Source organism: Heloderma suspectum, chromosome 17 (assembly GCF_057233095.1).
Source record: "Heloderma suspectum isolate Gila_16-S chromosome 17, 16-S_ref, whole genome shotgun sequence".
Lineage (NCBI taxonomy): Eukaryota > Metazoa > Chordata > Lepidosauria > Squamata > Helodermatidae > Heloderma > Heloderma suspectum.
In genome coordinates this window covers 12,604,533-12,726,664 of record NC_139474.1, presented here as the reverse complement: position 1 = coordinate 12,726,664, position 122,132 = coordinate 12,604,533, and the positions used below count along the sequence as shown (strand labels likewise).

At 50.0% G+C, this 122,132-nt stretch overlaps 1 protein-coding gene across 1 annotated transcript; it reads right to left on the bottom strand.

The window, feature by feature from the left end:
* Positions 1-29,046: 29,046 nt before the first annotated feature.
* Positions 29,047-117,321, bottom strand: KCNN3 (potassium calcium-activated channel subfamily N member 3). The gene is made up of 8 exons (XM_084824286.1): positions 116,560-117,321; positions 100,739-100,834; positions 74,570-74,988; positions 60,086-60,227; positions 39,896-40,006; positions 34,822-34,949; positions 33,851-33,920; positions 29,047-29,343 (listed from the first exon to the last, which is right to left on the bottom strand). The coding sequence occupies exons 1-8, from the start codon at positions 117,319-117,321 to the stop codon at positions 29,047-29,049; spliced, it is 2,025 nt and encodes a 674-aa protein (XP_084680412.1).
* Positions 117,322-122,132: the final 4,811 nt, after the last annotated feature.

The following is a 122,132-nucleotide window of genomic DNA, read 5'->3' as shown; positions in this document are numbered from 1 at the left end:
GACTGTGGAGTTTGGACTCAAGAAGACTCAAGAGTTAAGAAGCTAATATCTAGGATTGTCCTATTACAATTTATTAGCCCCAGATGGAGGAAATGTCTTTCCAAAACAAGGGGAAAGTAAGTAAGAGAGAGAGGGACTAGAAAACAAAAAAACATACAATTAAGAGTCTGGATATTTTATTTAAATTTGGTTTATTTTATTTCATAATACTTTTATAATACCTAGAGATATATTAGGCTTCAAAATCATTTTCAAAAATATGGGTGCTTTAAGGTGTGAAATGCCTCTGAGCATATGCAGAGTGCCTTACACTGAGTCAGCTCATTGATCCATGAAGCCTAGTACTATCTATTCAAAAGCACCAGTGCTCCAGAGTCCCACGCAGAGTTATGTGACCCCACCCATTTTTTCTTCTTTTACTGGAGATGGTAGGATTTGAACCTGGGACCTTCTCCATCATACAAGAACTTTGTACTCAACATGAGCTGCTCTCATAAACCAGAGGCTCCCATTCTTCATGCTAGGACTAGGGGGAAAAGTTGCATTTTCCTTCTAGGAGTCAAAATAGATCTCCCTCGGCTAGCTGTAGTCATCTCTGAACCAAACCTTCAGTTTCTCTTCTCCCTGTTCACAGGTGCACAGCAGCTGCTGCCCTTGTCACTTCTTTGTTCCAAGCGGCTATTTCTTCTCTGACCAGAGAAAAAGACTTCACCCTAGACAAAGAAGAGTAGAATCAAGCAAAATAAAACCAGAGTTGCCCATTTGCTGGCTCAGGCCTGAGCACTCATCACCTTCATTTCTTAATGTATTTACCATTTTGCAACGAGCCGGTGTTTTTATTCCAACCCTTGCTTCGTTGAAATTCTTCTCATGTCGCTTTCCAGGAATGTGGAGGCGGATCCATCTATTCCAATTTAAAAATGGGAGTTGCGGCAGGGAGGAGAGAGAAAATGGAAAGCGTTCATCCCCAATTAATTTGGATTCACCGTTCTGTCCCTCCCTCTCTGCCCCTAAAGTAAATCCCTCTTAATTTGATTAGTACGAAAACTGCTGGCATCAAACAGATTGCACTTGTCAGCTGATTTGCCTCTTTTCCTGTAAATAATTGTGTGTAATTGACCATCTGGCAAGGGGACCAGAATATCTCTGGGTAGCCCTACTGCCTGCGATAAGCCCAGGATGCTTTCGGGAAGTGTTCGTTTCGACACATGAGGGGTAATTTAAGGGTCGGGACTTGCTTTAACAGAGCCTGCAGATCATAATTCCACTGCAGATCATAATTCCACACACGCACATACCCTGTGCTAACCCTCCTACCCACAAAAGGAAAGTTAATCTGGGAAAGCTGTCCGCAGCCTTCTTCGACCTTCTAGGCGAAGATGGAAAAAAAATCAAACAAAACAGGAAATGTATCCCAGCCTTGAACAGTATGTCTATACAACAAGTGGGATGGCCTAACTGGTGATAAAGAATGTCTGATAATATAATTTTATCTGTGCAAGCTAAAAACATATATTAAAACAAGAGAGGAAAGTACAATATACTACTGGTTACTTCTGGTATTGTAGGACATTACAGCACAATCATACTGTACCTTCCTCTGTTGTTTTAATATATGTTTTTAGCTTGCACAGATACAATTATATTATCAGATATTCTTTATTATCACCACTTAGCCTATCTCAGTTGTTGTATTGTTAAGATTAAAAAAAAAAGCCTATAGCAACTCACCAGCACAGGGGTGTTGAACCTCTTTCAGCCTGAGGGCCAAATTCCATCTTGGAGAAGCTCTTGAGGGCTGCATTCCAGTGGTGGGTGGGGCAGAATGCTAAAGGGGCAGGGGCAAAACACCAGCATATTTCAGCTTTTTCCTGCCAGGAACTAAGTCTTAGGAGAGGCATTTCAAGCTTTTAGAATGGGGGAAACTGCACTGATGGTCCAGAGAAAGGGGGTGGGGTGTGGTGTGGGGAGGGGACGTGGCCATGTGGGGAAACCCAGAGGGCCAGATTGGCATTCCTGAGGTTCTGCAGCCCTGTTCTAGCAAAATTCTGCCCACCTTATACTGCTGGGTTTGGAGGAGCTCATTCACGTCATTCATTCTTGACCCTTTGCATCCAGGCCTGTTGCATCTATAGTGGTGATCACCCACTTCCTCCAGCTGAGTTGTGTTGGATGGTGGACATGCAAATGGCTCTGAGGAGACAATGGAGGTTGATGTAATAGCTGCCAGTGTCATAAAAATGCTAACGGCACCATAAACTGATAATTCTCCAAGGCAGTTCCTAGAGAGAAGGGACACTGAGTTAGCAATCTCATCATGGTAAGGTTTCAGAGTGCAGTTACATTATACAAAAAGCAAAGGTTGCTGTGTGGGCCATTGGAGAAAAAAGAATCTAAGATGTCTTGTAGAATAATACCTTCCTTAGGCCAAGCAAAATGTCACCAGATAGGATGTAAGCTTTCATGTTCTCCCGAAGTCTTCACTGGGGTGTAATACCAACCTTTTTTTTTTTTAGCTTAGAGTGCTTACTATCAGTAACTATGCCTTAGGAGAATCATTTCCACCTTTTAGAGTGGGGCGGGCGGAACTATGCAAAAGCTAGGAAACCACCAAGTGATTGGAGGTTGGGGAAAATGAATGGGGCCAGGGAAAAAGGTGTAGCTAGTCCTGGAAAGAGCTGTTGTCTCAGTAATGTGCAGAGGCCTTTTGAAGATTGGTAGGTCTGGACCTGCTGTAACTTTGCCCCCCCCCCCCCAGATTTCTATTTCTTAAAGGACTATTGTCCAATTCTGCAGCTGCTGGCTCCTTCAACACTGAGGTGCTGAGGACTGAACTGGGGGGTACATGATCCTCCTCCTCTTCATTCTATCCTCAAAACATTCCTGTGAGGTAGGTTAGGCTGAGAGTCAGTGACTGGCCCAAAGTCACCCAGTGAGCTCCATGGCCAACTGGGGATTAGAACCCGCCTCTCCCAAGTCCCAGTCCAGCACTCTAACCACTATACCACATTGTCTCCATAGTAGTATAATACGGAGGGCCACCACCCCAGCACATATGCATGTACTACCTATCACAAATTGCTTTTCTCCTGTTGGTCTCTGATCAGCACTGTCGTCTGAGTGGCTAAGAAACTATGTTCGCATTTTTAAAGCAAATTCTATTATTGATTGAACTGGATTGATTAACATGGATAGCCATTATCACTCATCCTGATATTTAATTATGGTATTTTAATCTTGATTTTACTCATGACCGATTTAATGAATATTGTTAATGTGTATTTTAATGCTTGATAGTATGTTTATGTCATGTATGGATTGAAAGGCTGCAGTGCCCTTTGGCTATACCCAATAATGCCACGTTCCACTCCGGTCATCACTGGGCAAACTTTGAATCCAGCCTCAAGTCAGTTATTAATTTCCTTGCTGTTCCAAGAGGCTGCATATCTCTCCACAGCTGTATATCTCTTTGGAATTATCTGTAAGAGGCTTTATACGCCTGTATATCATGGCAGGGCGTAAAAATGTACTCATGCACGGAACCAAGTAATCAAGGCCGGCTTACAAGTCTCCGGATTTATGGAGAACCCGGGCCGTCCCCAGGTACCCATCAATAATGCCACCCTCTTTGCTATCTGTTTCATTAAGCAAAAAAATCTTTAATATCCTGTCTGAGCCACAAAACATTAACAGCGTCGGGGTGCTCGCTCTCTGGGTCTGAAATGGGTCCACGGAGTGGGAAGTCTATCAGGAAACAAAGAGACCGCCAGCCCGGCAAGACGCATGTTAATATCTGATCTGTGAGTCCAAAGGAGATATATCAAACCATCCTCTTTCCCACTCATCATCTTGATTTTAACTCAAAATTTTGTCCTCGCCTGCAATCTATAGCAGCTGAGACCATAATTAAAGGTGGTGGTGGTAGGGAGAACCAATCATGAAAATACGAAAGGATCAGGGTAATTTTTGGAAAAAGTCACCAACTGTCTGGTGTCTCAACTTTTCCTCATTTGCAAATGAGGTAAAGACCAGGGGGTGGTCCTTTGCATATCTGTGAGTTGCTCCCCCTGTTTCTCAAGAATTTATGTATTAGGGGACCCAGGTTGCTTCTCCCTGGAGGTCAGACTCTTTGTCCAGCCAAGAGGTAGGCCATCTGATGCCCTCTAGACATTTTGGACTACAACTCCCATCAGCCCCAGTCAGCATGACCCATAGTCAAGAGTTACAGGGATTGTAATCCAAAACACTGGTAGGGCAACAGGTTTCCTACCCCCGATTCTAGCCCAGGTACTGGTTATGATCTAATAAAAGCCCTACACTAGGAGGTGGGGGACTTTTCAGCCCGAGGGCCAAATTGCACACTGGAAAAGGTCTCCGGGGACTGCATTCCATCTGTAGATGGGGCCAAATGCACAGTGGGCAGGGCCATATGTTGTTATTACCATTTTATGCCTACTCAGAAGTAAGGAGGGTACAGGTTCGACATGTCTACTCAGAAGTAAGTGGGACCGAATCCCTCAGCACTACTTTCGAACAGCACCCCTAATACCAAGTGGCTCGATTCTTTGCAGAGTATTTAATGTTTAGCTACCTTTAAATACCCTCTTATCTCTGACAAAAGATGCTTGCAGACCACATGGGGGAACCCCCAGGGGCTGCATTTGGCACCTGGGCTGCAGGTTCCCCATCCCTGCCCTATACAACTTGGACCAGGTTTTCTGAAAGAAAGACTTTATTCTCCCCTGTGAGCCTACCTGGGTTTGAAGATCTTTAGGAGAAGCCTTTCTTTTGGACCTGCCAACCTGTTTGCCAGGGATGCAAGAGAGGGCCTTCGGATGCCTGCTCCCAAGCTCTGGACCTCCTTGCCAAGTGGGAAGTTAATCAGGAGACAAAGAGGCAGCCAGCCTGGCTGGACACTTGATGACATCTGATCTGTGGAGCTAGCTGTGTTGTTTTCGCAGGGGTATTTATTGGTTGATTGACTGCATTGTTTCAGAGTCACCCTTCATTCCAGAAAGGCCCTCAAGGTGATTTGCCATTTAAAACTCTTAACACTGCAATCCTATGCCCATTTACCTGGGAGTAAGCCCTGTTGAACTCAGTGGAACTTACCTCTGAATAGGCATGCATAAGGATTGGGTGCAAAACAATTTGAGCTTGGAAACCTCACACAGAGCAAAATTAAAAACAGGGGTGGGTGGGTAGGTAGTAATCCTAAAAACAGGGAACAGAGCGCAAATTGCTCAAAAGCCAAGCAGAAACAAAATGTTTTTAACAGCCTGCCTAAAACTAGGAAGGAAGGAAGGAAGGAAGGAAGGAAGGAAGGGAGCCAGTCTAGCCTCCTTAGGGAGGGTGTTCCACAATCAGGGTGCCATCACAGAGAAGGCTCTGTGTGTTGCGTTCCTGCCAACTTCGCCTCTATTGGTGCTGGGACAGGCAAAAGGGCCCCCAAAGCAGTTCTTAAAACAGGGGGCAGGTTAATTTGGGCCCGTATAAGTCTGCCTGTAGCTCCCCAGCCCTGGTTGTGAAAAACAAAACAAAATTAGGTCCCTCAGGACTGACAAGCAATGCTATGGAATGAGACCAACAGCCTGCTGGGTGGAGGTGTCTGGGCGTGGACGATTTGGCGGCTCTGGCGCAGGGCAAACACAACTGGAACCTGGCCCCTTCTTGGCAACCTTCCAGGCGCTTTAACAAGACTCGGCTCACATACTTTGGGAGAGCCATCTCAGAAGGGGAGGAAGGGTCGCTCAGTGCCTTTTTTCCAAGACCAGGCTGGACATTCCTCTTGTGGCCAGAAGATGGCAGCGTTTGCCAAGACCTGGGATGGACCCCCCTCCCTTATTACTCTCATGCTGCATGGTACTCCTTGCTTGAAGTGATGCTTGCTGGCCTTTAAAGCTCTCAGTCCAGGGGTGAGCGCCAGGATCAGTGCAGGCTCCGAGTTTTGGAGGGCCTCTTGGGCAAAGCCCCTTCAGTGGGCCCCCTCCTCCTTCCCCTGACCATTGTCGCCAGCTGCTCGCGCTCCTCCTTCTTTTTCCCATCATGGCCCCCGCTTGCTTGCTTGCTTGCTTGGCCAGGGAGCCAGGGAGAGAGGAGGCCATGGAATCTGCTCCTCCTCCTTCTCACCAGTGTTTGGGCTGTTGCAGTGGTGAAGAGGAGGAGCAACTCCAGGGGGCTCTTGGCAGCGGGCCCCTGCTGGGGTGTGGGCCCTTGGCAGGTGCTTGACCGTGCCGACCCTTGTCTCTAGTCCTGAACATGGTGCCTTCCGGATGTCTTGGACAACAACTCCTATAGTCTGCGACCATCAGCCACGCTGGTGGGGGCTGGTGGGTTTGCAGTCCAAAATATCCACCAGGGCCAGGTTTCCTCAAAGCATGTCTGTCCCTGTATGCCCCTCCCACTTTACAATCTGCCTCAGATGCCCTGCCTTCTGAGCCATCGACACCCATGGCTAAGCCAGTAAGCAGGAAAGGCAGGGCCTTCTCGGTGGTGGCAACAAGCTTGGGAATGCCCAGCCTGCAGAGGGTCACCTGGATTTGTTTCTGTTATGTCATAGACAGAAAAGGTGGTGGTGGGAATTATTGACACCGGCTTTTCAGACAGTCCCAGCTCCAGGTTTCGGAGGGCCCTTGGGCAAGACACCCTCAGTGGGCCCCCTCCCTCAGCGAGTCTGCCTTCTGAGAGCCATTGTCAGTAGCTGCTGTTGCTCTTCCTCCTCCTCCTCCTCATTGCCAGTGAAAGACAGTGAGCAAGTCAGCCGTGGCATCTCTGCTCCTCCTTCTCACCACCACGTTGCCTGGGATGGAGCGAGAGGCAAGGGAACAAGCAGGTTGCAATGGGAAGAGGAGGCGCAACTCCGGGGGGCTCTTGTCAGTGGGCCCCTGCTACGGTGTGGGCCCTCGGCAAGTGCCCAACCATGCCTACTCCTGACGCCGGCCCTGTCTGTAGGGCCGCAGGTTCCCCAGCCCTGCATTAGCATAACGGGGCTTCCAAATCATCCAGGCAGCTGTGTGCCCCTGCACCTCTCTGAGAAATGAAGTACTGTTTTCTGTTGAACCTTCCTCCTACCTTTCCCCTCCTTTCTTTCTCGCTGAGTCACAAGCCCGTAAAATGTTTCATTTCATTTGCACAACAGATTTAAGGTGCAATAAATGCAGGCTTATAAGGTTTGTCAGTTACATAGTTAAGGGGGAACTTGTTGAAAATGCTAGTTTTTGTATGAGTTAAATGTGGGCAGGGGGGAGGCAGCAGCGGAGAGAGAAGATGCTGAGATGCAGCTCCAGACACAGACACACACACACACACACACACACACACAGAGGCTTCCTTTTATAAAATGAACTACAATTACAGCTGAAAAACCATAATGAAAGAAATTTTACAGGACACAAATGAAAGGATCCTATGATGAGATTTTAAATTAATCTGAAAGGTACTTAAATTGTAGCACCTGCTTGGCATGCAGAAAAGGAGGAGATGCATGATTAGCCGGTGACCACAGCCATGAGAAGGCAGGCTTGTTACGGGAGGGGGCCCGTTGAGGGTGCCTTGCCCTCAATGGGCCCCCTTCAAAACCTACAGCCAGCACCACCTCCATATGTCATTGGACTACAAGTCCCATCATCCCTGACCAATGGCAATGCAGACTGATGGGAGTTGGAATCCAACAGATGTACACCAGCAGGTTGCATTTGCTCTGTGGTGTCAAAATGCTGTTTGCACATGCCCAGAGGCAACATCTTCTTCATAATTCCTTAATTGTGAATTCCAGTATGTGTCTGTTCAGTGGCGGCTGGTGGCTTTGCTGTCAGTGGGGCTGTGCATTCACTTGGCGTTTCAGGCAGAGCCCTACAAGAGCTATCCATGGTGCTGAACGCAACCCCAAAATAGGCCAAGCACCTTGGATAGCTCCTTTAGAGTTCTGAGTGGTTCGGATTGAAACCCAGAGCAGATACACAGCCCCGCTGACATCGGAGCCACCAGCCTTCACTGTGTCTACTCAAACGTAAGCTCCATGGAGCTCAACGGGAGCTGACTCCCAGGTATAGGACTGCAGCCTAAGAGACTCGATGTTTGATCCTGGCAGGACACAAAAACCTTTACCAGCAGTGGTGTAGTGCCAGACTGGGCAGAAAGTAATCTCCAAGCATTTGGGACTTCAACTCCCAGCATTCCTGAACACTGGCCATGCTGGCAGAGGCTTATGGGAGTTGAAGTCACAAACATCTGGCGATCTACTTTCTGCCCTCCCCTGCTACCACAGGACAGTGATGGCAACCAATTTGGATGGCTTCAACAGGGGTTAGAGAAATTTCAGGAGGAGAAGGCTATCAATGGCTACTAGTCCTGATGGCTATGTGCTACTCCAGCATCAGAGGCAATCTGCCTATGGACACCAGTTGCTGGGGAACAGGGGCGGGAGGATGCTGTTGCACTCGTGTCCTGCTTGTGGGTTCCTGGTCAACAGCCAGTTGGCCCCTGTGTGAACAAAATGCTGGATGAGATGGACCCTTGGTCTGATCCAGCATGGTCTTCTTATGTTCTTCTCTATCTTCCGGCAACCCCTGGTGTAGGGCAGCCAGGGCTCACAAGGACCCCACGCCAGGCCTTTTTGATTAGCGGGGACACTGATGTCATCTGCCACCCCCACCCCCCTCAGACTTCCCTGTTCCCTCTGAGCTTAGCTGCAATCCTCACAGTAGCTGGGGAGGAAATGGATTTCCCAGCCACAATATATAGGTGTGAGCAAATTTGCAATGCAAAGTATGTTGGGGTGGCTTGCTCTTGAATGGGCAGTTAAGACCCAGTAGCTGTAGAAAAGACCTGCTCTTGGTAGAGACAAATCCTTAGAACTGGTTTGTTGGTATGGGCCAGCACAGCTGGCTGTGTTTTAGCCCCTCCTTGGGGCTGTGGCTATAGTGTCACGGTCACGGTGAGCACCTGCATTTCAACACTTACCGCCACATCCGTTTATCCGATGCAGGGCAGACAGAAATTCAGCAGCGCAGCCTGGGAATGCGTCCACAGGTAAAGCTGCAGTCGTTGACTTTTGACTTCTCAGGCAACTCATAACAGCACCGGTGCCCTGCCACTGAACACAGAAATAAAAACAGTAGGAAACCTCCCCTTGCACCACGACTTTCAGCCTGGGGGCAGGGTTCCTTTCAGAAGCTCTCAGGGCCATCATTGTAGTGGTGGGTGGGGCTGAAAGCAAAAGGAGGCTGGTCTAAATACACAAGGGGCAAGGCCAACACTATGGGCATCTTTCAGCTTAAAGCTCTTCCCGCCAGCAGCTATCCCCTAGGCCTGCTGTTGCCACCTTCCAGCACCTGCCGCCTGAGGCACTTGCCTCACTCTGCCCCATGGTAGGGCCGGCGGCATCCTCCCCCACGTTCCCATTCTAAAAGGTTGAAATGCCTCTCCCGAGGGAACCGGGAACTCCAAGACTTGTGGCTCAAGTCACAGAGAGTTGCGAGGCACTTACATGGCACACCCTCTGAAGAATTACGACTCCCAGAGTTCCTCAGTTCCTGCTGGCATTTCCTATGCACCGGTGGGAGGAGCCAATGAGGTGTGGCAGCAGCAAGGCGGGGTGAGCAGCGGCATCGTAACTAGGGATTGCTGATTGACAGGCCACACAACCTACAAGACCAAAGGAACATGGCTTTTTGTCTCCAATGCGCATTGAAGAACCGTCACTGACAGCGAGGGGCAGAGATTCACCATGTGTATATAATTCATATGTGTGCATGCCATACTGCAAGGGCGGTGAATCTGTGTCCCTCCCGATATAGTTAGACCCCAACTCCACCAACCCCAGGCAGCACGGCCAGGGATGATGTGCTACCTCCAGAAGCCGAGCTAGCGAGCCTATGCACACCAGCTGCTGGGGAACATGGGTGGGAGGGTGCTGTTGCACTCCTGTTCTGCTTGTGGGTTTCCGTGGGCCGCTGGGTGGCCACTGTGTGAACAGAATGCTGGACTAGATGACCTTGGTCTGATCCAGCAGGGCTCTTCTGATGTTCTTATGATGGGGGATGTAGTCCAACAACCTATGGAGGGGCCCCTGCCCACCTATGAATATGAACCAGGATCTCAGAAATATAAGAACTTCCCCTTTTCTAAACGTGACAAGGGATATTGGTGTCTCCGAAGGGGGTGGCAGGTATTTCAGGGTTGTATCATGTCCAAAAGCATGATGCTTGGGTGCTGGATTGGAATGCTTCTTCATTCCCAGGCTTCCAATACCTGGCAAAGCAACACGTAAGATCTGTGTCCCTTTTTAGCCTCCATGAGGGCTAGAATGTTTGCCTTCTGGAAATGAAAGCAGAGACTGTCAGCAAACTCTGCCGTGAGCCAAACCCTGGAAACAGGATGAACTGTCTCCAAGTGTGCGTTGCGAACAGCTGGCTCTCGCAGGTTTGGATCTGTGAGCTGTGCCTCTTATAAGAGCAACAGCTTTAGCGAGAGGTTTTGAAGCGAGCCGAGTGCTCCAGACCACTCAGCTGGCCCTTCTGCCGCAGACCAGGCCGAGGCGTTCTTACCCACAATCCCTTGCCAAGGGACAAAAGAAGCAGAGCCCTTTGCTGTTTTCTGGAACCATCAACTGACTTCAGTCAGCCCCAAAGGAGCAGATGGCGTCTTCTTTTGATCATGTTTCGCCCGAGGCAGTATCCAGGCAGCAGCTTTTGAAATACCAAATGCCTGCATTTGGCACACTGTTCGCGTCTCTTCCTAGACTTGCTTTCTCCAGCGTTTTGGCTTATTGTGTGCCTCTGCTTTGGTACAGAGCAGGGGTGTAGAACCTCACACCCAGGGGCCAAAACGGGCCTGCCTAGAGTCTTAGTCCAGCCTTCCTGGGTTCCCCAGATGGCCATGCCCCCTTTACCCAGCCCCCTCCCGCCCAACTCCCATCATTTGGTGGTTTCCCAGCTTTTGTGACGTCCCCCCACACACACTCTAAAAGGTTGAAATGCTTCTCCTGAGGCTCAGCTACTGGCACGAAGAGCTTTAAGCAACAAAATGCTGGTATTTTTTGTGTTTTGCCTTCAGTCCCACCCACCACTGGAATGCAGCCCCCAAGAGCTTCTCTGCAATGGAAATTGGCCCTTGGGCTGAAAGCAACCATGACATACGAACATCAGAAAAGCCTGCTGGGTCAAACCCAGGGTCCATCTCATCCAGCATCCTGTTCACACAGTGGCCAACCAGATCCCCATGGGAGGCCCACAAGCAGGACACAAGTGCGACAGCACCCTCCCGCCCATGTTCCCCGGCAACTGCTGTACGTTGAGGACACCCACCCCTGGTATAGAACAGGGGTGGGCAACTTGTGGCCCTCCTGATGTTTTGTCCCAACACCCCCATGATCACTCATGCTAGCTAGGGCTGATGGGAGTTGTAGTCCAACCACAACTGGAGGGCCATAAGCTGCCCACCCATGGATGGCGGGCCAGTATTGCGATGAATCTTGGGTTGGGCAATAGAGCACCCTGGCAGATGCGACACAACAGCACTCGTGTTCACGGGTTTCCTCGAAAGCAGGGTGTGTGCATGCGTGTGTGCGCGCATACTTTAAGTCACACAACAATTTAAAACGTACAATGATTACTTTGGGGGAAATTGAGCTGGCAAAATGTTTATTACAGAATTCTAAAACATCAGTGAGTAATTAATTGATTAACGAGTAACTTGCCAACAGCGTTGTTGCCGTTATGATTTGTATTTAGTTCTGCGCTCTCTCCAGGTAGGCAACCTTTTCAGGCCCATGGGCACATCTGTTGTTTTGAAATGCTGTCCCAGGAACCACCACAAATTGCCACGGGGGAGAGGGTAAACTCCACCTTCTCTAGATTTTCACTTTTCTTGCCACCCGCCCTATTGCTGTTTTTTTTGCAGGGGACTTTTGTCCCCACCTCGATCAAAGTCAATGGAGCGATATCACCCCATCGGCTTTAACAGAGGTGGAGAAAAAGGCCCCCTCTCAAAGTATGGCTGGAGGGAGGAGGAAGACCCTGTTGCCCCAAGAGTCCTGGTGGGGGGTGGGGTTGGCCGCTCAAGCCGTTTTTCAGCAGGTGACCCTTCCCCCCCCCCACAGTGAACCCCTGCACCCTTACTGAGGCCTGAATTTGGGTCAGGAAAACATTGGCTGGCTGGGATCTTTGACCTGGGATCTTTTGGTGTTCTTGGGTTACGGCATCTGGGCTAGTCAATGTGTCTGTGTGACTGAGAAAGGGGGGAAGACATGTGAAGAACTGTAGCTGACCCACATCAGTGGTGCTGCTTGTCAGCCAAATAACACCATCCATCCATATTTCTGTTTCAGATATATAAAATAATAATAATGTACTTTCCAGCCTGGCAAAGGTCATTGGGGCGGGGGGGGGGGGATAAAAAAAAGAGATGGATGCATTTTTGCTGCCTTCTCTCTGCTCACCTCGAGAGACCAGTAATTGTTGCTGACATTTCAACCAAGAATAGATCTAACACCTGCCTGTGGTTTCTTTCCCCCCCCCCCGTCTTTTTTTCTTTTTCCAAAGCAGATCATTCATCACACATTCCTTTCAACAGCAACGAAGGAGCCTGGGAGGAATTGTCTGGTCCTAGCTTCCAACGACGCTTAAATGTATAAAATGGGAGACATAGTTGCTTGGTTCTCCTGGTTCACCCATCGCTCCCAAGTGTTATAGGGCCAGCTCTGTGGGTTGTGTCATTCCTATTACTGAGCAAAAGGTGTCCCAGTCAGGGTCTGGGAAGGGCATGGGAAAACAGGCTTCGAACAGAGGACAACCAGCGGAAGCAGCAGATGGACGGATGAGGCAGCAAGCAGGAGAGCTGGTTAGAGATTTCAGCGCCTGGGACAGCTCCTGGGGAAAGTAGACATTGCTCCAACCAAGGCAAAACTCCAACGGAGTCCTTGTATCACCAATCAGTGCCCAAGGATTGCCTGAGTTCTGCCCCTCAAATAAAGTCACAGAGAAATTAAAGGGGTGTGGCTCCCGCTGAGAGCTGCACACTTGGTTGGTGGGCCTCGACTTCCACCTTTTGAGCCTTCCCCACTAGGGGCCTCGAGGAGAGTGAGAAGTTGTGTGTGATTGGGGGACCGACTAAAGATTCTTCTCCTAAAATGCCTTAAGCTGCTACTTCCCAATTGTGGAGCCTAGCAACTCACTACACTCTTTTTCAAATGTCTATGGGGAACTCTCTCTCATGTCTGGTAGATCTAGTCCAGGAGTGGTCAACTTGTGGCCCTCCATCTGCTTTGGCCTACAACTCCCATCAGCCCTACCCAGGATAGCCAACAGTGAAGCATGTCAGAAGTTGTAGGCCAAAACTGCTGGTGGGCCACAAGTTGCCCACCTCTGATCTAGTCAGCAAAAGAGATGGGCCTGCCTTGAGGATGTAAGAAGGGCCTGGGGTCACACGGATTCCACGGTTGAAGGAAAGGCACTCTGCACATGGCCACAGGCATGCTCTTTTTAAATCATTCGCATAATCAGGAATCATCTCCTCCCATGCAAACTTGACCAAGCCTTGAGGATGAGTTTTGAGGCCCGGCTTGTCTTTCTCCTTGGTGGATGAGCTCAAGACAGAACCCTTTCCTGTCATGGCACCAATAAAATCCTAAGGAAGGGGGCAGGGGGTTGCAGGTTCTGGCAGGGTCTATCATTGCTGGCAATTAACAGTGAGCAAACCCTATACATGTCTACTCAAAGGTAAGCCATTAGAATGGCAGCGTAAGACACATCTCCTCCAGCTGGATTATCTGGACACTGTTTTGTCATAAATTGTTACCTTGCTATCATTTTAATATCAGATTACCATGCTGCTTTAAAATAATTTACATATATTTTCAAAAAATTCTGCTGGTTGTAATTTTTTTCTCGATGGTGGGTTATGACTGGCTTGATGATCTAATTGGTCACCTTGATCATCTTAATAGAACGGCGGGACATACCTGCTTGGAAAACAAAACCAGCATTTCATCTTCTGTCCCAGGTTGGGAAGATGCCTTAGAACAGTTGGGCTGGAGCGATGCGGACGAATGGTCTGACTCAGAACAAGTCAGCTTCCCGTTTACTCTTTTGGCTCCCAGAATGCCAAGCTTCACACTGGAACATGCCAAGGGCACGCAACAGAAGACGAGAGTCCCTTTCAACGTGTAGTGGAGGCTGGTGGCACGGATGACACTGCGGTGGTACATCCCTGCTCCATTTGTCAGAACTGTAAAGGAGCTATCCTTTAGAGTTCTGTCTGAAACTCGAACTGGATTCACTGCCCCACTGACATCAGAGCTACCAGCCTCTGCTGTCAACATGTGAATACATTTCCATCTGCACTAAGCCTCCCAAATCTGGGATTAGCGTGCAGGCCTTCCTGGACTGAGAGGGGTGCGGTTTCCAGGCAGGTTAGCCTCAGTCCCTCTTATTTCACCAGTGAAATCCTGCTGTGCACGTTCCTCTGAAGAGTCCAATGCATCTCTCGGGCAATTCACCCTTTCCGATTCTGCAACAGCACGCAGACTTGGCTCTCCAAATGTGTGTGTATGTGTGATCAATGCTGCAGAAAGCGGATTAGCATCTCCTTTGGCTTTTCCGCAAGGGCGGATGAGCAGTATGAAGGAGTCCTTCATAACCCCAGTTTTCATTCAGCTTTCAGAGGCATGCCAGCTCAGCGGTTAATAATCCCGTTTCTGAACGTATTACAGCCTCTTAACCATCTTTTGTCTCCGTGGCTTTACCTCCCTGCCTACTCCCTGTTTTAATATGAAATCCAATTCTCCCCAGTGGAGAGATTTCCCTGAATTTGGAGAGAGGGCCTAAAAAACAAGCTGGGGCATGCCACTCATGCTCCCTCCCCAGGCTGGCTTTATTTGGCTCTGGCTGTGCCTAGTCTATCTGCTTGCTAATTATTTCCCCTTTTAACTTGGAGGGGGGAGGCTTCCTTTGGGTCCACAAGACAATGCTAAGCAATGCTGGGGAAAATCTTATGCGGTGTGGGAGCAGGAACATAGGCTACCCTTCACCCCCCACACACACACACCTCAACAGCTATTTGTTGGGGATACTTCAGCAGGGTTGAACTCGAGAGCTCCAAGGACCCCTCTGACATGACTCTATAAAGCCTCAGCTTGTGAAAGTTTAACTTGAGAACAAAGAGAATAGAAAATGGTTTATTCTGCAACGGCAGTGTGGTTCTGGGCTCGAGGAGGCATAGGCAGCAGTTATTTCTGTGTCTCACGGGAGACCATTAGTTCTTCCTTTCCATCCCATACATGCCAACCATGATTTGTGGTCTACGAAATCTCTTTTTCTCCTGCAGAATCAGGATTTGAGGCTAGCTAGTGAGCGCGGGGGGGGGGGGTGTCATTTTTCTTTCTTTTATTTATTTATTTGAGGGGAAGCAGAAGATCTGCACAGAGGTTTTCTTCAAGGCCCACCCTTCAAAATATTCAGGTTTAAATTGCAAAAAGGAAGAGAGAGTATGTGAAGGACATCACTTGGGCTCCATTTCAAACACTTCTTGAAAACTAAAACAATGTTATTAACCCAGGACAAACAATGACTGCTTTAAGGTGGTGCTGGTAAGGGGGGGTGTATCAGAGAGAAATGTGTACCCAATATCTAGACCCACTCAATAATTTCTTCAAACTTATTCAGCAGTTGGAATGTTCAACAACTCATAACTCTTCAGCACCTGAGCCAATGGCTGGGTGGTGGGGGGAGCATATATCAATCAGCTGAAGGTAGGGCTTTTTATATTCAACAGCTATGGAGATGTCAAATACTGCAGCCTTCCTTGACTTCTCATTTGTCAAGCTCATTTTTTTTTTAAGGTGAATTGGCAAAACCACTACTTTGTTGCCACCACCGCCAATTTGCACGCTCTGTGATTGGGGAGAGCTATCAAATTCAATGAGCGTAGTCAGAGCCCTAGAAGAAACACGGTGATCTAAAGCCAGGGTGCAAATTGCAAAAAGAGACAGATTTAGGAAAGCCTGAATAAAAATGAAAAGATGAGGCGAATGTACTCTTCTTTTCTGGAGGGCCCTATGAAAGAACAGAACGGCAGAGAAGAAAGAGAGAAAACACAAGTGTTTCAAAGCCTTTATATCAGGACCGTCTACCATGTATATTTTGTGTGCGCGTCTTTCTATGTAGATATCTACATAACTTAGACACCCACATAGGTAAAGATGTATAGACTGACCTCTTGAGATTAAAATTCCAAGGCACTTTTTTTTCATTTTACTTTTTCGTTTCTTTACAGTGAACAGGTTAAAGCCATTAGTTTAGAGTTAGACATGATTGTTTCTGGGTACAGGCTGGACTTTCGGGCAATGCTTGCTGGGGATGCCTTCTCCTCTCCCAACATCCTAGCCCTATTTCTCTGGTCATATTTTATACACAAAACACCCACTCTCCCAACTCAGACTGAAGGATAAACTGGCACACAAGTAACGTGAGAATATGAGAATAATCGGCCACCGATGGCTTGCCAACTCCTTTGTCAGCCCCTGCTCCTCTGCCTTGAAGCAGCAGCTTGGCCTGCAAAAATTAACCAGTGACTGTGCTTTTAGCTCTATGCCAGGAAAAGCATCACCCTGGTTTCTGAAGATCGTGTTGGTCTTAAAGGCACAGGAGCAGGCTGGGCAGGGTTTCGTCTGGTCAGCTGGCAACCTAATAAAGTAGGCCAGAGTGTGGGGAAAAGACCAGTGGAAAAGACAATTGCTGAGAGTCTCGCTCTTCCTCAAATTAGCTCCAAGGTCTGCCACCGACAGCCCATGAGGCCGCAGCTGGCCACCAGCAATCACTGCTTGGCCAGCCATCAAAGCTCTACAGCTACAATAGGCAAAAGCAGCCAGAAGGTTGCAAAGTTGAATGAAGCATACTGTGTACTTTAGGGATCAAACTCTCTCTTTGTGTGTCCACCCTCAGTGGGCCCCCTCCTTCCGTGAGTCTACCATCTGACAACCATTGCCACCAGCTGCACCTTCTCCTCCTCCTCCTCTTTCTCAATGTTGCTCCCACTTGCCTGCTTCACAGGCGGACAGCCAGGGAGCAAGCAGGCTGTGACATTTCCTGTTCCTCCTTCTCCCCACTGTCGTTGTCTGGGCCAGAGCAAGAGGCAGGGGAACAGGCAGGTTGCAATGGGGAAGATGAGGAGAAACTCCAGGGGGCTCTTGTCAGTGGGCCCTGCTGGGATCTGGGCCCTCAGCAGGTGCCCGATCATGTCGACCCTTGACGCGGGCCCTGGCTGAGGTTGCTGGGACAAAGAGTCACTGTTTTCCACCAACGCCTGGGGAAAAATGAGAGTTTGGGGAAAGCCCTTAACCATCATGGCTTACAAAGGGGGGATTAGATAAACTCATGGGGGGGGGAGGCCTGTTAGCCACAATAGAAGAACGAAACCCCGACATTCAGAGTTGTCTACCAGGTACTAGGGACAAACGACAGTGGGCAAGGACTTTAGCTCTCACATCCTGCTTGAAGCCACCCTTAGTCAGAATCATGAGGACTGGAACCCTACTATATTTTGGGAGGAAGCCTGCTTATAGGCTTCCCAGAGGCATCTAAGCTGACCACTCTTGGAAACAGGACACTGGGCCAGATGAGAATTACTGAGAGTTAGGTCTGATTCTGTTTTAAGTGAAGATGTCAATGAAGGAGGCCTTGCTAAGAGATGGACCAATGGAAAGCATGTCTTGACGTGATGCTTTGTTGACCTGTGGAACTCACGGCCACAAGATGCAGCGAAGGGTAGCAGCTTAGACGGCTTTCAAAGGCGGTGAGACCAATTCATGGAGGAGGAGGAGAGGTCTATTGATGGTTATTGGCCCTGAAACCTCCAGGTTGAGGCAGTCTATCTCTGAACAGATCATTGCTTCAGGTCAACAGTGGGGGGAGGGCTACTTGCAGGCTTCCTGGAGGCATTTGGCTGGGGCCACTGTAGGAAACAGGATGCTGAGCCTCCTTTAGATCTGAGCAGCAAGCCAGCTTAAGTTCATAGGCATGATAACTAGGAACAGAACCTCCATATTCAACAGCAGTCCACCTCTGAATGTCAGATGTTGGACCCAAACACCAGGAGGTGGCCAATGGTTCCATGCCTAGATGCCCTGGAGGCATCTGGCAGACCACCATAGGAAAATGGAATACTGGACTACAGCCTGATTCAGCAAGGCTCTTCTTATGTTACTATCCCACATGAGTTAGGAACAGAACCTGCACGGTCAGAGGCAATCAACCTTGGTGCACCAGCCGCTGGACAACCCATCTCTTGTTTTCTCACCACACTCCTTGCCTCTCCTCTGAACTGGAGGAAAACCCATACGTATAGGTCACACAGTCTCTCCTCTGATACAGCGGAACAGGGCAGCGCACGCGTGTGTGTATGTGTTTTAAAGCTTCCCACAGTAACAAAATTTGGGTCAAGTCAGGGTTTGGAGCCCAGAGTCCATTTGGTACTCCTCGGTCTGAGTCAAGGCCAGCTCTGTGGTGGGTACAAACGCTTGAGCTGGCAATTAGCTGGAGGTGGGAGTGGGGTTTTTTAAAGCAACCCTACAACAAAGCAGGTATCCAGCTGTGTGCTGCCTTTCCCCACCAGCCATGCCCTGTTAAAAAAAACCCCAAAGAGCTGGAGAGATGAAGGTGGTGTGGAGTGAGGGGAAGGACATGATCTTTTTAAAAGGCAGAGCTGGGAGAAAAATACCACCAGCTTTTAATGAGGTCTATTCAGCCTGGGAAGTCGAAGGGTATATTACTGGTTCTCTGCCTCCCCGCAGCTTCTTAAAGACCTTCAGGTGAGTGGGTGTGGGGTTTTGTTTTGCAAACCGCAGGAGGGGGAAAGCCTTCCCCCTTTCTTTATTCTTCTCTTTCAACTGGTGGGTGACGGGAACCCTCTCCTGCTAAAGAAATATAGGAAATGGGAAAACTGCAGCCCTCTTGATAGTGTTGGACCACAAGTCCCATCAGCCCCAGCCAACATGGCCAGGGATGGTGGGAGTTGTAGTCCAGCACCATTTGTAGGGCCCCTGCCCTAGAGAAATTCAGAGCATGTGTGCTTGGGAGGCATTGAGAAAGGCACATGAAGAGAGGGAGTAGCTTTCCAGGGCACAGAAGGGAATAGTATTCTCCTCAGTGTTTGTCCTCAAGCAACTGACAGTTCAGAGGAAGACTACCTTTGAGTGTGGAAGTTCCATTTCCTGACCACCGCTGATGGACGCAGCGCCGGCTGCAGGTTTTGGAGGGCCCTTAGGCGACACCCTGAATAGGACCCCTCCCTCATTGGGTCGACCTTCTCAATGCCACTGTCACCAGCTGCTACGTAGGCAGACTGCCTTTGATACTGGACACAGCATACAGCCATCAGGACTAGTAGCCATTGATAGCCTTCTCCTCCAGGAATTTTCTGATTCCCTTTAAAAGCCATCCAAACTGGCAGCCATCACGTCTTGTGGTAGTGAATTCCATAGTTAACTCTGCCCTGTGAAGATTCCTCTGATCTGTCCTGAATCTCCCACCAATCAACTTCATGGGATGACCCCACTGGATTCTACTATTATGGGAGAGGGAGAAAAATGTCTCCCTCTCCACCTTCTCCCTGCGATTGGTCATGCTGCCTGGAAGTTGTAGTCCAAAACATCTGGAGGGCAAGGGGTTGCCTACCCTTCCCCTAAAGAAATGCTAGGAACTCTAGCCTCTCTACCTAGACAATCCTAGATTTCTACCAACAGAGACCTCTTCAACCCAGTTTCACCCAATCTTCCTTTCCTTAGGAGAACTGCGCGTTGTCAAATATTCAGAAGGCTGTCACACAGAAGATGGAGATGTGTTCTCACTTGTTCCAGATCTACAGGAACTGGGTTTCCCCCCTCATGGCTGTGTAAACAATGTGTCGCCTCATCTGCCAAGATCTGGTACCCCAGAAACAATCATGCGGACAAGCAAAGGCAGCCCCGTGGCCCGCCTAAACCAGCTCGTTGGTTACAAAAAAAGTACTTGAAAGTTACATGATCATCCTTTATAATATAGCAATATATTTCATAGGTAAAATAAACTATGGTTATGCTTTCCCCTAGTAATCTTATTTAAAAAAAAAGAAAAGAAAAAAAACTGAGAAAGCAAGCATTACAGAGCTTTTTCTCTTTTTTAAGTGCAGCTTCCGCATCGAAGCTCAATTGTCTGAGAACACACAAGCGCCAGGCATGGGTGGTGCCGCCCTTTGAAAGGTGCGCGATTGCTCCAGCTGCCGTGTTGGCCCCTCTCAGATGGCAGGGGACAGGAATTTGGGGGTCAGAGTGTGGAGATCTACTGAAATGCATTTCAACAAAAGGAGCCATGGTAGCTGGAACCGTCTCGCAATGGTAGATTGTGGTGACCGACTTCTACCCCCCCCCTTTTTCCAGGTGTGGGCCATGCTCAGTCAAGGAGTCCCCATGTGACTGCTAGCAGAGATGTTGCAGGAAGGCCACTGGGATCTGAGCTGAGGCGGGCCAAGGATCCAGTGCTAAGAACAGCAGGAAAACGGGAGGGAGCAAGGTGCGGGCAGGTACCAGGGCGGAAAACAAGACTTGCATTGTAATCCTGCTGGCCCATTTTGGAATTGAGTATCTTGTGCTTTTCCTTGGTTCACCCAGCATCATGGTCTGCTTAAAAGGGGCATCTTCACTGGGCCTGTTTATTTTCCTCAAGGCTGTAGAACCGGCTTGCTCATGTCCCATGCTGGGGTCAGGCGATGGCTTGCTTAAGAATCGTTCAAGGGCTTCTGCAAGGCAAACACCGCTTGGCACAAGGCTTCCCCTTCGGTGCCGATGTACATATTCGGGGGGGGGGGAGCATCTGGTATGGATCTGCCAGGACCGTACCACTCCAAAACATCAGATGGGCAGGTGGCACATAGACAACTGGTGGAATGCAAGAATGCGATGCTCAGGTCTCTCCCCTGAAGATGCCAGCTTTCCTGCAAGGCAGGGAGCTTCTGAAACAAGGGAGCATTCCATCCCGCAATCTCCCCTGTGCCTGGAGTGGTACAGTCCCAGAAAAGCTATATCACAGGAGGGTGTGTGCGTGTTTGAATCTCCTTCAGCCGAATGCCATTTTGGAGAAGCCCTCAGGGGCCACTTTCCAGTGGTCGGTGAGGCCAAAGGCAAAAAAGGGCAGGACCAAAACACCCCCATTCTTTCAGCTTAAGCCTCTTGCTGCCAGGGGAGAGGCATTTTAACATGTTAGAATGGGGAAAAACCATACGAAAGCTGGGAAGCCACAAAACAGTGACTGAGGAAAGGAGGTGGGACCATTTGGGGAACCCTGGAGTGCCAGATCAGAACCTCAAGTAGGCCAGGTTTGGGCTACAAGCTTGATGGTTAGATGCCCCTGCTTGATCACCTGATCTTTTTTAATGCCCACATCGCCTCTCCCCAAACTGTAAAGGGATCACAGATTTGCGCATGTGGTTACAAGGAGAGCTCCTTATAACAGTTTCGATTTAGCACAAACATCTGGTGAATGCTGTCCGATGATCAAAGGCGTTCCTAGAACACTGCTCAACGTGGCATTGCAGCCTGTACATATGGCCCCTTCAAATACTTTGATTTGCCATTAATTGCCTAACAGCTGCTTTGGAGTAGTTGCTGTGCACAATTCAACAGGACATCCCCTGTAGCCTGTTTTCTTGGGGGGGGGGGGAGAGCCTTTTTTCTTCCCAAGCCCATGCAGCTTGATTGGTGTTCTGCTTCCCAGCTGAACACTCCATTTGCGTGGCAACCCATGCCAGAAAAATAATGGCCTCCCATTTAGATGCGAGGATGGAGTGCCTTCCCCCAAACTGAACCATAGTCTCACCAGCCCAGCAACTGCTTTCAGATGGTTAAGAGGAAGCGAGGTCTCTGTGTTGCCGCCATCTCTGGTTCCCCAATAAAGACCAGTGGGCAAGAAGGATGAGGCAGATTTGGAAACAGATCTTTGCCCAGTCGGGGCGAGTTAAGGCTTCCTCCAGCTGAGCAGCTAGTAAACTTTACAAAACTGGGCAAAAACTCGGCTCTTTGTCTTTTTTAAAGCCATTGATAAGCCACAAATTACAAACATGGGAGGGTGAGGGGAGCACGGTAGGCTAGTAACCTTTCTGGGCTAAGAGACGAACTAGATACAAAGCAGGATCTACATATCGATTTCACACCTTTAAAGGTGGCTGTGAATGAGTGGGGCTCTGGATTGGGAGGAGGGAGTGGGAATGGGGGGTTTCGGCCCTTTCCATGACCTGCTTTCCCCCCTGGCTGAAAACTGCCTGTCCCCCCAAAATTGCCATGAGCCCTTCTTGGGGTGAGGGAGAAGAGACAGTGGGATTCTGATCAGGAAAACGGCACGCTTCCCCTGTCAAATTAGCGGGGGGCGGGCATGCCACATCTGCTTTGAAAGTAAAGAAAAAGACAACAGGAGATTCCCTCTGAGGTTACCCACATCAAATCTTTGTGGCCTTTTATTTGTAAGGCCCGAGGACAGAAGTCGCCTTCTTGGCAGATGAGGTACAGGCAGACTTTGCACAAGACCTGTGGTGGACCAGAAAGGGTCTGGTCACTGTCCAGAGTGCTGAAATGCAACAAACTGGAGGTTTTTACAGATTTGGGGAGGGGCTAGCAAAGGGGCCAAGTCTGGCCCATGAATCAGGGGGGGGCTGGTGTGAATCTCTCCTCTGCCTTGATGCAGCCTCAGGTAAGCCTTTCTTTCTCTGCCTCGCCCTTCACATCCGCAACAGGGGGTTAATAACACTCTCGCTTACCCTACAGGGCAGTTGTGTTACAAAAACGGGGCATGCACGCAAACCACTTTGGATGGCCAGAAGTGCTGAACAAGCATGGGGGGCCAGCGGGATCTCTCTAGAAGTGCATTCTGGCAGATAAGGAAAGCAGACCCCCCGCCCATTTAATTATTTTTTTTAAAAAAAATTGGCACTGCTGTACAAAGGCTGGGTGGCTAGATTTCTTGGGATTTGTACAGTGGGATGGCACAGAGACTCTCTGTTTTGTTTTTTTACATTAACCCCACCACCACCACAAAAACAGGGCTCAAAATTAACGATTCTGTTCTTCACTAAGGAAAATTGCAGCCAAAATACCCAGCGGTGACTGCTTTAATGGCCTCTGGCTAGGCCAATGGAGGCATTTAGAAAAGGGAACACCCTTGGATGGTCAGCAGGCCAAATTCTGACTTTTCACCTGAAAGATCCAGAGGGCCAGCTTCAGGTGCAGCAGCCTCCCCCCAGCTGGAGTCCTCCAGATGTGTTGGGACTACAACTCCCAACATGCCCCAGCTAGCCACTTCAAGCAGGGCACAGGCCACTTGCAGCCTGCCAGTCATTTTGGCCTACAAATCCCATCATCCCTTGCCACTGGCTATGCTGGCTGAGGCTCAAGGGAGTTGTAGTCCAAATTCATCTGAAGGGCCAACGCCATTCTCAGAGAGGCACTGAAGATGGGTTGTGCCCTGTGCGGCCTCCCCAAAATTTTGCACTGAAGCAGGCCGCTCGGGGGGGTAAGAAAATGGTGCCGTGTCACCGGCGTTGCCAAAAAGAAAAAACGGTGGGCGTCAAAGGCTCTCTTCCCTGTAGTTCTGCTCGTTTCCTAAGCAACATCAATTGCGGGGAACATGCCACCTACCCATTGTGGGAAAGGAGCACGTTCCTTCCCTCCCCGCCCCCCAGGCCTCCTGTTTAATCTGCCGCTGTAACGTTCAGAAAGCTGCATGCAGCTGCTGAAGGGAAGTGAGACAAAAAGCAAAGGGGAAGAAAAACACGCACATTGCAGGGCTCTTGGATGTATCTGGGGTGACATGACAGCTTTCTGCTCACAATTAACCGGCACCGCGGGCAGCGCGTAATTAATATTGCCGGGCAATTACATGCTTGCTTTGCCTGCTCAAAAAGACATAAAATGTCACCTGTTCAGCTTTCAGCCAGTGCCACCCTCATGGGGCTCAGAAGCAGAGCCCTGAGGCCACCCTAGCTGAGCCTGGAGCCCTGGATGGAAGCCGGAGTGTTTGGCTGACAAAAGCGGAGGGGGGATGGAGCCAAGCATGGGGTTTACAAATGGGAAGCTGCCCCCCCCCAAAAGGTACTGCTTTTTTGCTCCCATAGGCTGAGAGGAGATGCACCAAATGGGCCAGCTGGAGGGAGATTTGGCCTCTTGCCTTTTGGCAAACGCTAACCCCCTTTTGCCTAGGAGAACAGGCAACATTCCAACAGGAGAGAGCAACCAAACATTAACAAAGGCCGGATCAAGCATTATGGCTATGGACACCACAGAGCAGGGTCCCAGCCCAATGGGAGGGCTCCATGTTGCAGGCGAAGTACTTTGGATTTCCCCCAAATGTCACAAGGCAAGACGTTTTACATGTATGGAAGGGAAAATGGAAAAGAAAACACCCTTGGCTCATCCAGATCCTTCCAAAGAACTTGGGTGGACTTGCAGTGTTAAGTTTCTAGTCCTCACCTTCAGCAAGCTTCAGAATTTGGTCCCCCACGGCGGAGAATTTGACATCTGGAAATGAATTCTTTGGTGCGCCGTGCTTTCTGTGAGACTTAACAATCACATCAAAAGTAGTGCTTTAACATGTGGGTAGGATATACTCCACAGCAGCCTTCTACAACCCAGCGCCCTCCAGATGTGCTGGACTACAATTCCTATCATCTCAACTTTGCTGGCTGGGGATGATGGGGACTGAAGTCCAACATCTGGAAGGAGAAGCCCATTCTATAGTAGTGATTTGATGGGCTATCTTAGGGATGTTGAGAGAAAGCCGCCATGGATTCAAATGAGTTTGGACTTCTATGAATCTGGCCTGCAGATTACGAAGCAGACCAGCTTTTCTCTTTGGGGGGGTGGCTGTGTTAATGCACACTTTTGCTAATATGCACATGTGCTACTGCATTAGCACAACTGCACATTAGCGCTAATGCAAATTACCACAAGTACAACAAAATTCTCTCCCCAGCCCCAATTCCACCAATGAACAGAAGACGGAACAAAAGATGCCTGGCAATCCGCAAAACACAGACGGAACAGATTTAACAAAACTGATCTAGGTCAGCTCCACCTACTCATACTGGCCATGGTGCTCCAAAGCCCGACGCTGAAAGGACGTCTTTTCTATCACCTGTCCCTCAATCTCTTAAGTAGATGATGGGGGCTTCTGCAGCCACAGCGATGGCACCGCAAGTGAGCCGCGGTCCCTCCCCAGGAAGTGACTCCTGAGATAAGGCGCCGTCCACAACGTTCTGAGCTGTAGGGAATTCTACAGGGAGCTCATTACAGAGAGTCCGATAGGGGTACTGAAAATGGTAAGCCATAAATGGACCCCCCCCAAAAAAAAACGAGGAAAGGGAAGGGGTCATAGCTCAGTAATAGAGCACCTGCTTGGTGTTCAGAAGGAACCTTATTTAGAGCCATGAGGACTGGAATCTTGCTCTACTCTTAGGGGAAGGCTTGTAGCTCAGTGGCAGAGCCCCTGCTTTGCATGGAGAAAGTCCCAGGCTCGGTCCCAGGCATTTCCAGGGAGGACTGGGAAAGATCCCCTGTCTGAAATCCTGAAGAGCTGGTGTTGGTCAGTGTAGGCAAGACAGAGTTAGAGGGGCCAAGGGTGTGAGCTGGTAGAAGGCAGATTTCAATGTTTTTCAGTAGGTTATTGGGGAGAAGGCAGGTTTATACACCTTCACCCTGAAACATCAGCTCCATATGATGCTACCTGAGAGCCAGTGTGATGTAGTGGTTAAAGTGTTGGACAGGACTGGGGGGACCGGGGTTCTAGTCCCCACTCGGCCATGAAGCTCACTGGGTGGCTTTGGGCCAGTCACTGGCTCTCAGTTTAACCCACCTCACAGGGTTGTTGTGAGGATAAAATGGAGAGAAGGAGGATTATATGTCTGCCGCCTTGGGCTCGGAGAGGAGGAGGATTATATGTCTGCCGCCTTGGGCTCGGAGAGGAGGAGGATTATATGTCTGCCGCCTTGGGCTCGGAGAGGAGGAGGATTATAAGTCTGCCGCCTTGGGCTCCTTGGATGGATATAAAGGTAACAAACGTTATATGGAGTCAGGCTGGTGCCCTATCTATCTCAGCATTGTCTACACCGTGGGTGCAGAACCTCTTTCAGCCTGAGGGCTGAATTCCATTGCGGAGAAGCTCTCAGGGGCCGCATTCCAGTGGTGGGCGGAGCTGACAGCAGCAGGGGCAGGGCTAACAATCTGAAAACACCAGCCTGTTTTAAGCCTTCAGAGAGGCATTTCAGCCTTTGGGAATGGGGGAAAAACCTGCACGAAAGCCAGGGGAAAAAGGGGGTGAGGCCAGGGGAAGTGTGTGGCCGTCTGGAGGACCTGGGAGGGCCGGGCCGGGACTAGCGGCAACTAGCGAACAAGTAAAATCTGGTCACTTTGTGCCCTGCTCCCTTGTAACAGGAACCCCAACCTCTACACCGCACCACAAATTCAGCTGCTGAATTTGCTGCTGCAGATGGGATTCTTTCCCAACCTGGGACTTTCTGCCTGCAAAACAGGGGCTCTGCCCCCAAACCACAGGCTCTGCTCTATCCCTAGGGGGCCCTTGGTTTGTTGTTGTTGTTGTCTCTGTGTGGTTTACCGTAGGGAGGAGCAGAAGGGAGACCTGGAGCAACTGCAAGACCTCTGGGCGATCTGCAGCCCGATTGCCAACCGTCTAACACTGCCAGCAAGAAAACAATTCTTCCCTTTGCTCTCTGCATTATACTGTTGAAAGGAAGGAAGCTTGGGGCAACCAGGACTGAATGTTGGAGGGGAAAGACTGAGCGAGCTCCATTCAGGTCTTGTCCTCCAAACACATTCCTGCGCCCCAAATTCTTCCATGCTATGTGTCTTCTGTACCAGTTGGTGGATTTCAGGGATCAAGTGAAAACAAAAACAATCAAGTTCATCCTGCAAACCAGAAGTTTGCCTGGCCCTGGTTTACTATTTTTCAGCGTCCCCATCATGCTCTCTGCAATGGAGTGCGCGCTTCAGCCCTGTGCGACAGGTAGCATTATGGAGTGCCGAAAGTGTGTGTGTGTGTGGGGGGGGGGAGTTGCTTTTGTTTGTGCCCCTGGGCTGTGCCTGTTCTGTGCCAGGACCACGCCAAGTGGAGAAATGGTAATGGGTCACACACTGAGCTTCCAGAGCATCTCAGCTTTCTTTGAAAAAACAAAACAACAACCCACAAGCATGATTCTAGTCCAGAAGGCTGGAAGGGTATGCTGGAAAGAGCAGGAGGCAGCAGCTGGTGAAAAAAAAGCCAGGCTATTCCCTCGCCCCAAGGAACAGGCAATTCTTTGAGGGGAGCGGGTAGGCTAGGGGTTCTTTGAGGGAAGCCACGACAGCTAAAATGGTCTAAAAACTGATACAGGATCAGGACAGCGATTTGCCCCAAGAAGGTGACAACACTCCCTTCTTTGCTAACTGCACAATTATTTAAAACCTAGTCACTTTGTATCCTGCTCCCTTGTAACGGGAACCCCAATCTCTATGCCACACCCAAACGCTGCTGCTGAATTTGCTGCTGCAGCGGTGACAAAAAAAGCAGCAATTTTGCTTCAAAACAGGGCATACGGAGGGAGAGGGAGAGAGAAAGAAACTCCCCTGGAAGCAAATTCGCACTCCAGAGTCTACACCGAGAAAACCTGGGGGCATGTCTATACTGCAAATTTAAACTCGTGTTATAGCCAAAGCTCTCAAGCCTGAGGAACTGTTAGCCCACAGTGGCCTACGTTCTCCAGCCTACAACCTGTAGGGAACCTACAATTCCCAGGATGCTTTGGGGAGAGGAAAAGTCCTAGTATTTTTTTTTTAAGGATAAACATGGTGAAAGCCAGATGTAAGGTTGGACTGTGGATTGGCCCTGCAGAACCCAGCAGCGATGCAATCCAAAGTTTCCTGGAAGGCATCGAGAAACGGCCCCGTTTGGAACAGAGAGCTGGACGAGACAAGGAACGGATGTCGGGTCAGGTGGCCGCTGTGGCTTGTGGGGAATATGACTTCAAAGCACCGCGGGCGAGCATAAAAGAACCCAGGATGACTCCCTTGTGAAGCCAACTGAGATCCATCTCTTGGGACACTGGCAGTCCAAAAGGAACTCCGCTTCTTTGGCTTCTCTGCTTCTTGGGGGGGGGGGCACTCGAACTGACACCTTCCAATTCATTTTGGGCAGTGAGCGTCGCCTGGACAGGCTGTCAAACCCCCATCTCCTCGCTGCCCCACTTCAGCAAACACTTCTGACACCAAACGCCTTCAGTGGCAGAGGATGCAGTTCCTTCGCTCTCTGAGCCAACGTTAAATTTGTCCTGAGGCCTTAGCAAAGGTGACACCCACCTGCTGCTATTTTTACCCCCCCACCACCCCCACAAACAACCCAGGACAGGCACACCCCCTTCCCCAAGGGAGACCTTTGCACCCGGCTCATGCGCAAAACAATTTGGGTGCAACCGCAAAGGCAGAGCTGGAATGGCAGGGCTTAATTCCCTTGCTGAGATCCGATGGGGGATGTGGAGGAAGAAAAAGGGGGGCAGCTGCATCTCAGCCCAATCATCCCCCCACCCTGCCTGCATTTCTTCTTTGACACTGCATGAACAGGGGGGAAAGGAGGAATAAAATCGGGGAGCAGGACAGAGAGAAGGAGCGAAGGAAATGAACAACCCCATTACCTGTGGCTTGGGGTCCAACACAGTGGAATGGTCCCTCCCCCGCCCGCCCCACCCCAGCTCCATCTCATCCGCGCCCTTGGGTTGGCTTGTTTTCGATTTGAAGACCTGAGATTGAACGTGGATTCCAGAAGTCCACCAAACCCCGCCGCCAAGGGGCTCTGCCCAAAATGCCTGTTCCACCCCCCGCCCCACAGGACTGCCCCGAGGCCCCAAAGCCGAGACTGTACTGTTCCAGGTCCCGGGTGAGCCCGAGTGGCTTGGGCTCCTCCGCTCCCCTCCGGGGCCGGGGTGGAGCTGCCCCCGGACGGATATAAAAAGACCCCCGGGGGGGCGGTTGTCCACTCGTGCGGTTCAGCAACTGCTGGAGCTGGTGTACGGGGTGGGGAAGGAGGTGGAGCTGACCCCCAGGGGGCTGTCCGAGAGCGGCGTCTGGGGGGCGCCCACGCCCATGCTCACCCCCCGGGCCTCCAGGACGGCGGCGAGGAGCTGCTGCTGCTGCTGGCGCAAAGCGTCCGTGATCAGCACCGGCAGAGAGTTGAAGTTGGCCGCCAGTTGCTCCAGTTTGGACTCCAGGCCCCCGATCTGCTTCTCTAGGTCCTCGCTCCGGTCGTTCAGCTCCGTGATGAGGTCATACATGACGTTCTGCATCTGCAAAGAGAAACGGGCCTGTTTGCTCAGGTGGCGCTTGGCCCCGCCGCAGCCGCCTCGGGCTGTGCTGAAGTTTTGTCTGGGGAACCGTTCGGGGAGGCCCTCAGTGGCTAGAGGAACATGGGGGCACAGCTGGGAAGGGCAGCACTGTGTTGGCTTCCCCTTCCCTCTCCAGCAGTAAGGCTGCCTGCATGGGTTGCCCTGAAGCATTCAGGCTGTCCAAGCCATGCATCTCCAGGGGAGCTACGAGGCTACATCAGGGTGGGGAACGTGTGGCCCTCCAGGTCTTGTCAGGCCGATGTTCGGGGACAATGGGAAATGTTACCCCACCTGATGGAGCGCCTCTCCTGGCATGACCCGCACACTACATTCAGCATCTAGGTCTTGGGGAGTGGCAACAAGGGAGAGGGCCTTCTCAGTGGCGGCCCCCCAATTATGGAATAATCTCCCTGACAAGGCCCTCCTGGTGGCAACACTGTTATCTTTTCAGTGCCAGGTTAAAACTGTCTTCTTCTCACAGGCATTTGGCAGCATATAATAAGTTTAATCAGTTCCTGGACTGGCTTTTGGCCAATTGTTTTTAGATTGATATTGTTTTTAGATCGATATTGTTGCTGTGTATGCTGTCTGTTTATATGTTTTTATGTAAATGGTTTTACACTGTGTATACTGTATTTTTAAATGGTTTTTGATCTTCGTGAACCAGCCAGAGAGCTTTTGCTATGGGGCAGCATAGAAATTTAATAAATCATTATCACCACCACCACCACCTGAGCGTCACCTGTAACCCATCATCACCAGTTCTCCACCCCTAGGCTAGGCGCATTCCATATCAAGCAAAAGTTTTAAACCAGGGTTGGGAACAGTGCCCCCCAATAAACAAAAATTAACGAAACAATTGTGTCCGTGGTGGATACAGAGTGCCAAACAGCCAAATGTAACTTTGTAGCACCACGAAGCGGTTTGCCGCCAAATTCTGCCATCACAACAGCGATTTCACTTTTTTTTCCAGGGGGCACAATGTGGACTGCCCAGCACTCACCCAGGGGGTGTCCGATGGCAAAACTGGCTCCCAGACTTCCTGAAGTTGCCCACCCCCCTGCTTTGAGCAATCAGGAGGAAAGAACCTTCCTGAGAATCTCAGCTTGCTTTAAAAAGCAAGCAAGATTCTAGCCCCCATGGGTACAAAGAGGTGCTTGGAAGGGGAATAGCAACATCTGGTGAAATCTTTCCAGGCGGTGGGAGCATGGATGCCCTGCTTAAGTCCTGGCCCTTTCCCATGGCTAGCTAACACAGATAAATTGCACCAGATATGTATGGTTTTTAAATAATTTGGATAATTTTATATACAGATCACAGCAGTCAGCTTCCTTGGCACAGAATGCGCGTTTCCCTGGAGCAGCTTTGTAATTTTGGGAGGGTTGCAGCGTTGCACATTAACACATTTTCTTCCTTATCTTTGCAATCATGAGGGCTAGGAACGTGATTTTTATAAAATCTAGAGTTCTCTCAATCCAAAATTTCTCACTTGATTACCCCAATTGTACAATATTTGTGTAGACTTATGGTACTCACCCTGAAGTACAGGAAAAAAGCAAACAGGTGAGACTGAGGCGGACAGGAACTGGTCAGTTGGCCTGGTTGCTTTTGAGCAGGGCTTAATTTATGTCCTATAATTGGGGTTCCCTGTCAGGGCTCAGCCCACAGAATGTGTTATGAGTTGCTTCTGAGCCTGCACAGAGTGCCTTTCACACATAGAATAGAGAAGCCTCAATGTTCCACAAACATGCAGAACTAGGAACAGCTCCCAGATCAGATGCAGAAACTTACAATCTGGCTTGTACTTCCCATTCTGGAAATTGTTGCTCCCAAAACATGAGGAGCTTTGCTGGGGATTTGCTGTCTTTTAACCTGAAGGAAAGTCTGATTTTCAAGAACATCCAGCCAGGAGGGGAAGGGCGTTCAGTAATTTTATGAGATGGAGCAGACATCCTTTTCGTTTTGTTCCTGGAATGATTTCCCAGGACGCGGGCACCAATCGACCGTGTCACTGCACAAACTCTCCCATGCTGCCTGATCTCTGCAAAACGCCAAACTGAGACCAGCAACGGGAGGAGGAATGGATGGGGATTTTAATTAAAATAAAAAACGAGCAGGTGGAAAAAGAAAGAGCGAAGAACAAAACACACATACAAACAGGGGAAAACAGGCAGGGCGGAGAGGAATCAGCATGAGGCTGAATAGAAGCAGCTTGCTTAATAAGCACAGCGCATATGACAACATTTGCCAAGGGAAGTCAGCTCTGTACAAAAGGTAAAAAAAAATGAAGCCTCCCAGAGAACAGGGCAGCACCAGAGGCTATGAATGCTGGGGAGAAAGGCACAGTGGGAGGGAGAAGGGTTAAAGGCAGCATCCCAGTGGGCAAAGCCACCAAGGAGCACAAGATATTGAATCTTCCAACACTTCTGATCCCATTAAATCCATTGTCAATTGGGGGTGGCGGGGGAAGAGAAGGAACAACAGTGATTTTGATCAGCATTGAAGAAGTGCGTAACACCCTCCCCCCCCCCGACACTCCGTTTCCAAGATCAAAGTCACCCACTTCCATGTAAACACTGCTCCATTTCATTTCTACATTTCCATACCGCCCACCAGCCAATGCTCTCTGGGCGGTTTACAAAGATTAAAATGCCCAAACACAATCTAATATTATTATATTACTATAGATGTCAGATGTCATTTATTTGCAAGCCAAAGGCCGTTAATCAAGCCTATACAAAATTACAAAATGTGTAACAGGAATAAAACACTGGAGTAATTAAATAGATAAAAAGGGGCGTAATGAATTATATTATTACTATAATTCTTAGTCCTAGTGAACGATGCAGGGGGAGGAAACAGACAGGCGCAGCACCAGTATTTCCCCCTCCACTGCAGGGCAGAAAATCCAGAAAATGGTGTATCTGTTGTGGCTGGAAAGTTCAGCGTTAAGCAACCCCACCTCTGATCCGGTCACAGATCTCTCTTGCCACTCCAGCGGTCTGGGCCCTTAGTCTTGGGGTGGAGCGGCAGACGGGACCCCAAAGGGGGTTAAGGATGCCAATGTTTTAAAACACACACACTCATGACCCAAGCGACGGCAAAGCGAGGAGCACAGTTAGGTAAATGCATCCCCTGCCCTCCGATACACACACCATCACACAGAGCAGGTTTGGGGGGGGGGGGAGTTCGATTGCTTCTTTCCACAGGGTTGCCTGGCAACCAAATGCTCGGGGAAGCCCGCACAGAATGGAAGATCTCCGAACGCTCCCAACGTCCCTCCCCCCGTCCCTGGCACCACTCCCCACCTCAGCATCTCCACAGAAGGCGAAGCAGAAAGGGGCTGGAGGAAGCATAGGAACACCAGAAGCTGCCTTCTACTGAGTCAGACACCCGGTTCCTCTAGCCCAGTATTATCGACACCAACTGGTAGCCATGGCTCTCCAGGGTTTCAGGCAGGAGTTTTTCCAGCCCTACCTGGAGAAGCCGGGGATCGAACCTGCAATCTCCTGCATGCAAACTTGGGCTCTCACACTGAGCTACAGCCCTTCCTCCACATATTAATCTGCCCTTTTCTGAGTCAGACCACTCTCCAACTAACCCAGTATTGCCTACTTTGAGTGGGAGAGGCTTTCCGGGGTCTCAGGAAGAGATGGGTCTTTTCCCCATAACCTCCTACCTCACCCTTTTAGCCTGAGACTGAACATAGGACTGCCTGCATGCAAAGCACGGGCTCTGCCACTGAGTCACAGCCCTTCCCCTAAAATAAAGCAAGATTCTAGTCCTCATGGTTCTGAATAAAGGCTGACTTAAACAGGAACATAGAAACCAGTCTCACAGTGAGTCAGGCCCTTGGTCAATCTAGCCCAGTATGTTTGACACTGATGGGTAGCAGCTCTTCAGAATTTCAAGCCAGAGTTTTTCCAGCCCTACCTGGAGATGCTGAGGATCGAGCCAGGGACCTTCATAGAATCACAGGATAGTAGGGTTGGAAGGGACCTACAAGACCATCGGGTCCAACCCCCTGCTCGGTGCAGGAATCTGAGTCAAACCATCCCTGGCAGGTGGCTGTCCAGCCTTGCCTTGAATGCTCCCAGGGTGGGAGAGCCCCCCGCCTCCCTAGGGAGCCTCCTGCATGCAAAGCAGGGGCTCTGCCACAGAGCTACAGCGGGAGTGCTGTTCGTGTTGCCAGCTTGAAAGAACGACTGCCCCGGGACAGGGGTCCTGCCTTACCTTTGAACCCCCGCAAATGGGGTCCACAAAGGAAATTTTGTCCTTTCGACCAACGCGGGACAAAAAGATGTATGAGACCTGGCCTCCTCCTGAATTGCAGCAAGCAGCTAGAAATGTGATCACACCCACACACACCTCCATACCGTCCAAAGTGCTCCAATCCAGCCCAGTCCACCACCTCGTTCCTGTTCAAGACCACGGAGGGAGAGGGGGCTGGGGGGAGGACAACCATTACCTTGGAGAGGTCGACCAGGGTGTTGGCTTGGTCGCTCAGTTTTCGCTGCTCCATCTTCACGCCCCTTAACCTGGAAAAGGGGGGAGAGCGACTAATGGAGGCCTTTGGCATGCTGGCATCAAAAGAAGTGCCCCGCCCCTCCCTCCCTCCCTCCCCACGCCAATCCTAGGTCAGGCAACTCCTCTTCCCACCCTGCGTCTAGAGCCCCGCTGCTCCTTGCCGGGCTCCCAATGAGGACTAGAAACTCGGCAAGTTGAGCAAAGGCTCGGAGATCCAATGCTACCGATGGGACCCAGAGGAAAACTCTTGGAGTAGCCCCACCTGCTCGTGCTTGCACTGGCCCCCCTCGCATTGCAAGCGACACCCATCAGCAGAAGGGGCATCGGCCAGAGCTGAAGCCAACTGTTCCTAAGCTGAGGGCCTGAGCTGCTGGCAGGATCCGAGAAACAGAATCATAGAATTGTGGGGCTGGAAGGGGCCTACAAGACCATTGAGCCCAACCCCCTGCTCAGTGCAGGAAGCCTGGTTCCCAGGCGGCCTCCCATCCAAGTACTGACCAGGGCTGACCCTGCTTAGCTTCCAAGATCAGGCGAGATCAGGCACATCCAGCCCTTCACTCACAGATGAGCTAAATGGTTAAGAGCAGGAGTGCAGAACCCCGTGATCCCAGAAACACCCATCTTCAGAGGAGGTTGCCTGGTGCAGCTCTGTACGACTCGCTGTTCTGACCAAGCTACCCTTCCAACCAGCTTCTGCGTGGGATGGGCAACTCTGCCACCTCTCTTCCTCAGATGTACCTGGATTGCTCTCTTACTCCCAAGACAGAGACCGACCCTCGAGAGCAGCAGCTCCTGCTCTGACAGGCAGCGGCACTCCCCCCGTCCCAGCCGCAAACCTTTCCCGGCTCTGCCAGCCGCGGTCCTTCAAGCGGAGATAGAAAAAGGAGGAAGAGGAAGAAGAACGCCACTTACTGGTGAATGGCTTGAAGGAACTTCCTCTGGTGTTTCCGGACTTTGGCGTGGTCAATCTTCTTTAGCAACTTGGTGTGTTTGTAGATGAGCCAGGTCTCCCGCAAGACATTGGCGGCGGCGTTCTTGATCTGTGAGAGGGAAACGGAGAGCCCCGCCCTGGGGTTCAGCTCCCATCCACCTGCCCACGCCAAGGGAGAGGCTTCCCTCCCGCCACCCTTCCTACTCCCACCCGCGGAAGACACGCCGCAGACTTTCAGCAGCGAATGCCAGTGGAGGCTGGTGGCACCGATGTCCGTGGGGCGGCAAATCTGCTCGGGGTTTCAGCCAGAACTCTAAAGCAACTCTCCAAGGTGCTCCTCTGTGTACGTGTGTGTAAGTGTCTGCGGCGTGCAAGTATGGTGTGCGCGCGTGTGTAAAAGGAATGAATGGAGCATGTGTGTGTGTTTAAGTGTACGTGGTGTGCGTCCATTTGGGATGTGTGGGGCTGTGTGGTCTGTGTGTGAATGGGATGAATGCGATGGGTGCGCACACACTTTGACCCCACCCAGCACCAGTCTGCGCCCCCAACTCCCCTTCCCCAAGGCAACGCGGTCCTGACAGCAGCCTTGGCTTTAAGCAAGAATTAATCTGGGGCTAGCATCCGGTGTCCCCCCCCAACCCCGCAATCTCTCCCTCCCTCCCACCACTCGACCCAAAATTCTTCCATACTTATTCCCTCTCCCTTGTCTCAGCCAGAGAGGGACTTGCTTGCCAAAATGTATGGCAGGCACTCTTCTCTCCCTGATCTCTCCGCATTCCATGAAGATGAGAAAATCAAGTGTCTATGATACCAGAGCTCCCCTTCACACGTGCGTGCATGTTTTCCCCTTTTCGAGGAGCTCAAGGCCATCTCCATCTGTGAATCATTCGTGCTACACGCAAGGCCAACTTTGGGGAACTTCTTGAAGAAAATGGGACATAGATTTTTATTTTTATTTATTTGGAGAGATAATCTACCCAGAAGGGCAGGTGGTGTGTGTGTGTGTGCGCGCGCGCACATTCAAGGCAGAAGAGCCAGGGTGGATCTCTTAGCTTCGATGATCACTTATTGACTTTACTGGAGCCTGGAGCAGAAACTAAAGCGGACACAGTCACCTGCTTTCTGTTTCTTCCCCTGGATATGCCCCGCTTATGACTCACCCAAATTACAGTAAAATGCATGGGTCCAAATCCCAGGCACATTTACAAGGAAGTACATCTCAGTATGCTTCACAGAGTTTCCTTGCAAGCAAGCATGCCCAGGACTGCAGCACCAGAATTAAAGATTTGTAATTTATTTTTTCAAGTCAGAAGGTATATTTTGAGGTCATCTAGTCCACCCCCTTGTTCAATGCAGGATCTACAAAGTAGGATTCAACAACAACAGCAGCATTCCCAGCAGATAGCCTTTGTTTAAACCTCTCCACCGAAGGAAAGCCTGTCACCTCCCAAGGCAGCCTGTACCGTCACTGACCAGCTCTTGCCATTAGGATGTTAATGTTTAGCCCAAATCTTTAAACAAATCTGCCATTTCCACCCCTTGGTTTTAGTCCTGCCCCCTGGAGTGGCAGAGAACAAGTCTGCTCCATCTTCTGCATGACAGCCCTTCAGATATTTGATGGCCACTATCATCTCCGTCTTCTCCATGCTAAAACATACCCAGCTCTCTCCACCATTCCTCTTTGGACTTGGTATCTACTCCCTCACCACCTACACAGAGCATTTCTAGCAGCTTACCTCAAGCTGGCACCTTCCAGATGCTTTGGACTACAACTCCCAGTATTCCTAACCATTAGTCATGCTAGCTGGGGCTGATGTGAGTTGTAGTCCCACACATCTGGAGGGCACCAGGTTGGAAGACATCTGTCCTAACCACCATACCACACAGCCTCTCCATTGGCAGAACCAAAATAAAAGGAACTGCAGAAAGTTTACAGTTCTGCTCGTTCCACCCATTTTAAAGCACTTGCAAAAAGGCCTTAGTTCATTTTTGTTTCCCCTCCCCCTTTTTTAGAGTCGAGCTTCCTACCATCAGCATCAAATCATTCTTTTATGCCAGCTCCTGACACTGTCCTGTGGTTTTCTTGCAAGATTTTCCTACTGCTGTTAAATTATTAAAAAAAACAAGAAGGGTGCCCCGCTTCAGGGACTGACATGATCGCGAAGCAGGCTAAAAACAAAACAAAACACCAGCCTGAAGAAACAAATGCATTAATAAAAAGCACTGGCCAGGAAAGGGGACATAAGTGTCAGGTGCCTGGAACAATTTATTAATACATTGATGCTACTCAGTCAGATAAATCGTCTCTCCCCAACCACCACCCAGGTCCATCATGCATGAGAAAGATTTTCCCAACCTTCACACGGAGAGCAAGTGTTGGGAAACTTGTCATAAACAGAGCCTTGGAATAAACAGCTCCCGACGAGTTAATTTGCTCCAGTGCTCCCGACGGACACATCCCACGCCTGTTCAAAAGAGGCATTTCTGCCTTGGACGAGGCTTTATTAACAATTCAGGGTTTTCCTCTGCTCGGAGACAGCCTACAAGTCTTTCCCCACGGTTCTGTCCAACCGCCACCCCCCCTCGCGGCCTCAGGGAAGGGATCATGCGGATCTACCCTAGAGATGAACACTTCCATTCTTTGTCTCATCTTTTAAAAAAAAGGGGGGGGGGAAGGCTGCCATAATAAGCAAGTGAGGAAAATTACCGGGAGAGGCCTAGGAGAAAGCAATTCAGATAACGAACCTGGCTGGGCATTGAGAGGCGGGGGAAGGCCACGGGGGACAAGGAAGCTGCTAGGCAGAAACCAAAAAAGAAAAAAAATGACGATGGTGGTGGGGAGTATATCACTCTGATAGTGCTTCCCACTCAAGAGCCGCCAAATTCATCTTAATTTGGAAGCGTGAGGAATGAAGTCAAGTTGGAATCTTTGGCTGTCTGTAATGGACCTGTCTGGTTGTCAAGAAATATTGGTCTAGGACAGTGGTGGGCAACTTGTGGTTCTCCAGATGTTTTGGCCTACAACTCCCATCAGCCCTAGCTGGCATAGCCAATGGGGAGGAAAGATGGGCACTGTAGGCCAAAATATCTGGTAAAAAGGTAAAGGTGTCCCCAACCAGTCGTGTCCGACTCTAGGGTGTGGTGCTCATCTCCATTTCTAAGCCGAAGAGCCAGCGCTGTCCGAAGACGCTTCCATGGTTATGTGGCCGGCATGACTGAACACCGAGGCACACGGAACGCTGTTACCTTTCCCGCCGAGGCGGTACCTATTTATCTACTTGCAATTTCTTGCTTTCGAACTGCTAGGCTGGCAGGAGCTGGGACTGAAGACGGGAGCTCACTCCGTCACGCGGCCCTCGGGTCTCGAACTGCTGTCCTGCCGACCTTCCGGTCTGCAGTTCAGCGTCTTAATTTTATTATTACATTTGTATTGGGCTTTTGTTTTCCTCCAAGGAACCCAAGGTGGCTTACATGGCCCTCCTCCTCCTCCTCTCCGTTTTATCCTCACAGCAACCCTGTGAGGTAGGTTGGGCTGAGAGTCAGTGACTGGCCCGAAGTCACCCAGTGAGCTTCATGGCCGAGTGGGGACTGGAACCTGGGTTTCCTCAGTCCCAGTCCAACACTCTAACCACTACGCCACACACCACCCATATCTGGTCTAAAATCAGGAATGTAATTAGTAGATTGGACACATTTGTGGAGAACAAGTCTGTCGACAGGTATTAGCCATGGAGCCTTCAGATTCAGGGTCAGTCTACCTCGGGGAGCAGACTGCTGGGAGTACAGGAATGGGCTGCAGTGTTCTGTGTTCTGCTTGGGGGCTTCCCTAGAGGTATCTGGCAGGACCCTGCAGAAAAGAGTAAATACCCCTTTAGCCTGATCCAGCTTTGATGCTCTTTTCTTCTTACAGGAGTCTTCCTCAACCTGGGGTCCTCTGGGTGTGTTGGACTACAAATCCCATAATTCCCAGCCAGCACAGCTTGCTGGGGAATTATGGGAGTTGTAGTTCAACTAGAGATGCATGACAATTTCATTTCTCTTCCCAAATCACACGAGCACGCCCTGTTCTTAACCCTGATTGCAAACAGGAACACAATTCTCAAGAAATGTTTGCAATTTCCCAACCTTGTGTTCATATTTGAAAGAGCACACCTGCGCAAATGCGTACTTCCAAAAATTCACCCCAAATTTGCAATATCGTGCTTTTGCCTTTTGGAGGAAAATGCGCATTTTGAAAAAGGCATCTTCTTTTCAATTGGGAAAAAGGCAGATTTTTCCCTGATCGGAAAAAATAAAGGCACTCGCGTTTGGGAACGCAAATGAGGCGGAACGGGCTTTGTGTTGTGGAGAACCACAGCAAGTTCAAACACTGCACGTTTGCCCATCCAAAAGGCAACACATCCACAGGGCACCAGGTTGGGGAAGGACGACTTATAGAATCGCAAATTTAGATCCCAGAAGTGGGCCCTACAACAAAATGGGGCAGCGCAGCATGGATTCAGTTTGTAAACTTTAGTGGGACGCCTAGCCATTTCAGGCCTTCCTAACAAATACATATCTGTGGCATTAGGGAAGATTCTCCCCAGCCCCTAACACAACACACCCTTCCTCCCCCGGGTCCCCGTTTGGCGCATTTCCATCTTGGGCCGTATGTTCTTTGTTTCGCAAGCCACCTCGCAGTTAATTAGTACTGATTGCTTTTAGCGCCTTCAGTCGGTAAGATGGTTGATCGGTTGCTCTTTCCCGATGACAGTTTTGTGGGTTTTACGGATTGTGAAAGCTGCCCTGAAGACAGTGTTTGGTGTAGGAGGGGATCACAGAATTAAAAAAAAAGAGAGAGGAACATACGGAACTGCCTTATCCTGAGTCAGACCCTGGGTCCATCTAGCCCAGTCCTGCCAACGCTGACTGGCAGCGTCTCCCCAGAGTTCCGGGCAGAGAACTTCCCCATCAGCTGCGACTTGGCCCTTTTAACCGGAGAGCGAACCGGAGCCTCCGCCCACGCAACGGCTGCTCTGCCCCTGGGCTATGGGCCGCAGCGGCGAGGCTGCTTACCCTCTTGGTGAGCTGTGTGTCCATCATGAAGTTGTGCACGTGCTTTTCGGCTTTGGTGAGCTCCAGCTTGCGTGCCACTACGGCCACCACCAGGGCGGTGCAGCCAGCCCCCTGGGGGAGAAAAAGCCAGAGTTATCCGCGGAACAGGACCCGTCGCCACATCCAACCCGAGCATAAGCTGCCGTGTCCGTTGGAGGGTCTTTGGCCTGGCATGGGGGCTGCCGTGGGTGGAGGAGGAGGGGGAAAGGTCTCCCCAGACGCCCCCCCCCTTACTGCTTTTGCCAGCAGCACCATGGGGGGCTGCCATTTTCCTCTCAGAGTTTGCCCTAAAGCAGGGCCTGCCCAAGACATTTTACTGCCTGAGGCACAGAACAAGATGGCGCCCTCCCTCTCCATGTACAAACGCCACGGGCCAGCTGATGAATCTGTCTTCAGCACTGATGTTGGGGCAGCATCCTCCATTGCGCCTGGAGACATGAAGCTAACTAGCTTAGGGGACGCAGACCAGGCCTCACAGCACACAGGTCTCTCCTCCAACACACGTTGCTGCCCCCTCCCAGCACCTACTGCCTGAAGTGACTGCTTCACTCTGCCTAATGGCAGGGCAGGCACTGCCCTAGAGTTCTCCAGGAAGGCTCTTCCGTCCACCACCCTTCCAAAGCCAATCAAGAGGCAGCGCTTCTGCTGCCACTCACAGAATAGTAGGCTTGGAAGGGGCCTATAAGACCACTGAGTCCAACCCCCTGCTCAATGCAGGAATCCAAGTCAGAGCATCCCTGACAAGTGGCTGTCCAGCCTCGTCTTGAACGCCTCCAGTGTGGGAAAGCCCCCCACCTCCCTAAGGAATTGGTTCCATTGTCGTCTTGCTCTAACAGTCAGGAAGTGTTTCCTGATGTTCAGCCGGAATCTGGCTTCCTGTAACTTGAGCCCATTATTCCGTGCCCTGCACTCTGGGATGATCGAGAAGAGATCCTGGCCTTCCTCTCTGTGACAACCTTTCAAGTACTTGAACAACGCTATCATATCTCCTCCTCTCAGGACTAAACATGCCCAGTTCTTTCAGTCTCTCCTCATAGGGCTTTGTTTCCAGTCCCCTGATCATCTTCCTTGCCCTCCTCTGAACCCTCTCCAGCTTGTCTGCATCCTTCTTAAAGTGTGGTGCGCAGAACTGGACACAGTACTCAAGATGAGGCCTAACCAGTGCTGAGTAGAGGGGAACTAGTACTTCCCGGGATTTGGAAGCTATGCTTCTATTAATGCAGCCCAAAAGAGCATTTGCCTTTTTTGCGGCCACATCACATTGTTGGCTGATATTCAGTTGTGATCGACAACAATTCCAAGATCCTTCTCACTTGTAGTATTTTTGAGCCACGTATTCCCCATGTTGGGAACATGTGGCCCTGCAGGTGTGGTTCATGTCAGGAGCGCCCTAGGTGCCTCTTGCAGTCCCCTCCAATAGCCAACTCAGGACACAGACGATGAGGATTCTTTCCAAGGCTTTACTCCTTTATTACTTTATGACTCTTTCAGATACTTATCACTAGCGACTAAGCAAGGAACAGCACTGGGGAAAGATAGCAGAGTAGCCTAAGCTCCAGGTAAGGCAGTTGGTCCCCGTTTGAAGGGGAACCACAGGAAGACTCTGAACTTATGGGCTATGGAGAGATCCTCCCTCTTTCCCTTGGGTCCTTGGGACGCGACCCTTGTTTGCACGCCAAACGAGCGAAGCGCCTCCTTTCGGTGCCCTCCATCTGTCGTCGCTCCCTGCGTCTGCGCCAAGCGTCCAGCAAGCCCCCCTCCAGTGCTCTCTCACTGCCAGGGTCACTATCTCTCCCAGGAATGCTGGCAGAAGGAATCCCTGCCAGCTGCTGTGCTTGTGAGAGATGAGCGAGCTCCTCTCCCATGGATTGCTGTTCCTCCTCAGAATCAGAACTGCTCTGGGGCTCTATGGGCTCAGTTTCCACCCCGACAATTCGACTCCAACTCCCACCAGCCCCAGACTGCATGACCAATGGCTAGGGACAGTGGAAGTTGTTGTTCAGCAACATCTGGAGGGCTGAAGCTTCTCCTGGGATAGGGGGAATCCTGGTACACGGAAAACGGCTGCCACCCACCACCAGGTGCCCAGCACCGCAGCTGTGCCACTGCACTGACAGCCACAACCACCGACGGCTCTCTCCTCGCCTTTCACACCTCCCCCAAAATGGTCCGTTCCCACACAACGCTGGGGAGGGACACTCGACCTAGCCAATGCTGGCGCCGAGAGGCAGCCAGGCACCACGATAACAGCAGGGATGTAGAACTTCCTGTAGTTGCCCAGAGACCCGGCCCCCTTCCACCATTTGGTGGATCATTGGGTGGCTTCCCGGCTTTTGTGCAGACCCCTCATTGCCCCTCCCCTGCACTCTGAAAGGCTGAATGCCTCTCCTCAGGCTTCGTTACTGACAGCAAGAGCTTTAAGCGGAAACATGCTGGTAGTTTGGCCACGCCCCGGGTGCCTTCAGCTCTGCCCATCACTGGAATGAGACTGCTGGATGTCCCTAACAAGGCAGGTCTCCAGTATGGAAGGGGTGGCAGTCCCTGTGGGGGTGGATGCTCCAGAATTCCTGCCCTGAGGGTCCCTGGATCGAGCCCCCCCCAATCTGAGCCTGCCTCAGGCCTGGTCAGGATGCCGAGGTCTGGGTTGGTCCCTAGCACCTCCATGTGCTGCTGGTTTGATGGGGTTGGCCGGCCGCTCCTCCTCCTCCGCACTGGAGCTGGTGCCCAGGTCTGGGCGGGAGAGCAGACACAGCCCTCTTGACGAAAGCGTGGATGGGCAAAAACTCCAGGCTTGTGGGATCTACTTGGTTTTGGTCTTTTACTCCAACCCTGACATCCAGCAATTCATAGAATCCTAGAATAGTAGGCTTGGAAGGGGCCTATAAGACCATCAAGTCCAACCCCCTGCTCAATGCAGGAATCCAGGTCAGAGCATCCCTGACAGATGGCTGTCCAGCCTCGTCTTGAATGCCGCCAGTGTGGGAGAGCCCACCACCTCCCTAGGGAATGGGTTCCACTGTTGTATTGCTCTAAGAGTCAGGACGTTTTTCCTGATGTTCAGCCAGAATCTGGCTTCCTGTCACTTGAGCCCATGATTCCGTGTCCTGCACTCTGGGATGATCGAGAAGAGCCTGATGCAAAAAAGCCCAGGACTCCTGAAGCCATACAAACCAACACGAAGGTTAACATGAGGCTTTAAGGAGCCATCTGTCAAAAGAACACAACGCATCCCAACCACTGTCCACGGTGCTGAAATGGCACCCCGGGGTAGCTTCCTCTGCACGCACTGAGAAAATAATATTTTCATTGTTTGGCATTGTTCACTCAAAGTGAAGAAATCGACTAGGAGTTGAAAAAGCAGGAAAACTCATATTTCTGTTCCAGTCTATGAATAAAGATGACAGTGCGAGTGGGGATGATATCTAATTATAAACGTCTAAAGGACAGAGCTGCACACTTCGTGTGATGACTTGACTGTTAGAGTTAATAAAATTTGAAAATTAAAAAATAGTTTAAAGCGGTCGTCGGCTGGCAACTCGGGAACCACTGCAATTACAATGTGAAACCTTTATGTAATATTTAAGGTTGTTTAATAAAGTGCTATTATAATTGTGCATGTGATTTAGTTCTTACCATTCCTAATGTACAATTGCTGCATCTGCAGCTTGACACGATAGTATGTACTTATCCCTAAATTATTAAAAATCAAGTTATCTAAAAGCTTACACAAAGAACACCCCCCTCCCTTGTAAAATTCTGTATGGAGGTGTAAAATTAACATGCTTTAGTAATCAGATTTGCACCATCGTTTAAGAAATAGTTGAAGCACTATAAGTGACAGACTTGACTTAAGTCAGGGTCAATTTAAATCCTGATTTAAATCAATTCAAGGCACAATCCTATGCATGCTTAGACAGAGCATGGTTGGCTGGGGCATGCTGGGAGGTGTAGGCCTTTTTTCTGTCTAAACATGCATAGGATTGCAGCCTTAAATGATCTGACTCAATAACCCTCCCTGGTTCTCCCCCCACCCAACTGAGATAGACTGCATCTGCACGAGGAAGTCAGGTCAAAATAAACCATAGTGAGATGTTCAATCGGGGAAATGCAAGGGTGAGCAAAAGAATTTTGAGAGACTTACAAAAACAAACAAATAATTAACATAGGTTTCCCCATGGCAAACACATTCTGTGTGAAAGACAGGCCTATGGCCCCCGCCACAGACTCGACCTGATACCACAGAGCCACAGCCCGATCAGAGTGCCAAAACAGACATGACTTGGAATCCCTGCCTAAGCAGCTACGTCTCACCAACACAACCACCACCACTTTTAATCTAGAGTTGGTGCAGGGGGCCTGATCTGAATTGGTCCCATAGCAAGGGGGAAGGGTTAAAGCCCCCCTACCCCTCACACTAGGGTCCTAATCCATCTTAGGCTCCCTGCGCCTACTCTAGAGTAAAAATGAAGGGGAAGATGCGCAGCTGCGAGATACAGGGTTAAAGCGATGTCCTTACTGATCCACCATTACAGATGTCTTTCGGCTATTTGGAGGGAGGGGGTCCCAACTAAGGAGAGAAGGATTAACTGAACATATTTAAGCCGGACGTATCTTTTGCTGCAACTCACACAAGTTAGATTGATTATCGATTGTCACGTCCCACCTGATCTGATATATATCGCAGCAACAGATTTTCCAGGTGCGTCTGGGAAAGAATGCCTCATTATTCAATGTATTCTACCACAGTTTTCCTGTATGGAGAGCAGGTAGGGATGGGAAACCGTGTAATAAAATATGCAATGTACTCCGCTGGGAAAGCAAGGATTCCCTGGCTCCCAGAACTGTACAGCCCCAAATCCTAGCCAAACAAGCAAACGGGTCCTGCACACAAGCCTTCGCCAATACCAATCTCTTTCTCCCTCCACCCCCAAGACCCCCAGCTCTGGTCAAGTCCCTGGTGTTCAGCCCCCACGCAGGAAATACTGGCAAAGCCACAGCAAACACAATTGCCACGGAAGAGGTGAAACTGTTCTTGGAGGTGGGGTGGGGTGGAGGTAGTATGTCTGTGCCTTCCACTTCCCCTGTCCTCTCACCCAGAACAGTGACAGCTGGCTGTGCCAATTCATCCAAGCAATGACATCCCAATCAGGATAGACTGGGGGCACAGCCCATCTGGGAGAGGGTGCAAAGGAATCTTCCTCTCTGCTAAACAGAGGCAGATGCCGGCCCCCAAAGAATTTGCATGGAAGCGCTTCCTAGGTTCTTAGTGGGGGTGCGAGCATAAACGTGCCCCTCCACAGCAAGCATTTGGAGTGTGCATGCATGTGTGCATACAGGTAAAAAAATGGAAAGCCCGTTCCGCCCCCCCACTCCCCTCTCCATCCACCACATGGGAGATTAGCGGCATCGGTAAGTCCATCTCAGCACAACAGAGTCTAATTAACAGCCCGGCCCGATCTGAATTCTCCGGTGCTCCCCAAGCCCAAACCCACTGGGGTTTGAAAACATTGTATCTGAGTGCATGTACCCACAGAGCAAAATCCCTCATTCTCAATACGCAAAAGGGCTTTAAAACTGCCATTCTTAAAAAAGGAAAAGAAATACCCTTTGCTGCAAGAGAGAGAGAACACATATGGCGGGGGTGGAAAAACACGAACCCGCAGTTTCCTATGCTTCAAAAAGGACCGCAACTCTTCAGCTTAGCTCAGTGGGAAATAACCCTCATAGAGAGGGGGCATAAGCCAGGGAGTTGGACCTCAGGCCCACGGGCCAAATCTAGCCCTGAGGTTCCAGAAATGGCCCCGCCCCCTCTGCCTAGCCACCAGTCATTTGGCTGTTTCTTGGCTTTTGCGCCAGTCCGCCGCCCCCCTTCTAAAGGTTAGAATGCCGCTCTACATTCTTAGGAGCAGGAAGAGCTTAAAGCAAAAGTCCCCTGGTACTTTTTTGTGTTTCAGCCCCGCCCCCTTTGCCTTTGGCCCTGCCCACCCATGGAATGCCGCCCCCGCCCCCCGCAGGAGTTTCCCTGAAATGGACTTTGGCTGTTGGGTTGAAAGGGGTTCAGCGCCCCAGCCACAGGCAGGACACACAGCCGCCTGCGGATGCTGAATGCAAAAGAAGCCGGGCTGATGAAACTCTGGAGCGCGAGTGGAGAGCCCCCAGTCCGTGGGCCAAATATGGACACTCCAGGCTGCTCAGTTTGGACCTCCGCGTTTCCCCAAGACACACCCTCTCTCTCTGGTCTCGCTCCAGGTATCCGATGTTATTTACTCTGTCCTGCTCACCTGCCTCCCTCAAAGTGGATAGCCAATATGGGGTGGGAGGGATCTCACACCAGTCGGGGAAGGAGAAGGCCCAGATCCAAAGGTCCTTTTTGTGCAGTATCTGTAACCCCACCCACTTTTGGCTCTGGCCACACCCACTACTGGAATGTGGAACAACACCCCCCACCCCCTGGGGACAGGGAAAAGTTCTGCTTGTACCAGGTTAAACTATTGGCCTATCACACCCAGTATAATCAACTCTGATTGGTAGTTGCATTCATGAGAATATAAGAAGAGCCCTGCTGGATCAGGCCAAGGGTCCATCTAGTCCAGCATTCTGTTCACACAGTGGCCAACCAGCTGCCCATGGGAAACCCACAAGCAGGTCATGAGTGCAACCGCACCCTCCCGCCCATGTTCCCCAGCAACTGGCGTACACTGGCATACTACCTCTGATACTAGGGGTAGCACATAGCCATTAGGACTAGTAGCCATTGATAGTCTTATTCTCCATTAATCTGTCCAACCCCCTTTTAAAACACGACAAGTTGGCGGCCATCACTACATCTTTTGGTAGCGTGAAGAAGCCCTTCCTTTTATCTCTCCTGAATTTCCCCACAATCAGCTTCATGGGATGATCCCTTTGGTTTCGAGGATGACGAGAGAGGGAGAAAAATGTCTCCCTCTCCACTTTCTCCCTATCATGCATCATTTCGTACACCTCTATCATGTCTCCACTTACTCGTCTTTTCTCTAACCTAAATGGTCCCAGATGTCGTAGCCTTTCCTCATAGGGGCCTTGCTCCAGCCCCGTGTTCATTTGGGTTTTCTGCACCGTTTCCAACTCAGCAATACCTTTTTTGAGGTGCGCTGACCAGAACAGTACACGGTATTTCACCTAGACATGTAACGTGTGTGAAGCAGCCCGTGGTCTTAAGTACTAAGCAAGAACCCTGGAGTGCTGGCGGAACTGTTCAGTTACCCGCTTGCTCCCTCCCTCCCGCTCGGCCCTGAAGTGGCAGGGTCCCCCGCAGCTGGAGCCATGGCTCTGTGCCTCTGTAGCTCACAGATCCGTCAGCCGTGGCGGAGAGGAAGCCTTGGAGGCTGAAAGACTCATTTTCTGGATGAATGGCCAAGAAAGGTCACCGATAACTTAGGTCTAAAGTTGATTTCTCCCTTATCACATCACCTTACTCTGAACTAGTCCTGTGTGTATTCTGCAGTCGTACCGTGACAGTCCAGGATTTTGCACTGAGAACAGAATTTGGCATTCCAAAAGCTTTCATTTAAAAAAGACAAGGTTTCTATGCCTTAAGCCAGAGGTGTTGAATCTCTTCCATCCTAAAGGGCAATTCCATATTGGAGAAGCTCCCTGGGGTGGAGGGTGGAGCCAAAGGCAAAAGGGGGCAGGACCAAAAATAACAGCAAGCTTTAGCTTAAAGCTCTTATGCCAGTAACTAAGCCATAGAAGAGGTAATTTCAACTCTGTGCAGATGCACCATTGTGCCCCCCTGCATGGGTGCAGAATATATTATGCAAACCATGCAAATGGCCTTGATTTCCATAATATAGTCAGGCCACAGAGGGTGGAAGAATTATTTCTAAAGCCCAGACTGCAGACACCGTGACAGCCAGATCCTAAGTGTGTTTGTACGTAACCGCTGGTCCTGTTCGTTTTATCCGCTGCAGGTCTCAGCTTCTATCGCTGTCATATTGCTCACTGAATATTATTTTCTGCTTTTTATAATGATGTAAGCTGCCCTGATCTCTGTCTTGACAGTGGAGAACAGGGTATAAAGTCTCCTAAATAATAAACTGGTCTCACTGATTTGAAGGAGGCCTTGGGCACATTTGGACAGCACGCTACACCAGTTTAGCACAATCTGAACAAGCAGGGATGAGTCGCAGGATGGGGTGTTTCCGCTCTCCTCCGACGGTTCATCAAGAGGTGCACAGCTGTGGGTTCCAAGGAGACTCCACAGGCATAGTGGGGGACTCTGCAGGCCAGAACTCCCCCCTCCCTGGATTTAAGACAATGTGAGTGAGCAGGAATGAGTTGCACAATTGTGCACTCGCCTAGAACGCCTCCTACACTGATCAGGAGGAGCTCGAAAGCATCCGCTTCCACTTAACCATGGTTTGTTGTGTCGTCCAGACAGGCAAACTGTGGTTGGCATTAAATACGGGTAGCTTCCAACAAGCCAACTTCAAACCACAGCTTCCAAAGCTGGGTTATAGAATCATAGATTCATAGGGCTGGAAGGGGCCTACAAGACCATCGAGTCCAACCCCCTGCTCAGTGCAGGAAGCCTGATTCCCAGGTGGGCTCCCATCCAAGTACTAACCAGGCCTGGCCCTGCTTAGCTTCCGAGATCAGTTCCAGGTCTGGCCAACAAGGCAAGCTTTGTTGAACCAAAAGCAGAAGCTACCATGCAGGAGGAAGAAATGGGGGAGCCCAGAAGTCCAAGGTTTGCTGCAACTCTTTCCTGCTCGTTTGTGTCACGCTAAACTATGGTGTGGCACAGGCTTCCCCAACCTGGTGGCCTCAAATGTTTTGGACTAAAACTCCCATCATCCCTGTCCATGGGATCCAATTGATACAAGCACGTCATATTAATTCTCACATAGGAATGATGTGCATCTCGATACCAAAAAGAAATATTTTATTGGCCCCAACACAATCATCAAGGCAAACTACTAGCGTTCCCACCTCACTTAACCATGTGTGAGTGTCACAGCTGGAGAAAACCATCACTTAAACCTGAAGTTCTAATATGATTTGACCTAAAACGTTTTTACCCCACCTTCTAAAAAAATTACTTTCAAGGCAGTTCACCAAAATATGCTTTTAACAGTGCTAAGCTGCCATCAAAGCAATTAAATAGAACAGCAATGCTTTTCCCTGCAGGGGAAGCAGATCTAATCGCTGAGAACCACTAAAAGCCAATTCTGAAAACCATTAAAAACCCAGAAAAACCAAGATGAATGTTTAACCTCGTGCCTAAACGACACTGAATCACTGGTGGCTGGCTAGCAGGCAGGTGGGGTGCGGTGGTAGTGGGGACACACACACTAGATAGACCCTCAGCCTGATCAGGCGGTCTGCTTCTAATGTTACTGTCTACTGTAGATAGGAATGGAACCTCCATAGACAGAGCCAGTGTACCTCAGGGCATCAGGCTCTATGAACAAATGACAAGGCAGGTCTATTGCCTTTGCGCCCCACTGATGGGCTTCACCTGCCTCGTTACTGTGAGAAACAGTGTACTGGACTGGATGGGCCACCAGCATAACTGAGGGTCACCCACCAGGAAGGCCCCAAGCACAGCAGATGCCACAGCTCGTCTCCAGAAGGTGGGCGGTCCCCAGATTGAGGTCTATGAGAGGAATGTCTGTCGCCGGGAAATCCATTCTGTTTAAGCCTGACCGATTTCCACAGCATTTCCAATCCTGCAAGCGGGGGCAGACTGTGCCAGATTTTTTTTCCAGACTCCGGGAAAGTTTTACGCAAAAGGCGGCGCCATTTTCCCTATGCTGGGAAAGTGAAACTGACAAGGATATTTACAAGAGGGGACTATGCTTCTGTGGGGCTGCGATTGTGTGCTGCTTGGCAAGATCAGCAAGATTTCTTTTTTAAATTACGACAACATTTGCCCACATTTCTAGACCCCGCCCCAAATTTGCACAAATAACAATTTGCTCGAAGCCACCTTTTGTGCAAATTAACACCATTTTAAAAAATTCACAAACTGGCTCGATTCACTACAGAATGAGCTGGCCCTGGGAGAAACAGAATGAAATCCAGAGGGCCCAAGCCAGGGGAAATAAGTTGAGCTGCATCCCCCGAACGGAATCCTCGAACATCCCTAATCGATGCTGAAGATCTTAAGTACTGGGCAGGTCTCTACTGGAGTAGGCAGCTCTTCAAATTAGTTCTTTATTTATCTTAATTCTCCCTGCAGCCAAGTTCAGATTTTCCCAGTCCCCAGACGTTATTGGAAGTACAAGCCCCACCATTTCTGGACAGCATAGCCAATGGTAGCTATTTCTATTCAAAATAATGCAGTTTTAGTGATCAGATGCCTGATTAATCGAAAGCACATAAAAACATCATCTAACAAAGGATTTAAAATCAATGGACAAATAGGAGCTGCAACAAAATATTGCAGCACAAGAGTGCTACTGTTGAGGATTGCAACCACTGCATTGTTCTCCCCCACATCCATTTTCCAGTTCTCTCTTGCAGTCCAAATGGAGCTGAGCCACGAGAGCTGCCATGCCAAAGCGCTTGCAAATAGAACAGAAACCCCTGAGTCTTGGATTGATGGGTCTGTAAGAGCTCCCAAGAAAGAAACTCAGAACAGAAGGGAAGTTTCTAGGCGGCCCTCAGAAGACGCTTCCTCAGAATGTACATGGTGTGCTTGTTTATGTATGTGTGTGTGTGTGCACGCATGTGTGGGGGGTGTCTGACAGTGAGGAACGACAAAGAAAACTGTAAACCCATCACTACACATTCCAGAGAGAACGAATCTCCATGGGGAAGCTTGGTAAATGGTGTTTTTAACACTGTGCTGGCAGCCTTCTGGGAGAAAGACGCTTTCTTGAGAAAGAACGAAGGAACAAAATGAAGGCTGAGATTCGGCTTCAGAACAGGCAATACAGGGCAAACGGGAGCCACGGTTTGGCTGGTGTCAGGGTGGAAACTGAGCCAATAAAACCCCAGAGCAGTTCTGATTCTGAGGAGGATCGGCAATCCGTGGGAGAGGAGCCAGCTCATCCCTCACAGGCACAGCAGCTAGCAGAGATTCCTCCTGCCAGCATTCCTGAGATAGATAGTGACCCTGGCAGTGAGACAGTGCGGGAGGGGGGCTTGCTAGACGCTCGACGCAGACACAGGGAGCGACGAGAGATGGAGGGCGCGGAAAGGAGGCGTAGCGCCCGTTTGGCGCTCAAGCAACGGCCGCCTCCCATGGACCCAAGGGAAAGAGGGAGGATCTCTCCCTAGCCCATACGTTCAGGGTCTTCAAGTGATTCTCCTTCAAACGGGGATCAACTGCCTACCCGGAGCATAGGCTACTCTGCGGTTCATTGCTTAGTCGCTGGTGATTAGCATCTGAAAGAGTCATTAAGTTGTAAAAGGATTAAAGCCTTGAAAAGAATCCTTTCATCTGTGTCTTGAGTTGGCTATTGGAGTGTACTGAAAGAGGCCGCCAGGGTGCTCCTGACAGCTGAGGACAAGAGGCAGCTCCTCAGAGAGGGGCCCGTAACAGCTCAGTGGCAGAGCCCCTGCTTTGCATGCAGAAGGTCCCCAAATCGATCCCTGGCAGCATATCCAGGCAAGGCTGGAAAAGACCCCCGTCTGAAATCCTGGAAAGCTGCTGCCAATCCAAACACACAATGCTGGCCTCGATGAGGGTGCTGAAGTGGGCCTCCCTGGCTCACGATCTGGTCCTCCGGGATTTCCTGAGGGCCCCTCCCCCTGCTCCCCTTTCCACAACTGCGGACTGTTTGGTGTTTTCCCGGCATTGGGGCAGCTTCCCTGCTCCCCATTCCAAAAGGTTGAAATGCCTCTCCTAAGGCTGAGTGGCTGGCAGCAAGAGCTTCAAGCCAAAATATGCTGGTACCAGAGGTATTTTGGATATGTCGGCCCCACCCACCCTTCCCTTTGGCTCTGGAATACATCCCCCAATCTTGAATCAAGGGGCTGGAGCAACTCCCCTAGGAGGGATGGTTAGAACTGCTGGGATTGCTTAGCTTGGAGAAAAGGACAGTAAGGGGAGACACGACAGAGGAGTACAAAATGACGCCTGGTGTGGAGGAAGTGGAGAGGGAGACGTTTTTCTCCCTCCCTCATAACTCTAGAACCCAGTGGGGTCATCCCAAGCAGCTGACTGTTGTGAGGTTCAGGACAGATCAAAAGAAGTCCTACTTCATGCAGTGCAGAGTTAAACTATGGAACTCCCTTCCACAAGATGTAGTGATGGCCACCACTCTGGATGGCTTTAAAAAGGGATTAGAGAGATACCTGGAGGAGAAGGCTATCAGTGGCTACTAGTCCTGATGGCTCTATGCTACTTCCAGTATCAGAGGCAGTCTGCCTATGTACACCAGTTGCTGGGGAACATGGGCGGAAGGGTGCTACTGCACTCATGTCCTGCTTGTGGGTTTCCCGTGGGCAGCTGTGTGAACAGAATCCTGGGCCAGATGGACCCTTGGTCTGATCCAGCAGGGCTCTTATGTTCTTACCGTCTTATAAATATACCTCATTCAAATTCAAGAAGCTTAAAGTTATTATTATTTATTTTATTACATTTATATACCGCCCTTTTTCCTCTTGCAAGGATCCCAAGGCGGCTTACATTATCCTCCTCCTCTCCATTTTATCCTCACAACAACCTGTGAGGTAGGTTGGGCTGAGAGTCTGTGACTGACCCAAAGTCACCCAGTGAACTTCCATGGCTGAGTGGGGACTAGAACCCGGATCTCCCAGCTCCCAGTCCAACACTCTTGCCATTACACCACACTGGCTCTCTTTCTGTAATGTACATAAGTTATGTAATGTACATAATTATTTGGAAATGTTTACTATTTCGGGACCCCCACCATATTTTATCCTGGGTTTCCTCATTAAGGGCAGGGGGCAACATGCCTTGCAGTGACCTTACCCCCCTCCCCCAACCCCTGGAAATCTTATTCAGCTGTGTTTCTGGCTTCTAAGATTAAAAGCAGGCACTGGAGCATATCTTCTCAACCATGAGGCCTAGAAACTTGATTTTGTTTTAAAGATAAAGTTTCTCCAGAAGCAGGACCCTGCACACCATGCCACATTCTGTGCTTTCCTCCTGCAACACACACAGATACTTAGCTCTGGCTCCAGACTGTCCCTCCTAGTGTGCAAAGCTTCAGGATTCTCAGCAGGCTGCAGATCTGGCTTCCAAGAAATAAAATCTGGCAAGGAAAATGTCTTCCCAGTTGCAAAGCTTCAGCAACATTTGGAAAGAGGCCTTGTTGCTACCACTGCATATTTCCCCCTGGGGGCAGCCCAATCAAGCTCATTAATTAAGCGAAAGATAAACAAACCAAAGGTGGAGAGTGGCGGCGGGGGTGGGGGGAAGAGAGATATTACTAGGGAAGCAGCCTGGATTAATGGGATGGGGTGGGGGAGGATGTTCCGCAGCTGGCTCCTGGACACCAGAGGACATCTGGAACAGCTCTGGAGAGACTGGAACTGGAGCCGGCAGGAGCGTACAAAGAGCACAGATGATCCGAAAAAGAGCCATCTAGTTGTCCAGCATCCTGTTTCCCACAAGGGTCTGCCAGATGAGGCTTCTGCAAAGGGCATGACAGCAACAGCCCCTTCCCCCACTATGCTTTTTCCTCTGCAGCTGGTATTCTAAGGTAGATGGTCTCTGATCGTGGTGGTTCCACTTAGCCATCAGGGCTAACAGCTACTGCTGGGTCCAGGTCTCGGAGGGCCCTTGGGCAAGAAACCCTCAATGGACCCCCTCGCTCAGTGAGCCTACCGTCTCACCGGTGGGGTGTGGCCCCTCAGCATGCGCCCAACCATGCCTACCCTTGACACCAGCCCTGCCAATAGCCACTGAAAGATCTGTCCTCCTCCTCCATGGATTTGCCCCATTTAAAGCCATCTAAGCCAAGGGCCATCGTTGTATGTTGTGGCAATGAGTTCCATCCGCTACACAGCCTTCCCCCACCCCATCCCCCCAACCTGGTGCCTTCTGGATGCTTTGGACTACAGCTCCCATAATCCCTGACCTTTGGCTGTGCTGGCTAGGAATAATGGGAGCTGAAATCCAACACATCTAGAAGACATCAAGTTGGGGGGGGGGCAATTGCGCACTCTTTTTTTGTCTGTCCAGAATTCTGCTGCTGATGAATTCCAGGAAATGACATGCTAGCTGGGGATAATGGGAATAGCAATCCAACACACTGAGAGGGCACTGGGTTGGGGGAAGCTGTGTGAGAAAGAAAAGCCCTGTCTCTATCATGTGCCCCCACCCAGCTAAAAAGCCCCCAACGTTTTAAGTTTTGCAGGGAGGGAACGTGCTCAAAAACCTTCACCACTTTCAGATGCCCTTTTTCTGCAGCTTTTCCAGCTCTACCATCTCCTTTTTTAGATGGAGTGAGAAAAACTGCATGTAGTAAACCAAATGCACTTGCATCATGAATTTACTCTTAAAAAAAAAAAAAAAAACAGTGAAAAGGATTCGTCTCACCCTGGAGCAGACAGTGAACTGCCTGACTTCTGCACATGAGTAACTGGCATAGGTGGAGGAGGCAGGGAAAGAAACCTGACAAGCAGGGAATGTGGGTTCAGCCCCAGTCGCTAAAGGGCTCGTTCCAGGAATATCCATATGCAACAGGGAGTTGAGCCACTAGGTTAGATGGCTTTAAAGAAAAAAGAATTAGGCATGTTTATAGAGCAGGAAAGGCCTGTTGATGGCTGTGAAGAAGTAAGTGCTAAATGGGGCCGCTGTGTAAATGCAGCCTCTTCCCCCCTGACTGATAGTTGGGTGGTTTCCCGGCTTTCATGCAGCTTTCCCCCCCCCCTTCTTAAAGACTGAAATGCCTCTCCTAAGGCTTCGTTACTGGCAGGAAGCGCTTCAAGCTAACATAGGCCAGAATTTTTCTTGCTCTGCCCCATTTTGGCTTCAGCCCTGCCCACCACTGGGATGCAGCCCCGGAGAGTTTCTCCAGGGCCGAATTTGGCCCTTGGGTTGAAAGAGGTTCAGCACCCCTGGCATGGGCTGTTTGTCTTTGAATATTAGAACCCAGTGAGGTCACCCCATGAAGCTGAACAGCGGGAGATTCAGGACAGATCAAAGGAAGGGCTTCTTCACACAGCGCCGCAGAGTTAAACTATGGAATTGGCTACCACGAGACGTAGTGACGGCCACCAATTTGGAGGGCTTTAAAGGGGGGTTAGGTAACTGGGTATAGGATTGTAGCCTAAGAGACTCAACATGTGATCCTGACAGGACACAGAAACCTTTACCAGCAGGGGTTTAGTACCAGGGTGGGCGGAAAGTAGATCTCCAGGTGTTTGGGACTTCAACGCCCAGCACTCCTCACTACTGGCCATGCTGGCAGGAGCTTCTGGGAGATGAAGTCACTAACATCTGGAGATCTACTTTCCGCCCACCCCTGCTACCATAAGATGTGGTAATGGCCGCCAACGTGGATGGCTTTAAAAGGGGGCTAGACAAATTCCAGGAGGAGAAGGCTATCAATGGCTACTAGTCCTGATGGCTCTGTGCTACCTCCAGTATCAGAGGCAGTGTGCCTATGTACACCAGTCACTGGGGATCATGGGCAGGAGGGTGCTGTTGCATTCCTGTCCTGCTTGTGGGTTTCCTGTGGGCAGCTGGTTGGCTACTGTGTGAACAGAATGCTGGACTAGATGGACCCTTGGTCTGATCCAGCAGGGCTCTTCTTCTATTCTTAAGTTCCAGTTGCTGGGGGAAAACAAGAAAGTGCTATTTTATTATTTATTTTAAATATTTTTAGTCCACCTTTCTGGGCAAAACCTGCCTTCCAAAGGCAGCTTACATTAAAAACAAACAAACACCAAAATAAAGCATTAAAAAACTAAAATATCCGGCTCCAGTTTAATCACCTATTAAAACAGCAGTTTAAAAATATCTCACAATCCGCCCCATCGCTTACATGAAACTAATTAGACCACTGGAGAAAACCATTTTAAAGCTTGTAGTAGCAATGGGATTGTTAAGAAATCAGAAATTCAGCCAAGCGTCTTGGCTAAAAGCAACAAATGAGTTTCCAAAGCCTGTTTCAAGGCCAGAACGGATGGAGCCAGCTGCGTATCCCTTGAGACAGTTCCAGAAACATGGGGCCACCACTGAGAACACCCTGTCTCTATTCCCATCATGCCTTGTTCGTGGGGGCTTCCCAGAGGTGTCTGGTTGGCAACTGTAGGAAGCAAGATGTTAGATTAGATGGATCTTTAGTCTGATCTAGCAAGGATGGTCTCACATTAGTGCAGTGGCATAGCTGAGCAACTGTGCACTTTTTCAGAAATGCACCAGATATGAGGACAAGTGATATTGCATTTGTATGTGCATGCGCCGCTGACTGCGCATATTATAAAACGCAGATGACTCATACAAATTTCATACATGCAGATGTATGCACAGCTGATTGAAATGTTTCTATCTGAGCACAACCCACGGCGATGCACGCAACAATCATGTACTGTTCATAAAAGCACCAATTTACACCATTCGTGGACTAATACATAGCAGTCATTTTCAGATATGAAGACATGTGGTATTGCACATGCATGCACACGTGCAACCAACTGAGCATGGCATAACACGAAGTAATTCATATAACAATTTAATGCTTTTTCATAGAAACATCACATTTATGCCATTTGTGGACAAATTCACGGTGATCATCTTCAGATATGGAGGCATGTGCCATTGCTGTGTTTGTATGTGCAAGCTCACTGTGCTGCGCATGGCCACACAAGTGCTATACCACATGCCTGCATATCTGAAAGTGATCACTATATCCAGGTCTATAAGTTTGGTGCCTTTAGAAAAAAAATGCATGATTTGTATGAGTCACTGAGCTTTATACCATGCACAATAAGCTGCACATATGCATACATGTGCAATATCACATACCTCCTTATCTGAAAATTATCACATCTTAACTCACAATTGGTGTAAATGTGGTGCTTTTCTGAAAAAGTGCGCGTGACAGGTATACTCTTTGCGTGTTGTACCATGCTCAAACAGAAACACCATTTGAATTGGCTGCACATGCACACGCATGTGCTATTCCATAGGCCTACAGATATGTGAAAATGACTGCAATGGATTAATTTATAAATGGGGTCAATTTGGGGCTGGACATGGTGTAAAACCTGATGCTTCCTCTACACATCTGCTCAGAAATAAGTCCCATTGAACTCAGTAGGACTTACTCCCAGGTACATGTGTATAGGACTGCAGCCTTAACTTCTTGTTTGCTCTACACCTTAGCATCGTGGTAAGCTAAGGGATGTGGTGGTGTGGCAACCTGCGGGAGACGAGGGGGTGTGAGGAGCAGTGACTCGGGGTATTGAGGGGCAGACTGGACGGCTCCCAATTCTGTATTTATTTTCAAAAATGCCAGCAGGTTCACCTTTCTCTAGCTTTCATGCTCACCTCCCGCCACACCTCCATCCTCAACCATTTCATTCCAAGCACAGGCCTGTGACCTTCATGGTCACCACAGCAACCAAACGGGTGAGGCCTGCCGTTCTCACAAGTAATTACTGCCCTTGCAATAATTACTACAGAAACGAGGAAGGGCACAGGTGTGGGGTGACCTGGAGAGAAACATGGAAACCATTTTGGGAGGGCGGGGGGAGAAGTAGAATATCATAAAACAGGTCTGGCCTGAAAGACACGGGGCCAAACTACTTCTAAGAAATGCTTAGAGGGTTAGGCCTACTGACACCTGTGAGCTACAATAGCTAAACAGAGGCTCTGTGTAGGCTGGGGGGATGACAGGTAGGGGGTCATTTCCTCCGTGTCCTGCTTGTGGACTTCCTGGAGGTGTCTGGCTAGCCACAGCTGGAAACTGGGTGCTGAGCAAGAGGGACTTGCAGACGTATCCAGCAGACCACTTCCATTGTGACTAGCAATAGTTGTGAGGAACGAATGGAGTTCCACGCGCGGAAGGAGTCTCCTTCTGAACACCAGATGCTGCGGGCAATGTCACAGGAGGGCTTGCCGGAGGCATCTGGGGCCACTGTGGGAAACAGGATGATGGACTAGGCCTTTGCTCAGGTCCTGCAGGGCTCTCCTGAGGTTCTTATTAAGGGTGCCCGTTCAAGGTGGCTTATAAGTCAGAGCAAGCCAGATCTCCAAATGCAACACTGGAAAGTGGCAGAGACCCCTCTTGGAAGGTCCCCAACTATTACTAAAACACACACACCAAACCCTGCATATGGAAATCTAACACAGCAGGATGCAAGACTCATAAGAACGTAAGAAGAGCCACACTGGATCAGACCAAGGGTCCATCTCATCCAGTGTTCTGTTCACACAGTGGCCAGCCAGCTGTCCCAATGGGAAACCCACAAGCAGGACATGAGTGCAAGAGCACCTTCCTGCCCATGTTCCCCAGCAACTGGTGTACATAGGCATGCTGTCTCCAATACTGACGGCAGCATGTAGCTGTCAGGACTAGTCGCAATTGACAGCCTTGTCCTCCATGAAAGCCCTGTGTTTTGCACGCTGTGCTATTTTTCTACTTACAGGGATTTTATCCCGCCTTTAAGAAAAATGCAATCTCTGACTTGCAGTCTACATTACCACCACAAAACTCCACCATCCCAGCCTACTGTATGTGAAGCTCTTTGGGTAGGACTCATTAACGGCCTCAGAGGCCACAGGGGCCAAAGTTTGATCTGACAGTGGGGCAAAACAACATTGCTCCCTAGCAGGGTGTTCTGTGTCGCCAACAGCTGCACCAGATGCAGAAATTCAACCAGTGTAGCTTTCGCCAGCTCTGGGGAAGAAAGCATCGCCGTTTGAAACTCGGCCTGCCACACTTTGGCTGAAGGCACAATAATGTTGCATTATTGGAGGAGGTGGAGGAAAAAAGGAGCACAGGAAGTTAAAGAAGGCAGACACAAGGCAGCGCATATGGAAACAACTCTCTCCAAACCTAGCTATGGCAATGATAACAGCCAGTGGGACAGCCATACGGATCTGGGAAAGAGCATGAGAACAAACCGGATAAGACCCTTGGTCCCTCTAGCCCAGTATTGTCAACACTGACACTGGGACCTTTTGCATGCAAAGCATCTCTGAGCTATTGTCCTTCAGTGAAAAATAAAGCAAGTTTCCAGTCCTCATGGTTCTGCAGAAAGACCTGAATTAAATAGAAACATAGGATGCTGCTTTACAGCAAGTTGGTCCATCTAGTTCAACACTGTTGACACCGACTGGCAACGGCTCTCCTGGATTTCAGAAAGGACTCTTTCCCACCCCTACCGGCAGATGCTTGGGACTGTTTGCATGGAATGCACGTGGTCTACCGTCAAGGTACAGCACCAATCACCAGCCCAACTGCTGCCTGGTAGTCCTTGAGCTGAAGAGCAAAGAGACCTAGGACCTTCTTGTGCCGAAAGGTGGTTCAAGCATGGCAGATGCAGGTTCACGAGCAGAAGACATTTTCACATTTGCAGGATTTAATTCCTTCTAGATAAATGCATTTTTCGGAAACAGCAGGCAGGGGAACTGCACAAAGGCCGGGAAACCACCATATGATTGGTGGTTGTGGAAAAGGAGTGGGGGCCAAGGAGGGAACAAGGCCATCTGGGGAATGTCAGGAGGGCCGGATTGGGACCTCTGGTTCTGCACCCCGATAATATGGATGCCACGATCCTGCAGCAGTGCAGAAAACCATAAGACAGGGGCCCAGAATTAAAATCTCAAGGTTTCATTCCACAAAGAGAGAAAGTAGAGAGAGGCAGAAATACCCCAAATAAGGGGAAAGGTGCCAACTGCACAATCTAGATCAGCCATCCCCAACCTGGTGCCCTCCAGATGTGTTGGACTACAACTCCCAGCATGCCCCAGCAGTCCAACACAGCCAGAGGGCACCAGGTTGGGGATGGCTGATCTAGATTGCCTTGGCATAAAAGAGCCTTCCCTAACCCGGTGCTCTCCAGATGTGATGGGCTACAAATCCCATCATCCCCAGCCACCAGGGTAGAATGACCATTTCTCCACAGCCCTAATCAGTATCCATCCCAAACCTTCAGTGTGTGGGGGGAACCCAATAAACAGGAACTTCTGAGAGCTGCCCATTTTAAACCTTGCTGTTGTGCTGCGAGGTGCCCTCTTACCATGATGCCCGTGAGCAGACAGACGCCTTTGCCACAGTACGTGTGTGGGACCATGTCGCCGTAGCCAATGGAGAGGAAGGTGATGGAGATGAGCCACATGGCGCCCAGGAAGTTGCTGGTAACATCTTGCTGGTCGTGGTACCTATCAAGGAAGGACAGGCACCAGTCAGGTACTACCCCAGTGATGTAGAAGGACCCCCCCAGAGGTCCCCAACTTTTCTGGGTTTGGGGAGTGCATTTGGACTTTTGGGAGGGTTGTGGGTGCTCTCACAAAATGGCTGCCATGGTGGGTGTGGCCAGCCACAAAATACCCTGGCTAATTTACTAGGCTGGCCTCTTCCTCTGAAATGAGGAAAGGGACGAAGGTGTATGCCTTCTACAGCCCTGGGCAAGCCACAGAAGAAAATGCCCTGTGCCTAATACATGCCCCTAAGCATGCACAGAGTTACTTTTATTACCACACTCATCGTCCTCGTCTCAAGCGTCTTTCTCTTCACCTGCTCCCTGAGATCCTTTCGACTAGAAATGTCACAGATTGAACCTGGAGCCTCCTGCACTCAAAACCTCTGTTCTAAGTTTGAAGTCTGTGTGCTTTCTAAATCGTTACACTCTTGGTCTTCGAAAGCAGGGCTGGGTGACCTGTGAGCCTCACCCTAATTTTAAAAGCCCTCTGTAAGCAATCAGCTCAGACCCCTGGCAAGAGCAACATGTCCTCCTCCTGGCCTCCCACTGGACCTGGGAGGGGTGGGGAGAAAGAAATGGGACATCCCTGCTCACTTTTGGTTCTGGCCTTGCAGCATACGGCCCCAGCACCTTCTCCCCCTGCAAGGGAATGCACCCCCTGAGAAAAGAAAGGCAGCTCCCATCTCTGGTCTAGCATAATACACTTGCTCTGGGCCTCTTTCCCTTCTAATGGGAGATGCAAGGAGTTGAACCCAAGACTCTGCATGCAAAGCAGACTCTCTGCCCCAGAGCAATGGGCCCTGCCAAAATATTGCCCTCATCTCTTCCTTTCAATCAGTGGTGCAGACCCTCTCTCAGCCTGGGGGTGGACCTCCAATTCAAAGAAGCTGGAGGGGGGGGGGGACACATTCCAGTGTTAGGCAGGACTGAAGGTAAAAGGGGGAGGTACCAAAGGCAAACAGGGCGGGGCCAAAACATACCCATATATTCTACTTTAAAGCTCTTACTGTGCCAGTTACACAGCCTTCAGAGCGGTATTTCTGCCTTTCAGAGTGGGGGAAAAAACTGCACGAAAGCAGGGAAACCACCGAACAATCAGTGGCCAAGGGAGAGGGGCAGAGCCATCTGGTGATCCCCAGAGAGTTGGATTGGGACCCCAAGAAGGCCGGATTGGGACCCCGGCCTTACATTCTGCATCCCTGCTGTAAACAAAGGGGGGGATTAAAAAAAATCAGTTTGAATGGAGCAGAACATCTTTCCCCACCTTGGTGCCCTCTAGATGGTTTTAGACTACAGCTCCCATCATCCCCAGCCAGCATGATTGTGGATGATGGGTTACATCGGTCAAAACACCTGGAGGGTGTGATGTTGAGGAAGGCTGCATCTAACATCTAGAGGTCTCCCTTTTCCTTCAGCTGCCACCAGCCATAGTAGGAGAAGCGTAGGAAAGCAAAGAGGAAGAACCACTTGCAGGTTCGAGCCAGGAACTGAGCCTTCCCCCTTCTGTTTCTGCCAGTGCTGGGAGCGAACCTCTGCCGCCTCCATTTGTCCTGGTTGGCCGCTCCCATCCAGCAACAGGGATCGGCAACGGGTAGCCCCAAGACCCAACTCCACCCCCCACACACAGTTGGCCCTTCAGTGTGTCGGGGCAGAGGCCAGAGCGGCCAGAGCGTAAAAGGGCCGACCCCTGCGATGTTCTCGGCTTATTTGCCACTGCAGTGCAGAGCTGGGAGGAGCAGAGTAGGAAAAAGGCACTGGGGGGAGAGGGAGAGCCGTGGTGGCTGACAGGTGTTAAAGAGCTGTAAGGAATGCAGGATTGCTGCCTCGACATGCTGTCAATGCTTCAGACATGCACACGTATCACGCAGCCAGCTGAGCGGATGGCTTTTTCGTGGCATGGCCAGAAATGACACAGCACAGACCCCTTCTCTGTTTGGCGGAAGAATGGCTTTCTCCACCTTTAACAAACAGAGCTCTCTCTCTCTCTCTCTCTCTCTCTCTCTCTCTCTCTCTCTCACACACACACACACACACACACACACACGGGCACCCAACGTAAAAGCGGGGGGGGGGAGTCTGGCAGAAGAAGAAAATGCTCCAGCCTTCCCCAACCTGGAGAAGCTCCCATCATCCACAGCCCGATGATGGGAGCTATACTCCAACACATCCATAGGGCACCAGGTTGGGGACAGGTGGTTTAAACTCTGCTGGGAAACGCAAAGTGCAGTACTGGTCCCCCCAAATAGTCCTGCAGTGCCACAGAAAGACTATGGAATCCTTGTTTTCATTATACACACACCATGAAAGTTTTCTAGTCCCTATGACTACAGAGAAGTTTTTTGAAGTAGCCTTAAGTGACCTGTATAGCTCCTTGCCTCGCCCAATGACATGCAAAACCAGAATTATGAAAAGGGGGGAAAAAACAGTGAACATTTTAGAATAGACTATGCAAAAAAAAAAAAAAGAAAGATGCAAATAGGCGTCATTTACATAATATCCATGTAGGTTACAAAATAAAGTCTTTTTGGTGCAGAATTTGGATGGCCTGGGTACAGTGTTTTTAAATGTGTTTTTAGGAGGGAGCCCACACAGTCCAGGGGATAACTGACCACAGCAGACTTTAAAAAAGAAAAACCACTTGTAATTTTACTTGCTGCTTCCCCAACCTGGTGTCCTCCCGATGTTTTCTACCACAACTCCCAAGATTCCTGATCACGTGGTTCAGTTGGTTGGGGCTGATGGGAGTTGAAACGCAGAACATCTGGAGGGCACTGGGTTAGGCTGCATTAAAACGAACAGGAGGCAGAAACCCACGCCGATGTATTGCATATCGCCAGATCACCCAGAGATCTCCCAGTGGACCCTGCTTGACCTTTTGCCCACTTGTGGGGCTAGATGGATCAGCAATCCAACTCCGCATACGGCAGTTTCCTGTAAAATAAGGCCCACCCAGCATCAGCAGTACTTCCTAGGGCAGGGTACAGAAACTAAGGCCAGGGGCCAAATCCAGCCCTCTGGGAGTCCACAGAAGACCACACTCCCTTCCCCTGGCCCCACCCCCTATCCTAACTGCCAATCATTTGGTGGCTTCCTGACTCTTGCACATTTTTGCCTCCATTCTAAAAGACTGAAATGCCTCTCCTAAGGCTTAGTTACTGCCAGGAAGAGCTTGAAGCTGAAATATGATATTTGGGGGGAAATTGCTCCCACCCCTTTTGCCTTTGGCCCTGCCCCTTTTCCTTTCACCCTGCCTCTTCTGCTTTCAGCCCGGCCCACCACTGGAACACAGCCCCTGAGATCTTCTCTGGAATGCAATGCGGCCCTCAGACTGAAAGAGGTTCCACACCCCTGTTCTAGGGCAACTCGGTCATGGGTGTGCATGCACAAAATGACTTATTTGGCTCTTGCCAACCTCTGGATGCTGACTACCTCTTTCCTCTCCCCATTAAACCATGGGCAGAAATTTACTGGCACACCTTACCCAGATAGGCCAGGGCTACCAAGAGCCACTCAAAAATGGGTCATGCGCCTGCAGTTTGCCCCACCAAGCTGGCCGCCCCCGTCTTATTAAGACGGGACCCATTTGCTCTGGAGGGAAGAAAAGCACAGCTGTCAGTTGTTGGCTCCTGCTGAGCTTCCCAAGCTACGTCTCCCTCTTTCCCTCCCTCTCTTCCAGCTTCACTGGATCAGTTAAAAAGGCAAAAGGCAGATGGTTTCTTTTGGCTGTTTCCTCCTGATCAATTGGTCCAACTTTCTGAACTCATAATTCTCTGAGTTGCGGGAGGGGGGGAGCGGTGCTGCTGGCATGTAAATTTTTTTTCAAAAGGGGGGGCACCCACAATCTAATTCCCCACATCTCCTGGATGTGGAGAAGTTAATGAAATACTGGAGCATAAAAGTGAAATATGACAAGGGTATGTACACAGTCACAAACAAACCCATAGAAGGCTCGACTTGAAACATGGCCTTCCCAGAATTCTAGCTTCCAGAATGCATGGGTAGCAGGGGTAAGAGCAATCTTGCAAGAGCAATCTATCCAACACTCAGCCCCTGCACGCTCAGCCCTGGAATATGACAAATTCAGAACAAAGATGAGAGCCTTTGAGCAATGAAAGCAAATTAAGCCCTGGGCTTGGTCCTTTTGGTGGTGTTTTTTTAAATGTTTTGAATGACACAGAGCTCTTCTTAAAATAAGCGAGGTTTAGGGTGACACAAAACTCCACATCAGGGAAAGTAGCTTTCAGCAGGTCCTTTGAAGCACTGGTCTTCAACTGGTGGGTTGGGATCCCATGACTGAGTTGTGGCCCAGCCTAAGGTGGGCCCCTCACTTTCGTGTGTGTGTGTGTGTGTGTGTGTGTGTGCACGCGCGTGTGTTTAGAAGAAGAAGAAAATATGAAAGAAAACGCAAGGAAGAGAGATTAGGATAGACAGATAAAGGGAGAAAGACACAGATGGAAATGGAGAAAAAGAGAGAGAGGAGAAAAATGAACACTATGTCACAAGGGGTCAGCAACAAGAAGCCAGAGGGCTAAATCCAGGCCTTCTGAGGAACAACTAGTTTAGTTCTCCATCTGCCAAACCAGAAGCAAGAGAATTAGCAGTTACAATGTTGGACTAGGACTGGCGAGATCTGGGTTCAAATCCCCTACTCAGCCATAAAGCTCACTGGGTTACCTTGGGACAGTCACTACCTATCAGCCTAACCTATCTCGCAGGGTTGTTGTGAGAGTAAAATAGGGGAAGGGGAGAAACATGGATGCCCCCTTGAGCTCCTTGGAGGGATATAACCCTAGCAACTAACCAGGAACGGACTGTCAACAAGACTGGGTCCAGTGTCACAGACTGGGGCTAAATGAGGAGGGGGGATTCAAAGGTCAAAGATGGTTGCTTTCAGGATACAAGAGAAGAGGAACTATAAACGGATCCCTAGCACCATAGAGACCCCCCCCCCGCACTCAGCCAGGCTGTTGCACCTGGTGCCCCTCCCTTCTTGCTTGCAGGGGGCAGTCACACACCTGCTCGGATTACACCAGCTGTCCCCAGTGTGGTGGGCTCCAGATGGTTTGGACTACAGGTCCCATCATCTCAGACTGTCGGGCACACAGGCTGGAGCCGGTAGGAGTTGTGGTCCAAAGCATCAGGAGGGCACCAGGTTGGGGAAGGTTGTGAATTCCCCAGAAGATCGCATCCCCTTTCCTGATGACCGCTCATCTTTTGGTGATTTCCTGGCTTGTGTGCGATTTCTCTCCCCGCACCTTCTCAAACGTTGAAATGCCTCCCCTAAGGCTTAGTTACATGCAGTAAGAGCTTTGAACTACAATGCACTGGTATTTTTGGCCCCACCCCTTTTGCCTTCGGCTCTGCCCTCCTCTGGAATGCGGCCCCCGAGTGCTTCTCTGAAATGCCATTTGGCCCTCGGGGTGAAAGATGTTGGACACCCCTGCTGTCAGTGCACCAGCGAGAGAGTCTCCACTTGACAGCTTACGTTGCCTTAGAAAAACAGGAGGGGGGGGGGAACCCAAACAAGCTTTGTGATAATTCCCTGTGCTGGGAGAGTAGGACAGGCAGCAAAATTGGAGTCAGAACCCCACCAGGGACAGAGCAGCTATGAATGGTGGGCAGCTGAATACCTCTTCATCTGGGCAGCTTCCCTCCTCTCGAGAGGGCAGAGAGAGGATTGCAGAGTTTTGGTTGTCATTCTCCAGGCCGAGGTGTGAGCGCGAGAACTGGGGTTTCAACCGAGGAAGAGGAGGAGAGGAGATGCTCCCAATGAGTGAAAAAACATTTCCTTCGCTGAGCAGACAAAGAAACCACAGCAACGTTTGTTACCAGAGAAGGGCTCCTTAACGCTTCTAGAGCGGGAGGCATGGGGATGCCTTGCTCCTTCTCCCGACTCCACAGCGACGGGGTCCATTTGTACTCTGCACAGGCTCAGAGGTGCCTGATCTGATTGCTGAGCCGTTCATCCCAGAGCTGAGGCTGCCTGGTGACAAAAGCGGTCTCCCCTGCCTGCGCCCAGAAAGACTTCATCTTTGCTCAACACCCCCTCCTGCAGGATCTCCCCCCATCCCCCAGCAGTGAGCGACGCTCCGCGGCCAACAAGCTCTGGGAAGCTCTGGATGTGCAGAATGGAGAACTGAAGTATCAGCAGGTGGCGCCCTCGAGCTGAGTCCCAAACAAAGCTCCTTTTATTAATTAAAACACACTCCCCGCCAAGAGAATCTGAAAAAGAGAATAGCTGCTTCCTTGCACCCCACATGAAAGACACCCTCATGTTCTGTGTCCCACAACTGGATCCCATGGGGGTTTTCTCTGAAAGGAGAGGCACTGGGTTCAAGTCTGTCAGGAGGGCAATTCCAGAGACAAGAACCTCTTTCAGCTGGAGCGCCAAACTGCATTTCAGAGAATCTTTCGGGGGCCACACACCAGTTTGGGGTGGGGATGCAGACAAAAGGGGTGGAGCCAAAGGCAAAATGGGGTGGAGCCAAGAATACCAGCATGTTTTAGTTGAAGCTCTCAGAGACAGCAAGGAAGTTGCAGGAGATGGATTTCAACCTTCTAGAATGTGGGGTGGGGAACTGCACAGAAGCCGGGAAGCCACCAAAGGACCAGTGGTTGGGGGAAAGGGGGGGACCGGGGGAAAGGGGCGTGGTCACCAGGAGATTCCCAGAGGCCACTTTTGGCCCGCAGCCCTAAGGTTCTGCACCCTCATCTTAGCGCACCTCTTTCACACCCATGAGAAGAATGCAACCAGGGGTGGGCTGAATTTTATTGATTCACCTCCCCCTCCTCCCCCCACCCAACACTTCTCTTCCCCGCCCCCCAAATTCTCACTCCCTGGCTCCATTCCCATTTTGCAGCTAAAGCCATTCCGCCAAGCAGGTGGTAGCTCCCGTCTCCGTTCCATGGTTGCCAGGGAGTCCCGCCTACACCCCACGTGTATGCCACCTCCCCCCCCCCCCCCAGTCTCCTTAGTGCAGCTCCAGTAAAAGGCTGTTTCATGAACTCCGTGGCTTGGAGTCTAGAACAATGCATCGACTTCAGCAAATGCTGCTTCCCAACCCGCTGTTTGCTGAAGAACATGAATGCCCTGGGGAGGGGTATTTACAGAGGAGGAGCAGGAGGGGGAGGGGGGCTTAAACCTCCCCCCCCAGCCTGTTTTCCTCCCAGCTGGGTTGCAAGGTTGGAAATTACACCGTCTGTGGGGGAAACAGCGTGGGAGGACAACGTTCAAGAGCTGGCTGATTCTCCCTTGAAAACGATTACTCTCCCCCCAAGACACACACTGTATCAGGAAGCAAGATGGACAGAAACTATTTGTCAGGAGCCGGCAGAGAGCCAGGCCAGCAGTGAGAGGGCGCATGCCAAGGGTCCAAATGGTTTCGCAGAAAGCAGGCGGGCTTTGTTAAAGCAAGTGGCTGCTGGCCACCACCCAGACTGCCCCCGAAGCCAAGGGGACGGGATGGAGACGAGGCCACCCATGCCAGACACAGATGGAATCCTGCTCTCTGCGGACAATCACCCTGTTTGTCTCCTTGTCCATCCATCCGTCCCGCTCCTTCCACAAAGACACACAGAACAGCAAGACGTTCCCCTTGCGCCGCAACCAGTCCGGATTCACAGCATCCCTAAGCACTCGGCAGGCTGAGGCCCCAGCTCAATGGAGGCCCCTGCTGCGGTTTTATCTATCCGAGACTCCCTTCCATGAGAAAAGAAAAGTGGGAGGAAGGTCGTCCGTCTTTCTTCTCGCTCTCAGTTTCATTAAGAACTCCCTATAGCTGCAGGCTGTTGCTCAGTAGCAGAGCACCGGCTTTGCACACAAAATGTCCCGGGGTCAGCCTCCAGCGTCTCCACCTAAAATGATCAGGAGCAGGTGACAGGGGAGACCTCTGCTGGACTTTCTGGAAAGGCGGTGCTTTTAGAGTAGGCCAGGGGTGCAGAACCTCTTTCAGCCTCAGGGCTGAACTCCACTCCAGAGAAGCTCTCGGGGGCTGCCTTGCAGAGGTGGGCGGGGCCAAAGGCAAAAGAGGCGGGGCCAAAAACACCAGTATATTTTAGTTTAAAACTCTCGACAGCAGCTAAGCCTTAGGGGAGGCATTTCAAACTTTTAGAATGGGTGGGGGGACAACTGTACAATAGCTAGGAAACCACTAAATGATGAGGGCCAGAGAAAGGGGGTGGGGCCAGGGGAAGGGGGCGTGGCCTTCATGGGGAACCCCAGATTGCCCTCCAAGGAACAGATTTGGCCCCCAGGCATAAATTTCTGCACCGCAGGAGTAGACAATAATGGGCTAAATGGGCTGGATTTCATATCTTCATTTAGATATACTACACTGGAGAGAGGCCTGTAGCTCAGTGGCAGAGCAAAAAGATCTGGGAGGAGCAAATCACAGGAAAGGCACTGAGCAGCAAGATGAGGTCAGTATATATGCTCATATGTTCAATTCTGCATAATAAAGAGTAACTCTGAGCATGTACAGAGTGTCCTCACCTCACCCACAAGCAACTGCAGCCTGATCTTTTCCCTCACTCCACCCACACACACACTTAAACCCATCCCTTCCATGGCACTTGGCAGATTCCCACATGGCCCTGAACCCCAGCTCCTCTCTATGTAAAACATGAAGAAGCCTCTCCATTTCAGTTTCAATTTGAACGTTTTTTTAAAGCTAGATATAACTTATTTATTATTACATTTACATCCCGTTTTTCCTCTTGCAAGAAGCCCAAGACGGCGTATGGCAATAACTACTACCACTACTACATTTACACCCCACCCTTTTTCCTCTTGCAAGGAACCCAAGGTGACTTATGTGGTCCTTTTCCTCTCCACTTTATCATCACAACAACCCTGTGAGGTAGGTTAGGCTGAGAGTCAGTGACTAGCCCAGAGTCACCCGGTGAGCTTCATGGATGGCTGTGGACTTGAACCCAGACCTCCTGAGTCCCAGTCCAGCATTCAAACCACTACACCACACTATGGCGGTAATTTTGCACCCGTGGTAATGCTTGATATAGCTTATGGGAAGTACTGTGGCTACAGGGAGAGGGCCTTCCCAGTGGTAGCACCCCAGGGCGGGTCATGTGGTGCCTTCTTTATAGTTATTTCAATGCCTGGCGAAGACTTTAAAAAATTCTCCCCGTCCTTATAAAAATCTCTAGGTATTTAATTTATATCCTGCCTTTTTTCCTCCTTGAGGAACGCAAGGCGGCGTACATAATCCTCCTCCTCCAGTTTATCCTCACAACAACAACCCTGTGAGGTAGGTTGGGCTGAGAGTCTGTGACTGGCCCAAAGTCACTCAGTGAACTTCCATGGCCGAGTGGGGACTAGAACCCAGATCTCCCGACATCGAGGCCAACGCTCTTGCTGCTACACCACACTGGCTCTTCTAAAGTGTTCTGAACCACTACCTGCTTTCTATTCTCGCCAGAAATTTTGTACTCTGGAAATTTTGGGGGGCCCCAAATGATATTGCGCTTTTACATTACATTTTATCGTCTTATGTGGTAAGCTGCCCAGAGAACATTATTAGTGGGCAGCTGAACAGAAACATAGTCAAATAAGTAAGTGTGTGTGTGTGTGTGTGTGTTTGTGGGCAGCGCTGGGGGCCAATTCCTCTCCCCAGTAACCCACCACGGTCTGTACCCCTCCCTGCCACCACCAAAATTGCTGCCACCGTGTTCTTGATTTTGGCAGTGGCAGCAGGAAAACAAAAGGGACGATTTCCTTTAAAATAGGGCGGGGCATTGGTGGTCCCCCAGCTGTTTGTTTATTGGGGGGTACCTACCACTCCCATCAGCCACAGCCAGCATATCCAATGCTGAGGAGTCGTAGGCTAAACCATCTGGAGGGTCACAAAATTTGCACAGATTCCATGGACTTGTGGAGCATTTTTTTTTTTTTTAACTTTCCAGAATTTTACACAAATTTAGTCGTAGATAAATACATGAACTAAAAATACACCAGCCAAAAATGCTCTCGCCTATGGGAGAAATGTGCATGAAAATGTGCACTTTGGGGAGGGGGGGGATTTGTGCATTGGGGAGGATTTGTGCCTCTGTGCAAGTGCGAATTTGTGCAAGTGCGAATTTGTGCAAATTCAGGACATTGGGAAAAAACAGATTCCATCAATGATGAAGCAAAAGGCACCTGACAATTCACGATATGCAGATGAAACAAATTTTACAAAATCCCTACATCCCTACCAGCAGCCGTGCTGCCAAGACCTCCATCTCGAAACCTTGGAGAGACGCTGCAAGCCAGAGCTGACGTTACTGGGCGACAGATGACTCAGTAAAACGCAGTTCCGCAAGTGAGGTGTTCAGCAAGCAGTGCAAAGGGGCCAGCAGGAACTTTTATTAGCTTCCCCTGTGGGCAGAAATTCACCACTACCACCCAGTTGAGGGAGAGAAAAGGAAAGATCGTGTGCTGGTCTGAACCGTTGTTTGCAAGCCTGGGTGCCAAGGAAGAATCACCGCAAACAGGCATCCCTGTAGGGAAAAAAAGGGCTGACTCAGCCATGCCCACCCAAATGCCCACTGCCTAATTACTGCTTGGCAAGCACTGGGCAGGAGGATGGCACCCCCCCCCCATACCAGGCTGGGAGGTGGATGGGAAGCGAAGAATTAAGACTCAGCCAGCCACAGATCCTTGCTGAGGGAAGCAGAGATGGAAAGCTGCCAGGGGGGTGCCCTGCGGAACGTCAGATGGTCGAGACAACCCCCTGGCTGCACGCTGCTTCCCTCGCCTCCTTCCATCCTGAGTAATCTACACAAGTTCAAGCGCCGATGTGGTTTTCACGTTCGACTGCTACAGAGCCCACTTCCCGTACCGACTCGTGAGGAGCGCGCGGGATCAGCACGGGGGGGGGGGGGAACAAAGCGAAAGTGGCATCAGCTGCGCGAATGTGGTGAAAGCGAGCGGTTCTTGTTGCAGCACCAATAGCCGCTTCAGAGGAGGAGGAAAGATTTTCATCAGGGCCACCTTGGGGGGAGTTACACCAGAGGTAAAGACCCTGAGGCCCAGGGGCCAAATCCAGCCCTTCGTGGTTCCACTTTGGCCCCCTGGGGTTCCCCAGAAGCACGTCCCCTTTCCTCCAATCGTTTCCTGGCTTTTGTGCCGTTTTTTCCCCATTCTAAAAGGTTGAAATGCCTCTCCTATGGCTCAGTTACTGGCAGGAAGAGATTTAAGCCAAAATATGCTGATATTTTAGGTTTGGGGTCCTACCGCTTTTGCCTTCGGCCCTGCCCACCACTGGAATACGACCCCCAAGTGCTTCTCAAAGATGGAATTTGGCCCTCAGGCTGAAAGAAGTTCTGCACGTCTGGATTAAACCCTCCCTACGCCCTGCAGTCCCAACACTGCTTGCCCTCCCTGCCCCACAATTGCTAGTTACACTTAAAAAAAAGAAAAAGAACAAAAACGTGCACATTAATTGCATTCGCTCAACTGAAACCGCGTTTACGTTTGGCCCTTAGAGAGAATTCTCAGCAGCCGCACCAAACTAAAATTCCCAGAATGCTTTGAGGGGCACCATGATGGTTAGAGCGATAGAAAACCGACTAGCATTTGCAGCGGAGAAAGGAAAAGTGAACTGAGTCATAAGTAGCCCATTATGTTTCGACTCTGTACCATATATATCTCCAAAAATAAATCCTGAGACTGGTGACATGATTAGTAAATAGCAGTTTGTATACATTCTCTGTAACTGCTAAGGAAGGAATTGGAGTGGATTTTAAGGCTGAAAACCTGGACTCCTGGGGGCCATAACGAAGACCTGGATTTTCTTCCCTTCTTCTAAAGTACAGAGTTTTCTAGACACTCCCTAGAAGTGCAGCGCACGTCCAGGAATGAAAGACCTTGAGCTTAATCAGTGCACTTACAGGTATATCTGAGATGAGTTAAAGAGAATGTATATAAATTGGTATTTACTAATCATGTCACCCATCACAGGATTTATTCTTGGAAACATATTCTTGTTTGCAGAGATGTCTGCAGGCTACATTTAAAACTTTTAGGTAAGCATACACAGGCACAGCTGCAGTATGTATACGAAGTTTAATAAGATATTTAAAACTGTTTCGTTTATGAATGTAAACTAATGTGCTGCATGGAGCCCCATGGAGAAGAAGCCTAGAAATACTTGGTACAGGGCTGAAACACACTGGGCTCCTCTGAGGATCAAAACTTTGTTACATCCTGGGACTTCGTCTCTCCTTTTCACCACCGTCAAACAGCCTTTATTGTTAGGAAGCCTCTTCTCATGTTTAGCTGAAATCTGCTTCCCTGCCGTTTCCACCTCTTGGCGTTGCCTCTGCTCCATCAGGCCATGAAGGCCACTCTCATTTTCCCCCTGCTCCTCAACAGGACCCTCCCTCTGCTTGAAAAGGGCAGACGGGGGTCTTTCCCAGTGTTGCTACTTTGAATTGGAGATACTGGGAATCGAACCTGGGACCTTCTGAATGCCAAGCAGAGGCCTTGCCACTGAGTCACACACTGGAATGAACATAAGAAACTATACCAAAGTCAAACCATGGTTCATCCAGCAGCCATTCCATCAGGCTGCAAAGAGCGAACAAGAGGGGAAGCAGGTAGGGTTAACTAACTAAGCAGTTCAATGATTCTGGTCCCAGGCCCATAGGAGAAAAATCTGCATTTATGTATATCTGTATTTGCAAATTTAGGAATAATTACTTATTTTTATTTAAATTTCACAGGAGGCAATGCCAGCCAATTAATTTATCATGCACATCATCTCAAATAAAAAGAATTCTTCAGTTAATTTGCATCCTGACCCAAATCATCCGAAACCCATGGAAAACATTTTTTCTAAGCTTAATTGCCATGCAGGGGAAGATTTAAGGGGTGGGGGGTTGAAGCATGTGGGAAGGGAAGAGTTAACCCTCCCTCCCCAGCTGCAATCCCTCTTAAAAATTGCTTCCTTGCATGGTGATTAAACTGAGAAAAAACGCTTACATTGGCACCAATGGACACTCAGGGCTCTGTGGAATCCATCCGGGGCCCTGGGAAATCCATCCGGGGCCCTGGGAAATCCATCCGGGGCCCTGGGAAATCCATCCGGGGCCCTGGGAAATCCATCCGGGGCTGGGGCACCATAGGCTCTTAGCAACACCCCTGGAAGAAGGGCCTTGCTGAAAGATTGCTTAATTTTTCCCCTCTTCCCTCACCATCCCTTTTTCCTTGTGTTTCAGGTCTTTTTAGATTGCAAGCCTGATTTACTGATTGCATGTAATCTGCTCTGAGAGCCTTTTTGGCTGAGAAGCAGGAACAAAATACTTCACATAAATAAAAGTAAATAAAAATCTACCACAGTATTGTCTAAGCAGCCTTGGTTTCCCAAGATCTCAGTCAGAGAGGTCTCTCTGTGTCCTCCCAAGAGAGAAGCCGGTCTTTTAATTGGGAGATGCATTTCCATACAAGCACTGCTCACGGCCAGGGTCCTCCGTGTGGAGCAATTCTCCAGGAGTACAGAAGAAAAGAAGCACACAGAACGTGGAAATTTGGGTGTTGAATTTACCTTTCAGAGAACCTCAGCTGTCCTTTGCTTTAAAGCAGCAAGCACATGCCAACGGCAGCACAGGTCACGTTGGCAAAAACCCAGCGACCAGCTCGCATGGAAAAAGAAGATATGGACTATTGCACTTATAAACAAAATGAGTGACTTGATAACTTTGAATGTACTAAATATGATACAAAAGTTTATGTCCTGAAATGTTAGTAAGGATGATTGTATACAGATTAGAATCTACTTATTAGACTATCTAGAAATGTATTTAAAAAAAAATTTTTAACGACGCAAGTCTCTAGCACTTATGAAGGCTGTGAAAATCCACTTGAGAGAATGTGTGGGCAATGGCTGCTGAAATCTCAGAAGCAAGAGAAGTGGAGGCAGAGATTCAGGGTCCTGGTCCCCACTTCCTACCATCCTTATAACTGGCAAAACCAGAATTGAAAATCCGCTTGAGAGAATGTGTGGGCAATGGCTGCTGAAATCTCAGAAGCAAGAGAAGTGGAGGCAGAGATTCAGGGTCCTGGTCCCCCCTTCCTACTCCCCCTATAACTGGCAAAACCAGAATCAATTCTGCAAATAAGAAAAATTGCAGAATAAGTTCTACAAAATAAAAGCAAGGGCCATTTTTATTTGCATAATTCATAAAGGGTGGGAGAAGCAAGCTATATATTTCTGCAGAATTCAATGTTTCCTTAGCATGGAGTACAGCAAAATAATAATAACAACACCCACATCCTTCCTACGGCGCATCCATGCGCAAGCTCACCTCTCACACACACGCACCGTCCAGGCGGCAATGATCCACAGGGAGATGCTAAACACCAGCAGCACGGTCCCAGGACAGATCGTCATGAGCGTCTTCATGACGAAACGGGTGTTGAAGTTGATCTTGTTCAGTGCGCCGATGCTGCGGGATGAGGCGTCTGTGAAGAGCTTGCTGTGCAGGAGCATGACCCGGGCAATCAGATAGAGGCGCAAGAACATGGGGATGGAAAGGATAATGTCCACGTCCGCCTCCGCCCGCGAAGGCGCGTATGAGAAGGCCAGCCGGGCCGTCCAAAAAAACTTGTACTCCCCAGGGATGGGGTGGATGGCGCACACCAGCATCTCCAAGCTGATGTAGAGGATGCGCTCGTAGGTCATGGCGATCCTCCAGTCGTCGGCACCGTTGTCGATCACAAAAAGCTGACGGGATGGAGAAGGGGGGGGAGGAAAAAAACATCCAACAGAGTTAGAAAGGCAGACTATCCTTTCTAAACCTACCTTTATTATTTTGTTAGGGTCATGAAGAGTCGGGCACGACTGAACGACTGAACAACAACAACAACAACCAGGGGAACCTGCAGGCAAAGTGCAGCATCCCACTGCATCATTCCGCTAGCACAAATGATACTGCGCTGGAGGAAACTAGGTTCCAAACTATGCACAAGAGGAGGCTCCACCCAAAGCTACCTTTGTGCAAGCACTGTTGCAAAACTGGTTGTGCAAGCTGTTGCACAAGCATCATTTGCAAGTGTAACGTGCAACCGCTTGTGCGATAGGAAGATTTGGCGGAGCTCCGCTAGTGCTGTTTGAGTTTGCAGAATGATGCCATCGGATACAGCCGAAATGCTGCAGCGTAGTTGTTCAGGGTGCTGGCCAGCCAGCCAAAGCCTCCTGAATGATACTCCATTCCATTCTTCACCACACCCCGGCTTTCCATTTCTTCTTGCCCCCTAACACATAGGTGCAGAACTTCAGGCCCAGGGGCCAAATCCAGGCCCCTTGGGGTACCCATTCAGGATTTCACATATGGCCATGCCCTAGGTTCCCCAGCTTTTGTGTAGTTTTTGCCCCATGCTGTGGGATTGAAATGCCTCTCCTAAGGCAGTAAGAGCTTCAAGCGAAAATAGGCTGATATGTCCGGTGTTTCTGGCATTTCAGCCCTTCCCCGTGTGCCTTCAGCCCTGCCCACCGCTGGAATGTGGCCCCCAAAAGCTTCGCCAAATGGAATTTGGCCCCTGGGATGACAGGGATTCCCCATGCCTAGGCTACAGCCACTAAAGAGCACTCCAAGAATACACGCCCGGGGCAAAAAACAACAGCGCTCCACCTGCAAAGGGATGGAGGCAGCAGTATTCTGGCTCCATCGGTGAGAATGGCACTATTCAAGAGGACAGGTCCCTGCCCCCCAGGTGCTTACAATCTACGAGTTCGACACAGGAGAAAACAGAGGAAGGAGATGGAAGGAGAGGTTAACGCTTTTATTTCAGTTGCACGTCCCTAGGCTTACACAAAGCAAAAGGCAGCCATGTTGGTAGCTGGGAGAAAAATGCCAAAATCTATATTAGCGTAATACGTTTATTAGGCTAACTCACAGGTCAGAAAAACCATGCGCAAGCTTTCGAGACCTCCAGATCTCTTCATCAAGCTTGTTTGTGACATCTTACCTGACAAAGAGATCTGTAGAACTCAAACATTTGCACACTGCAACTCCAGAGGACTCTGGTCAGCGGACTTCTGCTGGGGTGTGAGCCCTCAGCAGGTGCCTGACCCTTGACGCCAGCTCTGCATCTGGAGGGCATCAGGCTGGGGAAGACTGGGCCAGAGATATTTTAATATTTCTATGTAAACACCTTTATGAGGTCGACCCCAAAAGCTGCGTATCAATACTCCAAGCAAACCAGCATCCAAAGGCAACAGGCTCAGCCCTGGATCGAGCCGAACCAAGGCAGATGACACAGCAGACGAGCATGTGCGGAGAGCCTTTTTCCTTCCAGCCGGTGACAACAACAGACCCATTGGCAAGCCAAGGCAGATGATATGGCATCCGAGCATGCACAGAGAGCCTTTTTCCTTCCAACTGGCAATGACAGACCCATCCGGAATCAGGATTGAGGTCTTCTGAGCCGGAGGGCGTGTAAAATCTGGAGAAGGGTCAAGCCTGCATCACTCACAGCGGCACAACCAGCCCAGGCTGCTGATTAGCAACGTGGAGAGGCTCTCCACCTGCGGCCCACCAGGCAGGCAGAGAAGCCACTTTAGCTTCAAAGCGGCGGCTGCATCCCGTTGCCACGGCAACCTGGCAGGTTCACCCCAGGCGATGGAACAGTAAAGGACCTAAGGGGGGGAGGCCAGGAAGGGAGAAGCCGCCTGGCGCAGAGGGAGTGCCAATGCCCGTTCCCTGTTCTGGGGCCTGGCTTGTTTCTCTCCCCACTCCCGCCCCCAAATGACACCGAGTCCTTTGCTCCCTGCGGAACAAAACAAACCCAAACCCGAGTGGGAATTGATCCAATGCCATCAGCCTGTGTGGCACAGTTCAAATACAGAGAGGACTCTGGCGGCAAGGAGCTTCCAATCTAAAATACAAGCAATGGATGGCGGGGGGTGAGGGAAGAGAAGCAACAGAGGGAGGGAGGGAGGGACATGACTCAGGCAGGAAGGGGAGATGGTGGGAAAACACTGTAGGCTTTATAGACTGGTCCAATATTTTAAAGCCCTCTTGCCACAAGGAATCCTGGGTACTGGTAGTTATGGAGCGGTGGGTGGGTGGGTGGGTGGGTGGGTGAAGGGGGATGGGACAAGGTTTTTAAAAAAACCGGAGAATCATCTGCAAAATTGGGGTGGCAGACAGATTGGCGCGAATGCGGAGGAAGTGGTAGATATGGATTTAAATGAATGTCTGTTTTGGCCTGCAGGGGCTTTCACAGCTGAGTGCAAACCACTTCCAAACACACTTCAGCATGCATTTCCGACTTCACTCTAAATTCCCAGCGTTCTTTAGTGTCTATGGTAGAAGCTAGGACAGTTAAACATGTATAAAACCCACATTTTCACTGAAGCTGAGGAAGGCAGCATGGATGCCACCCCTTTTATCCTCACAACAACCCTGTGAGGTAGGTTAGGCCAGGAAGGAGTGACAAGCCCAAGGTCACCCAATGAGCTTTATGGCTAGACAGGGATTTGAACCCAAGTCCCCCAGTTCTAGTCAAACACTCTACCCACTACACCACATTTTGCTCTCAGTCAAGCAGTTTAAGACCTTAATTTCTAGACAGAGAGGTGTTGGAACTCCTTGCAGGCCTCATAGAAGGCAAACCTTTTTACCCACTAAGCCTTTCAGCTAGATAAGACGTGATCCCAAACGCCTCTTCTATTTTTACAAAATCAATCACAAAAAACTCTGCTGGCAAAAGGTCCTGAAGGCAACAGAATCTGGGGACTCTACACTTTGGGGTCATTTGATCTCTTCCTTTTTTTCTTTTAAACAGAGTGTCTAAAACTCACAATAGTAGAAATAAGCATTAAAGGGGCAAGAATAATTCCCTCTAAAAGCAAACTCAGGTGGCTGAGTGCCTATCATTTCGGAAGGGGCAGATAAACAAACAGGTTGCAATGATGAAGCAGAGGAGCGAGTCCAAGAGGCTCTTCTCAGTGGGACCTTGCTCAGGTATGGGCCCTTGGCAGCTGCCCGGCCATGCCTACCCCTGACATCAGGCCTGTCACCACTTTATAGTTATGAAAACTCTCTATAGTTATGAAAGCTCTCTATCACTATGCAGCACAGCAGAAGGAGGCCTCTGTTTGGGGGTAAGGGAAGGGGTTGGGGAAGAGAGGGAAACCTTTATCCCTAGCCCACTCCAAAAACTCCCCCCTCCCCCCAAGGCCTGAACATGCTACAAGGTTCCTGGTTCTTCTGGGCCATCCAGAACAGGAGCACACCTCTTAGGGCAGGGGTGTTGCAAAACAGGTGGACCCCAAAATACCAGACTATTTTCACCCAAAGATCTTCCTGCCAGTAACTCAGCCTCAGGAGAGGCATTTCAACCTGTTAAAGACTTGGGGGGGCAGGGGGGGTGCTGAGGAAAAACTATATAATTGGTAGTCAGAGGAAATAGGGAGGGCCACCAGAGGACCAGATTTGGCCCACAGACCTGAGGCTCAAGATCCCTGTCTTAAGGTTGGGGATACGCTACAACATTTCATTGCAGATACTATTTGCTTTCCCCCCCAGAGGTGAGATCTGAAAATCCAAAAGGAAACAAGGCTAAAAGCAGGGGTGGGCTGCCTGCAGCCCACGGCCTCCACTCAAAAGCCCTCTGCATGAAATCAGTTCAATGTCTGGCAAGAACGATCTGTCCTTTCCCTGCTGCATGGGGAGGGAGAGGGAAAAGGGGGCGGCAGAAAAAGGGGTGAGCCAGCCACTTTGGCACTGGCCCTCGATGGTTAAGGTCCCACTTGCTACCTATACACACACAGCCCCGACAGATTACCCAAGAGGGGTTGAAGACCTTGACCAAAAAAAGGGAAGCTGCTGAGTTTGCGCCCATGTTACCTAAAAAAAAACAGACCTGGACCCACAAGTCATGACTCATCAATTTCCTGGAGGGAAGCTGGGCTGCTGTGGGAAAACAGGATGCTGGACTAGACAAAGCTCTGGTCTGATCCAAGACGGTGGTTACATTCCTCTATCCCCCTTTTGGATGCTGGGAGGGGGGAACGGTTCTGGCCAGCCATAACGTGGACATCCCCTGCTGTGCACATGAGCGAACCAGATATATAATTTTAATCTGCATGTCTCTCTGGTTCTCTCTTTCTCTCCCTCTCTCTCTCTCTCTGTCTCACACACACACACACACACACACTTCTCACAGAGGGCGATAGGAGGAGAAGGAGGGCCCTGCTGAAATAGTTCAGCAGGGCCACCAGCCCTGCTGAAATAGTTATTTTTTTCCTCTTCCCTCCCCACCCCTTTTTCCTTGTGCGTGCTGTCTTTTCAGACTGCAAGCCTGAGGGTAGGCACTGACTTGTTTAACAATTGTGTGGAAGCTGCTCTAGGACCCTTTTTGGGCTGGGGAGCAGGATAAAAATACTTTAAATAAATGAAAATGAAACACTACACAAGGGCGCAATCCTACGCATGTTTGGACAGAACGTGCATAGGACTGCGCCCAGCCATTGTAGGAGTTGAAGGACTTTTCCTGTCTAAACAGGCCTAGGATCGCACCCTGTGCGTGTCTCTCTGGCACCTGCAGAAACCAACCACCCCTCCGCTCTTATACAACTAGACATACATTCGATGCAGTTTTGTTTGTCTTTGCATCTGAAATATTGGTGTGTGTTTTTAACGATGCACCTGGAAAATAACTGCCCCCCCCCGTACTCCCCACGCCCGCAAAGCCTGGCTGCGACCCACACGGAGACCATACCAAGATGTACTTTTGGCTCCTGCTTGCAAACTTCTCCCAGTTTCCCTAAACAAAGGACGCTGCAACCTGTTTAAATCCGGCCAACAGCCTAGGGCCAAACGCCAGCGAAACACTTCCGCCCTTCCTGCCTGGGGGTATTACAAACACGCAAGACCTGGCCAAAGGAAAGAAAGAGGCATTGATCTCCTTGCAACCAGCTTCTCTGTGGATCTATTTCCCTGTGTCAACCCAGGGAGGGTTCCTCACCCTGCAAACACTTTAGCGTTGCTACCGGACTTCCATGGCAACCACATCCTTAAGTCCGGTGGTACCTAATTAGTCTTCCTGATGCTAACTTGGCAGCAAAAGGAGGAGAAATGGGGGAAAAGAGCAGAGTGGAAGAGTTAAGGCCAGTGGCCAAGGGATGTTGCCTAGGCAGCAAAAGCACCGAGCAAAGGGCCAGATTGTAAAAGAGGCCAGCTACTTCTCGGACGTGACGGAAATTACGCTGGTCCTGTGACAATGCTAGATCTTCTGTATTCACCCAACCTAGAAACCCACCTGGATGGATGGGTGCCTCCTGTCTCATCAGTTTTGGCCCCCAACGTTGCCAGAGTGGTGTAGTGGTTAGAGTTCTAGACTAGGACTGGGGAGACCCAGGTTCTAGTCCCCACTCGGCCATGAAGCCTAACCTACCTCACAGGGTTGTTGAGAGGATAAAATGGGGAGGAGGAGGAGAATCAGGTATGCTGCCTTGGGCTCCGTGGAGGAAAAGGGGAGGTATAGAAATGTAGCAAATAAATAAATTAATCAATGAGCACCATTCCGATTGTCCTCCCCCCACCCCCAAGAACCAGCAACACCGAGAAGCATCTTTGAAGGGAACTAAACCACGGAGAGCCGAGTGCCTCGACATCCCCATCGGAAGCCATCCCTCTCTTGCGTGGTTTACCACTCGTGGCATAAACAAACAGATCACGCCTGGTTGAGGCCCAGCGGTGGGAATGCAATCTCATTTCCACGGAAACCCGCTTGGAATCGCCCAGAGCGAAGTGCTAATTAAACAAGAGTGGGAGGGAGGGACGGAGAGAGACGTGGATTCCCTCTCCTGCTTCCGTGCCCTTAATCAACCCAGAACTCGACATCCAGTGCCAGGGAGAGCTCATCCCAGGAAAATGCCATATAATAGCAGAGGAAGAGTATGTCACCAAGGTACTGGCTTTGCATGCAGAAGGTCTCAGGTTCAATCCCAGGCATGTGTAATTAAACAAATCGGAAAGACCCTTCTCTTCCTGACATCTTAAGAGTGCCATTGCCAGTCAGAAAAAGCCCATAAGCAGGGAGGCTCGATGGCAACAACCTTCCCAACTCTTCCTCCATGCAACTAGCATTCAGGGGTACACTGCCACTGGATACAGAGGCTCATAAGAACATTAGAAGAGCCCTGCTGGATCAGACCAAGGGTCCATATAGCTGCCCACAGGAAACCCACAAGCAGGACACAAGTCCAACAGCATCCTCCCACCCATGTTCCCCAGCAACTGGTGTATGTAGGCACAGAGCCATCAGGACTAGTAGCAACCTTTGATAGCTTTATCCTCCGTGAATTCAGATAAGCCCCTTTTAAAGCCATCCAAATTGGTGGCCATCACTGCATCTTGTGGTAGCGAATTCCATAGTTTAACTCTGCACTGTGTAAAGAAACCCTTCCTTTCATCTGTCCTGAATCTCCCACCCATCAGCTTCATGGGAGGACCCCCTTGGGCTCTAGAATTATGAGAGAGGGAGAAAAATGCATCTCTTTCCACTTCACACCAGGCATCATTTTGTACTCCTCTATCATGGCTCCCCTTACCCTCCTTTTCTCCAAGCTAAACAATCCCAGCTGTTGTAACCTTCCCTCATAGGGGAGATGCTGCAACCCCTTGATTGTTTTAGTTGCCCTTTTCTGCACTTCCTCCAACTATACAATGGCCTTTTTGAGGTGCAGTGACCAGCATGGTCGCACAGTAGAATAAGGGGAATATGATTCGCTGAGACAGAATGCCCAATAACTGTCAACAGACCTCTCCTTAGCCTCCAGCGATTTGCCTGGTCCTGGTTAAAGCAATTTAAGCCAGTAGCCCTCACCATGTCCTGCAATGACAAGTTGTGCACGTTCATGATGTGTTGCATGAGGTCCTTCTCTCTCACCTGTCCTGAAACTACTGCTTCTACATTTCGTTGCGGGAACCTTCACAGGCCCTAGAGTGCTTCCAGGTGAGGCTTTGATTGTGAAACCACCTGCCTCCTGCGCGGAATTTTTACATGGGGCCCAAGACTGCGACACCTTCCCTTTCCAGCCCTCCCATGTTCTCCTGCTGCTTTATCCATCTTGCTTCTTTCCACAGAAATGCCATACAGGAGGAAAAGACGGAACGGGCGCATCATGTCACTTGTTAGCAAAAAGAGCCCTCCGTCTAGAAGCACCTTTAGCATTATGGGAGAGGGAGGGGAAAAAAGGATTGTATTTACTGCTCACCATGCCAGGGGTGCACAACCTCAGGTCTGTGGGCCAAAAGCGGCCCTCCGAGCTTCCCCAGTTGGACACGCCCCGTTTCCCCCAACCACCAATCATTTCACAGCGTTTGTGCAGTTTTTTGCCCGCCATTCTATAAGAGTGAAATACCTTCCCCTAAGACTTAGTTACTGGCAGTAAGCGCTTTATGCTAAAAAAAAAAATGCTGGTATTTTTGGTATGTGGAGCCTTCGGTGCTAACCCAGTTTTCCTTCGCCCCGGCCCCCACCTGGATCCCCCACCCACCCAAGAGCTTCTCTGAAACTGAATTCGCCAAAAGAGCTTCAGCACTCCTGCTTTGCACCGCGTATCATTGTATAAACCTGCACCTTCCTGCTCCTTGTTGTCTGTCTTTCTGAACTAAAAAAACCCAAACACTCAGAGAAACACAGGAAGCTGAATTACTCTGAATCAGACCATTGAGTAGTTTAGCTCACTCCCAACATTGACCGGCAAGAGCCGCTTTACAGGGTTTCCAGCAGGAGTTTTTCCAGCGCTACCTGGGGATGCTGAGAATCAAGTGATAAACCAACTGGAATGGGCTAAACAGTGATGACAGAAAATCTACACAAATATCTGATATTATTTTATCTATGCAAGCTAAAAACATACATCAAGGGTACAATCCTATGCATGTTTAGACATAAAGAAGACCTACAACTCCCAGCATGCCCCTTGGGCATGCTGGGAGTTGCAGGACTTCTTCCTGTCTAAACATGCATAAGATTTCTGTCTACCCGTGCATAGGATTTTCTGTTTAAATGTGCATAGGATTGCACCCTAAAAAACAACGGAGGAAAAAAACAATACTCTAGTGCTGTAACATTCAACAATACCAAGAGTAACTGGTCCCAAGTAAAACCAAACACGTTTCAACTAAAAGTCTTTGCCAGTGGTCGAGTACATAAAAATGGTCTACTGTGCAAAAGATATACAGAGAGACAAAAAGGCTTACGCGCACACACACCTGACAGCCCGAGTTCCTCGCAACTACAAACAATATAGGACATGGCAGGGTCTCCGCCAGTTTATGGACTTCCCCAAGCCTGGACTGGTGTATGTACATCCCAGGGCATGTGAACGTCAGCATATTAACAGAGAACTGGAAAGGGGTCTTGGGCTCCACTTTTCTGGGGAAGGCAAGGAACTGCAGCAGTCATATCAAAAGGTTAACCTGAAAGCCAGTGGAATCACTCAAGAGGCTTCCCTGCAAAGGAAGCCTTTGTTCAGCCTTCCTCGACTTGGCGCTTTCCATATGTATCAGATTACAGCTTCCATCATCCCCAGTCAGGCTACCCAATGACCAGGAAGGATGAGAGCTGTAGTCCAAATCACCCAGACGGCACCTGGCTGGGGAAGGCAGACTGAGTTGCTCCAGCCCCTTGCTCGTTTCTACTAAAAATATATAATTGGAGGGGGCTGATCCTACAAACTTTACAAGCGTCACTGAGCTGGGGTGCAAAAGGGGGGAAACACGCACGCACAAGTTCTGGGGCTCAAACTCAGTGTGAGCCATGCCCCGAGTTTAATGCGGCACCTGTGGCCAGCTCTGGCAGGGTCCTGGTGCTTATGTGCCCCCCCCCCCCGCTGGGGAGCAAGAACTTCCCCAGGCTCGCCAACCCCCACAAATCCACTTTGCTTTAATGACCACCACCTTCCCAAAATCAATTCTGGCCTCAGCGTGAATCCCTCAGCCTTGCAGCAGGGAACACCCAGCCTCATCACGCAGCTCTTGAAAGACAGAGGAGTAACTGCCTGGTTAAGATTCACATCAGCTGGTAAGAGAAGCTGAGACGATCTGGCTTCTTATTAAAAAAAAAAAATGAAGGAAAAAAGAACAGAGAAAGGGCTTCCTGCGACCGGCATCCTTTCCTAGCAACCACCCTTCCTCCTGCAAGCTAACGTATCTAGAGAGGCAGCACAGTCCATAAAGCCTCTTAGAATTCCTCTGGCTAGAATTGGATTCTTGGGGTCAAAACACCCTGCCCCCCAAGAACAGCACCGTCGCATGGGGAGACCAACCTCGCCCTATAGATCAGCTGGAGAGGGAGCAACTGCACAGAGCTCGCTTCACACACACACACACACCCCGCCGAAAGGAATACACAGCTCCAACGGGCAGTTCCCTACGACTGCAGATTTTGGCCTAACCCATCAGCCAGAGCTCAGTCCCACTGAGAGGCGGCAACCCCCCTTCCTCCCAGAAAGAACATCATGACAAGAGAAAGACCAATGTAGCCCCCATACCTCAAACAGAGATGGAAAAACTGCAGGAAGTTTGTTATGCCCTTCCCTACCACAAAAAACACCTCTAAGAACTGTGAAGGTTAAGAACTGGTGCAGGAGTTTTGCTGCTGCTTCTTTTTCCGCCTCCCTCCTACTCCTTTTTCCTTTTGTGTTGTGCCTTCTAGATTGTATGCCTGAGGGCAGGAACTGTCTTATTATTAATCTTCCTTATTATTAATTTTTGCCTTCTGCCGGCAGGCAAACACCACTTTATTTAAGAAGGCCCTTAGCTTGTAAGTGGGTCTGGTCGGTTGAGTGTGGTTTTTAATATGGAAAAAAAATGTTTGTAATTGTTATGGTTTTATTGTATTTCAATATATCTCTTTATTGTTTTAATCCATGTTACCTGGTTCTGCAAGCTGTGGGGTGCCGATAAAATAAATAAATCTTCATAAACAAACAAGCAAATAAATAAAACAGACATGCCTTTAAATCCATATCTAGCACCTTTATCTCCACATTTTTACTCTAGAGTAGGCATGGGCCCCCGATCTGGATCAGAACACTAACATGGGGGAGGGGCTTTTAAGATCCGGATCAGTGCCCGTGCACCTACTCCAGAGTAAAAATGGTGTGGAGAGATGAAACTGGGAGACACAAATTCAAATTTATATCTGTTTTGGCCCATGCACTGCAGTCCAAGAGAGCCGGCATGGCTCAATTGGTGGGCTCAGTTCAGGACAGACTTGGGTTCACAGTTCCACTCAGCTGCAATGCTTGCTGGAGGCTCTTTGGGTCATTAACCTACCTCCCCTGCTTGGGGAAGAGCTCCTGTCTGAGACACAGGGGAGATGCCACCAAACACTGTAAAACCAGGGTGGGCAGATCTACTTTGCTCTCCCCACACATTTTTTTCCTAGAACCCCGAGATCTACCAACCACAGCCTGGTGCATAAGGCGTACGCTTGGGATTAAAAGATTCCGAGCCCAGGAATGTATTTGGAGTGCCAGAACTGAACCGAGCTGGCAGACTGGCTGTCCTGCCACAGAAAATCCACTCCAGTGCCCCAAGTTTTCTTCATTTCAGCAGTATAATTTTGGGAAGTGCATGTGTGCGGGGGTCATTTTGTTCCTGCTCTTGTCAAACCATCGCAAGTGAGGTATCCTTGCCGATCTGTGGCACATTTAGCCATGTATTTATTTGAGTGGTACCCCACCTTTCTACCAAGAGAAATGGCACTCAAGGCACTCAAAATGATTGTACGTAAAACTTGATTAAAACAGTAATCAAACAAATGCATTAAAACACAGTTCACACGGAGATCGACTGTCGGCCTACCGCTAGCGTGGAACGTAGAATGCTAAATTAGGGGTGTTGAACCTGTATCAGTGTTTTCAGAGAAGCTCTCAGGGGCCACATTCCACTGATGGGGCGGGGCCAAAGGCAAAAGGGACAGGACCAAAAACACCCACCCATTTTAGCTCAAAGCTCTTCGCGCCAGGAACTTACGCTTTTCAAATTTTTAGAATGGGTAAAGCATTCATAGTATATCCCACCTCCAAGCCGCTCAAGGTGACATCCATGACTCCACGATCCTTTATCTTCACAACAACCCTGTGAGGTAGATTAGTCTGAGAGAGAGTGGGTCACCGAGAGAGCTTCACAGCCAAGTGGGGATTTGAACTTGGGGGTAGAATCCAACTAAAGTCCTACTTAGAGCAGACCCATTGACTTTAGTTGGATTCTACACTGGGTCTCCCACGTCCTAGTCTGATACTCTAAGCTGGGTGCAACCTGATGCCTTCCAGATGTTTTGGACTACCCGTCTCAAAAGCCCCAGCCAGTATGGTCAGAGATTATGAGAACTGTAGTCCAAGATCATCTGGAGGACATCAGATTGCTGACTCCAACCTCCACCCTGCTCTAACCACTACACGACGCTGGCTGTTTCCACACTCCAGCATATAAACACAGAATATAAGACAAAGAATATGGACAGTCCCAGACGGTAGTGGCATGAGAGGCCTGGAAGGGAAGGGCAGCCCTCCAGACCGGCAAAAGCAGATGCTTGGTGCAGGGCGGAATGGATTAAGTGCCCTGCACAGCTGTTGGGTTTATGTTTAGTTACACGAAGCTTATTTCTCTCCTTGTGCAGCCAAGTTGAAAGGGCGATGGAGAGCGGCTGAGCGTTGTCACAGCAATGGCCATCTGTGCACTATCGTGCGAGCTCACACCAGCCAGCCCTGCTGAATCTCTCTCCCCCTCGGATGGGGAGCAGGCAGGGCAAGGTTGGTTCTGCACTGGAGAGAAAGGGATCTCATTCTTTCGACTTTTAGAGTAGACCACCCTTCCCCAACCTGGTGCCCTTCATGAGTTGGACTACAACCTCCATCAACCCCCGGCTGGCATGGCCAATGGTCAGGGATAATGGGAGCGCAAAACATCTGGATTGCACCCGATTGGCTACAGAGAAGTTTGGCGGGAGCGGGGAGGCAGGCTAGTAAAAACACAGTAGACTAGAAACCTGTGGATTTAGTTGCCACGTGTGTGTGTGCAGTGGTGTAGTGGCAAATTCCAAAGTGGGGGCACGCATCATGACAGTCCCCAAAGCCACACCCCCAAGAGGAGTCCAAAAATGCATGCAGCTGCATTGATTCACATCAACAAACCAGTTCTAGCAGTTTTCATCTCCACCAGGAGCAGGGCTTTGGTAAAGCGAGTGGGTCTGAACTGCCCATTCAAGACGAAACCAGCACAAAACAGCTTGGATTATAGCAGGGAACTATATTTACTGGTTTGTTTGTATTTGCAACATTTATATCCCAGCTTTTTTCCTTCAAGGAGACCAAGGCGGCTTACATTATCCTCCTCCTCTCTATTTGATGCTCACAACAACTCTGTGAGGTAGGCTAGGCTGAGCGTCAGTGACTGGCCCAAAGTCACCCAGTGAACTTCACGGCTGAGTGGGGACTAGAACCCGGATCTCCCGGCTCCCAGTCCAACACTCTCACCACTACACCACACTACCTGAGAAAGTGCATCTCCACCCCACTCCAAGCAGCTGAACAGGGTGGCCCATGACCTCAGCATCCCTCAACAGAAACAAACAAACATTAATTCAGACATTCCAGGACTCAAATTGTGCAATCCCTCCTCCACTCAACACCCCCACAAAGCTACTTAAACCAGGTTAGGCTCTTTGTCTGGGTTCACACCACACGATAATCCACACTCAGGGGTTGAGTACGGGTTAAGTGTATGTTGCTGAAATGTGGGTTGTTGCAGAAACGTGGGTTACTGTGTTGTCTGAACCCAGCCACACTAACAAACTGTAGTTTGTTACCAACCCATGAAGAGAGCCCATGGTTAGTTGTTGGGTTGTGAAGTATGGGTTGTTTGTGTGGCTTGTTATTGTGGCTGGATTCAGACAAGACAATAACCCACGCTTCAGCAACCCACAGTTCAATGGCAACCCATGCTCAACGCCCGAGTGTGGGTTACTGCGTTGGCTGAACCCAGCCTTTGTCTACCTAATCCAGTGTTGCCTCCTTTTAGCTGGAGATGCTGGGGACAGAACCTGGGGCCTTCTGTTTGCAAAGCAGGAACCGCAGTCCGTCCCCTCCACAACCACCTCAAGGGTTATGTCTCCCCACTCTCCCACTTCTCCATTGGCTTTATGCTTGCTGACAGCTGTGTGACATGAATGAGTCCGCCCCGCACCTTCTCCATCCCACCTAGCCCCATTCTGAAAGGGAAAGCATATAAAATGACAAGCAAGGAAGCAGACTCTCTCCAAATTAATATGGACAGCTCACTCCCAAACATAACACGACGCTTTAAACGCTGCAATCCATCACGGGCGGCAGCAGGGGGTGCGGGGTGCTGAACAAAGAGACAGCCAGCAGCACGCTGATTTAGAAGGTATCCTCAGACACCATCTAAATCTAGTCCCGACCCTAAAAGTGGGTGCACAGAGCTGTAGTTGCCAGCAATCCCACAACTGCAAAATGCAATTTTCATACTGGGATGCACAAATCCACACATCTGGAGAAATTTGTTTTGGTTTTTAAAAAGCATGGTTCTAGACCTCAAGGATATAAAGATACGTGGGTGTGTGTTTTTAAGCAAACTGGCAAAAGCTGGTGAAATTTCAGAAGCCAGGGCCCTGAAAGAATAAAAACAAACATAAACCAATGAGAAGACAGATGTGAATTTGCATCTCTTTATCCAGGTCTTGACATACACCAGAGGTGGGCATGATGGGAGTTGTAGGCCGAAACCTCTGGACGGCCAAAAGTTGCCCACCCCTGAACTGTTTACCAATTCAGCTGGTGGTTTTAAAAACAATTTATTTTACATTTATATATACCACTGTTCCAGCTCAGAGAGGTTTTCATTTAAAAATAAATGCAGTCGAAATATAAAACAATCATTCCACAAGCAAACAGAACAGAAAACACAGCCAGAGAAGCAAAGCATTCACCTGCCAAAATGTAGTATATTCAGAGCTGCCTGCAAAACGTCAGTGAAATGTACCATCTTGCGTATCACACGCTCTAAACGTGGGCTGCCTCACTTACGACGGCAGCACGACAGTCAGAAATTCAAAAACACAGAGCAGGGGCCCCGTTCCGCTTGCCATGGTGAGCATGCCACTGCCTTCTGGAGGGCATGATGCATCTTGGAGCTGGGGAGGTCCAAGTTGCTCTGGGCTTTGGGGATACTCAGAGAGACTCAGGGGAGCAGTTCTACTGCAGGAACGATCCCCTAACCTCGTTTCCCTGCTTGGACCTGGAGGAGGGTGGGACACAGAACAAAATGCCCACTTCCCCATAGGGTGGGAGACTTCCGGCGACCACACATCTTGAGGTTGGCCACCAAGACAAGTTGAAGTTGTCGGGGAGATGGGAGGACGCAGTATAATCAGAAGGGACAGCACTACAGATCAGGCCTTTTTAGTGGCGGCCCCATATTTCTGGAACATTCTCCTGAAGGAAGTGCGTTCAGCCCCTTAGCTTTTAAACAGACCTTTAAAGAAACGAATACCTGTTGCGATCTGCTTTTGACGAAAAGGGTCACTCCTGATCTTTGAAAACTCCTGCTCTTTTTAGCTTTGTGATAGGACCATTTTGCAAAGACTTTGTTTGAAAGGTTTCGTGTTGTTCAAATTACGTTTGTAAGCTGCCGTGGGCGGACTTTGGCCTGAGAGGTGCTGTGTGCGTTTCTCGAACAAACGAACACAAGTCCAGGCAGGCAGCGCCACCAGCTTCATGTGCTGACTGCGGCCGCACACTTCCTACCAGCTGGGCACAAGGGGAGACCGAACAGGGCAAAAGCCACCTAGTGCCCATTAGACAGCAAGAGCCTAGAGGCCTGGAGGATGGACAGCCTGTAGACTGGTAATTAGCTAGATATAGCCAAAAGCAGAAACGTTGGCAGGAGGAAGCAAGGAAATCCGCAAAGCCTAAAGGAAGCCCCACTACTGCCACAAATGAAGATCAAATTAACCCCAGTTCACCAGTTTGTTCTTCCCCTCTCTTTCTCCCTCCCTTTGGGGCTGAGCTTCTTTGGCAGAGCAGGTCAGACTGGAGAAAGGCATCACCCCTGCAACCAAGTTCCTGCATGCTGCAATCCTGGCCATGACACAGAATTACCACGCGGCCTTGGGTTTTGAGAATAGACGGTGGAAAACAGATCAGAGTTGAAATCCGTTGTCAGCTCAGAGGATTATGGGCCCGATGGTCCAAAGGAGGCCAGATACAGGGGCGAAAGATTAATTTCCCTCCATCTCCTCTGATCCAACCTTCCCAAAACCATTTCCCTCCCGGCTCGGACCTGCTCCGCCCGTTCGTTCCTTTATTTTTTAAAAGGCTAGTCAGTTTTTGAAAACAACAGGGTGAAACAAAATCTCAAAGCACTCTCCAGGCCATTCCCACATCTTCAAGCTCTTTTGAAGTTACAAAACCCTGTTTGCTGCAGTCACTCCCATGGGGGGAGCTTTGGCTGTTGAGCAGTACAGACAAGTAATCAATCAATCAATCAATCAAAGCAGAGGACATGATCCCTGGGCCGCAATGGGAACGCAAATCCCATTGCTTAGATGGGGTGGCCGCTGCAAAGGTAGCTAGGGGAAAGTGATATGAACAGGCAGAGAAGCAGGGGGTGAGTCTGAGCAGAGGAGATATCCTGCCAGAAAAGGACGGGAGCAGATTCACTTTGTAAGCAGAGGTTCATGGAGAGAACAGTGTGGCTTAATGAGGTGTTTGGGGAGGCTGCAACTCATCCGGCCTGAAACAACTCCCCTTCCCATCTCTTTTCCTTCTCTAAATGGCAAGTGCATGCCCTTCTGTTGGTCCAGCTGGCTGGCAAGAGCTCCTACAGCTAAGCCCCCTAGCTTTGCTCCGGAAGAATGCCGGTAGTGGTTCCAAGAAATCCAAGACCCACCCCCCCAGCAGTTGCCTTCGATCCCAACACCTACCTTACTAATGAATGTAATAAATGGAAAAAGTTTCTGCGGAAAAAGCAAGCACTAGAAAATGTTTGGCATCAGAAATTTTTCCACGGAAAATGTTCTGTGCCATTCGTATTGGCCTCATCCCAGTGAAAGAAGCCCAGAAGAACAGAGGTGATAACCTGGTGTAAAGGCAATCAAAACTTCTGTGCTTTGAACAGGTTTGTAGAAGAGGATGTGTCAAGAAAGGTAGGGCAATTGTTTCTTTCTTTCTTTCTTTCTTTCTTTCTTTCTTTCCTTCCTTCCTTCCTTCCTTCTTTTATTTTTAATCCACCCACCCAATAACCAATATTTTCCGGGCAGATTAGAAACAGTTAAAGGACTAAAAAAAATTTTTTTAAGATAAAATACAATTGAACTATTTAAAAGAAAAAAATACAAGACAAAAACAAAAAACACCAGAGGAATAGATAAAACACCATAAACATCTAGAACTGTTAAGACCTGTTCACTTTACAAAAGACCTGCTCCTGGTGGAGATGAAAACCTCTAGAACTGGTTTGTTGACTTTGAGATCAACTGTTTCTCCCTGGTGCTCGGAAAAGAAACACCTCGAAAAGCTTGAAGTGATGCTCTTATTCTGTTTGGGGACACGTTGTATCCCTGTTTCCCTTTCTCATGCAATCTCAGATCTTTCCAGCCAAAGTCCAACATGCTAACCATGAGACTGGCATTTGTCAGCTCATCCTAATAAATTAGGTATTATGCTATGTACTGCTGTGCTCTTAGGTGTGATTGTATATATATATATACACACACACACACTAAACACACACACATAGATATAGATCAGCCCAGCTGCCTGCATTTTTGGACTCCCTTTGGCGAGCCTGCGTTGCTGAGCGCTTGCATTTCAAAATGTACCACTACTTGCAAAGCCTCCAGGGTTCAAACTGGAGAGGAGGCTAAAAGTGCCCTCGGCTGACTCTCGGCTCACATGCAGGACAGCAACAGCATTCTCAGGACGGAGGGATGCAGCGGAGGGCATACTGAGCTTCCAGAAATACCTGTTACCAATGCTTCATGTCGGCGCAACTGGGGAGGTCAGTGGATGTCAAGGGGCTGGAGCAATTCCCCTATGAGGAAAAGTTACAAAATCTGGGACTGTTTAGCTTAGAAAAAGGGTGAGTAAGGGGAGACATCTGATCTTGGAAGCAGGGTCAGCCTTGGATAGTACTTGGATGGGAGGCTGCCTGGGAACCAAGCTTCCTGCATTGAGCAGGGGGTTGGACTCGATGGTCTTGTAGGCCCCTTCCAACCCCACGATTCTATGATTCTATGAAGATTATGTGGGGAAAGTGGAGAGGGAGACATTTTTCTTCCTCTCTCACAACACTAGAACCCAATAGGATCACCCTATGAAGCTGAATGGTTGGAGATTCGGGACAGACAAAAGGAAAGACTTCTCCATACAGCACAGAGTTGAACTACGGAATACGCTACCGCAAGATGCAGTATTAGCCAGCCAACTTGGGTGGCTTTAAATGGGGGGTAAACAATTTCATGGAGGAGAAGCTTATCAATGGTTACCAGTCCCCACTGCTACATGCTACCTCCACTATCAGAGGCAACATGCCTATGTACAGCAGACGTTGGGGAACATGAGCAGGAGGGTGGTATTTCACTCATGCCCTACTTGTGGGTTTCTCCCAGGTAGCTGGCTGCCCACTGTGTGAACAGGAGGCTGGATGAGACAGACCCTTGGTCTGATCCAGCATAGCTCTGCTTGTGTTATGTCTGTAAATTTAGTCAATTTGCATTTTATTTATTTATTTAGAGTATTCCCACTCCTCAGCCAAAAAAAAGGCTCCCGAAGCAGCTTACAAATCAATGAACAAAGACGACAGTCCCTGCCCTCAAGCTTACAACCTAAAAAAGACACGACACACAAGGAAAAGGCGATGGGGAGGGAGGAGGGAAAAAAACGTATACTGTCAGCAGGGCTGGTGGGCTGGCCCTGTTCCCCCCTCTCATCTCCCAAAGGAGGGGCAATCCAACTGGAACAGGCTCTGATGTTCCCTCTGCCTGCTCCTGTCTCCCTCACTCCTTTCTTTCCCCACAGGGCCATGGATGTCAGTTAGCCTTGTGGGGGGGGGGGGAGAGTCCGGCTGGAGCAGGCCCCAATTTTAAGGCAAGTGTGCCTAATTTTGCACTTTCAAACCAATATGCCAGGGGGGGGGGAATGTGTGGCTCTCCAGATGTGGTTGGACTGGCAACTCCCATCATCCCTCACCAGCGCAGCCACTGGTGAGGGATGATGGGAGTTGTACTTCAGCAACATCTGGAGGGCCCCACATCCTTCCCCAGCTCTGCAATACACCAACTGAACTGCAGCTGTCGCCCAAAATTCGCGCTTCTCTGAATTTTCAAATGCTGTTCTCAACCGCCCCCCCAAAAAAGTATATTGGGTGGAAAGTGTGCAGAAAATTGCATACAGGTCAAAACAATGTGCAACAGTATGATACACTGGGGAAAATTGCTTGCAAAAACTCTAATGTGTATTTTTAGGGTGGGGGGAATTCCTAATGATACACATGTAGATTTTTGGTGCAAACACAAAAAAAATCTCTCCAACAGAACAAAGGGCACGTAAGACTCGAAAGATGAGAAATGGAAATCGACAGATTTGCCCATCTCTAGGACCAAGGAGGAGTGTAACAGCCCGCCTCAGCGATTCACACTGGGAGGGTTGTAGCCCAAGAAGCAATTCCATCTGGCGGAGATCTCAGTTTAACAGGCAATGAAAATACACCCAAAGGAGTAATTCCTTCCTGTTGCTTTTCTGGCACGATATAGTGCTAATAAAATCTGTGGGGAGAGGAAGAGGGAACGAAGAGGTCAGGATGACCGTAATAAGGGTGGCTCAGTAAGGAATTGCCGGGGGGCGGGGGAGAAACAGGGGCCTTAATCATAGGCCAAGTGGAGAAGGGGAAATCAGTCATTCCCCACCTTCTCTTTTTTTTGTCTTCCAGTGCTGGCAATTGAGGGGGGGGGCAGATGTAAGGAAGGCAGTGTGATTCCTCTGGCTTGAATCATTGTGCACAAAAGAGAATCGCAAATCACGCATTTTCTCATCACTACCTAACTGTGCACTCATGTCACATTTATTCATTCATTCATTTTCAATATGTCATGTCCCCATTTCCAGGCAGTGTCCAAGAATAAGAGTAAAGAAACAAATATATATAGAAATTCAAAATGAAATTTAAAATACACAATTATAATACAATTGCAAACTCTCCGACATTCTTAGTGGTTAAGAACAACTTAAAACAGAGGGAAATAAGAGAAGGGAAGTGGGGCTGTTCCACCAGCCCTGCTGAGCAACTTCATTTTTTTCCTCTTCCCTCCCCATCCCTTTTCCTTGAATGTCATGTCTTTTGACAGTCGTAGTCACGACTGGGGAAGGCAATGGCAAACCACCCCGCTATAGTCTGCCATGAAAATGCCAGCGAAAGCGGCGTCCCTCTAGGAGTCAGCAATGACTCAGTGCTTGCACAGGAGGTACCTTTCCTTTCCATGTCTTTTTAGATTGTAAGCCTGTGGGCAGGGACATTCTTGTTTTACTGATTATACATAAGCCGCTCCAGGAGCCTTTTGGGCTGAGGAACAGGATAAACATACTTGAAATAATTAATAATAAAAACCCAATGGCTGGCGGTACAAGCAGGCAAATGCCGAGGTAAACAAAAAGGTAGGCCGAAATTGTAACAGAGTTGGCGCATGTCTTATATCTGGGGGAAGGTTATTCCAAACCACAGGTTACAAAGATAACTCTCCTCTGGGTTGTTGCCAGATGAGCTTCTGCAAGAAGTAGGACATCTAGTAGGGTCTCTGAAGACGACTGCAGTGTTTGGGCAGATCTACATAGGTGTAGACAATCTCTCAAGCAACCAGGTCCCAAGCAGTTTAGGGTTTTATAAGTCAATACCAAAGCCTTAAACCTGGCTCCAGTACTACGCTGGCAGCCGGTGCAGATCTCTCATTGAAGGTGTCGCATGTTTGCCAGTCAACAGCCTGGGCGCTGCATCTGTCTGCACCCCCTATAGCCCCCAGTCCAATTCAGAACACACACACTCTGCCACAATTTTCCAAAAATCCCTCGGGGAAAAGTCAAGTTTTTTGGGGTGGGGGGTTAATTCTTTTGCCAGCTGTAATTTATTTTTTAAAACCTGTTTTTTCCCCCAGGGATTTTTGGAAAAATTATGTGTGGGGGTTGTTCCCATGTCTGGCAGCCATTGTCTTTATGGGGGCTAGATACAATTTGGATACTGACAGATCTAAATGTTTTTCCTTGTTATAGGCTGACCAAGAGGTAAAGTTTACCCATTTCTGACAAACTGTTTAACTGCTTTGTTTTCTCAGATGTTTAATAGCATACTAGCTATCTGTTTAGAATGATACCTTGCAGTAATGTTCGATAATGTAGATGCTTGTTGACACTTCTTTTTCCTTCTGTTTTTTTCCAGGCCTTCACCGTTCTGGTCTGCCATGCAGTGAATAGCTATGCAGGATACAGCCTTTTCAGCATGTTAGGACATTTCTTCTGGAGGGCATTCAGGGAAATGGACCAATTAAATGTTCCCAACTTAAATCCAGTTTTGCTGCTGTCATTTTAGTTACCTGCCTATATTTTCAGTTCCGTGCTTTAGGCAGCTGTCAAAACTAGTCACGTGACCCCTGAGCTCTCAGCGGCATTCGATACCCTCGACCAGGGCACCCTTCTGGATCGCCTGAGGGAGATGGGGACTGGGGGCACTGCTCTGCAGTGGTTCCACTCCTTTCTCCCAGGACGGTTCCAGATGGTGTCGCTCCAGGACAGTTGTTCCTTGAAAAAGGAACTATTATGTGGAGTCCCTCAGGGCTCCATCCTATCCCCGATGCTGTTTAATATCTACATGAAACCGCTGGGAGAGATCATCAGGAGGTTTGGGGCTGAGCGTTATCAGTATGCTGGGGACACCCAAATCTATTTCTCCTTAACATCTTTATCCAAGGAAGGAATGACTCCTCTGAATGACCGCCTGAACTCTGTAATGGGCTGGATGAGGGAGAACAAGCTGAAGCTGAATCCAGGCAAGACAGAGGTGCTCATCGTGAAGGGTCCTAATTCAGGCGTTGAGGTATGTCAACCAGTTCTGGATGGGGCTGCACTCCCCCTGATGGAGCACGTTTGTAGCTTGGGGCGCTTCTTGACCCAACCCTGCTCCTGGCACCCCAGGTGGAGGCAACGGTGAGAAGTGCCTGTTATCAGCTTCGGCTGATGCACCAGCTACGCCCATTCCCGGAACATGTGGACCTGGTAACGGTGGTGCATGTGCTGGTCACCTCTAGGCTTGATTCTTGCCATGCGCTGCACTTGGGGCTGCCTTTATATTTAGTTCAGAAACTTCAACTGGAACAAAATATGGCAGCCTGGTTGGTCTCTGGGACATCCCATGGAGACCATATTACACCGGTTTTAAAATCTTTACACTGGCTGCCAATTTGTTTCCGAGCAAAATATAAAGTGTTGGTTCTGACCTTTAAGGCCTTACACGCTCTAGGTCCAAGGTACCTTAGGGAGCTCCACCTTCTCCCCTACATCCCAGTCCACCACCTGCGGTCCTCTGAGGGCTTTCTGCTGAGGCTGCCTAATGTGAGATTGGCAGCCACACGCCAGAGGACCTTTTCCTTGGCAACCTCTGAGTTGTGGTACGGCCGGTTGAAATGCACCTGCTGACCTCGTTGAAGGTTTTTAAGCTATTATCCCGGCAGGCCTTCCCTTTTTAGAACTCCTGTTCCTTTTGCTGACTTTTGTATACTGTTTTTAAGATGTTGTTTTATTGTTGGAGTTCTACTTTTATTTTTTTGTTAAATTGTTTTCAGTTCAAAGTTGTTTTTAGTTATATGTTGTTTGTATATACTGTCTGTATGCTTTTATATTCAATCCTAAAGGAAATCAACCCTGAGTGCTCATTGGAAGGACAGATACTGAAGCTGAAGCTCAAATATTTTGGCCACCTAATGCGAAGAGAAAAGTCACTGGAAAAGACCCTGATGCTGGGAAAGATCGAAGGCAAAAGGAGAAGGGGACGGCAGAGGATGAGATGGCTAGATAGCATCACTGATGCAATGAATGTGGACTTGAGCACGCTCCGGGAGAGAGCAGAAGACAGGAAGGCCTGGCGTGCTATGGTCCATGGGGTCACGAAGAGTCGGACACGACTTAACAAATGCTTTTATATAAATGGCTTTTAAACGTAAACCACCCAGAGAGCTTCGGCTATGGGGCGGTGCAGAAATGTAATAAATAAAAAACTGCCCTATGGTGGACAGAAAGGTGGGCTGCACACATATTGACTGGGTCTGCACAACACGCTAACACGTGTTAGCGTGTTAACTCACCATGGAGTGTGAGTTATTGTTGAACCATGGGCTGTTGGTTGAACCGTGGGTTAGCGTGTGGTCTGAACCCAGGATATTTTCCACAGGGTGGCTTGTTAACCATGCAGTGTGGCTTATTCTTCTCGAACAAGCCACCTTGAGAACCCATGGTTTGTTGTTGGGTTGTTCAGGCTGGTTAACAAGCCACACTGCATGGTAACAAGCCACCCTGTGAAAAATGTCCTGGGTTCAGACAGCACACTAACCCGTGGTTCAACAACAACCCACACTCAACCATCGAGTGTGGGTTAGTGTATTGTGTAAACAGCGCCATTGTCTTTTAAATCACTCAAAGCAGGGATGGGGAACGTGTGAACCTCTGGATGTGGCTGGATTTCAACTCCCATCATCCTTCACTATTAGCTATACTGGCTAAGGCTGATAGGAGCTGGAGTCTAGCAACATCTAGAAGGTCACACATTCCTCCACCCCTGACTTAATAGGGTGCCAGGCTGCAACCCGGAGAGCAACCACTCTACCTGAAAAGAGTAGCATGAGGCCAGCCATAGTTTGCCCTGCCTGTCCAGGCCACCCCGACCCCATCATCCCTGTCCCCACCTGTCAGACTTGAAGTATGCCACACAACAGACGGCAAGACTGAGAAGAGACAAAGAAATGGGCAGCGGAAGTTACGGGTGCCTTGTCTCTCTCCCGCCAGCAGGGATCTTAAAAAGGAGCATTAATCTCTGGGTTGCAGCTTGGCAACCCTACTCCTAGCTGACAAGCCGCACTGAGCAGAATTCCACCCAAAATGCCACGGAAGTTCCATAGTCCTCATTTCCACCACATTGGCCTGGTCTAACTTCTCTTTCTCTCTCTCTCTCCTCATCCTGAACTTTGAAAGAAACCACCCCATCCTCAACCCGCTTTTATGCCCCGCTTCCATTTCAACGCCTTCCGAGATGCACTCCGCATGCACTCAGAGGCAAGACCCAATGCACATGTCCTGGGGCTAACTTAAAAAAAAAAAAACCTGCTAGGGCAACGGCCCATAGGGTCAACAGGCCTCCCAAGCGGGGTAGGGGGTGCAGATTACAGCCCCTCAAGAAAGCCCAATTGAGAGCAATTGGCCTGGGTGTGTGTGTATGTGTGTGTCTAGTAGAAGACGAGGCAACCAGAAAAAATGAAGAGAGTCACTCCAAGCCAAGAAACGGCATCGGCTCCTCCGGTAACCATGGCAACCCACAGCCACCCAGGCAACAAAAGGGCTTGGCCTAGCTGCTGCCACCCACTTGACCACAGAAAATCCATCCTGCTGGGCTCTCCCCCCAGAAGCACAGAGGTCCCCATGAGGCACTCAGCCCCAAGTTCCTGATGACTAAAAAACGTCATGCTTGCTGCAGGGGGAGAGAAAACCCAGAGGAAACGGAACCCCCCCACACACACACCTTGACTAGCACAGATGCCCAAAGTAGCGCTCTCTAAAGATGCGGCCGCCACACCCAAATTGGAGGGAGGAGGCGCAGAGCGAGAGGCAGGGAGGAATCCGGTTTCCATGGCACCCATCTCCAGGCCCAGCAAGGCATCTCGTCTCGCAGCTGGCAAAGGGGGGAGACCAGGGCGGGGAGGTGGGGGCTGCCTAGCAAAACCAAACTCCCACAGGCGAGCTTCCCCACCCCCACCCCCACCCCGCCACACACGCTTTTTGCCTCTCCAGGCTGGACCTCCTTCCAATCTGGCGAGGCCCTTCTTATTTATTTTCATTTTATTTATTATTACATTTATATCCTGTGTTTAACCAGTACACCACACTCACTCCTATGCCTTTGAAGGGACCCAAGTTGCTTTAAGGTGCGCCCCCACAACTCCACAAACTGTGGTTCACTCCTGGCGGCCTCCCACCATCTTTTAAGTACAGCCCCATCTCTGTTTCTTTCTGCTGTGCAGAGATGAATATAGTTTCCAGACGGGTAACCATGTTAAGTCTGTTATGGCACACAGACTTGCAGCACCCTAATGACTAACAGATTTATTGCGGCATACGCTTTTGTGGACTGGCGCCCGCTTTGACAGATGCACCAGTGTTATCCTCAGCTGGCAGATATACAGACACACTCCGGCACAGAGAGGGGTGGGGAACGGTCAATAGTGAGGCCCAAAGGCTACAATATTTCAAAAGGATAGTCCAGGATGATCTCAGCAAAGCCGAAATGTATACAACAGAAGCACCGTGACCATTCCTGAGAGCAGTCAATGATGATAACGCTGTCTCCCTAGCTTTGGCATGCAAACTTTACACCTGTCGCAGGAGGGACAGAACAAATGAACAGAATCAAACATGCCAACACATTTGAGTTTTCAGCAATTACACTCTTCCTAAGTTCTTTTACCGGAAGATGGTGGGACTGTAGATCAAGAAGGTGGATAGCCACCAAAAGAAAGTATGCAGATTTATATTTACAAGTGTGAACTGCAACAAAATGTTGCAGTGTGGAGTGTTCCTGTTCTCTGTTCCGGTCCCGCATGCTCTCCTCCAGGATATTTCATTCCCCCACCTGGTTTTCTGTCCCCCACCCCACCCCATTAGCACACTCAGTGGCCACAGACTGTGATATTTTTGAGGTTCCCCCATTAGGGTGTTTTCTTCTTAATATTTTAGAATGTCTGCAAATACTGAGGTTCTCCCTGCAAGCCTGCGGACACCTTCCTCTTGTGTGGGGGTGATGCCGTTCTAGTTACATAAGTATCCACACTCATGCTTGAACATTGGAAATAGAGGGAATGAACATCAGAACAATGGCTGACAATGTATTATATACACCGCAGTATATTATATACACTTTCCCCCGAGGAGATCAGGGTGACATGCACAGGCGTCTTGGCACCGCCACCAATTTTATCTCCACAACTTACCTTGCCAGACAGAGGACAAGATCACCGTTTCATGGCTGATTGAACCCTACCTCCCCCAGCTCAAGTCTAACAATGGCACCACTATACCATCCTGTTCTGCTGAAGCCTATTAAAACACCCAGCATCAAACAACTGTTTGTTTTTTCTAAAAAGCAAAAACATCCTGGATCAATTCCAGAACCACAGGGACATACCTGAACCTCCCGAGTGTGGTATGCAATGATGAGTCCCAGTAAAATGACGGTGGAGAGGCTAATAAGGCATTTCAGTGCCAAAGAGAACATGGAGCCCTGCGAAGCAAAGAAGGAAACAGTAAGTTAAAGCGATACAGTTCAGAAACCTAGAAGTCACCTTTCAGCACAGTTGATTCTGCCATTTGCAACCATGGGGGGTGGGGGGGAGTCACAGCAGCAAATGACCTTAAGGTGTCTTCCATCGCTCAGCACCAGCTTCACATTAAAAATGACTAGCAATTACCACACCAAATTTGTTACAGTATCAGAGGAGAGTGTGACACTCCTTCCAACAGTAAGGGGCTAACAGAATAGCAGCATTAAGGCCTTTTTACTGTAGGCAGGCATGGGGAACCTCTGGATGGAGGGCCAGATACAGCTCATGGGGTTTCCCTATCCGACCCGCCCTCTTCTTCCCCAGACCCCACCCCTTCAGTGGCTGACACCCGAGTTCAAGTGTTATGGAAGAAAGGCAGAGACAGGAAGAAAAATCTCTCTCCATGCTCTACCCATGTGCTTGCTTAAATGAGCATTGACGGCTGGTAGCTACTAGCTGCTGAACATGCCACACACCTGCTCAGGTGAAGGTTCAAGAAAAAAAAGTTCTGCAAGTTCAGATTTGACCCACCCTGTTTGGGAAGATCTGGTAACACCAGCCCAGGGAAGAGAGGGGAAAGAAAGAGACAGAAGAGTTAATTTAAGGAGGAATAGATATATTTCAGTATGTGTATATACCTAAGCAGCTTGGGACCTCGATATTTGAGGGAGTGCCTCCCCCTATATATGCGTGCTCGGGGACTGAGATCTGTTGGAGGAGCCCTCCTCTGCATCCCACCAGTGTGAGACATACACTATGGTGGGATATGGGAGAGGGCTTCGGCTATTGGGCGGTATAGAAATGAAATAAATAAATAAATAAATAAATAAGAGGGCCTTCTCTGCTGTGGCACTCCTGTTATGGAACGCCCTCCCCGTGGAGGCCCAACTGGCACAGACATTGGTGTAATTTCAGCACCAAGTTAAAACATGGCTTTTTATCAATGAGGGCTAAATGCACTCCCTAAAGTAGCACACTGTTTCAACTGTTTTATTATTTTAGATTTTAAATTGGTATTAGCTTGCTTAATGGTTTCTTTTAGCTGTTTAAATTATTTTTTGTTTTATACTGTCTAAACTGATTTGATCTGTACGTCGCCCTGAGATCCTAATAATATAGGGCGGGATATAAATGTTTTAAATTATATATAAATACACACACACACACACACGTGCAGGACCTCTTTCATCCCAAAAGCCAGATTCCATTTCAAAGACTCTCCTGGGGGCCGCATTCCAAGGGGGCAGGGCCAAAGGAAAAATGGACGGAGTCAAAATACTGATGTATTTTAACTTAAAGCTCTAAGCCTTAGGAGAGACATTTCAACCTTGTAGAGACTGGCGTGGAAAGCAAAAAGCTGGGAAACCACTAAACCATCAGTGGTTGGTGGAATGGTGTGGGGCAGAAGGGAACCCCAGAAGGCCAGATTGAGACCCCTCCCCGCTCTCCATCCCAGGGGGTTTACAGAGCTTGCAGGGTAGGGAAAAGATGTTTATTCAGAAAAAAACAGTGGAAGGAGGCGAAGTGATACACCCTTTCCCCCAACACTCCCACCCACGGCTGCTTTTAAGTTCAAGAACACAAATGTTGGGAAACCCTACCATGCCCGTATTGGCCCCCAAATTAGTGGGGGAATCACAAAAGAGGAAAAAATTATTTCAACCTTTTAACAAGCAGTTCATTTTATCGGTTGGTTTGGGAAGTCATAAAGGATGTAAGGCTCTGATGTCTCTTACTGAGGGCAAATGAAAGTTGCAACAAAAAGCCATCATGATTTTCATTCCTACCCTCATTTCCTAAGCTTATATCCCTGACTGAGCTTTGTTTTTTGGTAGTAATTGCTTCTTTGGTTGCCCTGGGGTACATATTCTGTCTCTCTCTTACCCATTAACTTAGGCTATTATTTGGGTAATAACTATGTCCTCTCTTTATCCAGCATGAGTGGATTGGCTGTTCTTTCTTCTCCTTTTTCCTTCTTCCCCACCCTGTTTCCATCCAGGAAAATGAAATAAAGATTTCATTTCCAGAAAATGAAATAAAGATTTTCCTATAAAAAATCAAGAGGCAAAGCAGAACGAGTGAGCATATTTGGCATTTTCATTGTTACGTCACTATCTGCCATAAGATTTATGAGGAAGGCACTCTGCACATGCCCACGGGCACTGCATCTGCATTCACTTTTTAAATTTTTATTCAAAAGCTGCTCTCTGTCCAAGCAGAAGGCAGTCTGACCATGCTCTTCTAGGTGAGGAAATACTGGCAATGCTGCCCCCAACCCCCAAAAAACCTTTTAAGAAGCAGAAATTCAGCAGCATTGGTGACTGGAGAAAAGACTGCCTGCTGGATTTTTGCAGTTCTTAAAGCAGTGGTTCCCAGACTTAAGTCCACAGATGTCGCTGGACTACAACTCCCATGAATTCCAACCAGTATGGCCAACAGTCAGAGATTATGGGGGTTGTATTTGGGGACCCATTGTGTTAAAAAAAATACAGGAGCCCTGCCAAGCAAGGAAATTGGCAACCTCTAGGACAGGGTAAGTTTGAGGCTTAAACAAAAGGTTCCTCTAGGACTTCTTTCTCAGCAAGACTCCTCTACAATCCTGTTACTGGCCATTGATTTCCCTGTGATGAAGAATAGAGGAATTAGTCCTGTTGGGAGAAGCTCCCCCATTTACCAAAAACGGCATTAAAATCTCATTATACTTAGCACCATCCGCAAAGAGCTCCCGCTCTGCTCTGGCCCTCTCGAGGCAAGGAGAATTAGATATTTCTCATCTGCAAAAACCCAATTAGCAGCTTGGGATGGCTTGAAGTGACCCAAAATTAACACCTTGTGAATTGCACAAGGAAAGAGCAAGTGGAAATGGTTACCCCACTGCAACCGCCATGGCTTCTCTCCAAGTGCTAATCCAGAGGCTGCAACTCTGCACGTACCAATTCCCGTCAATGGGGATGGCTGAGCTGAATCACAAGGTTTGAGGTGCAAACCCTCCCAACACGAGGAGCTTGGGCAGGCTTTAAAAAAATAGCCACTTACCCATTCGCCTAGAAGAGATTCAGACTCACCGGAGGCGAATGGGCAAGGAAGAATTACAAAAATGGGGGGTTGGTTCTCTCATTCGACTGGCCTTGCAGTATATATTTGAAGGTGACCAAGGTGGTATGAGCCCACAAAGACGTGATATCCTCTTTGTTAAATGCTATCTGGATAATGTTAAACTAAACACTAGAAATCCCTCACTCCCCGTTCCATCTTATCTTGCTATCTCCAAGTGCACGAAGAAGCCATGGAGAAGTTAACTTTTCATAGCCAATGGTTTAAATCAAAGGTCTGACTGTCTTTCAGCGTGAGCTGGAATATTTTAGCTTAAAGCTCATATTGCCAGGAACTTAGCCTTTGGGGGGGCATTTCAAATGTGGAAAAAACTACACAAACGCTGGGAAATGACCAAACGATTAGTGAGGGAGGGGGGAAGGGACACTGCCACCTGAGGAACCCCAGAGGGTCAACTTGCGACCTCAGGCAACCCGGATTTGGTCTGCAAGGCTGAGATTCAACACCTCTAGTTTAAAGGGTTTATCAAATACAATATAATTTCTATGTCAAACAACGCCCACTTTTGTGAACCCACAGAAAAGAGATCTCATGATTTACAGTAGAAGCGGGAAACCAGTGCTCCTATGCAAAGTTTCTGGACTTCAACTCCCATCAGCCCCAGCCAGCATGGCCAATGATCAGGGATGCTGGGAGCTGTAGTCCTCAGCTCAACCACCTGGCTGAAAGGGACTGATGGAGCATTTGATGTCCTTAACGAAACCATCCGCTGCTATACATTCACTAGGAAAGCTATCGGGAGACCAACATCTTCCTAACCATTCGCTCCCACTGCCGAAACCTTTGCGGGCCACCTAACACTCCCAACTGGCAAGCAGCCCCACGGCGGAATGGCTGGCCAGCGGCCAGAACAGTCTCGAAAAATAGGTTCTGGGGCTCAACCGTAGCTGTGGCTGAACCGTGGGAGATGATGCGCTCCGGATTGTTCAAGCCTCCTTCCCAGACGCTGGGCATCCGAAACGAAGCAGCCCAAAAGGAAGAAGGCGCCAGGCTGCCCAGTGACCTCCCATAACCCCAGCTCCTCAGCCGCAGCTGTCGGTCAAACCTTCTCGCAGGAGTTATACCAGACGGCAGAGCAAGGTTGCCAGGAGGGTCCCATGTCCCTGGTATCCCAGGACTTCTTCCCGAAGAGCACATCGGCAGCAGGAGCCGTCCAGTCCAGGAGACAGCAGAAGCCACAGCTCAAGAAGGGAAATTCCAGGGGGGTCCAAATTAATTGGAAGGACTTCCATTTACTTACTTATTTATTTGCCTTCTTAAATCAATCCTGCCTGTTCTCCTAAGGAGCTCAGGGTACCTTACGTGGAACACACAAACCGCTTTGGTTTTAAATATGTTAAACATTTTCACTGATACGTTTTTGCATTTTTTATTATGTGGTTTGATCTCTGCCTGTAAACCACATTAAGACATAAGCAGTAGATAAACTGATAAAACTTTCATTTTCTTATTTATTTTCTTTTTAAAATCAATCCTGCCCGTTCTCCTAGAAGCTCTGGTAACTTACCTGGTACACACAAACCCACACACACACGAACAGCTTTCGTTTTAAATATATTAAAAATTTTAACTGATGAAGTCTTGCATTTACTATTACGCGCTTTGATCTCTGACTGTAAACCACTTTGAGATAGGGTATTATTTATTTATCATATGGCACATTCACATCGCGTTACAATAAAAACATAGAGCATAATAAATATGAGATAGGGTAAGCAGTATATAAATTGATCAACACTGTTTATCCTCACCACAACCCTATGAGGTAGGCTAGGCCAAGAGATGGCAACTGGCCCAAGGTTACTGCAATGAGCTTCATGGCATGAAATTTTATGGGCGGCAGCTCCATCTGCTTCCCCCTCTCCCAATTCCCCCCTCCTGCTTCAACCCCTTCTCTCTCACTCCACTGAAATGGGGGGAGAGTAACACCCACAGCAAGAAAACTCCCCCCCCCACAATATAGTAAGATGCAATCACAGAATCCTAGAATAGTAGGGTTGCAAGGGGGCCTATAAGACCATCCAGCCCAACCCCCTGCTCAATGCAGGAATCCAACTCAGAGCATCCCTGACAGATGGCTGTCCAGCCTCGTCTTGAACGCCTCCAGTGTGGGAGAGCCCACCACCTCCCTAGGGAACTGGTCCCGTTGTCATATTGCTCTAACAGTCAGGAAGTTTTTCCTGATGTTCAGCCGGAATCTGGCTTCCTGTAACTTGAGCCCATTATTCCATGTCCTGCACTCTGGGATGAGCGAGAAGAGATCCCGGCCTTCCTCTCTGTGACAACCTTTCAAGTACTTGAAGAGCGCTATCCTATCTCCCCTCAGCCTTCTCTTCTCAAGGCCCGTAAAATTAATTTTTACCTAGGGCAGGGCTGGGCAACTTGCAGCCCTCCAAATGTTTTGGCCTACAACTCCCATCAGCCCTAGCCAGCAGAGCCAATGGTGAGCGTTGATGGGTGTTGTGTGCCCCTCCAAGTGCTCTGGCCTATGTCTCCCACCCCTGATGCTGTTGTTGTTGTTATTATTATTTATTGTTTTTACATTTATATCCCACGTTTTTCCTCTAGCAAGGAATATGGTTCTCCTCCTCTCCATTTTATCCTCACAACAACCCTGTGAGGTAGGTTAGGATGAGAGCCAGTGGCTGGACTGAAGTCGCCCAGTGAGCTTCATGGCCGAACGGGGACTAGAACACGGGTCTCCTGGGTCCCAGTCCAACATGGTAACCACAACATCACACTGAGCAAAGGCAACAAAGGAGCTCCAAGCAGCCCCTCTGGGTGCAGGCCACGCCACTGGCCCCACTACAACAGCCTCCCCTCGGTTGAAAAACATCATGAAACAAAGCCATCGCCAAGGGGAAAGACTCACATTCAGCCCAGGCCGTCAGAAGGCCACAATCTATCGCCTCCGAGAATGAGGCTCCGCCGGCTGGCATTTCCACCCGGGTGCCGTTGGCACGGTGCCACAAGGCCAAGCCCCAGCGGAGGGGAATTCTCTGCCCGCCTCTGCTCACAGCTGCTAATTCTCTTCCCCACCACCCACGCAAGGGTGCCCCTTGCCAACCGAGCTCCAATTTCCGGAACACAATAGGATTGACCGGGGAAAGACCGGGGAGGGAAACTGGTGCGTGGAGTCGGGCGGGGGTGTGTGGAGAGAGTGTTATGTAGCATTATTTATAGCTTGCCAGAGATCTCCAGCCCCACTGCAAGGCAGACAGCCTGCCCCAACCCTCAACCTTGGAGTGGGCGGCGGGGCTGGGGAACACCCTCCGCTTTAGCCTGGCATTGCAGAATCTAGAGGCCTTCCTGGACCTGGTGCCCTCCTAATGCTTTGGACAACTCCCATCGTCCATGACCACTGGCCATGCTGGCTAGGGCTGATGGGAGTTGAAGTCCAAAACACCAGGTTGGCACCAGGTTGGTGAAAGTGGCTGCAGGAGGAGGAGGTGGATCAGTGCCCTCTCTCACGCCAGCTTGTCCAGAGGAACTCTACTCTCAAGGCAAATCGGTCTGACGGGCTGATCTGGTAACATCCGCGCAAGGAAGAGGGGGGCAAGAAAGAGAGAGAAGCGTGAATTTTAGGAGGAAGTGATATATTTCAGTGTGTGTGTGTGCGCGCGTGCGTGCAAATACACACACACTTATCAGGGGTGCCGAACCTCTTTCACCCCAAAAGCCAAATGCCATTTCAGAGAAGCTCTCGGGGGCCACATTCCAGTGGTGGGCAAGGCCAAAGGCAAAAAGAGAGTGGCCAAAAACCAAAAATAGCAGCAGGGCCAGATACAGATGCACATAGACTTGCTCTTCTAGCCTCTCCTCTCCTCTTCCTCTAACCACGCCAACTTAGCTTCACTGCTCCCATCTTTGGCCACGCTGCCCTTGTTTATAAAGAAGCAGATAGGAATATTGTGCAAGGAGAACCCACCTTTGAGCATATACAGAGTGATTTTTGCCTCCTTGCCACCGAGCAACAGCAAACTGTCCCCACAGCCTTCAAGAGAGCCTACTTCACATGGCAAGCCCTGAACTTTAATTCTGTCTGAGAATTAAGCGCTGTCGTCCCCTACCCCACATCCAGAATCTCACCACTGCCACCAAAAACACACACACCTTGCAATGTCATTGTGCAAAAATGTGCAAGCTTTTGAGAATTCCAGATCTATTTTTCGGGCAAGATGTTACAAAAAGAGTTTGGTGAGGGGGGATAGGAGTGGGTGGGAGGAAAGGCTGACTGAATGTTGTAGTCAGGATGTTTGCATAGTCAGAGCCTTCAGATGCTATGGAGGAGAGCAGTTTGCAGACATCCATGCCCAGGGGTTCTCTTCGTGTGATGGAAATGCAGCATTCCAATCCAAACAGGCTCTGCTGTCAAAGCTTGGCTGACTCAAATTAAAACCATTTTTCCTGGGTGGAATACCAACTCTTCTGCTGCTGCTACCAGTGTGCAGGGCACTTTACAGCCAGGTTGCTGCCCCAAGGAGCTTACAATCTAAAAATGGCCACCGGTGAAACAACACAGGAAGGAGAGGGAAGAGGAAGCAGGGGTAGCAGACAGGAAAGCAATGACAGCCTTCCCCAACCTGGTCCAGATGTGTTGGACTACAACACTCATCATCCCTGACCATTGACCACGCTGGCTCGGGGTGACAGGGGTTGCAGTCCGGCACATCTAGAGGGTGCCGGGTCAGGAAAGGGCTGCAGTAGGGCACTGGAACTACATTGGCAGGGGGTTGAGTGTTCACTTGGGGGATTTTTCCCCCTCTTCCTTCCCCATCCTTTTTCCTTGTGTGTCATGTCTTTTTAGATCGTATGGCAGGGACTGTCTTGGCTTTACTGATTGCCACGTCAGCCATGCCAGGATCCTTTTTGACTAAGGAGCAGGATAAAAAGACTGTAAATAAATAAAACAAATAAGAGAGGGGTGAGTTTGGGTTGATGGTGCCTTTACAAAGGGCTTAAGGTCTGGATTTCTGTTCGTATGTGTCCGGAGAGAGCAAGGCTCTCCATGTGTGCTTAAAGGTACTCTCTCCATCATCTGGGCTGAACAAAGTTCCCAGTGCTTAGGAGTGAGCCCTCTCAGCCCAGAAGACTCAACCTGAGGCTAAAGGGAACCAGATAATCAAAATAGAGTCTCTGGTATACATCGTCGTCGTCATCTTAATCTCCTGCTGCTGCCTACTTGTGCAATGTTTCTGTCACTTGAATTTCTGCGGAAGATCCCATAGATTCCCAGGGCATCCATTCTGGTTCCCTTGGATGCTGTGTTTGAGAGGCAGTTGCAAGGGGAGATTGGGAGCCATTTATTCACCTCTTCCAAGAATGCCTGTCACACATACTTAAGCAGAGGCTAGACAGCCATCTCTCCGGCCAAAGCTGTGCCTTGCACTGCAGATGCTGCATCAAGCTGGGGTGGGACTACATGGGCCTCTGAGGCCTCTTCCACCTCGGCAATCTGATTCCATTGACAGGCATCCTCCGTCACTTGGTGGGATAGAAAAGCAACATGGCACTCGGATAAGGGTTCCACCCTTCGAGGCAGCCTTAACAGCATCTTAAATAAGTAAATAAAACTGTAGGTTTTATGGGAGATGGCTGTGGGACGGGGGACCTCCCACACAAAAGATTTACAGCGCAATCCTACGCATGTCTACTCAGAAGTCAGTCCCACTAGGCTGAATGCAGCTTATGGCCAGGTAATCATGCGGAGTGGGGCCAGGGCACCTGCAGCCATCCAGAAGTGCAGTGGGCTCTGATTCCCATCAGCCCCAGCCAACCTGCCCATGGTGAGGGCTGATGGGAACTGTAGTTCATTGACACCAGGAGGGCCACTGGTTCGCCAGAGATGAAATTGAGGGCTGCAGCCTTCAAAGTGCACCACGAGAGGACCACTTCTGGTCCTCCAGATTTTCTGGCCTATCAGCCCTAGCCAGCACAGGCCATGGGGAGGGATGATGGGAATTGTAGGCCAACATTATCAAGATGGCCACAAGTTGCCCACCAATGAACAGCCTTCCAAGCGCTGCAATTTAGGGTGCAATCCCATCCAAACGTACCTGGGAGTAAGTGCCACTGACGCCAATAAGACTTACTACTGAGTAGACAGCCACAGCAGAGCTCTGCCAATGCAAGTTTCCCTTCCAGGCTCTTTGCACATCCAAAAATTCACTCTTTCTGGCTCAAGGACAGGTCACAAGCAAGCTTGATTTATTGACCCAACAGTACAGGAGGATCAGCAGAGGAGAGGTTCATACACATACACACACACACACACACCCTTAATGCAGCTCCCACCAACTTCAAAACCCACCAGCTGCAGCATCTCTAGAGCTCCTTTCGAGCATCCCAGGGACAGCAACAAAATCTAGAGCAGCCTTCCCCAACCTGGTGCCCTCCAGATGTTTTGGACTACAGCTCCCAGCATCCCCAACCATTGGCCCTGCTAGCTGGGGCTGATGGGACTTAAAAGTCCAAAACATCTGGAGGGCACTAGGTTGGGGAATGCTGCTCTAGATCATACCAGGGTGCCTCTGGGCATGCGCAAATCACCCACAACTGCAACCCAACAACTGTTAGGGGACAGAGGATCGGAGACACACAGGGCCCAACTCTGGCACAGGACCGTCTTTCTTTTGTGAAGAAATCCAAATGCTGTTCAGATCTCTTCTTGTGCTTCCCAGCACCCCCTGCCAGGCCCAAGCCAGGCAGAGATGGGGAGAAAGAGACAGATATTTTTAGCCACCAACTGGCGAGAGAAGAAAGCAACGCTCCCTCCCACCCTAACCTTGAGACCTGTTATTGTGCCGCCACGGGCAGCAAGCTCCCATTGCGCCAACCGAGAGGAGGGCAGAACGCCAGCATCCCATTCTGCTTGATTTCGGGGACGGGGAGGAGGAGAGGGGGTGTGCACGGCTTTCCTTGGCACACGCCCAAAGAGCAATTCTATCTCCCTGCCGCGCTCCCCAGGCCCGTAAAGAGTTCCCATGCCAACGGTCCCTTCCCAGGGAAAACATCTTCCCCCAGCCCCCACGCGCGCACACAATTCACTTGAACGGTAGCAGGAGGAAGCAGGGCGGGGGATGAAAGCGAACCAGAAACAGCTGGGGCGGGAATAATGAGTGGTATTTATTGATACGCTGCTTTCTTGGGGAATTAAAAAAGGCTCTAGTTCATTCTTACAACAACCCTATAAGGCGGGCTGGTATTGCTGTTATTATACCCACAATGTAGACAGGAGGAGCCAAGATATTTGCAGCCGGGGTGTGGAACTGCTTACAGACCGAGGGCCAAATCCCATTTCGGATCCATGCCAGATCGCCTTCAGCCTCACCCACCACTGCAAAGGGGGCAGGAGCAAAAATGCCATCGTATTAGAGCTTAAGCGCTCACTGCCAATAACTGAGCCTCAAGAAAGGCATTTCAACCTTCAGAACGTGGGGAGGGAGAAACATGCAAACGCCAGGAAACCACCAAACAATCAGCAGTTGGGGGAAAGGAACTTGGCCCCTCTGGGGAAACGTGGCTGGACTGCAATCCCAGGTGGGCTGCATCTAGGCTGAGGTTCAACACCCCCAGATTATGGCTCGCTTGATGCCACAGGACAAGATTGTTGCCAGAATTCTAACCCTTCCTGGGTCACAGGTCCTGTGCGTGCTCTCTCCTCATACCAGCGCCCAAGCAAATTAATGGGAGGTTGCCCCTTGAGCATGTGCGTTCTTCACCACTTCAATAACCCCAGAGCATGCCAAGCAAGAAAGGGATTATCATTATTTTATTCACCACTTACATTTAAGTCCCTGACCTTTCCTGCAAGGAGCTCAAAGTAGCATATGTGACTCCCTTCCCCCCATTTTATCATCACAACATCCCTGTAAGGTAGGTTGAGTGGAGCGTAAGACAGAGAAGGAGCGCAACTGGCAGAAGGCATTTTACCCTTGCAACAATCCTGCAAGGTAGGCTGGGGCACTGGCCCAAGCCCCCACCACACCCCCACCAAAGAGCATCATGGATGAGGAGGGATTTGAACCCAGGGCGAATCTGACATTCTATCCTAGGGGTGGGCAGACAGTAGATCTGGATCAACTGACAGATTTCTGGGTAACTCGAAGTAGATCAGCAAGGATTTCCGACTCCCAGTTGTTTAGTAACAGCAGCAACAAAATGTCTCCCAAAATTATACCCAGGAGAGAGCTTCGGCTATTGGGCAGTATAGAAATGTAATTAATTAATGTATTAATGTTTGTGTGGAAGGGCTGTAAGCCCTTTTCGGTTCTGGCATCCAAAGCAAATTCCCAGGCTCAGAAGTCCTTAATTCTACGTGTCTGTCTTTTGTACTGGGCTCTGGTGCTGAGTGAATCTTGGAGTTCTAGGGGGGGAAAAACTCACACAAAGTAGATTCTGCAGAAGTCTGTTCACCCCTGCTCTCACCACTACACCACTCGGGCTTCCACGTCATCGAGCGGGACACAAGGCTGTTGGGAACGTGGATACCTCTCCTTAAATGTAATTGTTCTATCCCCCAAGCTGACCCAATAGCCATGTACAGGCAGCACCCTTGGGTGGCAGGATTTGAAGGGTGCAGGTCTAGCCTGGAAAGACACTCAAGCCGGAAGGGAGCCCTCTCCCAAATGCTTGGAATGCTTCAACAGAAAGCATGTTAAATAAAATTTGCTAAATGAAATTAAGAAGGCTTGTGTGAAGGATTAGGAGGGGTGTCATTCTCCCACCCCCAGCTGCACCTTTCTCACCTAGGCCAGCCTTCCCCAACCCAATGCTCTCCAGATGCAGACTACAACTCCCATCATTTCCAGCCAGGCTCCCATTTTCCCACTGCCTCTCTCCCTTCCTTCATATCCTTCCTCAAAACACATCTTTTCCAGGGCTGGGGATACCGTGGCCTCCCAGAGGTTGCTGGACTCCAAGTCCCATCACCTCAACCACTGGCCAGCCTGGCTGGGGCTGATGGGAACTCAAGTCCAACCACATTCTTATTACTTTAATAGCTACTAATACTTTTAGCATTTTGATATTTTCATGGTTGCATTTATTATTTGGGTTGTTGTTTTATTGTTTGGGTGTTTTCTTTTGATGACTGCAAACTGCTCCAAGGACATCTACAAGTTGGGCGGTATATAAACCGAATAAACAAACATCTGGAGGGATACACATTCCACACCCTCATGACTTAAAGCATTTGCAGCCTTTTTTCCAAGGCAAGGCAAGGCAAGGAAAGGAAAGGCAGAATCCTATACATGTTTAGACAGGAAAAAGTCTTACAACTCCTTGAAGGACTTTTTTCCTGTCTAAACATGGAGCTGGACCATAAGGAAGGCTGAGCGAAGGAAGATAGATGCTTTTGAACTGTGGTGCTGGAGGAAAATTCTGAGAGTGCCTTGGACTGCAAGAAGATCAAACCAGTCCATACTCCAGGAAATAAAGCCAGACTGCTCACTTGAGGGAAGGATATTAAAGGCAAAACTGAAGTACTTTGGCCACATAATGAGAAGACAGGATACGCTGGAGAAGATGCTGATGCTAGGGAAAGTGGAAGGCAAAAGGAAGAGGGGCCGACCAAGGGCAAGATGGATGGGTGATATTATGGAGGTGACGGACTCGACCTTGGGGGAGCTGGGGGTGGCGACGGCCGACAGGAAGCTCTGGCGTGGGCTGGTCCATGAAGTCACGAAGAGTCGGAAGCGACTGACTGAATAAACAACAACAACAAACATGCACAGGATTGCACCCTCAGGCAAATTCAGGAAAGAGGCCCTATTGACAGCACTGAGATATTTAATGGAGCTTCCCTTTTTAGAGGCAGCATGCCTGAATACCCAATGCTTCTTGTGGGTTCACATTGTAAGAAACCATATTCTGGACCAGAAGGACCCCCAGTACAGCCCAGTTCTCCCAGTGACGGTAAAAGTGTGACTACACCCCTCCATCTCTTTCTCAGCACACAACATGGTGATTTTAAATGGCACTTGACAGGGGCATTGAGAGGCACTTTAACAATGCAGGTCCCAATTATTCCATTGCTGTCAGTGGAAGGGTTTTTTCTAAGCTTAATGGCCATGTGGAGGTGGGGATGGGGGGGGGGAATAAGGGAGGGAGGACAACTCTCCCCTCCCCAGCTGCCATCACCCTTGCAAATTGTCTCCTGCATGGCAATGTTGAGTTGGGAGCCAGGAGTAATAGATCTCCCCACCCCAAACTAATTAATCCAGAGGGCAAAATCTGTGCTCTTGTTTTGTGGGTGGCTAAAAATAAGCCTCCATGCTCAGTGGTAGTCTATCTCTGAATGCCAGATGCTCAGAATGAACAAAAGGTGAGGGCTGAAATTGTGCCTTCCTGCACACCAGTTTCCAAGAGTTATCCCATGTCTGTTGTTAAAAAGCAGAATGCAGGATTCTTGTTTTAGTGAATCAGACTAGCTTACTTCTATATTTATATCTCACCTCTTGTTACCATTCATTAATGGGCACATTAAAAATATAATAAATAAATAACACTCTTGCCTCTCTCCTCTCCCCATAGTCGTCTTGCTCACCCAGCCCCTGTCTAAATTTACTGTAGGCTCCTCCGGGCAGGGACCTCTGCTTTTGCTGATGTTACTCCGAAAATGGCCTTTCCCCAACCTGGCACACTCTGGATACTTGGGGCTCTAAATCCCATCTGCCCCAGCCAGAAAGGCCAATAGTAGTGAATGATGGGAGTTGTAGTCCAAAGCATCTAGAGGACTGGAGAACGTGGCTCTAAAGCACCACATATGCATCCCCAGCCCTGCTCCTTAAGCCAAGGATGGGGAATTCCAACTCCCATCAGCCATAGCCATCATGGTTGATGGTCAAGGATGGGCGCTTGAGTTCAACATCATGTGCAGGGCTACAGCTTCCCCAAGCCCTGCCTTGCTCCCTGAGACCAACGGGGGGGTGCGTAAACATCACACACAAGTAGCCTATGGAACTCCCTTCCGCAGGACAGTCCAAGGCTGGCAAAGCTCAGATGGGGGGGCATTAAGAATCCAGAGGACGGGGGAACACAGCCTGCTCCCATAGCCCCAATTTGGCTGTGGTTGCAGTTTTCATGGTTAACATGTCTCCATGATATGATTCACCTCCAACACTTGTCCCCACATAGAGCCGAGTCCAGCAGCGTCAATGTGGCGGAGGCGTCTCCGTCGTGCCTGGGTCCCAAGAATCGGGCCAACAACGATTAGGATGGATGCTGGCCCCAGGATGTGCCCTTAACTCTGCCTCCTTGCCCCCAGACAGGATCAGCTGAAACTGCCTCAGCAGAATACGTGCACGCAATGTCCCCAAAGCTAGGGTGTCCCCTGAAGGGGCTCCCTACAGAAAGCCCACGAAACCTATTTCAGCCCATCTGCTGGAAATTTAACCCCTGCTGGGATAAACCTGCTGGGAAGGAGAAGTTTGGTGGCCGATTCTAAGGCAAGGAGAACCTTGGGTCGGTTCCAGATTCTTGGGAAGGGGTGGCAGCCCAGCCGCTGCATGGCCCACAGAAAAGGTTCCCTTGCCTGGAACGGGGAAAGGGGCTCCTTGATAGCCATCGACCTTCACACACACACACACACACACCCCGTTGTTGAGTGCCGCCTCAAAACAGCCCCCACCTCAGAACAGCTCCCTCCAAAATCCAGCCCCTGAGCACCCTGTACAAACCCCTAGCAGGGATAGGGCGTGGGGGAGAGCAGCTTTACCTCTGGCCTATGATTATAAATTGGGGGGAGGGGAGGAAATGCTCTCAAAGCAATTAGCAACCTGCACCCCCCCTTTCCTAGGATACAACCTCAAGCTTTAACTAGCAGCCCCCCCTCTCTCCCTCTGCCTGCCCCCCACCTCCTGAAACTACCTCCTAAGGAGAGAACAGTAGGGTGCATACCAACAGCAAGGTGGGTGGGTACCAACGGGGGGGGGGGATACTGTAAACAGAAGCCCCCACCTTCTCTCCCTCGACCCCCCGATCTTCTGACAGAGACCACTGGTGGGGGGAAGAAGCTAGACGGAAAATAGAGCCACGATGGGAGGGCGGAGTGACCCGCCATCCCCCCCTTCCCAAGTCCGTCCTCTTTTTCCCACCACCTGTGCCGCTCTCATGCTGCAGACCGAGGGAGAGGGGATCCCCGAGGCGCCTTTCTGGGGGGCGGGGGGGGAATTCGGCGGCGGGGAGCCACGAAGGCGCCTTTCCTTTTCTCCAAACCCCACCCCACCCCACCCCACCCCGGCACGAGCATTCTCCCTTCGCCGCCGCCCTGGAGGACCAGCCGCGACTGGGAAAGGAGCCACCGAGCCAAACTTCCATTGGAGCGAACGTTACCATGGGGAACGTCCGTGCGCGCAACTTCGGGAGGCAGCGAAGGTGCGCTCTGCCTCCCCCCCCCCCGGTTGTAATTCAACACCTCGACGGGGGCGCGGGGGGCTTCCGACACCCAGCTCCCGCCCCCGCCTCGCGATCCCGACCTTGGCTCGGGGAGGGTGGCGGCGCGCCTCCGGAGAGGGCGCCGGGCCGGGCGTGCCGCGCGCCCCCGCCCCGCCCCGCCCCGCCCCGCGCCCACCTTGGAGTAGAGGCCCCAGGACAGCTCCGTCTCGATGACCATCACCACGATGCCGAACATGCCGAAGATGAGCGCGTAGTCGCTGAGCCGCTTGCGCTTCTCGAAGAGCGCGCGCCGGTGGCCCAGGCGGTAGCCGATGTTCTGGGTCTTGCGCTTGGGCGCCTTGGCGAAGGGCGGCCCCGCGGCGGGCGCGTGCTTGTGGGCGCCCCCCGGCGGCGCGCCGGCCGCGCTGGGGCGCGGGTGCAGCCGCGCCTGGGGCGAGTGGTTGTCCTCGCGGGAGATGACGATCTCGGGCGGGTGGCCGCCGGCGCCCAGGAGCTGGAGCGGCTGCGCCTCGGGCTCGGCGTCGAGCAGGTTCCGACGGGAGGCGCTGAGGCGGCTGAGCGGCTTCATGACGCCGCCGCTGTACTTGCACGAGCTCATGGCGATCTCGGTGAAGGGGTTGCTGTCCCGCCGGTGCGCCAAGGGGCTCGCCTGCCGGTGCTTGCCGCCGCCGCCCCCGGCGCCGCCGCTGGAGCTGGGCGAGTGGCCCGCGGCCGCCCAGTGCTCGCCGCTCACGCTGGGCTGGCTGCCTTGGCGGGAGGACGGGCGGAGGGCGGCCCCCGGGGGAGGAGCCCGCAGGGGGCCCGCCGCCGCCGGAGCCAGGCCGGGGGGCGCGGCGGGCGGGCGCGGCTCGTCCCCCGGGGGCGGGCGCGGGCAGCGCGGCTCCTCGCCGTCCAGGTCGCCCGCGCCGGAGTCGTGGAAGGGCCCCGACGGCTCCATCGTCCGGCCCGGGCGTGCCCCTGCCCCGGCTCAGCGCGCTGCCGCCCCCAGGGCAGGGGCATCCAAGCGGCCCCCTCGGGCGCCCAGCCTGGGCGGGGTGGCGCGGCGGCGGCGGCGGCGGCGGCTGCAGCCGAGCTGCGAGCGGGGCTGAATGGGCCGCTCGCAAGCGCTGCCTCTCGCGCGCGCCGCCAGCCAAGCCCACCTGCCGTCGGCGGCCGCTCATTGGCTGCCCGCGAGCCGCGGCCGGCTGACATCACCCCCTCCCCTCCCGCCGCCCCCTCCCCAAAGGCGGCGGCCGCCACTGCGCCTGTGCGCGCCGGCGGCACCGCGGGATGCGTAGTCCGGCGCGCCTCTCGGCGGCGCCCGCCGCTCCGGCTGGGCGCTGGGCTCCCCGCCCCCGGCGGCACCGGGCTCCCTCGCGCGCTCGCCCTCGTTCCTTTGCCTCGCCCGGGTCTGGCTGGCTCAGGCTGCGGTCCTGCGCCCGCTTCCCCGGGAGTGAGCCACACCGAACGCGATGGGGCTTACTTCCGAGTAGACCCGGGGGGGCACTTGTGAATCGCCAAAAAGGAAGCCATGCATCACCCCCCCACACACAGGACAAACTGGCTCCATTGGCATCAAAGTTGCATATGCTAGTTTAGATGTACAGGAACAAATTTAGAAATAATGATTAGAATTTAAATAGAAATGCGGCGCATCTCACCATTGTGCGGAAGGCTGGGAGCGGGTGACTTGTGTGTCTGCCTGTGCAGTCTGTTGTCCGGTTGCCAGCTGTTGATGGGCAACAGTTATTTTGGCTATCTTTAAACCACAATTGGACAAGACAACCCTTGAAACAAAGGACTCTCCTCTGTAAAACAGGACACATGGCCACCGAAGTATGCATTGAAGAGTCTTTCCGTCCACTGGCATGGTTCATCTGCATTGCACAGCTGTGCGGCAGGTGGGAAGATCAACAGGTGAAGCTTTCCAAACTACCAACTGCAAATAGAGGGGAGCTTCACTGGTTGAATTTCTAACACACGCTGGCATGTGTATTCCATCTGTCCGTTTCCAGCCTTCCCCCAACCTAGGTCCCTCCAGATGTGTTGGACTGTAACTCCCATCAGCTGGGGCTGATAGGCATTGAAGTCCAAAACATCTAGAGGGCACCAGGTTGTGGGGGAACTGCATTAGGCCAGGAGTGGGCTAGTGATGTTTTGGACTTCAATTCCCATCAGCCTCAGCTAGTGTGGCCAATGCTCAGGGGTAAGGGAGTTGTGGTTCAAAACATCTGGATGGCACCAGGTTGCCTGCTTCCAACGAATGTATCTAATCTATGTAATTTATCTCTCTAATCAAAATCTGTCTATCTTGTCTAGCTGTTCTGGTATGGAAGGGTGGTGTAAACCGTAACTACAAAAATAAAATGAATAAAATAAAATAAGCATTCAGTGGACTTATCTAATCTATGTATATTTGTGTGTGTATGTATACAGGGCCATAGTTCAGTGGTAGAGCCCATGCTTTGCATACAAAAGCTCCCAGGTTCAACACTCGGCATTTTCAGATGGGGCTAAGAGAGACCACCACCCCTCTCTGAAGCCCGGGAGAGCCCCCGCTAGTCTGTGCAGACAATATTGAGCTAACCGGACCAGTGCTGTGATTCAGTTAAGACTGCTTCCTATGCTGTTTAAATCAGACCTTTATACAGAACCATGAGGGCTGGAGTATTTATTGTTGTGGTTCATTACCTTGAAGAAGAGGCTCTTGCCCCTGCATTCTGGTTTGACTAATAGCATAGCTTTTGCAAATCTAACCTGGTCAGTGTAAGACAGGGGTGGAGGAACTTAAGCCCCGGAGCCAAATCCAGCCCTCTGGGATTCCTCAGATGGCCCCCCACCTCCTTCCTCTGGCTCCACCCCCTTTCTCCTGAAAAACTGTTGTTTCGTGTTTTCCCAGCTTTTGTGCAGATTTTCCCTCCTTCTAAAAGGTTGAAATGGCTCTCCTAAGGCTCCATTACTGCCAGTTAGAGCTTTAAGCTAACATACGCTGGTTTGGCATTTTTTGGCCCCACCCCTTTGGCCTTCTGCCCCGCCCACCACTGGAATGCAGCCCCGGAGAACATCTCCAAAATGGAATTTGGCCCTTGGGCTGAAAGAAGTTCCCCACCCCTGTCTAAACAATGATTTCCCAACAGTTCATCCCTCCTATCCTGTGACTACAGATCTATGTATCTCTTAAGCCACTTCTAACCCACCTAATAATGTCTTGCTCCGCTTCCTCATAGACTTTGTTGTTCTGGCACTCCCTTCATGCCTCTTGCCTGTGGAGCCCTGCTAATGCTGTCAGCGGTCAAGGTCGCAATCCTATGCATGTTTAGAAAGAAAGAAGACCCACAGTTCCCAGCATTCCCCAGCCAGCCATGCGGAATTTCATGCTGATGAGGATTTGCTGGGCTTGTATTCATTACGTTGCAGAGGAGATAAGGTCTTGCATGAAGCTCAGCTCTGAGCAGATCATGCTACCTGCCAACAACATTGGTTAGGGAGGAAACTCAGTGGCTCTCTGTTCCCACTCAGAACACTGACATGACACACACCCCTCTTTTCCTTCTCTCTCCCTTTCTTCAAATCCCCGACCCAAACCCATCTTTCTCCTGAAGACTTTGCAATATGCCAGCCTTCCCGAAACCTGGTGCCTTCCAGATCTTATGAGACAATTCCCATCAGCCCCAGCCAATGATCAGTAATGCTGGGAGTTGTAGTCCAACAACATCTGGAGCACAACTTTGGAGAGGTTGCAACAAGAGCCAATGTGGTTTGAGTGTTGGACTGGGACTCTTGGGAGATCCAGGTTCAAATCCCCACTCGGCCATGAAGCTCATTTGACTTTGGGCCCATCTCTGACTCTCAGCCTAACCTACTTCACAGGGTTGTTGTGAGAATGAAATGGAGAGGAGGACGACCATGAACGCCACCTTGGGCTCCTTGCGAGAGGAGAAAAAGGCAGGGTATAAATGTAATAATCAAATTGATTTCTTATTGCATTTATATCCTGCCTTTTTATAATACACAATAAATATATTACTTACTAATCGATATTATGTCTTTCCTCTTCAAGAGGAAATCAATTTTTGTAATTCTTGAGATTAAACTATGTGGGGAGGAGAGGGGGGAGCTCCAGAAGACAAAGCTGGGTAAACCAGCTGACCCCACCACCAAAAAGGAAAACCGAGAAGGCAGCAACTGAAGCATTTGTTAAGCTGATCTCCTGATGGTGTGAGCACAGACAGAACACTGAAGTGTTTCTGAGCATTAGCCATCAAATGAAACAGGTTGTTTCATAGGCAAACAACCCACAGCAGGTGCTTCCTGTCTTATCCCTCTGCCCCTGCCCCCTCATCCCAGTCGCCTCAGGCTTTGGGGGGTGGGAATGGGGGGGGGGAAAGGTTCATTACAAAATTATTGCTTTTAATTTCACATCCCGTTAGTGCCATCAAACACGAGAGATGGAGGACTTCCTCTCCGCTCTTCTCCCCTCCTCTCGAGATCTATGAATTCCTGCTCTGCACGCAGGGCATTTTGCCTTTGGGCTGGCTTGCGACAATCCGCATGCCAGGCTTCCAGCAGCAGCTGCAACAGGCCCCCAGGCAGAATCGAAGAATATGTGGATGATTTCAACAAACGTGGAAAAATCAGCAGCCCGGGTCCCAGGATGTATTCAGAGAACATTTAACAAAAGAGCAAAACTCCGAACTCCGCAAGGTTAGCCTGATGTCAAATTCTGCAAGGCAGCAATCATGCTTACCTGAGAGTAAACCCTGCTGCACATAGCAGCACTTTCTCCTGAGGAAACACACATAGCATCGTGCCAGAGAAAACATACAAAGGTAAAGGTGTCACCCAGCCAGTCGTGTCCGACTCTAGGGTGCGGTGCTCATCCCCGTTTCTAAGCCGAAGAGCCAGCGCTGTCCGAAGACGCTTCCGTGGTCATGTGGCCGGCAGGACTGAACACCGAGGTGCACGGAACGCTGCTACCTTTCCCGCCGAGGCGGTACCTATTTATCTACTTGCAATTTCTTGCTTTCGAACTGCTAGGTTGGCAGGAGCTGGGACTGAAGACGGGAGCTCACTCCGTCACGCGGCCCTCGGGTCTCGAACTGCTGCGACCATCCGGTCTGCAGTTCAGCGTCTTAACCACTAAGCCACCGCGGCCCTAAGAGAAAACATAGTGCTCAACAATTAACCCTTATCAAATGGCCTTTGGACTGATGCCAAGTCAAAAGAGACGGGGCTGACCTCTTAAGCATGTCCAGAGCACACCTGTCTCATCACTGGACAATGGCAGCTTGCTTTCACATATATCTCCAGAGAGTCAGTGTGGTGTAGCAGCTAGCGTGTTGGACTAGGACTTGGGAGAGCAGGATTCTAATCCCCACTCCACTATGAAGCTCACTGGGTGGCTTTGGACCAGTCACTGACTCTCAGTCCAACCTACTTCACAGGGCTGTTGTAAGGCTAGAATGAAGAGGAGGATCAAGTGAGCCACCCCAGGTTCCTTGCAAGAGGAAAATAGGTAGGGTTATGATCAGGATAAAATGGAGAGGGCAAATGATCATGTACGCTGCTTAAGGCTCCTTGGAGGAAAGGAGGGATATAAATGTAACAACCAAATAAATAAATCTCAGATTAGGGGATCATAGAATAGTAGGGTTGGAAGGGGTCTATAAGACCATCGAGTCCAACTCCCTGCTCAATGCAGGAATCCTAGTCAAAGCATCCCTGACAGGTGGCTGTCCAGCCTCGTCTTGAACGCCTCCAGTGTGGGCG

Excerpts from the sequence above, each read along its gene's own strand:
- KCNN3 (XM_084824286.1), bottom strand. The coding sequence starts at position 117,321 with ATGGAGCCGTCGGGGCCCTTCCACGACTCCGGCGCGGGCGACCTGGAC. Across the intron at positions 100,835-116,559 it reads CCTGGGGCCTCTACTCCAAG|GGCTCCATGTTCTCTTTGGC; the intron begins GTGGGCGCGGGG and ends TTTGCTTCGCAG. Across the intron at positions 34,950-39,895 it reads ACACACAGCTCACCAAGAGG|ATCAAGAACGCCGCCGCCAA; the intron begins GTAAGCAGCCTC and ends TCCCTCTCACAG.